We start from the raw sequence: 144,179 nt of genomic DNA on the forward strand, positions 1-144,179 counted from the left end.
TAGTCACAGAAGATAGAGAAATGATTGTATGTGGCCATGTTCCAGTTAAACTTTAAAAAAAGCCATAATTTGCCTACCCCAGACCTAGCAGGTTGCCTCATATCTTGGCAGTTTTGAAGACAAAGTAGAAAATAAGATGTTAGAAGACACCCATGAAGTTGCAAGATTACGAACAGTAAAACAGGTGGTTTGAGCATATCACAGTGTAACTTATGAGGGTCTGGAATTTGATTTCGGCCTTCTTACAAGCTGACTGTTGCGTGGATACTTGCAAAAGACAGGAGACACCTGGGTTAGGGACAAAGGACTTGGTTACAGCACAGCAGCAGCAAAAACCTGTTGGTTCGCTCTTGCCCCCAAGTCCCACAGGTGTGGTGCAAAGGGCACAGATGGATGCCTGCACATGCAGTAGTTTTTGTTAACAGGAAAGCAGCATGGAGTTTAAAGACCCTGCTGTGTGACAGCAAGCACTAAGCCTGCTCCTTGTTCTAGAAGACACGGCTTCATTCCTCAAAGTTGCTCACTGCAAACGCAACTCTGAGAAATGGCCTGCATATTTTAAAAATGTATTGATACAATAGTTATACATATCTGTGGGGTAACACATGATGTTTTAAGATATTTAACTTTGAGCACTTGTCCTATATCTTATTAGGCAGATCATTAAATACTGTAAGCCTTAGCTTATTATTTCTTTAAAATCTGAATAAAAATGGCAAGTGCTCCATGGCAAAAAAAAAAAGCCTGCGGGAAGAGCGGTCATGACAAGCCACGTGTCCTGGGCATAGCCAGCAATAACCTGCAGTGGGGCTTAAGGCCCATCATGGCACCTCTCCTGAGCACTGTCAGCTGTTTAATTGCAAGGGCTCATCACCTAGCTGGATGACTTCCCTCCCCCCTCAAAACCTCATGGAAAGCTAGATCAGGCTGAAAATAGCAGTTGTAGACCTAGTTGCTTAAATCTGGGACGTAAGACCAAGAAACACTGGGGGTAAGAAGGTGAGTACTGGCCTTACACGTCAGGGCAGAAGACACCGACACCAACACCCTGAATGATAAAGACAGGATAAAGTTGAAACATCTATGTCAGACTTCACTTTTGAGAGCTACCTGGTCTCACCTTTAAGTAGAAGAGAAAAGAAGACAGAGCTACTAAGCAAATGGAAAAATAAGATAGTACAGGGTACCCATAAAGTTACCAAATTACTATCTTAAAAATAAGAAAATCCAGGTCGGCGCTGCGGCTCACTTGGCTAATCCTCCGCCTGCGGTGCCAGCACACCGGGTTCTAGTCCCGGTCGGGGTGCCGGATTCTGTCCTGGTTGCTCCTCTTCAGTCCAGCTCTCTGCTGTGGCCCGGGAGTGCAGTGGAGGATGGCCCAGGTCCTTGGGCCCTGCACCCGCATGGGAGACCAGGAGAAAGCACCTGGCTCCTGGCTTCGGATCTGCGCAGCGCGCTGGCTGCTATGCACCGGCCATGGCAGCGGCCACTTGAGGGGTGCACCAACGGAAAAAGGAAGATCTTTCTCTCTGTCTCTCTAACTCTGCCTATCAAAAAAAAAAAAAAAAAGAAAAGAAAAGAAAAAATCCGGTTGTTTCATAATGTCATATCATCAACAAGAAGAAAGTTCTTGCACATACTCTACGGGTTCCATCTTTTTTAACTGACTCCGCCTATTCTCACTAAGACTGGCTTGTAGAACATTCCCAACAGAATTAGTCTGCTTTTCATCTTTCTCTTCCACCGGTGGATTTAAACGGCTGACGTCATACATGTACACTGAAGTCTGCAGAGGCAAGAGCTAGCAGCCAGAGGACCCAAAGGACACACTCTGAAAACACTGTGCGGAGACCATTACTGATGGCTTAGGAATCGCCACCTAGGATTCAGGTGCTAGATGTGGGTAGTAGCTCCCAAAATGCCATGCATGACAGCTGTCAATCGTGGTCTTTGAGCGGAAGATTTCGTGACCACTTGCTTGTGAGACCTGACAGCCATGGACGTCCTTCAACCTGCAGCTTGGGTGTTGACAGATTCCTAGAGGATACCAGGATACTTGTAATTGTCATTTTTTGGGCAACAAAGCTCCATGGGATAGCTTCTTTCCCTCATTAATTTGCTCAAGTACATGATAGTAATTCAAGAGTCAGGATTTCAAAGTTCTAGCTTCAAACTCATCTGTACAGTGAACTCTGCTGTGTCCATTTGCAGGAAGGATCTATCATTCCCCTCTCATCATACATCTGAGTGCCTACTGTGCCTAGTAGCTTGGTTCTGAAAGGGAATCATGTAGACTAAAGAGAACTTGTTTCTGATCTCTATACTTAACAGAGAAACCACAGTTGCAGACTAACGAGAGATGCTCCTTGTCCAGCTCAACAACACTACGGATGGAAGGAAAGTCAAAGGAGGGCCCCACCCTTGACACCTGACTTTGACCAGAGCAGTCATGCTGGAAATAAATTAACCTCCAAGATGGCTCCTAATGATGCTGTGTAATCTCTCCCACAATGCATCGGGGTTCATGTGACAAATAGACGAGGTCCTATATGATCATATGTGTCTTCCAAGACTAGACCATGAAAAACATGGCCACTTCCCACCTTGCTCTCTCTTGGATTACTTTGGGGAAGAAACTGGCTGCCACATCATGAGCACAAGCAGCTCTATGGTGAAGTCCACATAGCAAGAACCGAACTTGCCTGCCATGTGGATGCATCATCTTGGAAGCAGATCCTCCAGCCCCAGCCAACAGCCAAGCACTCAGATGATTGCAGCCCACCAACATCTAATGCACCTGGGAAAGCAGCAGAATACGGTCTGAGTCCTTGGGCCCCTGCACACATGTGGGAGGTCCAGATGAAGTTCCTGGCTCCTGGCTTTGGGATGGCCCAGCCCCAGCTGTTGCAGCCACTTGGGGAGTGAACCAGATGATCAAAGGTTCTTTAAGTCTTTCAAATAAATAAATGTTTAAGGATAAAGGGGGGTTTTCAAAAAATTCACAGAAAATGTGTATTTGAAAAAAAATTGCATGCATGGATTTCAAAATTTTTGCAAACGTTTTTTAAACGTTTATTTTCATCTAGTTGAGAGAGCAATACAGAATAGAGAAAGAAATCTATCTACAAATGCAACAGCCAAGGTTGGGCCAAGCCAAAGCCAGGAACTCCATCCAGATCTCCCACATGGGTGGCAGGGACCCAAAGACTTAGGCCAACTTCTGCCTTCGCAGGAACATTAGCAGGAAGAAGGATCAGAAGTGAAGCAGGCTCGAACAGGTTGCTGGCATCCCGGACAGCATCTTTTTTTTTTTTTTTTTTTTTTTGACAGAGTTACAGAGAGAGAGAGAAAGGTCTTCCCTCCGTTGGTTCACCTCCCAAATGGCCGCTACGGCTGGAGCTACGCCAATTTGAAGTGAGGAGCCCGGAGCCTCCTTCCTGGTCTCCCATGTGGGTGCAGGGGCCCAAGCACTTGGGCCATCCCCCACTGCCAGGCAGCATCTTAACCTGCCGGGCCACAAACGCAGACCTCCTCCGTTAACTTTTTGAAGTATCTATGTATAAATAAACACTGGTTCTCAGCCATTGCTACAAAAACTAAGTAGAAGCTTCCTTGTTGGCATGGTTGCTAAAACGTCTTCAGCACTTGTTGGAAACTATTTTAATGGGCTGGCCCTCTTGACCAGCAGGCTTCAAACACAAGTCCACATCTCCTGTCCTGTGGGTTCCAGGACTCCCAAAAGTGGGGAGGAGAGAGAGCAGCAGCTCGAGGAGCAGCAGCTCAGCAGCTGCGGCTGCCCTGCTGCTGGCTGGGTTTCTGAGGCACCTGTTGTCCAAGCGGGGCTCAGTCACAGCTCCCTCGCCTCCACCCGGTGCTGAGAAAGGAGCTAGGAAGCACAGTTGATTCTATTTCTGCTAAAGTCCCCCAGGAAAGTGGCCAGTTGGTACACTTTTGTCCCCAGTCCCCTGGTCTCCCAGCACCTCCCAGGTTAAGTGAGCATCAACTTTGAGGGCTAAGACCAACACTACAACTCAGATTCTTTCTGGCAGTCTGGAAGGAGAGACTACTAACTTCTCAGTCATCTACCAGGGCAGCAGCCTTCAGCCTTGGACCTCGCTCTCCTGGAGGCCTCTGCAGAGAAGGAAGCCCACTGAGCATGGGCTCCTGCCACCCACGGGGAGACCCGGATACGGTTTCAGAATCCTGGCTTTGGCCTGGCCCAGCCCTGGCCATTTTGGCCACTTGGGGGAATGAACCAGCAATGGAGAGCTCTGTCTCTCTTGATGCCACTCTGCCTTTCAATTCAAGTTTTTAAAGTCCAGCCAGAGAGGGACACAGACTGCAGGAACAGAGGCAGGAAGCTGCAGCTCAGGGTCTGCCTGGAGAAGAGACCTTTCCTGTCTCAAAGCTGCCCAAGCGGCTGCTTCCCACAGATTTTGTACCCTGCAGCTCGGAGAGATGCAAAGTGAGCTGAAGATTTGGTCCTGTCTCCGAGGAAATAATAAAGCGGGGAGCTTACATTCAGGAAAGCACCAGACTGCAGCCACACCCAGCCCGCTGGTTTGCATTATCAATCAGCATCACTCTGCACCTGAACTTGACTTCCCTGGTCCCAGCTGTCCTGAGCCCTGTGGCTCTAACTTGACAGGGCAGAGATCACACAAAGAAGCTTTCTCCGACCCCCTGATTAAACACTCTCACAGCACCCTGCATTTCGCCTCCACGACACCTAACAGTTTACATGGCTCACAGACTCTGGTCTCCATGAAGACAGGGTCCCGGATGTTCTCTCTCGCCATAACTTACCCAGTTCCTAAGACTGTCACAAGGCTTACAAATATTGCTGAATGGATGAAATTAAGACTTGGTGTGCAAATTTCTTTTCATGCAAAAGGCAGAACAAAGCAATATAAATGAGATTAAAAGAAATCCCAAATGGAATACCTGGATTGGATTCCTGGTTCCCAGCCTAGAATCAACCCAGATCTGGCCACTGCGGACACTTGAGGAATGAGCCAGTGGATGGGGTATCTCTGTCTCTCTCAAAGTAAACACTTTTAACAACAACAACAACAACAAAAGGGTTGTAAGAATTAAATACTGCAGAACACAACACTAAACAAGATACATTCATTCAATATAATTAAGTCCCAAACCGTTGTCCAGTGGACCAAGGAAGGAAGGAAGTAGGGAGGGAGAGAAGAGCCTACAATCATACTTCCCATTATATGAGCTTAGACTCTACAGTTCCCAATAACATGCAGCTGGCCGTCACTCAGAAGTGAGACCATGATTGGGTATAGCAGCAAACTCTAAATGCCCCAGGGAGCCAAGAAGATAGGGTGGCAACATCAGCACTTGGCGTTAGCAAGCCTGTCACAAGCCAGGCAAAATGGAACAGCACTCACTATTTTCAGAGGTTTTTTTTTCTTACACAAAATAATAGTAACTTTGAAGGAAACCGACTTCAATGCAAGGATCTAAAACATGAACATATCCAGCCTGCATCACCTCTCCCTTCCTGATATTGGTCCTCTAGGTTCTTGTTCCCCGATCACTCTAGCCAGAGGTTTATCAAGTTGTTAATGACAGAAAATTAGTTCTGGTTTCATTGATTTTCCAGGTTTTTAAAATTTCATTCATATCCACCCTTTATTATTTACTTTCTTGTATATGCTTTTAAAATTATTTTCCTTTTCTTGTTTTTTTTTAAGATTTATTTATTTGCAAATTAGAATGGGGGGGGGGGTTGCTTGCTGGGGGTTGGGGAAAGATGTTCCATCTGTTGGTTCACTCCTCAAGTGGCCACAACAGCCAGGGCTCAGCTAGGCCGAAGCCAGGAACTTCAGCCGGGTCTCCAGTGGATGATCGATTCTCTCTCTCTCTTTCCCCCCTCCCACTCTGCCTTTCAAAGAAATAAATAAATCTTTTAAAAAATTTTTTTAGAAAGTCTAATTGATCAATGGGCTTGTATCAGTGTCTAAGATCCAATCAGCCAGGGTCAGGGGGACAAGGTCAAACTACACACAGTTGGTCCTTTTCAAGACCAGGGAAGGCAGGGGCAGGAAGGCTGTGCAGGCAGACCTGACTCTCGATGAGGAAGGAATGGATTTAAAGGAAAACGGGGGAGGATGAGAGGACACCTGTGTAGGGGATGCACCCCGCAGCCTCGCACGCTGCAGAGTTCTCGGATTTGCAGCTGGCGTCTTCGTGAAGATACGGGCACCCATTAAAACAGCGGCTGCTCAGAGCCCAGGCCTGGAGACGCAGACTCAGGGGCTTCAGGGGCTATGGAGGCAGCTGCCTTTTTTTTTTTTTTTCTTTGAAAGCTTTTATTTAATAAATATAAACTTCATAAGTAAAACTTTTGGATTATAGTGGTTCTTCCCCCCAGTACCTGTCCTCCCACCCCCAAACCATCTCACCTCCTATTCCCTCTCCCATCCCATTCTGCATTAAGCTTCATTTTTAATTATATACAGAAGATGAACTCTATACTAAGTAAAGATTTCAACAGACTGCACCCACACAGACACACAAAGTATAGAGCACTGTTTGAGTAGTAGTTTTACCATTAATTCCCATGGTACAACACCTTAAGGACAGTGGTCCTACATGGGGAGCAAGTGCACAGTGACTTCCGTTGTTGATTTAACAATTGACACTCTTATTTACAATGTCAGTAATCACCTGAGGCTCTTGTCATGAGCTGCCAAGGCTATGGAAGCCTCCTAAGTTCATAAACTCCGACTTTATTTAGACCAGGCCATAATCAAAGTGGAAGTTCTCTCCTCCCTTCAGAGAAAGGTACCTCCTTCTTTGATGGCCCCTTCTTTCCACAGGGATGTCACTCACAAGGCCTTTCATGTAGGTTGTTTTTTGCCACAGTGCCTTTGCTTTCCATGCCTGGAACAGGCAGCTGCCTCTTTTAAAATCAGTACTCTGCCTAGTTCTGAAAGTAGCCCGTATGGAAACATGACACACACATTGGAATCTCCTTCGCTCTCCACAGCTCCTACAGCAGGGCTCCACCACTGACTTCCCAGCTGCCAGCTCCACACAACACGAAGGGTTCACAGATCTCCTTGTGTCTCTGCTCAACAGAATCACGACAAAGCCCTGCCAACAGGGGGATGGGAGGGCGGGAAGGTGACAAAGGGGACACCCAAGCCCTGCGCACGAACATGTGTAACCTCGGTGATGCTCACGCCCTTCCCTGGCACACACAGACTCCCATCAAACCTGGAGGAAAGGCAATGGAACTCGGATTTCTCTGCAGGCTGCAACCCACCTCCCTCCGTGGTAGCCTGGCTGACATTCTCAGCCAAGCTCTCTTCATGATACGCAGTTGAGATAACACTCAATCCCACCTACAAGTCACTGACCTTGACGTTTCCCTAAGAGGTCACATGTGCAAGAAAACAACCTAAAGGTTTGCCATCTTTTTTTTTTTTTTTTTTTTTTTGACAGGCAGAGTGGACAGTGAGAGAGAGAGAGAGAGAGAAAGGTCTTCCTTTTGCCGTTGGTTCACCCTCCAATGGCCGCCGTGGCTGGCGCGCTGCGGCCGGCGCACCGCGCTGATCCGAAGGCAGGAGCCAGGTGCTTCTCCTGGTCTCCCATGGGGTGCGGGGCCCAAGGACTTGGGCCATCCTCCATCTGCACTCCCTGGCCACAACAGAGAGCTGGACTGGAAGAGGGGCAACCGGGACAGGATCGGTGCCCCGACCGGGACTAGAATCCGGTGTGCTGGCGCAGCAAGGCGGAGGATTAGCCTGTTGAGCCACGGCGCCGGCCAGGTTTGCCATCTTGAAATGAAGTCTGAGGACATCATTGATAATTCAAAATAGGTGGTTTGAATTTAAGCTGTTGCCTCCTACCTGCTGTTACAGTAATTCTCTAAGTTTTACCAAGATGCTAAAGTTTGCTGCTCCAAAATTCCTGGAACTTAAGTAAACTTTACCGTACTTGTAAATGGCAAAGCCCTCTCCAGCAGAAGCCCCAAACCTCTCTGCAGACAAAGGGAACACACGGGGCTCAATGAGCCTCACATGTCCGCAACAGTGCCTCAGCTGAGGGACAGTGCACCTGCCAGACACACCCCAGATAGTTGCCTACCTGATTAACAAGCCGGATTATATCCAGGACTGTTCAGAAAGATTTAAGAAACCTCACTAGTTAAAATAACTCCTGGGGCCACCATAATGGCCCAGAGGGTCAAGCCGCCACCTGCAACACTCAGCATCCCAGATGAGTGCAGGTGTGAGTCCCGGCTGCTCTACTTCCAAGGCAGCTCCCTGCTAATAGGCCAGGGAAGGCAGCAGAGGACGGTCCAAGTGGTTGGGCCCCTGCTACCCATGTTGTTGTGGCCATTTAGGGAGTGAACCAGCAAATGAAAGCTCTTGCTCCCACATGCTCACTCGCTCTCTCTGTAGCTCTGCCTTCAGATAAATCAATCTTTAAAAATAGAATACCTCCCTCCCTGCAAACAAGGCCAAATCTTAACTTTTGGATTTAACAGAGTCCTGACGTTTTGCGAGTTGTGTGTAAACATTCAAAGTTCCTGCGGCTGGTGTTGTGGCTGAGCAGGTTAAGCAGGCACCTGTGACACTGGCATTCCATTAGGGCACCAATTCGTGTCCCAGGTGCTCCACTTCCAATCCAGCTCCCTATTGCACCTGGGAAAACCAGCAGAAGATGGATCAAGTGTTTGGGCCCTTGCATCCACATAGGAGATCCAGGATAAGCTCCTGGCTTTGGTCTGGCTCAGGCCTGGCTATTGTGGCCATCACGGGGGATGGTGAACCAGTGGATGGAAGATTCTCTCTCTTTCAAATGAAGAAATAAATCTTTAAAAAAAAAAAAATAAAGTCCCAGTGCTCACCTGCAAACAGGAAGACAGGAACTTGTGGAATTCAGGTGCTGCCAAGAGCTGCCTCAGCCAAACACAGGAAACTCACAGGTGTCTTTGGGAAACTGTAATTTCAGATCAGAGGGGTCTGTGTCCTCCACTTTGCCATCTCCACCTCCTACAATAAGGAACAGTTCGCCAAAAAAACAAAATAAAGCCAAAACCAAAACAAGCAAACAGATCCAAGCCCAACCCAGCCACTCCCCACCCCAGCCTTCATCCACCTACCCGCCTACCTCCCAACCCTGTATCCGTACACAGAGCTTCTTTCTGGCGCCTTTACTTGAGCAAGTCGCGACTCCCAGCGGAACTTGGTGCACTTCAAAACTCCATATGCCGTCCCTAGATCCTGTGGGAGAACAGTCCTCGGCTGGGGGGCGGTAAACAGAGCCACTCAAGCTGTGGCCCTGGTCAGGTGGCTCCTGGGACTTCTCCCAGAGGCCACTTTTCTTCTGGGGGCTCCAGGAACCGCTCACCCACTGCAGTGACCACACTGGGGTCGGTCAGCGGCCCTGTTGGTTTCTCCATGCAACAGGCCCTCTGCGTGAAAACACAGGCTGGTGTCTCACTGTCATCAGCACAATCACCTAAATGGAATGACGGATGAACAAGTTACTGGACAAGCGACTGCTCTGGCCTAACAAGGCCTCACTGGAGCAGCACAGGCAACCGACCAGGCTCTGGATCAGATACGGGCAATTACATGGGGAAACAGAAAGGCGTTTGTATTAAAAAAGGCTGCAGACACGTGGCAGTTCTCTGCCACTCACTCATCCACTGACCTTGAGCAAGTCGAGGAGCATCAACTTGCCCTCATCTGCAAAATGAGGACATGAGCAGTACGCGCCTCGCAGGGGAAGGAACGGGTTAACAAACACGCAGCTTTTCGCCTGGCATATGGCAGGCACTTGGTTGCCTGCGGCTATTATAGCACAGAATTTCCTCCTTCTTTCAACAAAACAAAACACCTACTTAGGATCACCTTACAGTATCCAACTGAGCACTGTTAAAGGAAAAACCAACTCAAGCTCAGTTTCTCCTACTTATGCTCACCTCTACGATCCCAGAATGTGTGCGGGCTCCTCCCCCAAGCCAGCACTCAGTTCTGCAGCAGACGCCAGCTGGGGTCCCCTGACTCAATTCTGACACTCCCTGCCCGGAGGCGGCGTCCGACCCCACAGGCTGAGCTCGGCCCCCAAGGCTGCTGCCGTCTCACATGCCAAGCGTAAGCCAAGGCAGCCCCACTGTGCTTCTGACCAACTTGTACTAAGCCAGCACTGCCGTAACCACGGCTCAGGTCTGATTCGTTTGCCGCGGCAGCTCACAGGCCCCAGGGAGACGCTAGTCACACAGAGAGTCTATTACAAAGGACGCTGCAAAGTATACAGGCGAAGAGATGGGGCGGGAGGGCATGCAACTGCCACGTGTTCCCAGGCACTCGGCTCCCGGGAACTCCACGTGTGCCGCCGTCCACCAGCACGGAAAGCCTGGTCCTTTTTGGCTTTTTCGGAGTCTCCGTTGCGTAAACATCACGGAAGCGTGGATACCCACGCAGAAATGTGAATAAATGAAAAGGACAGGACCCAGCGGGAAGCCGGCGAGGCCTGTCTGTCCAGATTCTTCCTGGCCTCTAGGCCCAGCAACTCCTTCCTCCCGGGTATGCGGCAGGACCTCTCTCGAAACACGAGTCTCATGATCTACTATCAGATGAGGCAATTTTTTTACGGCCAGCTCCAAGACGGGAAAAATGCAGGGAAGATTCACATTTCCCTGACCTGCTTGGGGAGGAAAATTATGAGCAAGGAATTGTGGACAAAAGCCAAAATATACCACAGTAGTACAATAACATTTCTGTAATATGAGTATTTCAACAACAGTTACCAATGGGTGAAAACATTAAAAAAAAAAAAAAAAAAAAAAAGCTAGGGGCAGGAAGCAAACTCTCTTTAAGGAATAAAATTCAACAATATTTTCTTTCCTCGCCTCCCCCCACCCCACTGCCCCCCAGCCTGGCCCCTTGAGTAGTAACCCAGAATAAATCCCCAAACTAGATTCCTCCAGATATTTCAGCAAAAAAAGGAGAATAACCTAGCGGCCATAATTTCCAGCCAGAACATTTTTGCTTATGAAGCAGCTGTGGCGTGTGCAATGAATGGCTCCTCCACACTGCCTGGCACCAGCCAAGCTGCTCCCTCTCCTGTGCTCTAGGGGGCAGTGCTGTGCTGCAGGGCACCCAGGTGCAACCCCAGAGCCAGGGCGATTCCCCAAATCCCCTCCAACCCAGCTGGGGAAGACACACATGACGCTGAAAGTGTCCATCTCAATGGCACGAGTCCCCGAAGCCAGAACGGGGTGGAGAAGAGAGGAGGGTCTACTGTAGCAGTGGTAGCAGGGCGTCCTCTTTCAGAACAACTTAAACTGTTGCTATGCTTTAACATGTTGTTGGATTTATGTATAATTCACAATGAAAACAACTGTTGCAAGTAAACTAGGAGTGCACTGTGTGGGCTGTTATTTTTCTCCAGAGAAAGGGCCTTTCGAGAACCATGTGCCCCACCCAGCCCTGTAAGTCACTCATTCAGGCACCACCCCATATTCTACAAAAGCCGCTTGTCCCATTCCTGGGACCTTTTTTGTATCTAGCATAGTCTCATAAATAAAGACACACAAGCAAGCATCAACTAACAAGTTCAATTTTTAATAATGGAAACAATTTTGTCATTCCAGAAATAATTTTAGGGGAGAAAAATCTTCCCTATAAAAATAAACTCATCAAAATTATAAATATTATAACTTTTTTACTTCTGCGATTTCAATGCTGCCCTGCAACACCACCCCTGCGTATGACATCCGCGTGTGACATCTTTCCTGTACCATCACCTACTGAAGAGCAAACAGCATCAGGCAAAGCTTGGAAATGCTAATGATGATCTGCACAATGATTTGTAACAAGTCTTCGGCCTTAGGGGCCGTTTTCCTTCTTTGACACATTACAAACGCTGCTGCAGTTACCAGTGTTGGGAGAGAACATCAGTCTTCAAGAACCACGACCTGGCAGGATTCCAAGACAGTTCAGTTTTCCAAATCGCAACTTGTAGTGCACATGACAGTGAGCGAGGTTCCGGATAAATACAGATTGAGGATGCCTGTTTTAGACAAATCTCTACTTCAAGTAAAAAAAAAAAAAAAAAAAATTCACAGATACCCATCAGCTACTACCTTAAGTTCTAACAGTGTCTTAATCTGAGAAACAAATGCTTCACCAAATATAAACTCACTGGGTCGAGTAATTAAAAGACCAGGTGGCTGAGGACAGCATACTCAAGCCTCAAGGTCTGAACAATAAAACCAGTACGCAACTCACAAAGGCAGTCCCTGAACAATAAAGTGTCAGATGACAATGTCACTAAAGCCTCATCAATGCACTAAGAAGTTACATGCAAAATTAAACAAGAGGTGCCATACATATTTTATAGCTAGTTCTACTTCTATTTTTTTTTCCAACTTTCCTGAAAAGCTTATGAAGATAACGATTGTCTCAGTAACTCACATGCCACAGCAGAACCAACACGGAATCTGCCTCCAGCAACAAGGGGATTCTCTGAAAAGCAGGGAGACAGAAATACAAGGCACAGTTCACCGAAGAGGCAAAGAACTGAAGCACCTTGGAATTTCAATAGGAATCCATTAGGTGTCACCAAAGTGTTAACAATTCCTTGGGAATTTATAAAACAAGACAAAAAAAAACTCTAGATAAAGCTACGACATAAGGCCCCTCTGAAACCACAGCACGCCTTTCCCCGCTTGCAGATACACGCTGCGTAAAATGAGGTCACGTCGCCTGTTTTAAGGAAGGCTTCTATTGCACAAGCATCTCTTTGGTTGGAAGGAACAGGCGCCTTTGTTAAATTACGGCCAGGACAAACGCCTGTGGTGAGGTCAGTGGGGGGGCGGGGGGGGGGGCCTTTCCTCCCTCCTTGCGTAGAACAGAGAAGGCTGGGGTAGAACAGAGAAGGCTGGGGTGGCCCTCGCTCTTCAATCAATCAGGAGGAGAGAGAAGAGGCAGGATGGAGGAAGGGGGTGGGGCAGGGAAGGCCAGAGAAAAGGCAGGAAAGGGGACAAGGACTAGGCGGGGGAGGGGGGTTGAAGATAATGGGCAGGGAGTGATTGTCAGGGCCCTTTGCTCCCAGCTGACAGTCAAGGGGAAACCAGCTGCCCTTACTTTGGAAACAACTTTTGGCGGGGAAAACAGGAGGCAGTGAAGGGCCAAGGCCCGCACCAGTCAGACCTTCCACTCCCCAGAGCACAGCCCTGGCTGGGCAAGGCCCCGCTGTGTCCAGGCCGAATCCTGCGCTCAGCTCACAGCTCCTGGCTCCCTCCTTTGGCTTAGCTCCTACCTCTTTGGCTCTGTTCCCACATTGAACCCACGAGGCAATCAAGCAATCCTAAAACGGGCTGAGTATCTCCACACTGAATACCTTTCACTCTATAAGCCTCTACCACCAACTCTGCAGCCCAGCGTGTCCCGGGCCTTCCGCGTCTCCGCCTCCGCACGTGCCTTCTTCCAAACTTGCTCTGAACGTTCTTCTTCGAACTCCTCCATGGATGCCTAGGCGTTCCTAGACTCCCGCGCCTTTGAATTCACATGGATCAGTTCCTCTCGACACTTACAAAACCAGACATGGACAGGTAGTTTCAACACAGAACGAGCGTTCCGAGAGATTCCGCGTTAAGCTTTGAAAAAGTCATCTGCACATGCTGAAGCTTAACATCATCCTCACAGAACTACAACAACCTAAAAGAAGATGAGAACACAGAACCCAGAGTTCATGCTTCCAAGCCCTCTAGACGCCCCTGCCAAGGCTGCCTGCGCGGCCCCGCTCGCTGCAATGGAACAAGCTAGCACAGTCCCTTACACAGTGGCTAAAGGTGCAGGAGGCTGCGTGACCAGGTCGTAGGAACTAGATCTAGAGAGAAAAGGGGGAAGACCCTAGCGTCCCAGGGCGAGCACACAGCCCTCTGCAAAGCGAGGCACTTGGGTGCGTGGGTCCCGCCGCGTGCCTTCCTGGCAGGGAGTTGGCTGCTCTATCCGGGCTTCCAGCCCTCGCCCAGGGCCTCTTCCAGCTTGTGTCTGTAGGCAGAGTAGCGCCGCCTCAGGCTCTGCAGCTGCTCATTTTCTTCTTTGTCCAGCATGCGCAAGAAATTCTGCAGCTCTGGAAGGCTGAAGGCTTCCCACTGTGAAACAACACACACAAAAAAATCCTGCCAGGTACTGAACTCGGAGTCAGGACTCAAGCAACAGGCTGCTGGTGCTATAGCACAGCGGATAAAGCCGCTGCCTGCACTGCTAGCATCCCATATGGGCACCGACTGGAATCCCGACTGCTCCATTTCTGATCCACTCCTTGAGGGTGGCCTGGGAATGCAGCAGAAGATGGCCCAAGTACTTAGGCCCCTGCACCCATGTGGGAGACCAGGATGAAGCTCCTGGCTCCTGGCTTCAGCCTGGCCCAGCCCTGGCTGGTGAAGTCATCTGGGGAGTGAACAAGTAGATAGAAGTTCTAACTCTGACTTTCAAATAAATAAATAAATCTTTAAAAACAAATAAATAAATTAAAAAATAAATTTTGTAGAGTGAGAAACATGGAACAGAAGAGCAAAATATTACATTAGAATATTGTGAGGGGCCAGCGCTGTGGCGTAGCGGGTAAAGCCACATCCTGCAGTGCCAGCATCCCACATGGCTGCTCCACTTCTGATCCAACTCTTTGCTATGGCCTGGGAAGGCAGTGGAAGAAGGCCCAAGTCCTGGTTTCTGGCTTCAGATCAGCGCAGCCCTGGCCGTTGCAGCCAATTGGACAGTAAACCAGCAGATGGAAGACCTCTCTCTCTCTCTCTCTCTCTGCCTTCTCTTTGTGTAACTATGACTTTCAAATAAATAAATCTTTTTAAAAAATATTCTGTGAATTTGTCATAATTCAACTGTACGTTCAGGTCTTCAAAATAAGGGCATTATAAAGGGCCGTCTCCCTGTCCTGACAACCATGGAAGCTTTCCTCCCTCAGTTTAGTTGCCCTTAAATAGCTGAGGAACAAGAACACCATACACAGGCCCAAGAAAGCAGTCTGGAGCACTGAAACACGACGTACAGTAAGTTTTCAAACGAAGTTAACATAATTCCTCCCCAGTGCCACTCTAAGCCATGTGAAATCCTTAAAAGCCCTATAGCAAGAAAAATAGACCAGTGACAAGACTATGCTAATGAGTCTGGCTTGGGCTTTCACGGGCACACAGCCAAACGGCAAAGCCAGATGAGACCTCTGCACCCAGCTCCCTCTCCAAAACCAGAGTCGGAATTCCTTTAAAAGCTTCAAGATCAAAAGGAACTCCAAAAATGTCTCAAGTCACAATCTTCCTAAAACTTCCTGAGCTGAGTTCTGAGTTGTTGTTTTTTGTGTGTTTTTTTTTTTAACTTATTTGACAGGTAGAGTTAGACAGTGAGAGAGAGAGAGAGAAAGACACAGAGAGAAAGGTCTTCCTTCCATTGGTTCACCCCCCCAAATGGCCGCCACGGCCAGCACGCAGCATCAAATGAAGCCAGGAGCCAGGTGGTCTCCCACGCTGGTGCAGGCGTCCAAGCACTTCGGCCATCCTCCACTGTCCTCCTGGGCCACAGCAGATAGCTGGACTGGAAGAGGAGCAGCTGGGACTAGAACCCAGTGCCCATATGGGATGCCGGCACCACAGGCAGAGGATTAGCCAAGTGAGCCACAGCGCCAGCCCCCCTGAGCTGAGTTCTAATTTACACATCAGCATACTATTTGCAAAGCACATTTACATGCATGTCTAATCGGTGAGCACCTTTTCAGACAGCCGAGTTCCCCTTTACAGAGGGCATTACGACTGCAAGATTTATCCACGGTCAAGCCTTGGGGCTTGTATACAGTAGGAAGCAGGGTCCTGGTTTCCTAACTTCAAAAATTTTATTTATTTGAAAATCAGAAAGACAAACAGAGATCTCCCATTTGCTGGTTCACTTCCTAAATGCCCACAACAGCCAAGGCTGGGCCAGGCTGAAGCCAGGAGCCTGGGACTCAACCCAGATCTCTCACTTGGGTAGAGGGACCCAAGTACTTGAGCCATTGCCTGCTGCCTCCCAGAGGAGCTGGGACTCAAATCTGTGTCCTTCGATATGGGACACAGGCATCCCATGTGGTCTCTTAACTGACACATCAAATGCCTGCCCCACGGTTTCGTAACCTTTAACCTAGAAAACACATCCACATTGCATCGCCTTCCACACCGTCTCCTGTTCTAAACAGAAGACAAGGGCCCAGAGCTTAAGAGATGTGTTCTCGTGTCGCTGTCAAGTTGATACTTCTAGAGGACAGTCTCAAGAGCTTTTATTCTTCAACTGAACTGGCCCCAGTACAACCTTCCTGGAAATGGAAGGCAGACGATGCACTCAGACAGAGAATTTATTAATGATTCAACTGGGCAGAGGGGGAAGACTCTCCAAAGTCAAATGTCTTCTGTGGTAAAGAGATCAGATTTCCTACATTGCCCTTTAGAGAGAAACTGGCCTGAAGACTCCTGTTAAGTAGCAAACATATGGAGAGTGTCAACTTTCAAAGTTCATCTGGGTAAGAGTGCTGTGGAGGCAGGAAGGGATGGAAATGACTCTCTAGACGGAAATTTAAAATCTCCACTTCCTCCGACCTCTGAAAATTGCAGACCAACACAGGATTGCAAGAGAATTACACTGCAGATTAACTTGGGGCTCACTCATTCAGAATCTCCTCCCTCTCTCTCTCTCTCTCTCTCCCCCTCCTCTGTCCCTCTCGCTCTTTCTTCCCTGGGGCCAAGCCACCAGACTGGAACAATAAAACAGGGCCAGCTGCTTGGTTCAGTTTAAAGCAATAAGGAACAACCACTTACCTCTCCGATTTCATGTTCACGAAGAACAAAGCTAAGTGTGTCTGTTCTGGGCCCTGCCACCAAACGCAGGTACAGTGGATGCTCCCGGTCTGACAGCTTGCAGGCGTAGACTGGGTGAGGAAACACAGCGCATTAGCAATGGTCCTTAATCGGTCCCGAGACCACCCTCCATCCTGACCCCTCCTCCTCCTCAGATCAGGTTAACCCCACCCCTTTCTGGCCTGCTGTGGAACAAAACCCCTTTTACTTCTTTTCCATCTGCTCAACGTACACTGTGCCTTGATTAAGGAGGAACTAATGGGGCTGGTGTTGTGGCGAAGCAGATGAAGCCACCGCCTGCGACACCAGCATCCCATGTCACAGCAGCGGTTCAAGTCCTGGCTGCTCCATTTCTGATCAAACTTCATGCAAATGCACCTTTGAAGGCAGCAGAAGATGCCCGAGTACTTGGGCTGGTGCCACCCAAGTGGAGAACCTAGAGGGAATGACTGGCTCCTGACTTCAGCCAACCATTTGGGAGTGAAGCAGTGGATGGAAACTCACTCACTATCTCTCTAATAGCTTTTTTAAAGAGGAAATATTTTAAAAGAAATTTAAATGAGTACTGCTGCCAAAATGTGCTAAAATTTAGTCCAGCTCCTCCTTTTAGAAAGCAAAATAAGAAACTTTAAAAATGATCTGTAACTCTCATAAAAACAATGAAAATACACATCAGAACACAAGCTCTGATGGCTTTGAGCAGAGTTACACACGTGTCTCACGCTACACATGCACCCCCAGGGCCCTGCCTGGGCCCCTGCTACCTGCCACCCCCATGGGAGACCCAAATGGAGTTCCAGGCTCCTGGCTTCAGCCTGACCCAGCCGGGCCATTTGTAGAGAAAACCAGTGGATGGAAGCTCCTTCTCTCTGCCTCTCCCTGAGACTCTGCTTTAAAAAAAAAAAAAAAGTCTGCATCCTATTTGTTAGTACCTGGGTTCACTACACTCACGTCTCTGGCTCCTGCCTCCAGCTCTCTGCTTCCTGCCAACACAGACCATGGCACACAGTGGTGATAGCTTGAGCAACTGGTTTCCTCCCTGCTATGTGGGAGGCTTGGGTTGAGTGCTTGGCTCCTGGCTGTGCCATGGCAATGTCAGGGAGGTTGTTCACTCATGCTCCTTCCCCCACCATTCTCAAATTAAAAAAAAAAAAAAAAAAAAAAAAGTGCACATACAACTCAGCTGGGTTTTATCCCATGCAACAGCATGTCAAGGTCAAGGTCAATATATTTGCTTCTATAGCTGTATTAGGCTTTAACAAAAAAAAAAAAAAAAAAAAAAAAACTTGAGAAAATTTAAGTGATCTGTGGCGCACAGGTACACATCAACTTCAAATGAGCACGCAGTAAATCCCTAAATTACTGCTATCCACCACCATTGGTGTAATTCCCACTAGCCGCCTGCCCTGGAATTAGAATTCAACATTTTTTTCCCGCATTCACTGAATGTGGGTATGGAGTTCAGATGGACAGACAGATCAAAACGTCATTCACTCATTTTATGTGGCCGTGAGGGCGGGGTGCCAACGTGACTCAGTGTCACGCACAGCAAGACAAAGCACGGCCACAGAAGAGCCCATCCTGAGCTGAAAGGCACTGACAGACACGTGCCTCCCCGCCCAGCAGGTGTCGCGGGGCACAGGTCCACCAAGCCACCCCACGTGCACACGCACCCCAGCGTGGAGCGCGTGCCCGGAAGCCTCGGCACCCAGGCATCCTCCTGTGTCTCACAGAGCATTCCCATCAAAGCCACTCCACTGCCTTTCTAAAATAAAAGGCTTCTCCCTTGTGCGGGTCACAAGATCTCCCTTCACGCCCATCACACGCAGATGCCTCGAAGGTCCTCAGACCCACACGTGTCCAACTCAAAACCACGAACGGCCAGGAAACGGCCAGGAAACGGCCAGGTGGTGCCTTGTGGGTCACCAGGGCTCTGGCGTCACCGACACGGACGCATCCAGTCGTCTGCCTGCTGCTAAAGGGGACACCAGGCGTAAGCAGAAGCGGAGACGGCTTTCGCTGGGAGCAAGGCCACGTACCTTGGTCTTCCCTGTGACAACGCTTATAAAGTGCAAACTTGGCAGGGCTCTCGGTCACGAGGAACTTTTTGAGCAGGGCCTCGATCACTTCCCCGACAGTGTTTGTGCTGCTGATATGAAGTGTGTTCATACAGCCGTTGCTGCCGGGCGCGAGCTTCCCCGACGTCTGGGTGGGTTTGCAGAGTTCCATCTGCACTTTAATGAAGCCAGTGTAAATCCCGTTTGAATTCTGAAGCGGGGAGAAAGCACACCCTTAGCTGGCGGGCAGAGGCATCAGCAAGGCAAAACCGGAGGGTGAAACTGTTTTTCTCTTCTCTTGGAGATCACCAGGGCTTCTCCCCGCAAGGCGATGACCTCCCAGGGAGGCCAACGCATCTGCACAGCACGGCCAGAGGCAGGGTCTGCAGGGCAGATGTGGCGGCTCAAGTCCCCAGACTCATGCCGTCCCCACAGGTTGTGGTCCCAGGGCAGCAGCCGCCAGCCAACCCAGAAAGCCTAGCAAAGCTCCGGGGCTACTTCTGCGCTAACTATGCTAACTGTGCTGTCATGGCAACCGAGGATCCTCCTCCTCCTCGCCTCAACTGCCGACCTGTGTTGTGCTAAAAAGGAAGGTCACCTTTAGATCTCTGAAATACGGAACTCAGCAACGAGCTGACGGTAATCAGGCTCTTTTCTTCTCAAGTGGCTATGCTGGCTACCAGACTGGCAACTTCGCTTAAACTTTTTTATACAGCACATATGAAGGTACTTCCAAAGTTTTAAGTGAAAATGAAATTAGAAGATGCTTTGGGCCGGCGCCGCGGCTCACTAGGCTAATCCTCCGCCTTGCGGCGCCGGCACACCGGGTTCTAGTCCCGGTCGGGGCGCCGGATTCTGTCCCGGTTGCCCCTCTTCCAGGCCAGCTCTCTGCTGTGGCCTGGGAGTGCAGTGGAGGATGGCCCAAGTGCTTGGGTCCTGCACCCCATGGGAGACCAGGAGAAGCACCTGGCTCCTGCCATTGGATCAGCGCGGTGCACCAGCCGCAGCGCGCCAACCGCGGCGGCCATTGGAGGGTGAACCAACGGCAAAAAGAAAGACCTTTCTGTCTCTCTCTCTCTCTCTCACTGTCCACTCTGCCTGTCAAAAAAAAAAAAGATGCTTTGGTGCAAAAGAATTCTGGAATCTATGCACAGCTTTTTCATACTGCATGTCTTCCATAAACATTTGAAGACCGCCCCTCACAGGCATGGATTTCGAAAACATTTCGCCCTGAAATAAACTCCTCTTTTAATCTCATTTTCCATGAACTTTTTGAAGCGCTCTCCTACACCATACCACATCGGATGTATTTCAGGCACCTTAAGGAGCTGCAATGCTCACATAAACACCACAATTAAAGTAGAACATTAAAAACCTCTTTCATGGACCATTATTTCTCTTGCTCTCCACAAGATCAATTTATAGCACTAATTCCTTTGTTCTTAAACAGTATTGTTTAAATTTTTTATCTTTGAAAGTATACAGAAACTTGCATCTCCATGGGGGGAAAAAAAAAAAAGCACATGAAATTTTTCTTCTTTGATAAAAAAGGTGTTGTTTAAAACCGGCCACTGTTGGAATAAAGAAGAATTGCCCTGGGCCGATCTATCTGCCCTGGTCCCCCCTTTCTGGCATGGTCCCATTGGGACGGTTCCTTATCACAAAGGTTTATAATCAAAAGCTCCTCCACAAGGGCCACCCCATCCAGCAGGGCCTATTCGGAGCAGGTCACGCTGTCCTCCACTGAACTCTGTCAGTTCCATCCACACTCTGAGAGGCTGCGCCCCAGGAACCCTGGCAACGGGCACCAAGAGGCACAGCACAAGGCTGGTCACCAGCTCAGTGGAGAGGAACGTGGACACTCTGGCTTTGTTGTCGGCTCTGGTTTCATAGTCACCAAGCCCAGTCCCCTCTCCCTGCCTCCACTCCCGTCCCTCACTGCGCTTTAGACAGTGTGGTGCCATGTAGTAGGTGCCTGTGACAACGATGTGGAGAGAGCTGCATATTCTACCCCTCATCACACGCTGACAACCAGCAGAGAAAAATCTTAGCTCCACTGTGCTCCAACCACGGCACAAAATCCTTTTCCTGAGACCTCCTTCCTTCCATACAAAGGAAACTTCTCTGAGACCTTGTAAGAATCTGCATGTCCGTCTGTGCATACATGTTAGGCAAAGACGCTTGAAATCCTTCCAGGAAGGGGACATCACACAATCTCTGAAAATAATGTTTTTTTGAGGTTAACCCAGCAACTGATTTTGAGACAAAGCTACTCCAAAATACTGTAAGCTACAGAAGTATTCCATTTTCCTGTCATGGGGATCTTGACCATTAAACTTTGGCAAGGGGCTGGCACTGTGGGGCAGCAGGCTAAGTCTCCACCTGCGATGGGAGGTGGTCTGACTCTCAGCTGCTCCACTTCCAATCCAGCTCCCTGCTAATGCACCTAGAAAGCAGTGGAAAATGGCCCAAGCGCCACCTACATGGAATTCCAGACGGAGTTCCAGGCTTTGGCCGGGCCCAGCTCTGCCCATTGCGGCCATATGGGGAGTGAGAGCAGAGGCTGCAAGATATCTCTCTTCCTCCCTCCCTCCTTCCCTCTTTATCCCTTTGTCCCTCCCTCTCTAACTCTGCCTTTCAAATAATAAATCTTTAAAAAAAAAAATCTTTGACAAATGTTATTCATTTACACTTATCTTCTGACAGGTGTCACCCAGAACAGCCTTATCGGTACTTACCAAGGTCATTTTCAACTTGTCTGTGACTGCCAAATTGTACTTATGAACTTTCTCTTTGATTTCCTCTTTGCTGAGGTAATTGTGAGTTTCCTTCTCTTTCTCCACATCCTAGAAGAAAAACAAGCCATGCCACACATGAGTCGTCACAGGGACAATGCAGATAAGCCAGGATTCTTTTCACATTCCACACAAGATCAACAGGGTGCACCTCACCTTGAAACACACACACACACACACACAGACTAGTCTTCTCTGGGGGGATAGCAAATAAAACAGACTTGTCAGCAGCTGGCGGCAACACTTCATTTATACTATTTTGTAAGGCTGCTTTCCTTCTCTACAAAAACACCATTCCCTTGGAGCGCCCGCGAGAGGGGAATTTTGAAACAAGGCTGAGACACGCACACCCCAAAAGCTTCTCTCCAGCATGTTCTCCCACCTGTGCTGCTTTAATCGCTCATCAGCACCAACCAAGTTCAGTCGTTAGTGACCATCAGTCGGCACTCATCACTGACTGGTACTAACCACCGGCCTGAACAGCCACGTGGACCCACAGAAGGTAATTTATCTTCTGACCAAATCCCCATGCCGAGATAAGAGCAACCAGACTTCCTTCACCCACCCACGGCTCCCTCCCCGCCCCTCCAGCCTCACCCTGCCTTTCCTCCCCACACCCTGGAGGGGAAGAGACTGGGAGGAATTCACTGATAATTTCTTGTCTACAGACCTCAACCCGGGCATGACATCAGGCAGTATCTGCTACGCAATCGCCAATGGCCATGCTGCAGTGTTTTGTGCCTCTGACCAAGTCAAGGACACAGGACACCTAACCTGGATCACATTTAATTCTCTCAACAACCTAACCAAGTAGGTTTTCAGATGCGATTAAGTTCTAATAAGTAAATTAACAAAAGCAAGTTAACTTTTCAGTGGGAGCAATGGAACTTACTAAAGCCTAATCCAAAAGACTACCAACCCTTCCTTAATTTGCTGAGACTCCTAAGTACAAGGGCACCTAAAAAGTTCCCAGAGCAGGGACAGCGTTGTGGAGTAGCAGGTTAAGCCTCCACCTGTAACGTTGGCATTCCATATGGACAACGGTTCAAGACCCAGCCATTCTACCTCTGATACAAGTCCCTGCTAATGTGCCTGGAAAATCAGCAGAGGATGGCCCAAGTGCTTGGGCCCCTGTACCTACATGGGAGACCCAGAGGAAGCTCCGGCTCCTGGCTTTGACCTGGCCCAGCCTCAGCTGTTGTAACCATTTGGGGAGCGAACCAGCAGATGGAAGACTTCTTTCTTTCTCTGTCTCTGTCTCTCCCTAACTCTGCCTTTCAAAAAAATAAATCTTTTAAAAAAAAATTTTTTAAGACATACCTGGAAAGGCTACTACAGGACTCACATGTATAAATACCACAGAGTATGAAATGGCTCTTAAAAAAAAAAAAAAAAAAAAAAAAAAAAAAAAAAAAAAGATGTATTTGAGAGGCAGAGTTACAGAGGGAGAGACAGAGAACTCTTTCATCCAGTGGTTCATCCCCCAAATAGCTGCAACAGCTGGAACTGGGCCAATCCAGAGCCAGGAGATTCTTCCGGGTCTCCCACGTGGCTGCAGGGGCCCAAGCACTTCAGCGATCTTCTACTGCTTTCTCAGGCCCATTAGCAGAGAGCTGGATCGGTAGTAGTGGAGCCGGGACTGGAACTGGCGCCCATATGGGAGACTGGTGTCACAGGCGGAAACTTAACCCGCTACACCAGAACGCCGGCCCCTGAAACGTCTCGATCCATTCTGTCTCAAGTTCTTTGATTCCTGACCTTAGAGGGTCACCTCAGTAACTGCTCACTCTCAGCACTGTCCTGGCAGCATCTAATGGGTCAGTGGACCGCAGAGATGACCAGCACAACACGTGCTCGCTCCCTAGCTTCAGAGGCCCTCAGGAGCACTCCATGCCAGTGTCAAATCCCAAAGCATCTAACTCTTGGCGTTACTGGGGGCGTGAAGAGTCGTGAATTCATGTATCTCCTCAAAAGCGTCAGTGACCGGTGACCACTTCCACGGACATTTAAAACGCACATCCCCCCTCTCTGCTTGTCTGCTCTTCCAGTGTACTGGCCAGCTACTGGCCAACGTGCGGAGTGGAGAATGCAAGTAGCCCAGGAGAAGTCCCCAGCTCTGGCTATGCAGCAGGGGACCCTGGGGGCTCGAGTCCAGGTCTTGCTCGAATGGGGTTGTCCTGCCAACTTCCCCTGCTGTTGTCAGTCTCTTATTGTGCTCTTTCTAGTGTGTGCCTACAAGAAGCTTCGGACAGTTTGGGCAGTTAGTATTTAAGAATAAACGTGGAAATGAAGACCGTCTCATTCCCTTCTTGCAAGTCTGACCTCCCATGCATAGAGGAAGGGACCCAACACCCAGCAGAGGCCCAAAAGGTATCTGCTGGGTGAACAGTCCTCTGTGTATGATTGCTGCCTTAATGACTTACAAATACAGCATCATGGCACCAGTGTTGTGGCACAATAGGTTAAGCTGCTGATTGCGATGCCTATATCCCATAAGGTAGTGCTGGTTCCAGTCCTGGTTGTTCTGCTTCCCATTCAACTCCCAGCATCTGGGGACTGAACCAGCAGATGGGAGATCTGTTTCTCTGTCTCTGCCTTTTAAGTCAATAAAAAATAAATAGAAAAAAAAATGTTAAGTGCACTCTTCCATCTGCTGGTTCAATCCCCAAATGCCGGGCCAGGCTAAAGCCAGGAGCCAGGAATTTCCTCCAGCTCTCTCATATGGGTGGCAGGGGCCCCTCCATCAGCCAACACCTTCTAAGGTACATTAGAAGCAGATACCTCTTGGGCCTCTGCTGGGTGTCGGGCCCCTTCCTCTATGCATGGGAGGTCAGACTTGGCAAGGTACATACCACCTTCATTGCCACCCTCATGATGCTCACTGCCTAGCACAGGTTGGGCATGAGCAAGGAATGTCAAAGAAAGAGATGATAACAGGAGCGGGTGTTTGGCTCAGAGGTTAAGACACTGCCTAGGGGCCAGCACTGTGGCGCAGGGGAGCTAAGCCTCAGCCTGCAGCACCAATTCGTGTCCTGGCTGCTCTTCTTCCAATCCAGCTCTCTGCTATGGCCTGGGAAAGTAGTGGAAGATGGCCCAACTGCTTGGGCCCCTGCACCCATGTGGGAGACCCGGAAGAAGCTCCTGGCTTCAGATCGGCCCAGCTCTGGCTATCGCAGCCATCTGGACAGTGAACCAGCTGATGGAAGACCTTTCTGTCTCTCCCTCTCTCTGTAACTCTACCTCTCAAATAAATAAATAAAAATCTTTAAAATAAAAATGCCTAGGATGCCTGCATCTCCTATCAGAGTGGTTATGCTCAAGTCCTGGTGCCTCTCCTGATTCCTGCTAATGTGCAACTGGGAGGCAGGAGATGACAGTTCAAGTGCTTGGGCCCCTGCCACCCATGTGGGAGACTCGGATGGAGTTCCAGGCTCCTAGCTTCAACCAGGCTCAGCACGTGGTGGAAGCTCTGTCTCTGCCTTTCAAATACATAAAAAATTTTAAATAAGTAGAAAACCTGCTTTCAAGTGGGAATAAAAGCTAGATTCTCAGAGTGGAGGGTGCTGGTAACAGGGGAGAAGTCGCCAGCTCAGGCTGTGGAGCAGAGAACACTGGGTTCAGTTAGTGTACAACTGGACAAAGGTCCCTTGTACCCAACTTGGGAAACTTCCATATGGTTTAACCCTTTAAAAAGGATCCCCCTTCTGTTCACCTAGGAACCAACCCCACTCCGCCCTCAAACACACGTCTGTCTCCGGACCCAGAGGGGGCAAAGTAGGGACTGCAAGTCAAAAAGCAGAAGCAAGGAGAGGGTTAACAAACACCAGTGGGCAGGCGTGGCACGCCGAGTATAAACATTAATCTTTCACTGTGATTGCAAGGGGAGGAAACGGCATGGGACAAGCAGTCTGAATAATGCAGGGCTTATTGGTCTTGGCAGCTAGAAGGGAGCGATGCCACACCCGCGAGTGTCTGCTCGGCCGGTCCCGATTCATTTCTTAAAAAGCCCCTGTTGGTCTACAGTCCCCAAACCCGCTCCTTTCTCTAAGGCAGGGGTCTTCCACGCAAAATCTGAACCCTTGACTCTCTCCTCGCACCTTCAGCCAGCAAGCCCTCCAGAGCTTCTCCCGGGTTGGTTTCAGTTCCTGAGTGGGGTCAACCTCACTGCTGCTCACCAGTGAACTTTCTCAGTGACACACCCTACCCTGCCTCGAAGACAGGCAGGAATCCTTGTGTAGCCTGGCCCCTCCCACTGGTTCACAAGGCACACTGCCCAAGAACATACCCCCAACAGATCTGGGCAACAGGTCTGAGAATTCTTTATCGTTTCCGGCTACTTTTCTGTAGCTCTGAAATTCTAACCAAAAATAGGAGGGGCAGGCGTTTGGCACACAGTTAGGATGCCGCTGGGGACGCCTGTACATTGCAGTGTCTGCATTTCAGTCCCAGCTCCACTCCAGATTCCTGCTAATGCGCTCTGGGAGGCATCAAGTGAGGGCTCAGGTGCTGGGGTCCCGGCCCGCCACCTGCAAGGCTCAGACTGGGCTTTTGGCTCCTGGCTTTGGCTTGGCCCAGCCCCAAGCTTTTGCAGGCATTTGGGGAATGAACTGGTGGATGAGAGATCTCTAGCTGGCTGTCTCTCATACAAAAATAAATGTTTTTTTTTCAAAAATATACAAAGGAGCGGGCACTGTCGCGTAACAGGTAGAGCTGCCGCTTGCAGTGCCGGCATCCTATATGGGCGCCAGTTCAAGACCCAGCCGCTCCACTTCCAACCCAGCTCTCTGCTATGGCCTGGGAAAGCAGTGAAAGATGGCCCCTGAACCCACATAGGAAACCTAGAAGAAGCTCCTGGCTCCTGGCTTCAGATCGGCTCAGCTCCAGCCATTATGGGGTCAACCAGCGAGTAGAAGATCTCTTTCTCTCTGCCTCTGCCTCTCAGTAACTCTGACTTCAAAATAAATAAGTAAATCTGATATATATATGAAACATAACAAAGACAGCACAGTTAAAAGTGTTCAAAAGACAGTAAGAAGATGCATGTCTGTCTGCCTCTCACGCAGCCTGGAGGAGGCACATGCTGTATGGTTTAGAAAACCTTAGGGCTAAAATCACAGCTCTGCCAAGTTCCAGCTGTGTAACCAGGTTATTTAACCCCTCTGCGCCTCAGTTCCCTCATCTCTGTAAAGTGTACAAAACAATGTTTCCCTTATACAGCTGTGAGGACGATACACTCCTAGCGGTTATTCAACAACTGTTTACCGAGTGCCTACTGGTGCCAGGCTCAGAGCCAAGCACTCAACGCTGGGAGACGGTGTGGTTCCCACCTTTTCGCCTTTTCTTGGCTGACAGCCCAGTAAAGTTTGCCCACCCTCTTGTGTGATTTTTCTTCTGATTGTTTACATCACAGATCTCTTTTTCCAAAATAAATAAATAAATAAATAAAGCTATTGATGTTTTTATTAAAAAAAATTCTGAGTGGGGCATAATACATGCAATAATGCCAGGGCCATGGCAGATGCTCTGGAAATGGTGCCACGGAACCTCCCGTGGAAGGCTCCATGGCTTTCACACGGAGCTGTTGTGACACCTGGCCAGGTGCGGGGTCCAATCTGAATCAGTGGAGAAGGGTGGAATGAACCAAGCTAGCAGGTGCTTTCTCCAAACGAGGCTACATTCTGCGTTACTGAACTCCTCTTTTTTACCTGCCTAGTGGTGTCCCAGCAGATTGGGGTACTCGGTGCAACCCACACAAGTTCCCATCTTGCAAGTGGATACAGAATAAAACACCATGTGCCCTTCACATCTAGAACGGCCCCTTTCTCAGGGCAGTGGGCCTTGCAACCAATGGAAGTCAGGGCTGGCTCAAGCTGCACAGAGGCTAGGGACCAACTCCTTCAACATCTTCCTTCCAGGCCCTGGTCCAGTAAGGACATAAGTAAGGTTCTGTGGACCCAACCAATAGAGAAAAGCATTTTCTGGGAGAGCTTTTTCCATCCCTATCAGGGAGGGACCTACAAGCAAACCAAAGCATGGCAGTAAATCAGCCAATGATTCCCAGGAGAGCGTGAGCAAGCAGTCTGGGGGCTCAAAAGAAAATCTCATGAGAAATTTTCATCATGGTAAATGCAATGCTCCTGAGCCAAGACTAGCGGAAAAATGTCGATCTGAAACGTCTCGTAGGTGTGCAAAGTGACGGGCGCACAGAGCTAACCCTGCAAGCCCTCAGAGGGTTGTTCAGGTCCCCAGGAGGATGCCATGCTCAAGTCTGACGAATATGACAAGAGTCACAGGGGACAGCTGTGTGTCCACATGTGCCATCTGTCACATGCTCTCCACTGTCAGCACCTGCAACCCCTCAGATACCACAGCAGGCAGAGGTGCTTTGGGGGCCCCCAGCAGATGCCTCCGCTGAGGGTCAGCACCATGGACACAAAAGCAGGCCTGGCCACAGCACCTTCTGCAATGACCGGAGTGTCCTGTATTTGTGCTGTCCAACACAGCAGCCAGGAGCCAAACGGGACTTCTGAGCACGGGCAGTATGAAATGAATCTGAACACCACTTAATGACTGGATTGGATAGCACAATTCTAGATTACCATGGGCACAAGTGTCAACGAAGAATGACAAAGGCAGAGAACTGTGTAAAATAGAATGTGAAAGTAAAAAACAACTGAGCAAACTTGGTTCTATTCCAAGGCGAAGAATCAGAACAGTTGCACCCAGGATATTTGGTGCTGCTGTTGCTGACCTTAAAAGTACAACGGGTTGCCCGCTGCCAAGTTCTCATGACCCCAGTGCTGCAAATTCACTGGCGCTGCGTCTGGAGACCCGACGCTTATCTTGGTGCGCGGCCCTGGCACGCCGGCTTATCCTGACCGCTCTGGGGCTGGCATCTCTTCCCCGCCCAATGGGGCCACTTTTTAGATGGTAGGATACAGAGCAGGAGCTCTCCTTCCATGGCTGTGGGGATTCAGGAGCACAGCTTGCCCGACTTCGGCCTGCAGGAAGGCCATGCTCCACTGCTGTCCTGTAAGGAGCTTGCTCTGTTCAGGCTTCCTTGAGGAAAGAAAAGGGACAAGAGGCATCTAGCAGCTCCCACCCCACCCCACCCTCCCTGTAGCAACAAACGCATCACTGCTCTCTGAGGGGAAGAGAAATGGGAAACATATGCACACAGGAAAGACAAGGGCCAGGCACGTGGCACCACAAACGGCAGGGAGCCGTGTTTGCTCCAGAAGCATTAGAACACTAATATTCCAAAATACTCCGTGGATGGCACAGGCACTCCTGCCCATGTTCCCCAAGGTCCCCAATGTTCTCCAGAACACTAAAGGCTTTTTTTTTTTTTTTTTATTTGACAGGTAGAGTCACAGACAGTGAGAGAGAGAGAGACAGAGAGAGAGGTCTTCCTTCGTTGGTTCACTCCCCAAATGGCCGCTAAGGCCAGTGCTGCGCCGATCTGAAGTCAGGCCTCCTCCTGGTCTCCCATGCGGGTGCAGGGCCTAAGCCCTTGGGCCATCCTCCACTGCCTTCCCGGGCCAAAGCAGAGAGCTGGACTGGAAGAGGAGAAACTGAGACTAGAACCCGGCACCCTCTGCCGCAGGCGGAGGACTAACCAAGTGAGCCATAGCACCGGCCAGAACACTAAAGGCTTTAAGAAATCTTGCACTGGGGCTAGAGTTGTGCATGTAGCAGGTTAAAAAGCTGCCACCTACAATTCAGGCATCCCAAACGGGTGCCGGTTTGAGCCCTGGCTGCTCCACTTCCAATCCAGCTCCCTGCTAGTGTGCCTGGGAAAGCAGCAGCAGACAGCCCGAGTGATTGTGAACTTGCCACATACCTAGAAGACCCAGCTGGAGTTCCAGGCTTCTGGCTTCAGCCTGGGCCGGCCCCAGCTCTTGCAGCCATTTGGAGAGTGACCCAGAGGATGGAAGTTCTCTATCTCTTCTCTCTGTAACTCCGCCTTTCGAATATATATATATATATATATATATATATATATTACTTTTTTTAAAGTAACCCTAATTTTATCTGTATATCACATTTGTTATCTAGGAGTTTCTGTCTTCAATTTAAAAGTCACCAAGATATTAGGACAGAATTCTTGGAATCCTCTCCATTCATACACAGCTGAGCCCTCCTTTGGACAATCATTATATTTCTAGTTTTTGTTGAGCAAGCCTGGCATCTTAAAACAACAACAAATCCTGCAATACCACCACCAGTAAAAGCATACCTTAAGGAAGCCCTAGGCAAATAGACTTGTAATATGTTATAAGTGAGTGAGTGCATTGTGCAGAAACAGGTATTTCTTTTCTCTTATTGTTTACTTAGCAGAATCTGCATTCATTGGGGGATTATTAATACATCTAAGCCATACCTGTTGAAGTTGATGATTATCTCTTTGTCCTAAAAGCTACTTGTTAAACAGCAAGAGAACAGCACAGGGGATGCGAGGTAGGTATTTCAGATGACTTAACATCGGACTACAGAGGGAGGCACTACCATACATTAGGGCACTGCTCGGGTGCTTGGGGTTGAGTCCCACCTCCACTTCCAATCCAGCTTCCTGCTAATATACCTGGGAGGCAACAGACGACACATGTACTTGGGCCCCTGCCACCCCCCTGTAGGATACCTGGATGGAGTTTATGGCTCTAGGCTAAACCTGACCCAGCTCTAGCTGTTGCAGGCATTTGGTGAATGAACCAGCAGATGGAAGATTCTCTCTCTTGCTTGCTTGCTCCCCAATCTGTCACTCTGCCTTTCAAATAAACTTAAAAAAAAAAAAATGGATTACAAAAATAGAACCAGACAGCAACCTTATAAGGATGGAGAACTGCACTAGCCTCTGAAATGCACTTGTAAGAAAGCAAAGAGAACAGCAGAGAAAATCAAAGTGTCCCATCGACCACCAGTACACCCTGGCAGCCTCCCCTCACACCACTGGACCACCCTAACGGCCAGCTTGACTCTCCCTAGGAGCACTGTATACATTCTCCTCGCTGCTCAGTACCTGGTGAGCCCCAGGATCCAAAGGGCCACTCTACCAGGGAGTGTCCTAACTCAGTTACCTTCCTACTCTCGAGAACCCCCTGCTTGCCCATCACCTTCCAGGGTCTGCTTTCCCTGGGTGTACCTTTCACTCCCAGAATGCTGTACTGGCACTGCGTGGTGCTGGACACAGAGGAGGGCTCCGTCCCTAGTCAACCGATTCTAATCTGGTCCTGGAGCCAGGCTCCGAGACCGCATTTGCAATCCATCCTCCTTTGAATAACTTAGCAATCAGCATGAAGTGCCCCCACTCATTTCTCCAAGCTGAATGAATCCGCAGAAGCATACAAAAGGCCTTTATAATATCACACATAAAGTTTTAGACGCTTCTGTTATCCATCTGCACCATCAAAGAACCAGAGTCCTTCAAAGCATGGCCCTCACACACCCGGGACAGGGAAAGCAGGCACAGAGCCAGCATGTTAATAAGATTAATTGCAGTCATGATGCACATTCAAAGAGCCTCATCTGGGCCTTCCATGACCTCACTTTTTAAAGCCCCTGGTACCGCTCTGCCATACCCTATATGGTTGTACTTTTAAAACCGGGTCGTGTGCCAATAGTCAAACAGCCACTCATTTGTTTGGAGCCAGAAAACAAACTTGGAGGTGGACCCAACTCCCCAGAGTGCCCCAGCTTGAAGTCCCAAGCTCATGGCACACCAGATGACACTCGGATTTAGAAACCCTGGTTTGACTGTTTTCAAAGAGAGTCACGGTTAAGGGACCACTCATTTCTGAAAGGTGATAGACTTCACAACTGGCTGAACTTCCTACAGAGCCGAAGTGAGCCAGGTAAGAGAGGAAAAGATGCAAATGTAGGTTTTTCAGAAAAAGAATATGGTCACCTGGCACTCCACAGCCCTCCTGTGGTGCCTGGCAAGGCAGAAGCTGGTGTGTGTGTGCGCGCATCCTGAGATTTTTTTAGAAGTAGGTAGGTCCTCAAGGACTCCATTTCCTGCTTATTAGAGAGCACTGGACTATGTGGTCCCCTGCAGCAATAAGTTTTCTAACATTTCCCACCATCTGCGACACTACCCTAATCAAGTACCTACGTACAGAATTGGGGGTCAGTGCTGTGGCACAGCAGGTTAGGCTGCGGCCTGCAGTGCCAGCATGCCATCCACCTCCCTGGGAAAACATCGGAGGACGGCCCAAGTCTTGGGCCCCTGCACCCACAGGGGAGATGCAGAGGCTTCTGGCTTCGGCCTAGCCTAGCCCCAGTTGTTGTAGCCATTTGGGCAGTGAACCAGTGGATGGAAGATCTCCTCTCTTTCTCTCTCTCTCCTCTAACACTGCCTTTCAAATAAATAAATAAATCTTCTTTAAAAAAAAATACTTACAGAATTAAGTCCACTGCTGAGCAGGGACATTACCTGGAAAAATTTGTAAGAGAGAACACTGAGAAGTCAGCAGGGAAGTAAGACTGACAAAATAAGGCTGGGTGGTGACACAACACCCACCCAAAATCTCAGTGTTCAAGGCCCCAAGGGCCACCCAGCAGCCACCCATTTCCTTTGGCTAAGGGCAATTACAAACTGCTGCTGCGGAGCCACAACCCACTCACTCAGGTTAGCCCTGGTGCGATGTTAGCAAGGTCAGAGTTCGAAGGTCAGGTCTCACCACGCCACATCCCTTAAGCCCTGGTGATAAGGGGAGCTTCCGGAGAGAGGAAATGAACAGGCTCCTGTGGAGCAGAGCCAGACAGGAAGCAAGAAGGGACGCCGCAGCCGCCGAGGCGGCAGGTGGAGTCCATGTGCCAACAGCAGTCAGGGTGCTCAGCTCCACCAACAGCAGGAACCTGAGAATCAAGGGCAGAGGTCTGCAAACAAACCAAGGAACCACGTGACAGTTCACCAGAAGGGACAACAGAGTCTCAAGAAAAATCACAGTTCTGCACACCAGCACCCTAAGAAATACTGTCTGAAGCAAGCGTATCCAAAAAGACAGCTGCTGTCTCTCCTCGCTGATTATTTCAAGTCTGGCTGCCATCACATAATAAAAGGAGATTTAAAAGCCTGTGTTTTCAGGCAACAGAATCAAAATGTGGATGACAACAACACGTATGGGTTGACAGTGATGGTGTCCAGGGAGAAAGTTATACGGAACTGCATTAAAGCCTGGATTTGTGACTCTTCAATTCTTACTGCGGCCTTACGAATGCACCAGTCCAAACGCGTTTATACAGGCCTGGCTCCCTCTCCTACCATCTGACATACAGAAGCAGCACCACAAGTATGGAGAGAATCTGCACCAAGACTGCAACCAAATCCCAGATAGGGGCTGGAGGAGAAGGGGGGCGGGGGGCAGCAGTTGCCCTTGAGAATCTCATCCCCAGGAGAAGCACGTCCCAGGCAGCAGGCCATACCCCTAATGACCCTGGGACTGGCTACCACTGGTACCTGCGTTCTGCAGAAAGGAGGGCGGAGGCTCAGAGGATGAATCTGCAGAGTACGCAGCTGGCAGCGGAAGAGCTGAGTGAGGTCTGGACCACGTCTGTCTGATTCATAGCCAACAAAGCCAAGCAAGGCGCAGAAAGGAGGCAAGATCTGTTCGTGGGGACTCGGAGCGCGCTCACAGACCACGGAGCTTACCCGCCTCTGGTTTTCAGTCTGAATTCCAGAGGGTGGTGGGGTGAGAATGCAACTCATGAATTAACTAGCAAAATCTGGCCGGGAGCACAGAGACTTTTAAAATCAGCATTTCCAGCATTAGGGGAATGGCTGAAGAAAGTCCCATCCCAAGGCAGAACATTCAGAGGCTGTTAATGAGAAACTTACAGAAGAGTGTTTACACGGACAGACACAAGAACCAGGGGAAGCTGGATACGCAGTATGCCAAAATATGCTTAAATGTTAACAGTGAGATCTGGGATGGTTTTCCCTCCCTTTTTTTCTCTTTCTGTAACAATCTTCAAAACCATCTCCAGAATGTATGCGTGGGGGAGGGGACGGGCTCTCACATATAAAAAATAAAACAGCTTTAGAAACACAAACAAACACAAAGCCAGCCTGGACTTGGCCATCACAACCACTTTGATGTGCCGACTGCCCTCACCAGGCACCCACTGGGCAAGGCTGCCAGGTTTCCAACTGCACTGAGAGATCAACATACAGAAGTTGCTAGAGTGCAAAGGAAGACCCGGGGAGAGATAAGCCACTGTGACCTGTGAAGTAAACAGGTCTCTCTAGTCTTGGTTGCTATTTTTTTTTTTTTATTACAGCTACTGCCAAGGATTGCAAAAGGAAAGGTGGGTTTTTAAAACATCATTCAATCAGCTGACCAATTTATAAATAAAAGCTACCCTCCAGCTGCCCTGGAAACTAGCCAGCCAGTATCTGGGGGGCTGTGGGGATAATTTACAGCCATTTACATGTTCGCTGTTGGGGGGGTTGCTTGCACGACTGGAGGGTTCACACGCCTTCAGCTCCTTTTCCTCCTCAGTGGCCAGCACAGGAAGTCCAAGGCCGGGAGGAAGCGCCCTCCCGCCCCACCTTTCCTCAGCACTGGGGGGCAGCGGCCAAGCCAGCCCCACCCCCCACAGGGCCAGGACAGCCCGCAGCAGGCGACAAAGAGGGGCCAGGAGGTTAGAGGGGAAGAAGGGGCGAGGACCTGCTCCAGGAAAAGGCTGATCTAAAGTGGAGCAAAGGAGAGAAACCAGGTGGGCTGGGCTGCGGGGCCAGGCTGTGCGGACTTGACTTCACACACGCTTCGCTCACAGCTCAAGATCGGGGCGGAAGCGAGCAGCAGACAGGGACAGGGAGGGTAGGAGGTCAACACGCAGCATTCGACACAGGATGCGCAAGCTCCCAGCTACATCCTTCTCCCCACGTGTGGCTGAGCCCGAAACAAGTGTCCCCAAAGGCCCCGGGGAACTGCTTTATCCAAGACATCTCAGGAAACGCGAAGACAAAAGGGCCGACATCACATTTGACAGATCCCTTACACAAGCAGGTGGCGGCCGGGGAGGCCTCTAACAGCAGTAACTAAGCTGTTTACAGCCAGCACCTACACCACGTCCTAGGAAAAGACATGAGAACACGGGCAACTGGAAGACATCTGCTCTCCGAGGCTGAACACCCACACTGTTGGAGGGCTGACTACGCGTCAGTGCTGGGTGGAAGCCGGGTACTCCTAGGGCAGGTGCAACCTGTAGAACTCCACTTCCCTGACACAGGAGTTTTCTTCCCTCAAAATCAATCAATGTCCAAATCCTACTCTGCGGAGTACCAGCCTGCAATCACCACATTTTCTGGGGCTACAAGTCCAGGGCGGGGCCAGGGTACAGAAGGAAGGAAAGCGTGGTCTGGCAGGGAGGAAGCCGCCTCCCATCGCCACCTCCCCTCACCCCAGGGCTGGCTGGCTGAGAGCTGCCTGAGGAAGTCGAGGGCCGAGCACTGGCACACCCTGTGCAGTCCTCCCAGGCACCCCTGAGGTGGACATTCTAACCCTACTGTATTCATGCATAAACCCCAGCGAAGGTCACAGCGGTGGAAGGTGAGCCTGAGTCCTGGCCAACTCCAGCACCACGTCCTTTCCGTCATACCAAATGGCCTCCAGAGAAACCTGTGGCTGGCTAGCTGTGAGACCTTGGGAAAGGATGTGACCTGTGCAGGGTCACTTTCTTATCTGTGGATAAGGAAACAGAGCTAAGAGGAGAAAGTAGGCAACTGGGCGTGGCCCCATAGCCAGCCCCTCCCTCTGTCCTCCTGCAGGGGCCAGGGCCCACACCGGGCTCCGACTGGGATCCAGGAACTGTCTACGGAGCTCTGCTCAGGGAAGCCACCTGCCCACAAGCATAAGCCACACTCTGGTCGACCGTGTCTGCTGCCAGGGATAATGGTAAACGCTGGTCTCCATCTGCCTTACTCCTGGGCTTCCTTCTCGGCTGATTCAGGAAAGAGGGAACTGAGATAAAATTTAATCCTCCTTGAATACCCTAACACCTAGAAAATGGGGAGATTTCTAAGACAAAGTCTGTTGGTGTAAAATATAAGCTGCGATGCCCCTGTCCCCTTCTCTCAAGGTACCTGCAGTAGAAAGAAAACATACATATGCCAAACAGCTGGAAAACTATTCCAGAAATTAGCAAATAAAAGCCATTAACTAGACACACCAACTTGCACAAGTCCCAACTGCAGCAAGTAAATGAACATTTTTTTCAAGATTTATTTATTGAAAGAGTTATAGAAAGAGAGAGAGATCTTTCTTTTGCTGGTTCACTCCCCGCAGGGGCTGGGCCAAGTTGAAGACAGAAGCTTCTTCCAGATCTCCCACATGCGTAGCAGGGACCCAACCACCTGGGCCATCTTCTACTGCTTTCCCAGGCCATTAGCAGGGAGCTAGACTGGAAGTGGAGCAGCCAGGACTAGAACCGGCACCCATGAGATGCCGGCGCTGCAGGAGGTGGCTTTACCTGCTATGCCGACCATAGTGAACTACATTTTTACTACTGTTTCAAAAACCAAAGGCCTGCCTCAGACAAGCCCACTGTACAGGAAAGGGAGGGAGAAGCACGTGGAGCCTTTCTCCTGTCCCCCAGCCCAGCAGGTCTCCCTCTTGGGTCACACCCTGCCCCTGTCAACACCTCTGAGCCACTGCGCTCTCCATCAGTTCCTTCTTAACGTCCACATGGAAAGACAAAGCTCCGTGCAGACCTGCCAAACAGAATACTCTCTTTTCCCTCTGCTTAGGAAACAGAACAAACCTGCCATACATGCAGATACTTTGGTAGGCACCTAAACGTCTAGCAAATGTGTGAGCACTGGTATACAAGAGGGAACAGCACAGCTTCTGCCCTTTGGGGCTGAGGGGGAGTGTGGACACAGGGGCAGGTGACACAGAAGGGTGCAGAAGGAGACACACCTTGGGAAGGCTCCCCGGAGGAGGTGACACCTAGGCAGCACAGGGCCTTGCTAACCCTTCTGTAAAAATCAGTCATTTCTAGCTTGCTCCCCACCAAACGTGTTTCCAGAGCAAGTCACATCATACAAAGCAGCAGCCAGAGGACCCAACAGAAGGCTTTGGAAAACCAGAGCGCTCGGCTCAAATCAGTTAATTTTAGACAAAGAGAGAAATACTTGAACATGCTGCTTACGGGTATTTTTAGTCTGTTTCAGTTAACCACTCACTCCTCTGTAGTTCAAAGAAAGCAGGAGAGCAAAAGAAAAGAAAGAAGAGAGAAAGAAAACCATTTCAAATTTGTAACAAGTAAAAACTGGAATTCCTTCTTTGTACCGCCTGTCTTTCATCCTAAAACAGAAAATAAACAATCAGCACTCTGTAACTAGCTCTGTTCTACGCTGAAACAGTGTTAAGTATTCGCTTAGTACTTGGAGAAGAAAGCTGGCTACAGCTATGAGGCCTCACTGCTGATCTTGAGAAAACGTTACTGGTACCAGCAACAGGCCACGAACAAGCTCAGAACTCATGAGTTTTCTCTCCCTTCACAATGTCACCTAAGAACGGGCTTAGGCCGATTTCAAAATCTGACAGCAGCCCCAGGCCTGGTTGGGCTTCACTTCAGACTTCTGAACATACCCAGCCTGAGACCAAACCTGATGATGCCAGGGGTTTCCCATGAACACAGCTCAGCTCTCCCCATGAACCACGGCACCTGCTTCTCTGCTCCATCAGTCCTGGAGATTAAGGCTGACAGTCTTTTCCAGACTAACTCAGTCTCAGCATCCTGAACGTACCCTCGAGGAACCGGACAGCTTGCAGCCTCTCATCCAGCTGGCGCACCTGCCGGGAACACGGCTCAGCCCGCTTTCCAAGGCGGCAACACCAGTGGCGCTATTCACAGGGGTCCTCCCACTTACTCCGCAGAGACGAGCAGCCACACTGTGCTGTGGGAGAAGTCAGATAGACCCTGTCCTTGAGGAGCTCAGGACAGGGAAAGGGACCAGACAACAGCACTGGCTGGTTGCTTTGCACTGACACCCTCCCTCCAATTCAGCATATATGAGAGGTTGTCAAAAAATAAACGAGTCCACCGCGGATGGAATGCTGACATCCCAAATCAGAGCACAGGTTCAAGTCCAGGCTGCTGCATTTCTTTTATCTATTTGAAAGTCAGAGTTATGAAGAGAGGAGGGGGAGAGGCGGAAGAAGGGAGAGAGGGAGAGAGAGAGAGAGGGGGAGAGGGGGAGAGGCAGAAGAAGGGAGAGAGGGAGAGAGGGGGAGAGGTGTAAGAAGGGAGAGAGGGGGAGAAGTAGAAGGGAGAGAGAGAGAGAGGGAGAGGGAGAGGGGGAGGGGAGAGGAGAAGAAAGGAGGGAAGGGGGGGGGGAGGGGGAGAGAGACCAGGCCATAGCAGAGAGTTGGACCAGAAGTGGAGCAACCAGGACTTGAACCAGCACCCATATGGGATGCTGGCACCACAAGCAGTGGCTTTACAGCTACGCCACATCGCCGGCCCCTGCTCCGCTTCTGATCCAGCTCCTTGTTCATGTACCTGAGAAAGCAGCAGAAGATGGCCACAGTGCTTGGACTCCTGCCATCCAAGAGTCCCTGACTCTTGCCCACGGCCAGCCCCAGCCCTAGCTGTTGCAGCCAAGGTGTCCACTATAAGATGAACGTATAAAGGAAATGTAGTATATGTGTACAATGAAGTATTATTCAGCTATAAAAAAAGAATGAAATTCAGGCCGGCACCGTGGCTTAACAGGCTAATCCTCCGCCTCGCGGCGCTGGCACACCGGGTTCTAGTCCCGGTTGGGGCACCGGATTCTGTCCCAGTTGCCCCTCTTCCAGGCCAGCTCTCTGCTATGGCCCAGGAAGGCAGTGGAGGATGGCCCAAGTCCTTGGGCCCTGCACCCGCATGGGAGACCAGGAGAAGCACCTGGCTCCTGGCTTCAGATCAGCACGATGCGCTGGCCGCAGCGGCCATTGGAGGGTGAACCAACGGCAAAAAGGAAGACCTTTCTCTCTGACTCTCTCTCTCACTATCCACTCTGCCTGTCAAAAAAATAAAAAATAAATAAAAATTTTTAAAAAAATGAAATTCCATCATTTGCATCAAAATGGCTGCAACCAGAGGACATGATGTTGAGTGAAATAAGCCAGACACAGAAAGACAAATACTGCTGCTTTCATCCTATGTGGGAACTAAAATTTTTTAAAAAGAAAATAAAGAAATGTCTGTGTATATCAGTTTTGCTGCAAGTACAGCGTTTTGTCAAACTCTGTTTTAAAAGTTTGTCAAACAAATTGTGAAAAATTATCTACTAGTACAGTTTTAATGATTTTTTTTTACTGTTTTAAAATATACTTTATATGAGTGGGGGAAAGTTCATGGAAAATGCATAATATAAAAAAACTATGCATGGATTCCAAAAATTCTTCACACCACAATAAACATCTTTTAATTCCATTTTCCAACAAACCTTCTGAAGGGCCCTGGTATTTAACTGTGTCTGTTACGATGTGTTAGGCACCGGGTACAGGAGGGAGCGCTACTTTTGCAGAAACAAGTCTACACAGTACCCCGTGTACTTAACAGCATGAATCCCTTAGAAGGTCATTCGGTCTCATATATCATCAATCCCCCCCACACATTCAAATCCTACTTTGAAAATCAATTCTCATTCCTTAATATCATCCAATATCCACCCCCAGTTGCCCCAAAGACATCTTTTGTAGCTGTTTTTGATCCAATCAAGGTTCTGCTATTGCTATGTCCTATCTCACTGGTATTAGTTTTAAACACTGCGAAATGAATGTAACTCTGCTCTGTATTCACTAACCCATCAACACTGGAAGATATAAGTACAAATAAAAACGTTTAACGTCACTGTCTTCTATGCTTTAAGTGTTTTATTTCCAAGTGGAAAATACGGGGCCTCCAAAGGTCTAATGGGCTAAGTGATTCACCAGGTGTTCCCAGCTGCCTGGAGAGCCTCCACAGCAGGAATTCTACTAAGCAGGAGTGGCCGGCCGGCCCAGGGGGTCTGGTGACCAGCTGAGCGCTGTGGCTCTGCCGCCCACTCCCTTCTCCCGGGCTCCCCTTTCTGTGGGAAGGAAGGATAATCGGGTTGTTTCCCAGGTGTGAAGCGGAGCGCACGCAGGTCCAGGCCTCAAGGATTCCACTCGGGCAGCCTGTTGTGGCAGGAGCGCCAGCCCAGGCTTCTGTCCCCTCAGCTGTGGACCCCTGCAGAAAGGAAACTCTCCACACCACCTTCTGTAAACAACTGCCTGCTGTTCTTGACCCACGAAAGGTGATTTTTCAACGAACCACTTTTCTTCCACTACTTTGCAAATCTCTTCATCTCACCAGGCCTCAGCGTCTTGTTGGCAAAAATGAACGTAATACCAACACCTGCTCTCCGAGGACCCTTGCCCGATGCTGTAGATAGCACAACATTCGGTGGCATCTGGCTGGCCACGGGCATCAGGACAGCTACTACGACTGTTATGGGTACTGATTATGGAACTCGGTGTTTAACAGTAATGGTATATTAAAATCTAACTTCAAAATTAATGTTTATCAATTAGGTAATCTGATCAAAGGCTCTCAGAATCAATATTAACTATTTTTGAAAAACACCAAGTCAAGATTTAATTTCGGCAACTTATGCTAGGTACACGTATACAAATAGATCCATTTTGATCATCACAAACACCTTGTGAGATAGTAGTAATTACCTCACACCTGACGAAGCTGAGCTGCAGAGACCAATTTTATACAACGCGGTGAGAGAGGGATTGGGACTCCACCCACATCCACGCATCTCCTCACACTGTCCACTGCGCTGCTGCTGCTGCTGCTCTCAGAAGAGGAACAGCCCACAAAACACCATCACCCACACAGAAGCTCAGGCTTTTTAAGTCTGGACCTCTGACCTTTTTTATTATTATTATTTTTATAAAGATTTACTTATTTATTTGAAAGTCAGAGTTTCACAGAGAGAGGAGGAGAGGCAGGGGTGGGGGGTCTTCCATCCACTGGTTCACTCCCCAATTAGCTGCAACGGCCAGAGATACGCCAATCTGAAGCCAGGAGCCAGAAGCTTCTTCCAGGTCTCCCACACAGGTGGCAGGGGCCCACGGACTTGGGCCATCTTCTACTGCTTTCCCAGGCCATAGCAGAGAGCTGGATTGGAAGCAGAGCATCCGGGACTCGAACCAGTGCCCATATGGGATGCTGGCACTGCAGCCGGTGGCTTTATCCTCTACTCCACAGCACCGGCCCTGGGCCTCTGACTTTTTTAGAGGGGATCTTCTTCATATTTTCAAAGGCATCTTATTATGAAAATAATTTAGTGACCACCACAAAACTGAGGAACAATACATAGTGGGGTGGGCATTTGGTCCGGCAGTCAAGATGCCACTTGAGATACCCACGTCCTGTATCAGAGTGCCAGAGTTCAAGTCCAACCTCCAGTCCACTTCCAATACCAGTTTCCTGCTAATTAGACCCGCTAGGAGGCAGCAGGTGATGGCTCAAGTGCTCCCTGCCAATTCCACAGATGACCCAGACGGGGTTCCAGGTTCCTGTGGACTTTTGCGGAATAAACCAGGGATGGAAGGTAGCTCACTCTCTTTCAAATAGATTTAAAAAGAAATTTTTAATGTGCATAGATAATTGAGGTAATTAGGAATAGCCTTCAGTAAATTTTCAAAGTATAATTTTTAATACTAATTATAGAATCCATCTTCCTTAAACTGAGACCACTGAGAAGTCATAACAAATGGCTGCTGTGAACTACACAAAATAAGCTCACTTCTCTGATTTCTGCGCTTTCCCAAACCCATACTGATTACCAAACAAGGTAAGGCTAGGGTTTGGGAAAGCACTGTACTCTTTTGGGCTTTTTGCATCAATGGTCACCTATCACAACTTCACTCGACGTCTTGACCTCTTACCTTTACCCAAGTACATTTTTAGAAACCTGACTACGCTTTCAGAGTGCATTTCTTCCTTTTGCTGCAGATTCACTAGGTAATAACACAGAAAGGCCTTTGTTGTGTGTCTATGATTCTGACCTTAAAGCCTAGCCCCCCAATACTGCCCAGGGGGAGAAAGGGTTTAGGGGTGGAGATGGAAGCCCAGTGTGGGAATGATTTGGGGAAGGTGGTCAACATGATGTGAATGCCCCAGATTGGCACTTACGTAACTACTGCTTCTAGTACTGGACATTTTCCCAAGAAATAGGCCCCTCCAGTTCCTATTTAAAGCACTGGCCTTCATAATGGAAGGCATAATAAAGTATTAGCCTATGTAATTGCTACAATTTTATTGAATGCTTGACACTGTTCTAAGCACTCTTCATGTATATCCAAAGACTACCCCCCACACACACACACACACGTTCCCCTTCAAACCCTGGGCCTTGCTGTTGGAGCCCCCATTCCAGCCAAGCAAGCTCCAGAACCACCCGTAAACACCCCTCAGGACAGCCAGAAGGTGCACTTCAACACGGGCCTGGGGTCTGGCACCCAGTTCAAGGCTCATCTCCTTGGGAAGCAAGGGCTGCAATTATTCCACACTGCCTCTCCCTCAACACCACACCCGCCTCCCACAAAAGCTGTACTTTCTTTTCTATGGCACTTAACCGCTTTCCAAGTGATTTTGTATTTCAGCTATTTACCCCGTTTATTACCCACTTCCCCCACAAGTCCTGAGGGAACTTTTTTCTGTTTGGGGCTCCAGCAGCTAGAGCAAGGCCTGGCACCCAAGTGGTGCTTCATGATCATTTTCGAATGAGAGCAATAAAAAGGGGAAGGGTGTTTAGTCAGCAGTTAATGGGCCCATGTCCAACCTCTGAGTGCCCAGCTCCAGCTCCTGATACCAGGTTCCTGCTAATGCAGACCCTGAGAGGCAGTGATGAGGGCTCAAGTGATTGGGTTCCTGCCACCCACAGGGAGACCTGGACTGAATTCCTGGCTGCAGCCTGGCCACCTGAAGTGAACCAGTGGATGGAGCTTGTGCACTAGCTCACTCACTTTCTCCTGATTTTCTCTCATACTTCCCAAATAACTTTTTTTTTTTAAAGGAGCAAAAAGGTGACCACGGGCTTTGCATCCATGGAGAGAACTCTGAGAGTCTGCTACGCACCAGGTAAATCAGAAAATCCTATCCAAGAACCATTATTCCCACTTACACACAAGCGAATTAACTTTAACTTGTCCACAGCCACCGTTGGGACAAGGGTGGACTCTGAACCCAATGCCTTCAAGCACAGGCCCTTTCCTCCTCTAACAGGCCTTCTAAGTGTCAAGCCCTGGCCTCAGAATCTAACGCTGGGTACACCTGTTCACAGGTGAGGGGCTGTGGCAGGGCAAGCTCTGCACAGCCACGTGATTTCAGGCCTGACACACTCAAAATGAAGTTCCCTGCAAACCTCCAACCCAATTAAGGTGGTCTGCAAAGACAGATCGTCGCTGTCCTGAAGCCAGCTGAGGACACACAGCCTTGGAACCCAGCACAAGAGCTAGGAACTTGGCTCTCCTGAGCTTACCAGTTTGCTCTGTTTTTCTTGGGTTAAGAGAAGAACAAAGGCCCAGGTTTCATTTGGGAGGAAGTTAATCTTATCAGGAAATTACTTTGTATCTCCAACTGTTCCAAAAATATCACATCCTGACCCCACTTCACCCCGCTTACCTCCTGCTCACAGTGAAGAATTTACCCAACAGGTGAAGCCAGCTCTCAGGCTGATCTCCGTCAAAAAACGGTAACAGGCCCTGGAAGGTGCCTGCCACCAGCCTCCCCAGGCTGCCGGTCACTGATCTCAGGATTTTCAGGCTTCTCGTCCTCAATTGGTTCATAAATGAACCCTCACCGGGCCGCACGATCCTTGGCAAACACAACTGGATTCCTGTATTTTACTGGGACTTCGCTGTGTCTTTCTCACATTGCCCCGGGACAGACATGGTGGCCATCAGATAACCTGACGTCTTCCAGGGGGCTCCTCACCCCAAATGCACAGCTCCTCTGGCACCAGGAGGATTTCCTTTGTTCCCGGCAGAACCTCTAAGCTACTGACAAGCCTCATCCGCATAATGTAGGCATCAAGTTGCACCCAGGTACAACTTTGAATTAGGTTTCTGGACATCTCAAGGTCAACCCAGACACTCCCTGAAATACAGCCTCCCACACTGGGAGCACAGAGAAGCACAAGGCAACACCACAAGTTTTTAAAGTAGATGCATCCCTCCCACCTGCCCCAGGGCCTGGCCTGCTCCATGTCTGGAACACAGGAAATGATCAGTGGGAGGATCAGGATGAAGATGGCCCAAGCGACACCTCCAGGAGCACCTGCAACGTCCCTTCCCAGAGACAGAAGCAGAGGCCAACTCATCAAAAAGGGTGCGTCCAGCATAGCAGTTATGACTTAAAAGTCCTGGCTCCGCTCCTGATTTCAGTCTCCTCCTAATGTGTACCCTGGGAGGCAGCACGTGGTGGCTCAAGTACTTGGGTCCCTGCCACTCATGAGAGAAACCTAAATAGAGTTCTTGGCTCCTGGCTTCCAGCCTGGGGCTACTGTGGGTGTTCGGGACTGGGACATGGGGAACGGGGTGGGAGGTGAACCAACAAGTGCAACTAGCTCTGTCTCTCAATAATTAAAAAAATCCAGGCCAGCGTCGCGGCTCAATAGGCTAATCCTCTGCCTGCGGCACCGGCACACCGGGTTCTAGTCCCTGTTGGGGCACCGGATTCTGTCCCGGTTGCCCCTCTTCCAGGCCAGCTCTCTGCTGTGGCCCGGGAGTGCAGTGGAGGATGGCCCAAGTCCTTGACCCTGCACCCCATGGGAGACCAGAAGCACCTGGTTCCTGCCTTCGGATCAGCGTGGTGCGCCAGCCGCAGCGCGCCAGCCGCAGCGGCCATTGGAGGGTGAACCAATGGCAAAATGAAGACCTTTCTCTCTCTCTCTCTCACTATCCACTCTGCCTGTCAAAAAAAGAAAAAAAATCCAAAAAGGATACCCAGTGTGGTAGAGAATCCAAATACCCTGGCATCATCCTCTCTTTTCCTCTTAGTGGCTTTTATTCTTTTTTTTAAATGTATTTCACTGTGGTTAAAAATATATAACAGGGGCAGCGCTGTGGCGCAACGGGTTTAAAGCCCTGGCCTGAAGTGCAGGCATCCCACATGGGCACCGGTTCTAATCCTGGCTGCTCCTCTTCCGATTCAGCACTCTGCTATGGCCTGGGAAAGCAGTACAAGATGGCCCAAGTCCTTGGGCCCCTGCACCTGCTTGGGAGACCCGGAAGAAGCCCCTGGCTCCTGGCTTTGGATCGGCGCAGCTCTGGCTGTTGCGGCCATCTGGGGAGTGAACCAGAGGATGGAAGACCTCTCTCTGTATCTCTACCTCTCTCTGTAACTCTATCTTTCAAATAAATAAATTAAACCTTTAATATATATATATGTATATATATATATATAAACAAACTTTGCCATCTCAGCCATTTCTAAGTGTACAGGTCTGTGGCATTAACCCCATTCCTACAGTCGTGAACCATCACCCCTATCCATCCCCAAAACCTGTTACTCTGTACTCATTCAGCACCTACTCTGCCTTCCATTTCCACCTGCGTGAGCCTGAGTACCCCCTTGGCACACGTATAAGTAATCACGCACTATCGGTCGCTTTCTGCCTGCTTACTGAACACAGAACAATGTCTTCAAAGTTCCTCTGCGCCAAATTTCACCCAAGTTTAGACTATTACTTTGTTGGCAGTTCTGAATGGGGGCCAAAATCAGGAAACCCAGCACTGTCCATCAAGCAGGCGGGCCGGTTTCCAGGCTGGTTCTGCACAGTGGGCCTTCAGCCTGGAGCAATGTTTCTTATCTCGGAGCTTAGAGGCTCAGGCCTGTGTAAACAGCTCACTGCACAAGCAGGGCCACTCTGCATTACCCCACCACCAGAAGATAAGAGTGTGCGAGTGTGTACTACCAGAATGGAAAAAGAGAATGGAAAAAGGGAATTAGGGACCCACAGGGAATGCTGGAACCTTTGTAGCACCGTGAACTCGTTAATTAAAAAGCAAATGTAATCACCATTACAGAGATGCAACTCACACACCACAAAATTCACCTATTTAAGTGTACAAGTGAATGGTTTTAGTTTTCATTTTCATCAAATGGAAACTCCAAATCCAGCAGAAGGCACGGGCACTCCTTCCTGTTACTGTGCTTTTCAACTTCATAATCTAGCTGATCAACACCCATACACTCCCACACTCCCTACATTTTTATTATTAGGGCATCAAAGACCAATAAACTTCAACCCACTTACATCAAATGCACATATACATATGCCACAAATAACTTCACGAACGATTCTTTAAAAAGAGAGAGAGAGAGAGAGAGAGAGAGAGAGATCTATTTATTTGAAACTCAGTGTTACAGAGAGTCGTTTCCATTTGCTGGTTTGCTCCCCAAATGACTGCAATGGCAAGGACTGGGCCAGGACAAAGCGGGTAGCCTATAACTCCATTGAGTCTCCCACATGGGTGGTAGAGGCCTAAGCATTTGGGCCATCTTTTGCTGCTTTCCCAGGTGCATTAGCAGGAAAACAGCCCAGACCTGAAATGGTGTTCATATGGGACACTGGCTTCACAGGTGGCAGCTCAACCCACAACACCAATGCTGGCCCCCAATTCTTTACCCAATAAACATATTTGGAAATTGTGTTACTAGGCACATCCCTGTAACTTGAGTTTTCAGTTAGAATAAAAACAGAATTAATGATTTTACTTTTAAAAGATTTATGTATTTATTTTAAAGCAGAGTGAGAGAGGTACAGACAGAGAAAAAGAGACCTTCCATCTGCTGATTCACTTGCTCGTCACAGCCAGAGCTGGGCAAGGCCACAGCCAGGAGCCAGGAACTACATCTGTGGCTCCCACATGGATTGCAGAAACCCAACTCCCTGGGTCAGCGTCCACTGCCTTCCCATGCACACTGGCAGGAAGATGGATTAGAAGTGGAGCAGGGGCACTGTGGCTTAGGAGGCTAAGACTCCACCTACAGCACCAGCCATAATGGCGCAGGTTCCCATCCCAGCTGTTCCACTTCAGATCCAGCTCTCTGCTAATGTGCCTGGGAAAGCAGCTTAAGATGGCCCAAGTGCTTTGGCCCCCACATCCACATAGGAGACCTGGAAGAAGTTTCTGGCTCCTGGCTTCAGTCTGGCCCAGTCCTGGCCACTGCGGCCATTTGGGGAGTGAACCAGTGGATGGAAGGTATCTTTCTTTCTTTCTCTCTCTCTCTCTAACTCTCTAACTCTCCCTTTCAAATAAATAAAAGCAAATCTTAAAAAACAATTTAGGGGCCAATGCTGTGGCATAGCAGGTAAAGCTACCGCCTGCAGTGCCAGCATCCTATATGCCTGCCGGTTCGAGTCCTGGCTGCTCCACTTCCAGTCCAGCTCTCTGCTATCTGCTGGTTCACTACCCAAATGGCTGCAATGGCCAGAGCTGAGCCAATCTAAAGCTAGGAGCCAGGAGCTTCGTGCAGGTTTCTCACGAGGATGCAGGGGCCCAAGGACTTGGGCCATCTTCTACTGCTTTCCCAGGCCATAGCAGAGAGCTGGATCGGACAGAGAGCAGCAGGGACTCGAATCAGCACCCATACGGGATGCTGGTACCGCAGGCAGCAGCTTTACCCACTACACCACAGCGCCTGTACCAATAAATCAGTTTTAAGACAAAAAAACAACATATGCATCTCCAGGCACAGTGGTCAGTCACGGCCATCTGTATGGTCTCTAAGAGTCCCAGGCTTTAAAGGAGGTGAGCTGTGAAAATGCTTGGCATTAGGCGTCGCAGTGTTTAAAAGCAGCGGGGAGGGGGGAGGGACACAGAGAAGCACAGCCTGTTAAAGACATTGCTTTTTCTATTAGAGCTCAATGTCTGAAACGCAGTAACAGACCTCTAATAGGTCAGCTCTGAATATGGTATACAGCACTTTCACACACCAACTTCAAGTCTATTTATATCAAACGCAGCCAAGCACATCCAGGAAACACCTCTTGGAGCCACTTTACAAGCACGGATGAAATCAGTGTTGGTGTTAGCAGAGGCCAGAGGCACAGATCTCACAGCCACAAGTCACAGAGTCTCCAGAACAGTGTGACTCACAGTGAGGACTTGGTGCAGGGACTTTCCGATAAGCGGCATGTATTTTAAGCAAAGTATGTGCAAGAAACACCACAACACATCTAAAGGCAGCACTTCACTGCAACGAAACTCTTCCTTCACGTTCAGGAAAAAATTTTTGCAAGACTCCTGAAACTCCTTTACAAATAAACATCTCTGGGACTTTAAAAAAAAAGAGGCACATTCTAGTTCAGCACGCCCGGGACAACTCATCCATCCCACTGCGATTAAATATTTGAAGCTGGCTCATCGCTGTGCACATGTGCAGGTAACATCGTGTGCAATGCGAGACCTCAGGCAGCGCTGCCTCAGTCCTGTTTTGTGGCGCTGCTCCCTCTTCTGCAGGGATGACCAGATTTGCTTATCAAATTGGCAAACACCAGGGAGGCACAGGCAGACAACAGAGGCTCAAATAATAGGATGGTTCCAAGATAACGTTAAAGGAACATGTGGAGTCTGCACTTGGGATCAGCCACTCCATCTCCCACTCCCAAAAACGCACACGCGTATTACCTACATAAGAGAGGAAATAGTGGGCCTCTGTGGAGAACGGGTCAAAATGCCTAAATCTGGGGACACGTTATTTGAAAAACACCACTAGCAAAGGGGAACACTTCGGAGAGAGAGCAAGAGTGCACCGGGAATGCTGAGTGTGGGAACAAGGAAGACTGGGGAGGAAAGCCGAAAATCGTCTTTAGGGACCCATAAAGAGCATCATAGAGGGCATTCCAGCCCTGTGCTCCCTGCAAGGCCCACTCTGTGAAAGCTACTAGTTGAGTCTATTTGACTAAAAGGCTTTTCTGATTCCCAAAACTGTCAAATGGCTGTCCCAGACATCGACAAGCATGGCTCTGGAAGTATTTACACAGGGACAGCGCATGACCCCTCGGAGAGGAGACCTTTACAAAGCACTGAGCCCTGACCCCTGGCTGTGCAGCCAGCAGGACTCTTCCTGCCCTTCCGATGAGTGTGCCTAATTCTCACCTGCAGGAAGCTAAGGATTTTTTTTTTTTTAATTTGACAAGTAGAGTTATAGACAGTGAGAGAGACAGAGAGAAAGATCCTCCTTCCGTTGGTTCACCCTCTAAATGGCCGCCACGGCTGGCGCTGTGCCGATCCAAAGCCAGGAGCCAGGTGCCTCTCCCTGGTCTCCCATGCGGGTGCAGGGCCCAAGCACCTGGGCCATCCTCCACTGCCTTCCCAGGCCACAGCAGAGAGATGGACTGGAAGAGGAGCAACCAGGACTAGAACCCAGTGCCCATATGGGATGCCGGTGCCACAGACGGAGGATTAACTAAGTGAGCCACGGCACCGGCCCCACCAAGGATTTTTTAAAATCCAGATGGCTGTTGTGACCTCAAAACACCAATCAACAGCCCCAGGGTCAGACAAAACCAGCGAATTTTCAAGAGCTTTTCAGGTGATTCTGATACCTACCTTGGTCCTGGGAACCCCCGTCTACCGCCACGACTCCTACAACCCGTGCTGTGACCCCCAGCCCAAACCCAGCTCTTGATCTTCACTGCCACACGGTGGAAATCCTCCTGCAAGCCCTCCACATGCTGCCACCCCACTGCTCACTGTCATCCCAAAGCAGGAACCACCTCCCAGATCACAAAGCCATTCAAGAGTCTCCTTGGCCATGCCTGGATCCAGGACCACCTGCTGCCCAGTTCACGCCGGTCCCATTTCTCATGTCCCCATCAAACTCAACCAGCTACATTTCAGGACACAGATTCCACCCTCCACCTCCAAGTCCAACGCCAAGTGCCCAACGTCTGAGATTCCGCTGCTTTTCCAAACACAGCTCAAAGACCTTCTCCTACACAAAGCCTGGAACCACCAACAGCCCAGCACTTCCTCAGGTCCTTTCCTCTACACCGTCTGTCATGACGGGCCACATGCATTGTTTTTTAAAGGCAGACAGAAAGAGCACCCACACACAGGTTCACTCCCCAAATGCCTACAATAGATTGGACAGGGCCAGGCTGAAGCTGAGTGTTGGAGACCCAACTACTTGAGCCATCACCTGCTGCCTCCCAGGGTCCACTGGAGCAGGACACTTGAGTCAGGAGGCAGAGACAGGTATGGAGCCCAGGTCCTCCAACAAGGGACATGAGTTCCTCAAGTACCCTCCTAACTGCCAGGCTACATGCCCAACTCCTGGTCACAAGCATTTCTAATCTTGGGTGTTACACTCAGTGCTCTTGAAGACCAAACTTGCTTTCCATTCATTCTGTTTCATGTTCTTCAAAGGCCATAAAAAATTTTAGGGGGGGAAAAATACAGGTTCCTTTTTTCCCAGAATGGCAGGGAAGGATAAGTTTAAAAGATAAGAAACTGGCTGAGTAAATCATAAATACAGAGGTCCTTCTGATAACTGTGGGCAAACGTATCATGACAAGGAGAGTTACAGATCTAAATTAACATTCCAGCTTCTGCACTTACTAGCTGGATAAATGTGGGCAAATCACACAACCTCTCAAATCTTTAGTATCCTCATCAGTAAGATGGGAGTAAGGCCAGTACCTCGCCTCACCGGGCTGTGAGGGAAAGCAGTGAACTGCAGCAGGCAGGTCACTGAGCACAGGGTCTGCCCCAGAAGGCCTCCGTCCACACCACCGATCTTACAGTGGAAAGGGAGCAAACACTGATCTCTCTCCTGAGGCAAGAGGTTGCTACAGGAATCTGAAGCACAGCGAGCTTCCGCTATTTCACAGGAACGCAAGGGAAGGAATGAGCCAACTCTTACCCCCTCTGACAAGCTGGCTTAAAGAAAATGCGGATGGGTAGGGGCCAACCGACTTCTTGTTAGCTGGCATGGAAACAGCTGCAGCGTCTGAGTAAGCTTACGCCGGTGTAGTGGTGATTTATCTTCAACCCAGCCGTCACACTAATCAGCAACATTTTCCCCAGCTCCCTACTTAGAGACCTAACTAAGAAACACCTGACCAGGCTGCTGATGAGGAGGATGTGGAGCAAACAGAACTCCGAGAAACTGCTGGTTATGCTGCTCATCAGTCTAACTGCACTGCGAAGCTGCCAGTATCTACGTTGGGGTAATTCCACTCCAAAGTATACATCCATGAAAAAAGAGCGTATATGCTCACCAAAGACATGCGTTACAAGGATGCTCACAGCAGCTGCAAACAATGCAAACGTCCCCAGAATAACATACGCAGAGAGCAGGCATTAGGCCTAGCAGTTAGGACACCCATTCATCAGAGTATTGGGGCTCCAGGCCTGCCTCCAGCTCCCTGGGAGACAGGGGTGATGGCTCTAGGGACTGAGTTCCTGCCATCCATGTGGGAGACCTGGACTGAGTTCCAGGCTCCCAGCCTCAGCAGCTGTGGGGATCTGGGGCGTGAACCAGGGAATAAGAGCTCTGTCTGTCTCTGATCTCTCTCATCCTCATCCTAGCAAGCCTTCAGCGTTTGTTAATAAATTCCAAGAAGCTCTCTCAAAGAATGCAAAGCATAAACACTTCCCACCTTAATCCCTAAGGAAATGCTCACAGACACTGTGTAGGCCTTGACTCTCACACTGGCCCTTACCCGTAGACACAGACACATCAGGGATCACAGAAGAAACAGGGCATGTACCTGGGGCCATCTCGCTTATACATTAAGAGGAAAGATGTATTTCTATACAAACAGCCATTACGAAAGAGACAACAGACTTTGCTAAGATATGAGATGCTCCAACTGCAAGGCTGAGCTTACAGCTCCTGGTCACTGCACCCTCAGGCCAGCCCCTCGGGTATTCTCTCCCTCGGTTCTGTAACAGTTTTAACAACGTGGATCTATGGTATGCAGAATGCTCCCAGCCCGCTCCCTACCTTATGTAACTCTAATCAAAGCTCACCAGACCAAGCTTTTCAGCAGAATTTTAACGGATGGCAGTTTCGGCTATTTCCTTGAATTATAAATACCACTCCATCTGGCGCACTAGCCCTTCAGAGCAAAATATTTATTCTCAGCAATGTTGACATGCAAAAAAAGAAAGAGAACAGGAAACTGTATTTCAGAAACACAAAACACCACAAACTATAGTTTAACAAACTATATGCAATCTCAAGCCTAGTCTGAGGAAGTTGTCTGTATGAAAGTGTATTTTCCACACAATCCTATGCAGGCCACAATTCAATCTTTAATAATGAGTCAATTACCAAGAACAAATGAAACTCTGAGATCAAGTGGAAAATCAAATGGTCCTTTGTAGAATTCATCTGGATGTTTTTACCCTAAGAACCCAGAATAAAATTCACATACAAAGTCACTTTCTGTCATAAAGGGCAAACAATGACAGTTGTAGCAAAGAAAAAGTATAGGAGCCAAAGGAGACTGCCCTACCACTGAGACGTAGATCATTTTATTCTCCCGGCTTACCTGTTGTGACCCACTACACATATGGTTATAAGAATCCTTTCCATTTAAAAACGCTGTGACTATTTGGATATGGAATTTTTGCACAGGAAAGGGAGCTAGTGTTTACTGAGTATTTACTATGGCAGAGACATGTCCCGAGCACTTAACATGTTAGGACATAATGGGCTTGAAATTCCAAATAACCCAAGGGGAGCTGTTAACAGTTAGTTATCAACTGCATTAAGAAACCTGCCCTATGGCCGGCGCCACAGCTCACTAGGCTAATCCTCCGCCTCGCGGCGCCAGTATACCGGGTTCTAGTCCCGATCGGGGCGCCGGATTCTGTCCCGGTAGCCCCTCTTCCAGGCCAGGGAGTGCAGTGGAGGATGGCCCAAGTGCTTGGGCCCTGCACCCCATGGGAGACCAGGAGAAGCACCTGGCTCCTGCCTTCAGATCGGCGTAGCGCGCCAGCCGCAGTGGCCATTGGAGGGTGAACCAATGGAAACAGGAAGACCTTTCTCTCCGTCTCTCTCACTGTCCACTCTGCCTGTCAAAAATTTAAAAAAATAAAAATAAAAAAAAGAAACCTGCCCTAGGTCACGAAGCTCTAAGTGGCAGCACCAGGATAAGAATTCACAAAGGCAGGTCCAAAACCTACACTTCTAAGCCACTACACTTCACAAATAATTTTGAATAGTTCAAGGACTACATGAATGACAGGTTTGAGATTGGGCCTTTTAACAGTTTCCATATTTCCCACAAGGCCTGGATAAGCCTTTGTATAAGAGGTCTTTTCATACACCCCTAACTGTTTTCCTTAGGACAAATTTTCAGAAGAAGAATTGCTGGGTCAAAGGATAAGGCAAACAATTTAAATAACCAGGTGAGCTACCAACCAGAGTCCCTTTAGTCAGTTTATAAGAGAGCCTCCCACAGATCTTTTGCGACAAATAATTGTCATTGGACAGCTCCAAGAGTAAAAATTACAAAGTACTTCAGAGAGTAACAAGGAAAGTGACAGATAACTAAAGACATGTTGGTAACAGGTTAAGGCTTAAACATCCTTTGGAGTCAGCTGCTTCACAAATCCAGTCTGGACAGCTCTAAAGATGCCCTGGGTCCCAGATCCACAGGGTTTACCAGTTGTTTGCAACTCTGACATTAATCACTTTCAAGTTCTAAGTCAGAGACGGGCTTTGTAGCACAGCAAGTTAAGTCATAGCTCGGGACACCTACATCCCATGTCAGAGCGCTGGTTTGAGTTCTGGCTTCCTACCAAGGTGCCTGGGAACCAGTGGATGATGGCTCTCAAAAACCTGAGTCCCTGCATACCATGTGGGAGGCCCAGATGGAGTTCCTGGCCCCTGGCTTCAGCCTGGCCTGGCTGATGTAGTCATTTGGGCATGGAAGATTTCTCTCTCACTCTCTCTCTACCTTTCAGATAAAGATAAATTATTAAAGCTCTAAGTCACATGGAAACAACCTAAATGATCACTGACATTAAATAAAAATGTCTCAATCCATAACAGCAAATCAGAAAGTACAGCATATACATACAGTGGAGTTTTACTCAGCCTTGCAACAACATGGATGAACCTTGAGTCTACTAAGCTAAGCAAGTGAAAAACGTCAATCACAACCAACACTCAAGGAACCTCCTTATCTGAGGCAGTACCTAAAACAGTCAAACTTGGGGAAGCAGAGACTAAGAAAGGAGGTCGCCAGGAAACAGGCAGCTCTCATTCAATGGGTATAAGCTTAAAGTTCTACAAGATGAGTAAGCCCTGAAGAACTGTTGTTTAACATAGTGCCTACAGCTGACAACATACTATTGTTCACTAACAATGTGTTAAGAGGAGAGCTCTCATGTTAAGTACTCATTTTTGTTTTAAGATTTATTTTATTTATTTTGAAAGGGGGGGGGGGATCTTCCATCTGCTGGTTCACTTCCCAAATGGCCACAATGGCAGAGGCAAGGCCAGGCCAAAGCCAGGAGCCTCTTCCGGGTCTCCCATGTGGGTGCAGGGGCCCAAAGACCTGGGCCATCTTCTACTGCTTTCCCAGGCACATCAGCAGGGAGTGGATCAGAAGTGCAGCAGCCCGGTCTTGAACTGGCACTCATATAAATGAGACCCTGGTGCTACAGGTGGTGGCTTAACCTCCTCCGTCACACACTTGGCCTCCACGTGTTCTTACCATTTAAAAAAACAAAAGTGATACAAGAAAACTTTTGAGGCAATGGATATGTTTGATTACTGTGATAGTATTACAGGTATATGCACATGGGCAAACTTATCAAACTATATACATCAAATCGATGCATGGTTTTTTTGTCTACTAATTTTATCTCAATAAAGTTGTAAAAAAAAAAAAAATGAGAATAAAAGGTAGGCCATTAAAAAGTTACCAAAGTCCAACTAGCTAGAAAATGGAAGAGAATTTGAAAGACCACAAGAAATCCCAGTTGACTCAACTAGGTCCAGTCTACCTATATTAAATCTAACTAACTAGTTTACTCCTCATTTCACAGTCCCAGGAGAGCAAGGAGATCTCTCGTGCTGCATTCCCTCAAAAGCTCCCTGCCGGCAATGACACACCACAGAGCTTGCAGCCAAGATGCAGAAGCGGCTCTCTCTGATTCCAGCCAGTAAGTAGCAAGCGTTTGCAGAAGCAATTGCACCAACACAGCAAAGTTGTTTCAGGGCCTTGCTAAAGAGTGCAGTTATATAAAAGTTTTAAAAAGCAGGTGGGAGAAATCTGAAGGGGCTGATACGATCAGCTTAAAGCCAGTCCAACAAGTATCTTGGAAACCACAAACTACACCTGGGCAGCTTGAGCAGGAAGACTAAGGACACAGAAGCTTCTTTCACTCAAAGGAGTGTGCCAAGCAACTGAAAAGGCTCTGCCATGATTTATGCCGTTCTGCATAATCCAGGCACCTTTTCTCTCTTACTTGACCGCTCTGAAACATGTGGGTTTAAGAGGAGATTTTCACATAAATTATCACAATTCTATTTTTGAAAAAAATTATTTGAAAGGCAGAGTTACATAGAAAAGAGGGAGAGACAGAATAATCTTCCATCCACTAGTTCACTCCCCAAATGGCTGCAACGGCCCAGGCTGGGCCAGGCCAAAGCCAAGAGCCAGGAGCTTCTTCCCATTCTCCAATGTGGGTGCAGGGGCCCAAGGACTTGAGTCATCTTCTGCTGCTTTCCCAGGCGCATTAGCAAGGAGCTGGACTGGAAGTGGAGCAGCCAGGACTTGAACTACCACCCATGTGGGATGCCGACACGGCAGGTGGCAGCTTAACCCATAAGCACCAGCCCCAAATTACCAAAGTTTTTAAGGGCCACAAATGTATCATTGTCTATTCAAAATAATAAATCACACTGCCCTACAAGCCACATTCAATAGACATCAAATTTCAAGTGCACCACTATACCAAAGAAGTACAATCTAGAGATGTCTTTACAGTAACTCTCAGTGTGGTCTTTGGGCAAGAAATGCAGCCATTATTACTTACACATAATGGTACTGTACATAAATCACATTACAAACCATTAACACACAATAAATATTACCTGTTCCGGATTCCATTCTTCCCCTAAACCACAAGCACTCCAGTTCCATTTATGGCCTCAAGAAAATAGCAGCAGGGCTGGCGCTGTGATGTAGTGGGTGAAGCTCCTGCCAGCAACACCAGCATTCCATAGGGGAGCTGGTTTGTGTCCCAGCTGCTCCACTCCCAATCCAGCTCCCTGCTAATGGCCTGGGAAAAGTAGCAGAAGGTGGCCCAAGTGTTTGGGCATCTGCCATCCACGTGGAAGACCTGGATGAAGCTCTCGGCTCTTGGCTTTAGCCTGGCCCAGCTCTGGCCATTGCAGGCATCTGGGGAGTGAACTGGTGGAGAGAAGATTCTCTCTCTCATTCACTCTCTCCCTCTCTGTAACTCTTTCAAAATAAATTAATTAATTTTAAAAAAAACAGCATTTAAGTCTTGATCTTCAAGCTTCCCATTTCAAAAATGGAACTGAAGAATCTATGGCAATAGACTATGAACAGGAACATATATTCCCTTCCTTACGGCTAAGAATTACACCCCTAGGATTACAGCCTAAAGAAAATACCACACACACCAAAAGAGACCGATAAAATGTTTATTGCAATGTTATTTGTTAACAGAGAAAAATTGGAGGAAATAATTAAATGTCCATCAACAGGAAAATACATACACTATGGCATGCTCAGCTCAAGTGAACAAAACAGAACAAGGAGTGATCTCAAAAACAAGGTTGAACAATAGAAGTGACCCACAGAAGAAAATACACTACGTACAACACCACTCCTGCCGGTTTTAAAAACATAAAACAAGGGGCAGGCGCTGTGGCACAGTGAGTTAAGCTGCCACTTGCGAAGCCCACATCTCGTACCTACTATGAGTACCTAGAATCAAGTTCCGCCTCTGCTTCCAATCCAGTTTCCTGCTGATGTGCCTGACAGGCAACACAGAATGACCTAAGCACCTGGGCTCCTGTCCCCCATGTGGGAGATCCAGATTGGGGTTTCCGGCTCCTGGTTTTAGGCTGGCCCAGTTCCAACTGCATCTGGTATGTGGGGAGTAAACCAGCAGACGGAAGATCTTTGTCACTCTGCCTCTCAAACACTTAAATCTTTTTTTTAAGTATGAAACACAAAAATGGTGATGACAAAAATGAGCTAGAGGGATGTGGGCATTTGGTACAGTGGTTAAGATACCACTTGGGCCACCCACCACCTATGTCCAGTGCCAGGGTGTCAGTCAGTCTCATCTCAGAACTCTGGATTCCAATTCCACCTTCCTGCTAATGCACCCCTGAGAGGCAACAGGTGATGGCTCAAATACTTGGGTCCCTGCCACACATATGGAAGGCCCAGAATGAGTCCCCAGCTCTTGGCTTCAGTCTGGCTCAGCTCTGACTGTTGTAGGCATTTGGGGAGTAAACCTGTGAATAGGGGGATCTGTCTCTGGCTTTTAAATAAATTCAAACAAAAAAAATTTTTTTAATGAATTGCATAAAGGAAAGAGAAAAACACGTGAGCCAGGGCTTCATCATATCTGCAATGTTTTACTTTTTTTGTTTTTAGATTTATTTTATTTGAAAGTCACAGTTACACACGGAGAGGCGGAGAGAGAGAGAGAGAGAGAGAGGTTTCCCATCCGTTGGTTCACTCCCCAGATAACTGTAATGGCTGGAGCTATGCCAATCCGAAGCCAGGAGCCTCCTCGGGTCTCCAACGCGGATACAGGAGCCCAAGGCTTTGGGCCATCTTCTACAACTGTCCCAGGCCATAGCAAAGAGCTGGATCAGAAGTCGAGCAGCCAGGTCTCAAACCAGTGCCCATATGGGATGCCAGCACTGCAGGCAGCGGCTTTACCTGCTACACCACAGCGCTGGCCCCATGTTTTATCTTTTAAGCTGGACTATAGGTACAAAGTATCCATATTCCTTTCAAAGTATCCACATTCCTTTACATAAGCATTGTATGCTTCAAATATTAAGAGCTCTGACTTTCTTCAAGAAATCAGCATTGGGGCTGGTGTTATGGCGTAGTGAGTAAATCTGCCACCTGTTCAAATGTCTGCTGCTCCACATGCGATCCAGCTCCCTGCTAATGTTCTTGGGAAAGCAGCAGAGGATGGCCCAAGTGTTTGGGTTCCTGCCACCCTCGTGAGTGACCTGGAAGAAGCCCCTCACTCCTGGCTTTGACCTGGCCCAGCTCCAGGCCATTGCACCCATCTGGGGAGTAAACCAGCAGATGCAAGCTCTCTCTCTATATATAACTCTAACTTTCAAATAAATATTTTTTTTAAAAAGAAACCAGTATTCACCTTGATAATAATTCAAAATATTTTCCTTTATATTACAATCTTAGATTCTCTAAAGAAATATCTGACTTAGTAACTCCAGAAAAAGAGTAGAAAGAATACCCATTTCTTAGTATGCATACTGTATTTCAATTAAAAAAAGTTTTGGGGCCAGAGCTGTGGTAAAGCGGGTTAACGCTCTGGCCTGAAGTGCAGGCATCCCATATGGGTGCCGATTGTAGTCCTGGCTGTTCCTCTTCCGATCCAGCTCTCTGCTATGCCCTGGTATAGCAGAAGAAGATGGCCCAAGTGCTTGGGCCCCTGCACACGCATGGGAGACCCGGAAGAAGCCCCTGGCTCCTGGCTTCGGATTGGTGTAGCTCCAGCCGTTGTGGCCATCTGGGGAGTGAACCATCGGATGGAAGACTCTCTCTCTCTGCCTCTCCTCTCTGTGTAACTCTTTCAAATAAATAAATAAATCTTAAAAAAAAAAGTTTTAACAAATTTTTATAAAGAAAGAATATTCTAATTTCAGAGCAATCTGAGTCCCACAGATACAGTACGTAGTTTCTAGAAAGTAACTTATACCACCCACCGACCTAACCCTGGAGACAACACCTATTACAGACACAGGGCATTTCTGAAACAAAGTTTATAAAACTCATTATGCTTTTGCAGCAATCTAAGCCTTTTCAAAACACACACACCAGTGCTTTTTCTACAGAAAAATAAAAGATCCCCACTCAGTCACTGTTTGGGCTTCTAACCTTGCAAAACCCAAATGTGGCCCTCCAGCAGTGTTCCTAGTTAGATCTGCCCTTCTCTGTTCAGCCCCCAAGCACCTGCTGCTCAACAAAGGTGGCACCACCATGGTCCTCATAAGTGCATTTCTTTCATTCTCTTCTGGCTGGCTCCATGTTCATTTATACACCTGCTATTACTTCCAAGTGGTATCATATTTGCACTGGTCTCTCCATATAAACCTGGAGAGTTTATTATAGAGAAGAAGCAGGGGTTTTTGTTTTGTTTTTTGCAATAACCCAGGTGCACACAGTACAGTTCTATGCACTGCAGACTCAACAATACCACAAACATCTGAGCCACCCTGGTTTGCCAATAAGGGTGTGTGTACCTTACTTCAATTTTCAGAATGCACCCAGGCCCTTAAACTTCCTTTCTGATCTGAAAGGAAAACCAACGTGTAGCAATATACAGGCAGCCTGTGGAACTCCTTCAGTTACCACTTCTTGAAACTAATTTCCAAAGCTTACTAATTCCACACTGCTCTTTAAAATAAACCACACAGAAATTCCCAACTCCTTTGGAGTTGTGACTCTCATTATAATCACTGTAATTTCCACCCATGTTGTACATGCATATTTTGTGAATGACAATGATGAATGTAATCAGGATGGAAATAAGAATGCTGGAAGCTCAGGCCTCTTCTTCTGAGGGCCCACAGTAATACTCAGTTCTGTGATGGACACAGAACTATAAACACAGTGTCGGCATTCTATGGGGACCCTTGACATCAAAGGAGACACTATTTTCATACTCCAGTCCCCATCCCCTTCTCCGTCCCCTGACCTCATCCAGCCTTGTGTTAACCACAACCCACAATTTCTCCTCCCGTTGTCCCTCAACCCTGTCCCCAAGCTCCATACACACAGTCCTCATCCCCTCATCTCCCTAACTCAATCGCCATTCCCCAACTGTGCACCGAACTGCCCAGTTTCTAATCCCAGTTCCACTAATTTTACCAGCCACCATTTCATCTTGCTGTGCCTCTCTGCCACTTGACATGGCTGGTGTGAGAATGAAATGAATCAACAAGGAAAAGGCACTGGCAGCGTGCTGTGAACCTGAACCCCTACTGCTGAGTGTCGGCCTGGGCTCTTCCCGGATCCTCCACAGCCCCAACAATGGCTCCTTCATGACCCTCACCTGGTGCTCTTAAGGGCCAGGATTCTGGCCTATTCCTCTCTGCATTCCCAGAGCTAACCACAGCACCTGGGTATAAAGCAGACACTCCATAAATGTTGATACCATAAGCGCAGGAACAACAAATTCTTCTACAATTAAATCTAAACCTAGGCCGGCGCCGTGGCTTAACAGGCTAATCCTCTGCCTTGTGGCGCTGGCACACCAGGTTCTAGTCCCGGTTGGGGTGTCGTGATTCTATCCCGGTGGCCCCTCTTCCAGGCCAGCTCTCTGCTATGGCCCGGGAAGGCAGTGGAGGATGGCCCAAGTCCTTGGGCCCTTCACCCGCATGGGAGACCAGGAGAAGCACCTGGCTCCTGGCTTCGGATCAGCGCAATGCGCCGGCTGCAGCAGCCATTGGAGGGTGAACCAACGGCAAAAAGGAAGACCTTTCTCTGTCTCTCTCTCACTATCCACTCTGCCTGTCAAAAAAATAAAAATTTAAAAAAAAAAAATTTAAAAAGGAGTAAAAAAAAAAAATCTAAACTTAAGCAGTGCAGACGGTTCAACAGAAAGTTGACATCATTCACATCCGCAGACAATTCTGGAACACCCATCGCTGGAAATTCTAGAAAATTTAAAGAACATATTCTGCTTTTAACATTTCTACAGAACAGAATTACTTTGCTTATATGTTTTGAGAAAGAAAGCAGAAAAATGCAGATTTTAGGCTGAAAGCAAGGCCCTAGACATTAGTATTTAGCTAAATATAAATGAGAATCAGACTATTTCCCCTAAAGAGACATAAGCCACTTTAGTTTTATTTTAGTCCATCTCTAGACTTGGCAATACAGATTAGGTATACATTGGTGTCAGAAACCAGGAAACAATGCAATGACACTACCACTACCTCAAAATAGTATTTTTGGTGGCTAGCACTGTGGTATAGCAGGTAGTGCCACCACCTGCAATGCTGGCATCCCATATAGGCACCGGTTGATGTCCCAGCTGCTCCACTTCTGATCCAGCTCTCTGCTGATGGCCTGTGAAAGCAGCAGAAGATGGCCCAGGTGCTTGGGCCCCTGCACCCACGTCGGCGACTTGGAAGCTCCTGATTGCAGCCATCTGGAGCGTGAACCAGAGGATAAAAGCATGGTGTCTGTCTGTCTCTCTCTGTAACTCTATCAAATTAAAAAAAACAAAACAAAAACAGTATTTTTCATTTTCAAAGACTTCAAAAAATATATGCAAGGGCCAGCATTGTGGCATAGCAAATAAAGCCACCGCCTGCAATGCCGACATTCCACGTGCCAGTTCTAGTTCTGGCAGCTCTGTTTCTGATCCAGCTCCCTGATGAGGGCCTGGGAAAAGCAATGGAAGATGGCCCAAGTGCTTGGGCCCCTGCCACCGATGTGGGAGACCCAGGTGAAGCTCCTGGCTCCAGCATGGCTAAGCCCTGGCCACTGCAGCCACTCAGGGAGTGAACCAGTGGATGGGAAGATCTCTGTCTCCCTCTCTCCCACTCTGACGAATAAATCTTAAATAAAATAAAAGCAGTTAGTGCCTGTCAGTCTTCTGAGGTCTTTAACAAAAAGAACAAACAGGGAGTGGTAATTTAGCCTAGCAGTCAAGAGGCCCACATCCCACGTAAGAGTGCCCATGTTCAATTTCCTGCTCCAGCTCCTGACTCCAGCTTCCTGCCAATGTGTACCTGGGGAGGCAGCAAGTGATGTGAGTACTTGGGCTCCTGCCTTCTACATGGAGGCCTAGATTGAGTTCCTAGCTTCTGGCTTCAGCCTGGCCCAGTTCTGGCCATGGTGGACATCTAGGGAGTGAACCGTGTCTCTCTCTCTCTTCCAAATACATAATTTCTTAAAAAATGTTTTCAACTGATAGAGCAGATCAAGACAACAAACAGTGATTTAGAAAACTCTTTGCATTTGCTTCCTAACTGATTCTTGTTGTGTTAATTTTGGGCTATCTAGGGGCACACCCACACTCTGGTCATCAAAGGCTGTTTTCTTAGAAAGTTAAAAATACACTCCAATGGCCTGCCAAGTTTACTCTTCCAGTCCACAGCCACATCAAGATGTATTTTCTCTTGTTCCTTCAAATAAGTCTTTACCACTTCCAGCTCAATGATGATCTGGTGCTTCCAGGCGGGACCTCTGCTCTGAGCTTCAGACCTGATCCCGGTTGCCAGCTGGACGCCGCACACAGTTCTGGATAAGGCCGAAGACGGAATCACCCCGCTCCTCTTCCTTGTGTTTTCTAGTTCCACAGTGGCATGGCCGTCTTCTCCCAGTCACCTTCCTTGTCTCCCTCCCCCCTGCCAACCTGGCCCCGCCGGTGCCAACGTGCCAGCTCAGCTTCTGGAATCCTCGGCTCTCCCACTCACTATTCCTGGCCCTAATTACCTTCTCCCAGGTTACTGCAAGAGCCGCCCAAACAACAGCCCTGCCTCTCCCTCTCAATTCTGCCATCCTCTGCTGTCGGTTTCAAAATCACAGGTCTGGCCACATTACTTCTCCCTAAACTGCTCCTCCTTACTCAGAAAAGCAAAATTCCAAGGCCTCAGGCTGGCAAACCAGAAGGCCCTCCCCCACCAGCCCAGCTTCCCACCACACCCACGGGTGACACCCTAGGCTCCAGCCACAGGCGGACTGCTTCCCCCAGACACCCCAGCACACCCCTTTCTGCCCAGGTGCCCCCAGGGCTTTCTCTCCAAGCACCACCCACACACGCATACCCTGCCCCTCCACCAACGTCCACCTGCCAGCTCATTTCAGGTCCAGTGGACATCATCCAGATCCATCTCCTCCAAGGTCATGGGGGATGAGCCGCCCTCTTTCTGGGTGGTCCTCTGCTACTCAGGGTCCCAGTGCCCTCCGTTCCAGTGGGAAGCAGCCATCACCTTCAACATCCCCACTGCTTCACTGTGTCCTCACTCCCCGGACACTCTCCAGGCCCTCTCACTGAAAGCAAACACAAGCCACGATGACAGCACCCCTGCAATCTGTCCCAACCGACCATATGGCATCCTTCCAGGGCCAGCCAAGCCTCACGAAAGGGCAGCCTGCATGCCCTCTCCCCCGTGCTCAGCACCAGTCACCCCTCACCCCTGCGGTCTGACCTCACCCTCCAGCTCACTGCAGAGTCTCCCCTGGCATCTTGAGCCCTCAACCCCGGTGCTCGTCCCAGGGACCATGTCCCTGGCTCATAAAGCAGCCTCTAACTCAGCCCCCAGAGCTGGTCTCCCTCCAGCCATGCCTCCCGTGTCACCTCCATCAGCATCTTTGCCTACCCCTTCGATGCAGTGTCCCCATGCTTCTGGGGTGTCCTCCACACATCTGTCTGAAGACCCCTTCTCACCTTGCACATTCCAGGTGATTGCATCCATGCCCATGGCGCCCACAAATCCCCAAGCTCTCCCTGGAGAGTAGGCCTACCTTCTGGACAAGAAACACAGTCTACACTCAATATCCCACAGGCATCTCCAAATCCACACACTGGATGTACTCACTGGAAAGTGTATTGACCACCTAGTGTGTGCCATGTGTGACCTAGATGTGCCCTCCCTCCAAAAATCCGATCTGTCTTCAACATTTCCTTCCTCAGGGGTGACTGCTATCCCATCCTCCTGGGTGCCCATGCCAGAAACCCACAGCTCATCCCAACTCTGCTCTCTCAAATGGCCATACTCAGTGTTACTGAATCCTCTCATTTCTCCAATAGCTCCAACCTGGCCCCTCTTCCACTTTATCCACACTATTTACTTATTAATTCATCCATCCATTTATTCATTTCATTAATTTATTTGAAAGAACGAAAGCGCACCCATCCACTGGTTCACTCCTCAAACACCCACAATGGCTGGCACTGGCCTGAACCAAAGTCAGAAGGAGGAACTCAAGCCAAGTCTCCCACAGAGGTGGCAGGGACCCAGTGACTTAAGCCATCACCTGCTGCCACCAGGGTGAGCTTTAGCAGAAATCTGGATTTGGGAGTGGAGTCAAGACCTGATCCCAGGCTCTCCAGTATGGGAGGGGGGCATCGCAGGCAGCATCTTAACCACTGCACCGAACACCCACCCGAACCCCCACTTTCACTGCCTTCACTCCAACTGAAGAACTAAACGCCACTGAGGACTGGCTGGCCATCACTACTGAGCCAGACTCAGAACTGCGCGGATCACGTGTTCTGGTAGTACCAACAACAGTTCAGCAGTTTCCAGCAGTTTTTTAACTTTGTATCTTGTGTGTGTATGATATAACTTATACAGATGGAAGAATCTATTACTTCTGTACTGCACTGCACACTATCCCTTTTGATCCTGAAAACTGTTTAAAAAAACAGTGACTGATTACATGCCCGGAACACCAGCATGTAAATTCAGAGATATTTCAAATGTTTACTAACTGCTACATTTAGGATCTAGGAACTTGGTGCTTTGCCACAAAATCCTAACACTGTAGTACACAGCCAGCACTTTTTATGATACTAATTTTCATAGGTTAACCTTTCAAGTTGAATGAACACAAAACCCGAGAGCCACCCAACTCAGCCACCTCTGCATCTCATCTCCTCCCACATTCGAAATGTACCGCAGAACTCCAGGGATACTAGGGTGTGTTTCATGAAAAGACAGGGGTTGCTAGAAAAAAACTTTTGTATTTTCATGGCTAAAAATAAAACTTTGCATAATTATGCACTTAAGCAAGCTTCTTCTAGTTATAATAGTAGTAGGAAAACTCAGACTCTTCAGGTTTTTTTAAGATTTATTTATTTGAAAGGCAGATTTAGAAGGGGGGGGGGGAGGAAGGAAGGAAAGAAAAGAGGAAGAGAGAAGAAGGAAGGGAAAGAGACTGAGAGATAGATCTCCCATTAGTTGGTCCACTTCCCAAATGGCCAAGGCTGGACCAGGCTGAAGCCAGGAGCTTCGTCAGGGTGTCCCACATGGGTGGCAGGTGCCCAAGTACTGGGGCCATCTTCCGCCGCCTTCCCAGGAGCATTAGCAGGGAGCTGGATCCAAAGTGTAACAGCCAGGACTCAAACCAGTGTTGCAGGTGGCGGCCCAACCAGCTGTGCCACAATACGGGCCCCACGACTCTTCAGGATGAAAGAACTTATCTAGTTTGTGCTTTTGCAGTTGTAGTTATGTCACTCCCATTTACCAATAATCCCCCAAAAGCGTAAAAGTCTCATTTTAAAGAATACCTTTCTCCCACAGGGTCTTGCTGAAATGCTCCTTCAAGTATATAAAAAGTTAGAAACAGATGATAGGAAATGTTCTTCAAAAAAAATGCCCAAATGGAAAAAAAATTATTCCTCCTGATCATTGTGGCCACTTGAGTCGTGAATCAGTGGATGAAGATCTCTGTCTCTCCTCCTCTTTCAAATACATAAAATAAGCCTTTAAAAGGGGGTGGGGGAGCGGCACTGTGACGCAGAGGGTGGAGCTGCTGCCTGCAGTGCCCCCATCTCATATGGGTGCCGGTTCAAGTCCCAGCTGCTCCACTTCTGATCTAGCTTTCTGCTGTGGCCTGGGAAGGCAGTAGAGGATGGCCCAAGTCCTTGGACCCCTGCACCCATGTGGGAGACCTGGAAGAGGCTGCTGGCTCCTGGCTTCGGGTTGGCCCAGCTCTGGCCAATGCAGCCACTTTGGAAGTGTACCAGCAGGTGGAAGACTTCTCTGTCTCTGCCTCTGCCTCTCTGTACTCTCCCTTTCAAATAAATAAATCTTTTTTAAAAATGAATGAATCAAGTTAACATCACATTCATGAGTCATTCAACATGCCCTCTACAATGCAAAATCTGTAGGAGTTTTCTTTCATCCTTCATGAAGGCAATATTTAAATACAGCTATAGTAGGGGCCAGGGCTGTAGTGTAGTAGGTTAAGCCTACAGCACCGGAATACCATACGAGCACCGGTTCTAGTCCTGGCTGCTCCTCTTCCAATTCAGCTCTCTGCTACAGGCTGGGAAAGCAGTGGAAGATGGCCCAAGCGCTCGGGACCCTGTACCCGCATGGGAGACCTGGAAGAAGTTCCTGGCCCATGTTGTAGCCATTTGGGGAGTGAATCAGTGGATGGAAGATCTGTCTCTCCCTCTGTAACTCTGCCTCTCAAATAAATAAATCTTAAATAAATACAGCTGTAGCAATCAGAGTAAGAAATGAGCCTAGAACTGGGTATTACAGAACCAGTAACTGGAGAGGCTGGGCAAGTGGGTAACAGAAGTCTTTGGAAGCCTCATGTTTGAACCTGCTACATTAGACAGCAAACTCTGGCATCTTACAATGGTATTTAATTTGCGTTAAGAAGTTTTCTAGGGTCGGTGCCGTGGCTTAACAGGCTAATCCTCCGCCTGCGGCGCCGGCACACCAGGTTATAGTCCCGGTTGGGGCGCCAGGATTCTATCCCGGTTGCCCCTCTTCCAGGCCAGCTCTCTGCTATGGCCCGGGAAGGCAGTGGAGGATGGCCCAAGTCCTTGGGCCCTGCACCCGCATGGGAGACCAGGAGGAAGCACCTGGCTCCTGGCTTCGGATCAGCGAGATGCGCCAGCCGCAGCGGCCATTGGAAGGTGAACCAACGGCAAAAAGGAAGACCTTTCTCTCTGTCTCTCTCTCTCACTATCCACTCTGCCTGTCAAAAAAAAAAAGAAGAAGAAGAAGAAATTTTCTAGGAACATTTACTTAGCACATCTGTGCAAACCAATGTCGATAAAAGAAGCATTAGACAAGTGAAAAAAGTTGAATCTTCCAAATGACATGTACGTACTCCCTCATTCCCAAATGCTATACAACCCACAGGCACTCACGCTTTCAGGAGGCAGAGTGGCTAACCTATCCCCACCGTGCTAGCACGCCCAGTAAGCACAGGATTCTCAGACACTCCTGACCTGGCCTTGAGAAATGTGGCAGGCTGTTTCTTACACAGTTCTTGACACTGTATTTATCACTCCTGCAACACAGAATTGCAGAACAATCCAGGGTCCCTGCCCTTCTTTGCCTCGCAAGAAACCCATTCTGGTTGGCACTATATATGGACAAATGAAATATCACATGAGTCCCCTGCTTTCCATTAATTCCACATATTCTATTCATTTCTCAAATGCCAGGGACCCAACAACTCTGTTACATTCTCCCTGCCCCAGCAGACAGAACCTGCTTTCCAACGTAATGTGTTTGTCAAATACATTCGTGCATGGAATCCCTCTCAAGTCTTGTTGCTTTGCTGTTACTTTCCCTCCAATAAGCAATTCAGCTCCAAGGTAAATTATCACAGAACCGGACAAGGCTTTTAAGAAGAAACTGAAGCCCAAAATAGTTAAATAACTCTCCTTAAGTTACTTTCACTCCCCCTGAAACCAAAAGATATGTGTTTCACTGCCTTTCCCTAACTTTTTTCTTGATTATAATTCTGACCTGAGTCTAATCATGGTGGTCAGTTAACAATATCAAACGCACCACTCTGTCCCCTGTGCCAGGCACCACATTAGCACAAAAATACAGTGGCCCACTCTTGCAAAGCTCATACACAGGATAACCTAGAGGGCCAAACACTAAATTCACTCAAGAACCTGTGCTTCTGAACACGCCACTCAATCCATGAAATTGCTTAGATATTAAATGTCCAGGTCCCCAAGCACAATCACCACTTTGAAGATAAAAACACACATGGAAGAGATGGGGGAATAAACTCATTTTCAACAACTGATTATCAAGTGTCACCTGGAAGATAATATGCAGTAGGCTGAGAATTTATGATTAGTTTACATGAAAAGTTTAAAAGTAGGAGAAAAAAAATTTCATAGTAGTCTCTAAATACTTGTGCTGCGGACATATTTGCAATTATGCAACAATTTATAATCTAGGAATACTTCCCATTATCCCAATTAATCCTCCTGTATTCTTAAAATTAAGTTAATTAAGCTTAAGTTCCCATAACTGGTAAATGACAGATCCAAAGCTTAAACTGTCTCCCAGTTCTAGATCCCCTGGCCTTTTAACCAAACCACATTGCCTTAGGAAAAGCTCCTACCAAATAGTTTTTCATGAATAACTACTGAACATGTACTTATTTATATGCCAGGTACAATTCCAGGCTTTCCATGAGTTAACTTAATAATGTCATTTACTTAAGAATATAGCAATAACACCACGGCTCAAATTAAAAAATGTAAAAATACTCACAATGGCATTTGGAATTAATATAAAGCCAGTTTCAGACAACCAATTTATTGCAAGAAACTCACAATCAAAAGGGCAGGATGGGGGTGGGGAGAGAATCACAACGGGGAGAGCTCATCTGCTCCTAGGAAGAGGTGTCCCACCAGATTCCACAATTCACACCAGCCTCAGAGTACTAAACCGGTTCCCAGGAACTGGCCAAGCAGATCACCGGACTTGCTCAGCTGCTGGAACGCCTGCAAGCTTGCTTCCGAACTGTGGAGGCGGCAGCCACTCAGAGACCTGTCAGAGCTGGGACAGAAGCTCGGCTGGGAGACAGGGAGGGGACTGGCAACACAGCCCCAGGCTGGGGCGCTGGCTCCTGTGACAGCAGCAGTGTCCCCCTGTGCAGCACGGTCTACAGTTTGCAGCACGGTCTACGGTTCGCATCTGTTACCTCATTTGATTCAACCTCATGAAAACCAGAAACAAGACAGTGAGTGACTAAGACCCTAAACAATGAGCATGAGACCTTGCACAGGAAAAAGGAAAGCCCCCAGGAAGGAGAATTTGTCACCCGGTCAAGCAGCCGGAATCCTGCAGTGGGAGGCAGAAGAGAGGGAGAGAGATGTTTCAAAGAAAAGGCATAGGTGTTAATTCACACACGAACTCCTGGGAAAAGAACCACACTTTCACCATGCTGCTCATTCTCCTGCAGCCCGGCATCTTGCAAGAAAGGAAAATGAAGCTGGTGAAGACTTGTGATTAGGGTGGCCTGATGGGCTGGGAGGAGATTAAAACAGATTAAAGCTCCAGATGACTGAAGCTCCTTCCTGATCAATTCATTTGGTTAATAAAGCCAAAGAGACCCAATGTCCTGCCATCTTCCCTGTGGCTAAACCAAGAATTTTGTATCTCTCCATCATTTCAGTTCCCAGTTTGACCCACTGTCCTCAAAGAATAGTTCCTATGTAACAGAATCTTGTAAAAATAACAGTTGCTTACAATTATTGTTAGCCCTGCTGCAAGAGGCAACAGGTGTAATGACTTGTCCAAGATAACACAGCTAACACTGATTTAAACTCAGGCTGCCCAACATAGCTGCTTGCAATCCATCTAGTAAGAACTCATCCCATTTTAGCCTCTAACAAAATTCAGTTCCATCCTTTTTTTCCAACATTAATTGAAATCAAATGATCCAGATGCAATGTGATGTCAAGGTTTTTTTTTGTTTGTTTGTTTGTTTTTGGGACAGGCAGAGTGGATAGTGAGAGAGAGAGAGAAAGGTCTTGTTTTTTTGCCGTTGGTTCACCCTCCAATGGCCGCTGCGGCCGGTGCATTGCGCTGATCCGAAGCCAGGAGCCAGGTGCTTTTCCTGGTCTCCCATGCGGGTGCAGGGCCCAAGGACTTGGGCCATCCTCCACTGCCTTCCCGGGCCATAGCAGAGAGCTAGCCTGGAAGAGGGGCAACCGGCACCCCAACCGGGACTAGAACCTGGTGTGCTGGTGCAGCAAGGCGGAGGATTAGCCTTTTAAGCCATAGCGCTGGCGGCCGTGATGTCGTTTTAAATGGCAACAGAACTACCTCAGTGGGAAGGGATCTGAAGCTGAATCGTTGCTCTTGTGCTAGAGTTTGCCCTTTTGAAAGGCACTCTTTCCCCTATGTGACCTACTGAAGGACCCTTATGGGGGAGAGGGACAAGAAACTAGGCCTGGGCAGATATCAGGGGCTTCTTAAGAGGTTAGATGTTCCCCAGGGTCCAGCGGGCACGTTCTCTGGGAAGGAAAAGTCTATCCCCTTTAGAGAACCTCTAGGCATGCCCAGAGCAGAGCTGCCACTCCCCTTCGGAGAGTCTCAGTACTCTCCTCAGCATTCTCCTCAGCTGGTTCCCTCAGCACTCTCCTCAGCACTCTCCTCAGCATTCTCCTCAGCTGGTTCCCTCAGCACTCTCCTCAGCACTCTCCGGTATGCTAATTGTCCCTCCGAACCTGCCAATCCCATATGCTAATTTGTTGACTATATAACCTGTGTGAAACTGCCGCTCAGGGCTCCTCACCGCCTTAGGTGGGGGCCCGTTTGCGCAAACGTACAATAAATACCTCATGCTTTTTGCATCAACTAGTCTGGAGTCTGGATTTTTGGGCGTCCTCTCGAGCAAGTGGGCATCTCTACAACTGAGAGGTCCAACACTACCCCCACATCTTCACCAAATGGTAGCAGGACTTAGCTGCAGGCAGTTCAGGGGACAATTTCCTCTAGCAGAGACCAACAGGACAGCCAACACAACAAATGTCACCTAGCCACAGCAACTCACTGCCACTGGCTGCCCCGGGGGACCAAAGCTGGCCTTCAGATGAGCAAGAGTGCAATTTTCAAACTTCAGGAAGATCCGAAAGCAGAGCACCTTCCTCACACTGGCAGGCAAGGCCATCCACAGCCCGATTAAACAAACGGGGACAGGGAACTGGCACTTGTGGCACGGCGGGATCCACCTCTGATCCAGCTCTCTGCTAATGCACCTGGGAAGGCAGCAGAAGACTGCCCATGTGCTTGGGCAGCTGCACCCACATGAGAGAACCGGATGGAGCTGCAGGCTCCAGGCCTTGCCCTGGCACAGCCCCAGCCACTGCAGTCATTTGGGGAGTAACCAGCAGACAGAAGACTTCTGTTTTTCTCCCCCTTGTAATATTGCTTCTTTCAACAAATGCTTAATATATATATTTTCCCACAGCTGGGAAATTACCCATTACAGTAAGTGCCCTTGAATTCAAGTCTCTCATCCCATGAAACCTGCATCTGCTGAAGACCAAAACAGATAAACTTGTTAATTTCTCATCTGAAAGTTCCACTAAAATTAAAACCCAAAAAAATCTATTGGATTTTAATTCACCTGGAATATATTAATCGTAAAACACTATGGAATGCCAAGCTTCATTTTAGTATTGATATTTTTTCTCCTATGTAACATATTTAGCTATGTTGTGTCTGGTTTTCATAAAATTTTTTGTGTATGTTTTGTTTTGTTGTTTGGGAAATGTATCATATACAAGATACTCCAAAAAATTCATAAAATGGAGTTTAAAAATAAGTTTATTTTGGTGCAAAAAAATTTAAACCCATGCATACAAAGATTCTTCAAAAAATTCACAGAAAATGCATATCACAAAAAAACTGTGCACCAAAATAAATACCTTCTGGTTCTCTTTCCTTTGAACTTTTAAAGGCTCTTGCAGATGTAAATTTCTGTAACTTCATTGGCAAAATACCAAGCAAGATTTTTCAAGGCGCTAGGGGTTAAGATGCTGGTTAAGACACCCACATCCCAAATCAGAGTACCCGGGCTCCATCCCCAGCTTCAGCTCCTTCCTCCTGCTGCCTGCTAATGCAGACCCCTGGGGCAGTGATGACTCAAGAAGCTGGATTCCAGCCACCCACAGGGAGGCCTGGACTGAGTTCCTAGCTCCTGGCTTCCGCCTGGTCCAGCTGTGGCTGTTGCAGGCTCAGAGGGAGTGAACCCGCAGATGGAAGATCTCCGTCTCTCTGCTTTTCAAGTAAAAATAGATGAACAGATGACTTTAAGTTTAAAAAAAAATGATTCACTTGATAAAAATATTCTGAAAAAATTAAACAGAGCAAACAAGTTTATGCGAATATAGCAGATTTTATAACAGTTTTAGAGTTACCAACGAGTCTTAAGGCAGTGCCAGGTTCCTTTCTCAATGCAATTGTTCAACAGAAGACAACAAGCTTATAAGCAAACAGCAGAAATTTTCTTTGGTGGGCCGGGTTTCCAGTACTTTGTCCTACCACCCTTCTCTTCATTACTTCCTCTATTTATAAATAACTTTAATTCCTCTTAATTCTACAAGGGTGTTAGAAAACTAGTCCTAATTTACTGAAATTCAAACAAAAAAACAGAACTTAGGGATCAGCATCGTGACTTAGCAGGTAAAGCCTCCACCTGTGATGCCAGCATCCCCTATGGGCACCAGTTCAAGCCCCAGCTGCTCCACTGCCCATCCAGCTCCCTTCTAATGCACCTGGGAAAGCAGAAGATGGCCCAAGTTCTTGGGTCCCTGCACCTGTGTGGGAGACCCAAAGAAGCTCCTGGCTTCTGCCTGGCCCAGCCCAGACCATTACAGCCATTTGGAGAGTGAACTTACGGACAGAAGATCGATCTTTCTGTCTCTTTCTCTAACTCTGCCCTTCAAATAAATAAAAATCTTTAAAAAAAAAAAAAAAAAAAAACTTAGTTGCCAGTTCTCACTTGGTTAATACAAGACATGGCATCCAATCCCCCACCCTCTGTATTCCACAGCTGATTCACAGAAATGCTTTCTTAGCAATGCCTTGTCTATGTTGTAATTACAAGAATAACAAGTATTCTGCCGAGTCTCAGTGATGTCAGCCTGAAACACAATCTGAAGTATTTCAAAATACTAGAACATGTAACGTCCCTCTGGCACAAACAACAAAAGTCACCAAAAAAACCTGTAGTTCAGCTGACCACAAAAAAGAGGAACTATCTACCCAGCCAAACAGCATGGGACTCCAGAGCAGTGCTGTCTCGAGATTTCCACCTATCAGAACCCACAGGCAAAGGTCATGCATGAAGACTGCTCACACAGAAAGAGGAAGATCCTCTTAGGAGAACAGAAAAATACTTAATTCACTATTAGAGGAATGAAAATCAAGTAAGATGTCTTTACGCACTGAAGTTGGTTTTTTTTCTATTTTAATGACTGCATCCAATAAAGCTAAGAGTGTAATGAAGCCACTCAAAAATATAGCTCTCAATAAAAGGATATATTTACATATATATAGCCCCTGGGGTGAGAGTGACACAGTGGGTTAAGCCACTGCATGGGACGCTCACGTGTCATATTGCAGTGCCTGGGTTCCAGTCCAGCCTCTGCTTGCAATGCAGCCTCCTACTAATGTGAACCCTGGGAGGCAGCAGATGATGACTCGACTTGGCTCACCTATGTGGGTGAGCCAGGCGGAGTTCCTGGCTCTTGACTTCAGCCTGGCCCATGCTGGGCATTGTAGGCATTTGGGGAATGAGCCAGTGAATGAACAATTTCCTTCAAATAAAATTAAAATTAATAAATAAAAATACAGCCATTGGCAATATTTAACTATAGCCATAAAGATGGCCACACTCTCATGTTCAGTTCTATTTTTATTTATTTATCCTTTAAGAATTAATCCATAATGGAAAAGGTTTCATTCCCAAGATGTTCATTACCGTGTTCTTTAGCTGAAATATTAGAAACACCAAATTTTCCAGTATTTGAAGATTAGCATCTACTCAGTAAAATATAGATATCAACATGCAGTGTTGTCTCATAATTCTAAGTTTAAATAGGATTCAAGTTTGTCACTATAATGTTTCTGAAAAAGCTGGAAACAGAATTACTCTGTGATCCAGCAACATTTCCCAGTACACAGCCAAAAGATTGGTAAGCAGAATCTCTAAGAGACATGTGTACATACACGGCAAGAGGTGGAAGCACCAGCAGATACGCAACAAGCGATACAAACCATGGAATGGTACTCGGCCTCCACAAGGAGTGCCAGCACACAGAGGAGCCTTGAGTAACTAAGCCAAACAGTACTGTGTCAAGCATCCAGAGGGGCCAAACGCACATGGCCTACACTCGAGGGCAGGTTTCTACCTGTGCTGTGTTCACCACTCCATCGCCCAGCACCTGACCTAGCACATGGGGAAGACGTCATAAACACCTGGGAAAGGAATTTAGAAAGCTACCCTCACCGGTCTTTTTTTTTTTAAAGATGTATTTATTTTACTCGAAAGTCAGAGTTACTCTGAGAGAGTAGAGACAGACAGAGAGAGGTCTTCCATCCACTGGTTTACTCCCCAGGTGGCCGCAAGGGCTAGAGCTGTACCGATCCAAAGCCAAGAGCCAGGAGTCTCCTCCAGGTCTCCCACACAGGTTCAAGGGCCCAAGGACTTGGACCATCTTCCACTGCTTTCCCAGGCCATAGCAGGGAGCTGGATCAGAAGTGGAGCCGGCACCACAGGCAGCAGCCTTACCCCCCACACCTTTTTAAATTTATTTGAAAGACAGTTACAGAGAGAGGTAGAACCAGAGAGAGAGAGAGAGAGAGAGAGAGAGGTCTTCGTCTGCTGATTCACTCCCCAAATGACCGCAATGGCCAGAGCTGAGCTGAACTGAAGCCAGGAGCCTCCTCCAGGCCTCTTACATGGGTGCAGGGGCACAAGGACTCAGGCCATCTTCCACTGCTTTCTCAGGCCACAGCAGAGAGCTGGATCAAAAGTGGAGCAGCCGGGACTTGAACCGGCGCCTATATGGGATGCCGGCGCTGCAGGTCAGAGCTTTAACCCATTGCACCACAGTGCTGCCCCCCTCCACCAGTCTTACACGCATGTGTGCAACACGCACATGCACACACTGCCCAACCTCCGTTAATCTGAAGAGAACACTTGGTGGCTTACATTCCAAGTGTGTTATATTTAAGATCTGGAAAAAAAAAATCTCTCCTTCTGGTGTCTAATTCTCAAATTCATCCTTTTTCCTCCCCTAATTATCTCACTTTGTTTCGCATCTGGAAAAAGAACTGAGTGCTGCAACACATAATTAGTAAATTATTCTTAGCTGACTGAATCACGCAGCAGCAGTAAGCAATTACGGTCCATAAAGAGTGCATTAAGCTTGCAGTTTAAATCCTGGGAAATGCGGAGCCCTGATCTCTCTGTAAACTGAAGGCTGGCTTGCATTTAGAGTGCCATTAGGACAGTTTGATCCTATTAGCTCATACGTGAAAAAAAGCGGGAAGTTCCAGACACACAAGTTTCACAACCTTTAAATGCTGCCACGGGATAGGCTGAGAAGAAACTACTCCCAGAGGGCAAGTTCTTTTTCAAAAAGAAAGATGTTTCGAGCACGCCTGGCTGCTACCTTCCATTCCCCATCTGCAGCCACCCAGAGGATGGGATTCTGAACCCCTGGCAAAGCACGAGCTCTGCTTTAGCAGCAACACTGTGCAACAGAAATGAAACGCAAGCCACATACATGAGTTGAAGTTTTCCAATAGCCATGTTAAAGAAAAGAAACATAAAATTAATTTCATCTGACTCAATTCATCTCAAGTAGGATCAGTTTAGCAAGTACTAAATACGAATCGATTAGTGTGGTATCTTTTATTCTTTCTTCCATAGTTAGGTCTTTGAAAGCCAGTGTGTATTTTGCCCTCAACACGTTCTGGGTGGGGATTGACTACTGACTGAAACCGCTCAGCTGCAGAATGGCCACTGCTAACTCAGAACCAACTGGAAAACACATTTAAACGTGTGTTTCCAATTTTAATCATTTTTTATGGGCTCTGACAAATTCCTACAGTGTACCTGACCCTCTGCTAAAAAAAATTAACAAGTTGGGGGCTGGCACTGTGGCGTAGCTAAAGCCACACCTGCAGTCCTGGCATCTCATATGGGCGCCAGTTCGAGCCCCAGCTCTTCCACTTCCAACCCAGCTCTCTGCTATGGCCTGGGAAAGCAGTGGAAGATGGCCCAAGTCCTTGGGCCCCTGCACCTGAGTAGGAGACCTGGAAGAAACTCCTGGCTCCTGGCTTCGGATCAGCTCAGCTCCAGCCGTTGCAGCCATTTGGGGAGTGAACCAGCGGGTGGAAGACCTTTCTCTGTCACTCCCTCTGTGTGTAACTCCACCTCTCAAATACGTAAGACTTTTTAAAAAAATTAAACAAAAACTTTTGTACTAGTCAGGGGCCAAACCAGAATTATTAAGCTAGGGGGGAAAAAGGGAAAATAAACCAAACATCATTAAGTTTTTGGTTAGTTATTAGCCACAGTTTGGATGGCTCTGCTCAGTTACTCTCTGTTTAACACATTTTCAATCCCTTATGATGCAGAAGACACTCATGTCCTGACTGAACATGCTCCATCTTAGCACAAAGGCCACTAATGAACAATTTCACAGGGATATAATTCTATCTCAATAGAAGTATAGTTGGGGCCAGCGTAGTGGCATAGCAGGTAAAGCCGTGGCCTCCTGTGTCAGCATCCCATAGGGACACCGGTTCGAGACCCGGCTGCCTTTTTTTTTTTTTTTTTCTTTTACAGGCAGAGTGGACAGTGAGAGAGAGAGAGACAGAGAGAAAGGTTTTCCTTTGCCGTTGGTTCACCCTCCAATGGCCACTGCGGCCGGCACACAGCAGCCGGCGCACCGCGCTGATCCGAAGCCAGGAGCCAGGTGCTTCTCCTGGTCTCCCATGGGGTGTAGGGCCCAAGCACTTGGGCCATCCTCCACTGCACTCCCGGGCCATAGCAGAGCTGGTCTGGAAGAAGGGCAACCGGGACAGAATCCAGTGCCCCGACCAGGACTAAAACCCGGTGTGCCGGCGCCGCTAGGCGGAGGACTAGCCCGTTGAGCCACAGCACCGGCCCCGGCTGCTTTCAATCCAGCTCTCTGCTACGGCCTGGGAAAGCAGTGGAAGGTGGTCCAAGTCCTTAGGCCCTTGCACCCGCATGGGAGACCAGGAAGAAGCTCCACGCTCCTGGCTCCTGGCTTTGGATCAGCATAGCTCCAGCTGTTGTATCCAGTAGGGGAGTGAACCAGCAGATGGAAGACCTCTGTCTGTCTCTCTCTCTCTCTCTGATTTTCAAATACATAAATCTTTAAAAAAAAAAAAAAGGTATAGTTTTCCCACACTTTACAGAACAGGTGTGTGTTTCTGAAAAACTACAAAAAGTTCAGTTTCCCTAGACAAGCTAAAGGAGCGAGCTTTTTAAAGGAAAACAGATAGTTTGTCTATTTCGCAAGCTCTTTACAAATGTATTACTGAAGCAGGAACTGTGGAAGAGCAGGTTGAGCCCTGCCTGGGAGGCCCACGTGACATCACAAGGCAGGTTCAAGTCCCGGTTGCTTCACTTCCAATCCAGCTGTCCGCTAATGCACTGGGAAAGGCAGCAAAGGATGGTTGGTGTACTTGCCCCCATGTGACCGACCAGGATGGTGCTGCTGGCTCCTGACGTCAGCCTGGCCCAGCCCCAGGAGGTGTAGGCATTTGCAGAGCCGATGGGAGATAGCACACATGCACTCTCTCTCTCTGCCTCTGTCTCTTCTCTCCCTCTCTGTTACTTCACCTTTCAAATAAATACGTAAATAGGGACTTTATTTTGTTCACTACTCTATCCCAGAGCCTCAAACAGTGTAAGCCATAAAGTTGGCATTCAATAAATTGTTGACTGAATGAATGATCTGATTTCTTAAAACAAGGGGAAATACAGAGGTAGTAATAACAGACCCCACCAATACCATCCATCTTTAAACGACTACGACCTCTAAGACCTAGTGAAGACCTGGTGGGGTATACATTTGTTTATAAGAGAACTAACAAACTTCTACTTTGCATATGGTCTTGTCTAAATACTGAGTTTGTGGATTCAAAAGGCTTCCATAGCCTAGGCAGCTCCTGTCAAGAGCCTCGGGTGATCACTGACGTCATACACAAGAGTTAACTGTTAAATTAACAACAGGAGTCACTGTGCACTAACTTCCCAAGCAGGACCTCCGTCCTCAAAGAGTTGTATTTGAGAGTTAATAATAAATCTTGTGCTCAAAGATTTACTTTGTTTTAGTGTATTATGTGAAGGATATTCTTGTCGCTCATAATTTTTAGTTATGTCTAAGTGCTTGGGCTCTTCTTTAAATTTAATTCAGTTTCTCAAAAAAAAAAAAAATTGCTTAAAAAAAAGTGAATTCAACTTCGAGATGCAATGACTTTGACCAGTCCTTATCTCAATTGTTAAGGAACAGTTTATTTTGTTCACACAATTTGTTGAACTCTTAGTATAGAGTTTATCTTCTGTGTATAAAGTTAACTGAAAATAGAGCTTAGTAAAAAAATAAGACTGGGAATAGGAGAGGGATGAGGAAGAGGGGTGGGAGCGTAGGTGAGAGGAAGGGTACAGTGGGAAGAATCACTAAGTTCCTAAATTTGTATTTATGAAATGCATGAATTTTGTATTCCTTAAATAAAAGGTTTGGGGGGGGGGGCGGCACTATGGCATGGCAGGTAAAGCCACCACCTGCAGTGCTGGCATCCCATAAGGGTGCCAGTTCAAATCCTGGCTGCTCCACTTCCGATCTCGCTCTCTGCTATGGCCTGGGAAAGCAGTAGAAGACGGCCCAGGTCCTTGGGCCCCTGCACTCACATGGGAGACCCGGAAGAGGTTCCTGGTTTCAGATCAGCTCAGCTCCAACCACCTGGGTAATGAACCAGTAGATGGAAGACCTCTCTCTGTCTCTACCTCTCTGTGTAACTCTTTCAAATAAATAAAATAAATATTTAAAAAAATAAAACAAAAAAGGGGCTCATGCTGTGGCATAACGCAATAAGCCGCCACCTGTGATGCCAGCAGTCCATAAAGGCATCAGTTCAAATCCCAGCTACTCCATTTCCAATCTAGCTCTTGACTAATACAGCTGGGAAAGTAGCAGCAGATGACCCAAGTCCTTGGGTCCTGCACCCATGTGGGAGACCCAGATGAAGCTCCTGGATCCGGGCTTTGGCCTGGCCCAGCCCTGGCTGTTGGAGCCATCTGGGTAGTGAACCAGCAGATGGAGATCTCTCTCTCCCTCTCTAACTCTGCCTTTCAAATAATTAAAATAGATGTTAAAAAAAAAAAAATTAAGAAAGAAAAGGAAACCGTTCCAGTCCCTGCCACCGACAGGGGAGACCCAGGAGTTCTTGGCTCCCGGCTTCAGCCTGGCCCAGCCCAAGCTGTTACAGACATGTGGGCAGTGAACCAGCAGGTGGAAGATCTCTCTGGCTCTTTCTTTCTGTCTACCCTATCTCCTGCTCTGTTTGTCTGCCTTTCAAGTGAATCAACTTATGCACTGTAAAATTATAATCCTGCTATGAAGGGAACGAATGGGGGGGGGGCTTTTAGAAGGGAGGGGTGCCTTTTTAGATGGGTGGTTCTGGAAGAATTCTTCGTGAAGATGACAATCAAGCTGACGCATGAAGAAGAATGGCGGGCAGCAACTCCAGGCCTCAGCTCTGAGCTGGGGAATAACTGGGATTGTGAAAGGCACCTGAGAAAAGGCTAAATGACCACCGTCCTAGGTACATGCTGCTATTTAAAGCCTGTTCATATCAGAGGGGTCTGGTAACACAGGCAATGCTTGTTTAGTCCTAAGAATAAATTTCAAAATGTTTAAAAGAAAATTTCTGGGGTACCATTTGGCACAGCAAGTAAAAAAAGGAAGGATGCCCACATCCCATATCAGAGAACCAGCTCCACTCCAAAGTCCAGCTTCCTGCTAATGCACATGGAGTCCCAGCCACCTACATGGGGTTCCTGGCCATTACAGGCATTTGGAGAGAAGATTCTCCCTTTCCTCTCCCCCTCTCCCTCCCCCTCCTTTTCTCCCTCCCTGCCTTCAAATAACATTTTAATTAAGGGAAAAAAAGAATAAAACTTCCTTCTAGGCAATGCACTAGAGTACTTCAAAAGTTCATAGAAAATAAATTTAAAAGTTTTTTTTTTTTTTTTGGGGGGGAACCAAAAAAATTACTTTAAATCCATGCATATGTGAGGTTCTCAAAAAGCTCATGGAAAATGTATATAATGAAAAAAGTATGCCTGAATTTCAATCATTTTGCACCAAAATAGACACGTTTCAACTCCACGTTCCAGGAACTTTGTGAAGCAGCCCAAGTGCAGCTCTTCAATGAGCTGGGGGTACACACAGGCCGAGTCACTGAGCCAGCCAGGCTGTGTCTCGGAAGCGCCTCTGCACATGCATCTATCCTGGGCCCTACTCTCTCTGTTCATCATTCCTTCTGAAGAGAGACTGCTCACCAGTGGCCTTGGATCAGATGAGTCTCTAACGGGAGCCTTGTCAGGAGGCAGCCAACAGGCTGGGGAGGTGGGGGCGCAAGGGCTGATGCTCTGGGCTAAGGAAGAGCTGGAGATCAGGCCACAGCAGAGCGCATCCGGCCAGGCTCGCTCCTCTCAGAGAAAGAATGTTAACAGGACGACAGGCACTGACTGCCAAAGGAAATCTAAAAAGAATAACCACATTATTGGATATTTTTAGCCGTTCTTCTCATAAATGTTTTGTGTCACTGCTTCCCAAATAACTCTAATCTTGCAAGTTAGCCAGAAGAAGAAATGAGGTGAAGAGCATATTGCATACATATGAGGCTGCAGAAGACTGGCGACTGATTTTCTCATGGAAGTCAGTTAAAGGAATAGGCCCTTGTGAGTTCTGCTCACACAAACACAAAATTCCAACGGATTAATACTGTGTCATTGGAGCCGGCACTGTGGCATAGCAGATAAAGCTGCCGCCTGCAGTGCTGGCATCCCACATGGGCGCCGGTTTGAGTTCCAGCTGCACCACTTCGGATCCAGCTCTCTGCTATGGCCTGGGAAAGCAGTAGAGGATGGCCCAACTCCTTGGGCCCTTGAACCCACGTAAGAGACCCAGAAGAAGCTCCTGGCTTTGGATCAGCTCAGCTCTAGCCATTGTGGTCTTTGGGGAGTGAACCAGTGGATGGAAGACCTCTGGTGCGTATGTGTGTCTAACTCTTTCGAATAAATAAATCTTTTTTTTTTTTTTTTTTTTTAAAGAAAGTCTTCCATGTGGGAGATCCAGATGAAGCTCCTGGCTTTGGCCTGGTCCACCTCCTGCTATGGCAGCCATTTAGGGAGTGAACCAGTGGATGGAAGCTCTCATTCTTTCTCTTCCTCTTCCTGTATCTCTTCCTCTGAAGAGTGTGTACCTCTGATTTTTAAATAAAAAATAAATAAATCTTTAAAAAAAGTTGATATCACCAAAATATCTTTGATATAATAAACTGCTATTCTTTATGACCTTATAATCTGCCTCCATAAGTTACAGTGCAAACACTTATAGAAGAGTACAGTTCATTACTGCTGAATCTAACAAGATATAACCAAATAAAAAGCCACAAAAACATTTGAATGTAGGTATTGCAGCGCAGTGGATTAAGCCACTGCCTGTGACACCAGCATCCCATATGGGCAGCAGTTTGAATCCCGGCTGCTCCACTTCTGATCCAACTCCCCACTAATGCACCTGGAAAAGCAGCAGAAGATGGCACAAGTGCTTGGACCCCTGCACCCACGTGGGAGACCCAGATGAAGCTCCTGGCTTCCACCCAGTCTTGGCCATTGTGGCCATTTGAGGAGTGAATCAGCAGATGGAAGATCTCTATCTCTTTGTAACTCTGCCTTCCAAACTAATAAATAAATCTTTAAAAAAAAATTCAAATAATAACAAGAAAACTCAAAGGACAAACATGAGGCCTGCTATGTGGAATCGCACAGGCTTGCTTTATAAACATTTCTTCAGCATTGTAGTTTTTCAGAAAGTATGGGTGGTCAGAAATCAATATCAAATTGCTCAAGACTTCTTGACTGTTCTACTTCCAAAACAAAAAAGTCTCTCATTTTCTTTTTGTTTTTAAAGATTATTTTTACAGGGCCAGCATCGTGGCACATCGCCGTTTGATGCCGGTATCCCAATGAGCATGGGTTCAAGTACCAGCTGCACCACTTCCAGTCCAGACCCCTGCCAGTAGGCCTGAGAAGGCAGCAGAAGGTGGCCCAAGTACATGAGCCCCTGCCACCCACATGTAAGACCTGAATGGAATTCCAAGCTCCTGCCTTTGGCTTGGCCCAACCTTGATGTTGTAGCCAACTAGGGAGTGAACCAGCAAATGGAAACTCTTCTCTCCCTCTCTGCTTTTCAATTAAAAAAATTCTTTTAACTTTTTTTAAAATTTGTTTATTTGAATGGCAGAGTAACATAGACTGATGTTCCATCTCTTAGAGATCTTCCATCCACTGGTTCATTCCCCAGCTGGCCACAACAGCTGGGGCTAGGCCTGCTTTCCCAGGTGCCTTAGCAGGGAGCTGGATCAGAAGCAAAGCAGCACTCAACGTGGGACAATATGCGATGCTGGAGTCGCGAGCAGCAGCTTCCCTCTGCACCACAACGCCTGACTCTCATTTTGTTAATTCTATTAACTACCAAAGGTTCAGGAATCAGGAGATCACCTGAGCTGGGAGGGAAGCCACGCCCTAACAGTCTGTGTTAATAACTTCAGATCCTTCCTACTGTTTGGAAATCGGAACGTGTCCTGTATTCATAGGCAGCTTGATTTTGTTGGGAAACCAGAAAAAGCAAATTATGAACTATCTACATTTCTGGCTCTGTTTAAATCAACAATTAGGTGGATAATTTGAAACAGAGCAAACCCAGAGACATGAATTAGAAACGCTGTAACGATGACATACGCTGGGGAAGGGAGCAAACCCTGAAGAAATTCCTATACGGAGAGGGTAAACGTTCATACTTGCAAAGGGAAAATGGAACTTTTAAATGATTTTTAATAGCTGAGAGGTCATTAAAAAAAAAAAGAGAGATTGGAATCTGAGTCAGAAAAACCTAACTTCCAGGCTTCCTGCTCTCTGCGTGTGGTCCTTTATGCAATCACTTCAAAACCTCACCTTGCATTAGGTTAATGCTCCAGAGCGAGCCCGGGAAAATCACGTGATCCCATACATTTGAAAGCAGTCAAGTCTCAATCACCATCAACCAAGAAGACATTTGCTCATGCAGCGACCTTTGGGTGGCGGGTAGAGACCAAGCCCTGGGACACAGCAATGACCAGGACACGAAAACAAGGCCATATGTTGGTTCCCTTTTCCTCCTTTCTTTCTTGTTAAGAGGACAGGGTAAAAAACAAGAAACGGTAACATTTTTTCCCCTTTGTTATTATGCAGGATGCAGAGCAGTTGGGCTACATTCCCTTGCCTGGCAAGAGAAGAAAGAAATTCCCCACCACCACCACCACACACACACACCCCTTCTCCCCATCCTGCGTTTACCACAAACACCTTGATCTCCCTGGGTGTTTTCAAGACTTCTAGAAACCACCAAGTGGTACAGCATCAGGAAAAAAAAAAAAATCACTACCAGCAATAATACATCCTTAAGCCACACCTCTCTTTGCATTTCCTAAGATAATCTCACTACTACACAGTATGCTAGATCTTCTTAGAAAAATCAGCCCAATAAAATGAGAACAGCTTATCTAGCCCTAGGTGATAGCAATGTTCTACGTTAATGAGTGCTTTGCAGCTCACTCGGGCAGTGCCTACACTAAATAAAACAGGAGTGATCCAGAGATGATTAGCATGGTCCCTGGGCAAGGATGACAAGCAAATCTGTAAAGTGTTCTGTAATTCCTGGAAAAGGAAGAAAAGATAAAAATAAATAATAAAGAAAAAGTGCTTTGCTCCGTACGTTTTACTTCCTTACTTTGAGAATCTTCCCAGGAATTTAAAAGTCACTTCTGTCAACAAACCAAGACGCCCACTGAAGGTGTTCAGAGTCAGAACACCTTCTCCTCCTGGCCTGGGAGCCTACACCTCACTCAGCACCTCCCACGGGTTATGGCAGAGAACAGATGCAGTCAATAAAGCCTCGGGATACCCATATCAAGCTCTTCAAGCAATAAACTGGGTCGTGCTGTCTTGATCTGCAGCACGATCTTCCACAATACATGTCAGACTAAGTCTACATACTAAGTGAGCAACACCGTATGAATACTACATGTTGAACATAACCATCAGTGCGCGTAACACAGAAACGCTTTGCATGTATAAACCTAGGGGAGATGCTGTCCTTGCTTTTTAAAGCACCAAGGGATTCTCACGCCATGCCACGGAAATATTCCTCAGCCCTTGGGAGGGGGGGATCCAGGCCTGCAGAACCCAAGAACCAGTGCGTTTCCTGCAGCACAATCAGCTCCTTGAGACACGTCAAACGGTCACAGCAACTAAGTGGAAACAGAAAACAGCAAGCGGAGAAGGGAAAGAAAGAGGAGGCCAAGAGGGTTTAAAAAAAAAAAAAAGTGAAAAAAGCCCAAGCAGTCTCAAGGAGATGGGCGGGGGGGGGGGGGGGGGGGTACTTCTGACTTCCAAACTCGTGTCAGTAGCACGCGCCCTAGTGAAAAGAGGTCACTCAGCGTCCAGGGAGGAACAATAGACGCGGGACAGGCGACAAGGGCGCCCCGGGATTAAGTGTCGCCGCTGAATGAGGGCACTCGGCTGCACGCTGGCCCTCCCCCGGGCCCCTCTCTCCTCCCCTCGGGCTTCGGATCTGGCATTTAAGCCGCCGCAAAGACTAGAACTTCCCGATCTTGGAAGGAAATCTGACCTCACAAAGTCGTTAAATAAACTTTTAAAAGTCTGGCCAGAACGACCCCCCCCCACCCCACCCCCCGCCCTACTCCACACACACACACACACACACACACACAACCAACTCATCCCGGGCCCCGGAGCAATTTTTCCTGCTTCTACCCCGTCGACCAAGAGCAGCAAACGCGCTCGGCCGCGGCGGTGGGCGCGCGGGGCCGGGGGCGGCGGAGCGGAGCGCCGCACCGGCCAGGTCCGGCCGAAGCGCCCCGCTGCGGGAAGGCCTCCCGCGCACAGGGCGGCCAAACTGGCACAAGTTCCCTTCCCAAGTCAGGCTTCCCACGGCGCGCTTCCTCCAAAAAAGGAAGAAACCGGCCGAAAGCTTCGCCCGCGCCCTCGACAATTTACCTAGCGCCACAGTTTGTTTGCCAAACAGTCGAGACACCTATAAACTTGACTTTACAGGAAACGCACACCCTCCCATCCCGCAACCGACACCGGGCCGGCGCCCTCGGGCCCCGGCCCCCTCCCCCACCAGCGTGCCCGGACCCGGAGGAGGCGGAGGCCAGGTCACCGCGGCCACCTCAGGCGACCACACGGTTCTCCCAAGCCACCCGGGGGGAGGGCACAGGCCACGGGGCGGACCATCAGGGAGCCTCTGCGAGGGGACCCGACCGCCGACCCGGCCGGGGCACGAAGGGGGACCCCCCCCCCGGCTCTCGGAACCCCAGGCGGGGCCATCTGGCGCGGAAGGCGGCGGCAGCAGCAGCCGGCCCTCGGCCTCGCCCGCTTCCTTATCCTGCCGCGGCCTCGGGCGACCCACGCCCACAGGCAGCACAGGCTCCCAGCAGGACCCCGAGACCCCCGCCCCCCCAAAGCAGGGGCCGCGTCTACGCCCCCCCCTCCTTCCCGGCGAGCATCCGCCGCGCGCCCCGCCGGAGACACGTGGAGTAGGAGCTGGGGGCGCCGTCTGCAGCGGCCGCCGCGCAAGCCACTCACTTGCTGGCCCGCGCGGGGCTTGCCCTGCGGCGCTCTCCGGAAGAAGGAGGTCCTGGCGGTGAAGAAGAAGTCCTCGGCGTCCTCCTCCAGGCTGCTGTAGCCGCTGCTCATGCTGCTGGTGCCGGGGCGCAGGCGGCCACGCAGCGGGTGCCGCGCCCGCCCGCCCCGCGAGGTTCCCGGCGCGCGGCCCCGAGCCGCCTGCGGGCCGTCCTGCTGCAGCTGCGGCCGCCGCTCCACCAGCCAGCCGGCCGTCCGGGCCCCTCCCGCCGCCGCCTGCCCGCCCGGCTCCCGGCGCGGCCCCGCCTCCTGAGGCCCCGCCCCGCCGGGGGGCTGTCCCGGCCAGGCCCCGCCCCCGCGTGGCCGCAGGTGGGAGGGGCCCGGCCCGCCCCCTCCGGGCGCGTGGAACACGGAAAGCCCCCTTCGGAGCTGGGCTTCGGGGCGCCACCCCGGCCTCCCGGAAACCGCGGAGGCCTCCGCCCGCCCTCCGCTCGGCTCGCTGCAGTTTCGGGGTTGGGGGCAGGGCAGGGGGCTTTCTCCGCGGTCCGGGGTCCTGCTGCGGGGCCGCGGGATGGAAGGGTTGCCCGGCCTAGGGGAGGAACCCGATGCTCGCGGGCGCCCTGCAGCAGCTGCAGCGCCAGGCCCTCGACCCCGGCAGTGAGCGGACGTGGACATGGGACGGGAGGGGATGAAAACGTGCTTTCTGGGCACTCCCTTGCTTTTGGATCTCACCATGACCCCCTTCTCTCTAGCAAGGGCCATTCCCACAGGACGACGGCCGAGATCGCCGTGAGCTTAGAGCCCGCCGGGTGCCCAGGGGACTGGACTAGTTCCATAGTTAGCACTCGAGTTCTCGTTAGTTAAACGTGTTTTGTAAATGTCCCTTTCCGCGGTCACCTACGAGGCCTGGTTTAAATGGTGGGGGTAAAGTGATCAGGGAGTTTTGTTCGCCAAGTGCGAAAAGAAAAAAGTTTCCATAGTTTATATAAAGTCCTTCCCCTCAGCTAATCCACTTTTTAAATGCAAGGCTTTTTGGTGTTTTTTGTTTTTTTTCCTTCAGGCTGCCAGAGCACCAGTCTTTTACTCTGCTATAGTAAGCAGAGCTTACCTTAGGAGGGGAAGAGAGGGGCTAAACAGGACAAAGCGTTCTCCCTTTATAGCCAGACCTTCTCCCAGGATCTCCTTTCTTCGACCAAACTACTCTGTAAGGTGGTTAGTGCTGTTGTAGCATACCCTTGAGGCTTGGAGAGAGGAGAGTGGGGAGCTGGTGGCACTGCTGGGACCACTCTGGGTGGGCTGCTCTGTTCACATATCCTCCTGGGCTCTCAGCCAGGTCTCTGCAGAGCACTGGGAGGCACAGCGGGACCCGAGGTGACATGGAGAATGGCGCACGTGCCATCCTATACCCAGGCAGAAAGAAGCCTTTTTCTCTCTGTCTCTCTCTCTCTCTCTCACTGTCCACTCTGCCTGTCAAAAGAAAAAAAATTTAAAAAAAAAGAAAGGAAGAAAGAAGCCTTGCAGAAGTCTCTCGCTTCAGGCTTAGGCGTCCAGCTTGCAATATGATTTGCAACTCCAGAAGGTGGACTTAGACCACAGCCCATTGTAAACATTTTGCAGCTTTAAAGGCCACCAGCCAACTACCGAATGATTAGAAACCAGCAATTCTAACCGCAGGGTGCTTTGCCCTGTGTGTACTGTACACGTAACCCAGTCTAAGGGGATGAGGTGATTTGCTTACTGCAAAGAGTGTTTTTAATTTGATTTCCATTATTTCATGATTCAGATACTACCATTCATTATCACAGTCCTCGCTAATGTAGAAGTAATGTGTGTATCAAAGGATTTAAATAACTTGTTTTACTGTAGATAGAAAAGGGAAATCAGTTCACCTAGAACAAACTATTTTAAAGTTTCTGCATACTTCCGGAGAAGATATTAAAGGGAAAAAGACACTAAAGTGCTTTATCCACCACCACACCATGAAAAATGACTTTTATCACATGATTTTTAAGTTCCAAAGGACTGAATTAATTTTTATATCCATGAGCACACCATCAAAATCAGTTATAGAAAAAAAGCAGGACTGAATCATGAAGAAAAAGTACTGCTCTTAAGCAACAAAAAGCAAAAAACACAAATAAAGCAAGGAAGAGTTGGCATTTTGTTTCCTAAAGGCAGCATAATAATATTTCTATATTTTTCTGATAGCATTTTGTTTTGGTTTTAGTTTTGTTTATGAGGTAGGAAGATAGGCAAACGGAGATTTGCCATCCACCGATTCACTTCTCAAAGTCAGGAACCAGGAGACTAACCAGTCTGCTCTGTGGGTGGTGGGGACCCAGCTACCTGAGCCATCACCTGCTGCCTCCCGGAGTGCACATTAGCAGGAAGCTGGAATTAAGAACCTAGCAATGACACAAACCCAGGCACAGCCAAACAGAACGTGGGCCTCTTAACCGGCAACTTAACCATTGGACCAAATACCCACTGCTACTGGTATAATTTTTAAAGAAAATATCATGAACTTCAAATTTAGCTTGTGAAACTAGTATTTGTAAAAATTCAAAACATCAGGCCAGCGCCGTGGCTCAACAGGCTAATCCTCCGCCTTGCAGCGCCGGCACACCAGGTTCTAGTCCCGGTCGGGGCTCCGGATTCTGTCCCGGTTGCCCCTCTTCCAGGCCAGCTCTCTGCTGTGGCCAGGGAGTGCAGTGGAGGATGGCCCAAGTGCTTGGGCCCTGCACCCCGTGGGAGACCAGGAGAAGCACCTGGCTCCTGCCATCGGATCAGTGAGGTACGCCGCCACAGCGCGCCAGCCACGGCGGCCATTGGAGGGTGAACCAACGGCAAAAGGAAGACCTTTCTCTCTGTCTCTCTCTCACTGTCCACTCTGCCTGTCAAAAAAAAAAAAAAATTCAAGACATCACGCTAAGAACTAGACATTTTTAACATTAAAATTCAGAGAAGGGATGGAATAAGTTTTTTGAAAGTATGCAACCAAATTCAGTGTTTATAGGACTTATAGTCAAAACCAGGAATTGAATATTTAAATGGACCTCATAAATATTCCAGTGATAAAAAAAATCCTAATGATTTAGATTTATAGCCTAGTAGTCTTTTATTTTATGTTAAATAGAGAATACATTTAATATATTTAAAAATAAATGCATACAAATATTCTAACACATACAAATGTCCTGGAATTTTAGTCATCCTCTCTATTCAGTCATTTCCCTTAAATTAATGTAAAAGGAGAAGTTTATTAACAGTTTTAAGTCTTTTTGATCACTAGATAAGCCATCATGAGAAAAAATATCCTATTACTGTGCTTACCAATCAAAACCTTAAATCATATTCAGATTCTTCCAGTGCTGTGTATCCAACTCCACAAATAGAAATGCAGAATGTACAAAAATTTTAGGCACAGACTACCTTTCGACTAAATACATTTAGAAATACAAATTTCCTTTTGTCAGCTTCTAGTAAACACATCACAACATCAGCAGAAAGTATTTCTAGATTTAACTGCAAAACTGTTAATATTACTACAGACACACACACACACACACATGCAGATACATATATTCATAGTTCTTTAACATGTTAAATTATGTTAACATGTTAGAAAGCAATAAGCACTCTCACATAAGTCATAGAAGAGAGATACAGAATATGTTACATACTCTGGTTATTGAAACTCTCCCTGAGGAGGTTTGGGTAAATGTGTAGGTGAGGGAGCTAGCCATGCAGATATCTGTGGGAAAAGCATTTCAGGCAGAGAGAGGAGTGAGTGCAAAGGCCCGGAGGCAGGTGTGTGCTTGGTGTGTTCCAAGGAGAGCCAGTGTACCTGAAGTGGGCAAATGTAGGGGAGAATGGCAGGAATTTTTATCAAAAAGGAAATAGGAATAAAGAGATTACTATGCCTATAACAACTTGGAGGCAGGTTACAGACTTTGGTTTGGTCTTGGTTTGTACTCTGCTTTGAGAAATCACTGGAGGTTGTAAACAAAGAAACCACAATATATGCTTTACCTTTTTAAAGGGCCCCTTTGGTTGCTGAGTGGAGAAGAGACAGTTAAGGCTTATGAAAACCCAAGCAAATGAAAACAAGCTTCCTTCTTCACTTGTGAGATTGGCAAATATTTTTAAAGAAGGTCGTGAAGCAGCATGCCTAGTATAATTACATTTGTGTGATTATGATCATAGGTAGTATTCTCTGTAAGTAGTTTTATACATTCACCATCTTTTTTAAAAAAATATTTACTTATTTATTTATTGGAAAGGCAGAGTTACACAGAGGCAGAGAGAGAGAGAAAGGTCTTCAATCTGCTGGTTCACTCCCTAGATGGCTACAATGGCTGGAGCTGGGCCGATCCAAAGCCAGGAGCCAAGAGCTTCTTCCATGGCCCTCCATGATGGTGCGGGGGCTCAAGAACTTGGACCATCTTTTGCTGCTTTCCAGGGCACATTAGCAGGGAGCTGGATCAGAAGTGGAACAGCTAGGACTTGAACTAGAGCCCACACGGGCAGACAGTAGCGTTACCCGCTACGTCACAGCGCCAGCCCTCATTCACTATCTTTTAAAAGTGTTTTTAGTTTATCTACCTGAGAGAGACAGAGAGAGCTCCCATCTGCTGGTTCACTCCCCCAAATGCCTGCAAGTGCCAGGACTGGGCCAGGTGGAAGCAGGGAGCCAGAATTCAGTGCAAAAGGACCCAATCACTTGAGCCATCACCACTGCCTCCCAGGGTCTGCATCAGCTGGAGTCAGGAGCCTGAGCCCAATGTAAACTCAGATACATCAAGATGAAGTATGGGTGTCTTAACTGCTAGAACACACACCCGTAATATCCATAGGATAATATCCTACGTAGGTAATATGCGTAGGATATTGCTGGGAACTAAGCTATGTTATCAGGGAAGTTCATGAAATGGTCAAATTAACAAACAACAGTTACTTGCTACCTGTGTGACATAGAAAAACCATGGCTTTGGCAACAGGCAGACCTGAGTTGGAATGAGAACCCTGTCACTTACTCTCGTGTGACCTAAAACACTTTAGTTTCTCTGTGCCTCAGATTCAACATCAATAAAATAGGGACAACAATGTTCCCATTTAACTGCCTTTGACTTAGTGTAAGGATTAAGTCAGAGAATCCCTTAAACCCCTTGACATAGAATAGGACAAGCAAATACTAGTCTTTCTTACTCCAAATATTAGACCTTCTTGCATCCGTTCCTACTTCATGTTAACTAAACAAAGACCTCAGTTCCAGGATCTTGCCCTGGGGAAAGAGGACAATCCCAGCTCGGGTGAGGCCCTGAAGCTCACAGGCAGCTGCCGATGTCCCGTTCCCCTTGCCAGGGATTATTCTGGGTGTGGGCAGGTCTCATAGACCTGGCCATTGAGACGTTGAGACAGGAAGGAAAATCTGTGGATGGCTTTAGGGGAAAAATGTTCTTGAGAAAATGTGGAAGGGGTTGGGAGGGAGGGAGGGAGGAAGGATCTCTTCTACTTATTGGACTTTTCATGCCTGAATGTGGTACCTGGAATTCTGTAGCCGTGATACGGATAAAACTAACACCTGAAGATGGCAAAGCAGAACAGTTCATACAAACAACATCCGTGGGTCTTCAAAATTAAACAGCTCGGAGCTCCACTAATTAAGCTTTCCTCTTATGTGAGATCATCTGTTTTGCTTATTGTTTAAGCCAGTGGACTCAGCTCCTATCACCCTAACTGGTATATTTCCATGGCCTTTTTTTTCCTGGTGGAAAAGTAAGATTCCACATCATATTTCTGCTATCGCATTTATGCCAAGTTCTGTTCTCCTCCATCAACATTGGACAGAATAAGTAGAGACATAGATAAAATCAGAAGATCATCAGTGTGATAACTAATTTAGAAGGGTCATTCTCTCATGTTATAAACAGTGGGGCCGGTGTTGTGGTGTCGTGGGCAAAGCCACTACCTGCGATGCCAGTCTCTTGTGTGGACATGGGTTCAGGTTCTGACTGCTCCACTTCCAATCCAGCTTCCTGATAATGGCCTGGGAAAAGCAGTGGAAGACGGCCCAAGTGCTTGGACTCCTGGACAATGTGGGAGAACTAGAAGAACTTCTGGCTCCTGGCTTTGACCTGGGCTAGTGCTGGTTGTTTTGGCAATCTGGGGAGTAAACAAGCAGATGGAAGATTCCCTGTCTCCCTGTCTCCCTCTCTCCCTCTCTCCTCTTTCCCTCTCTCCCTCTCCCTCTCTGCATGTGTTTATGTGTGTGTGTGTGTGTTTGTGTGTAACACTGGGATAGCTACACTGGTGCCAACAGTGCCTATACTGTTTGGTCACTGCTTATGGCTTTGCCACGCTGGCTGCTTCCATTTGGTTTGCAAAAACAGAAACAGTGTAAAAGCTGAAATGCGGGGCCAGCGCTTGGCGTAGTGGGTTAAGCCACTGCATGCAGTGCCAGCATCCCATATGGGAGTCAGTTCGAGTCCTGGCTGCTTAACTTCTAATCTAATTCTCTGCTATGGCCTGGGAAATCAGTAGAAGATGGCCCAAGTCCTTGGGCCTCTATGCACCCACATGGGAGACCTGGAAGAAGCTCATGGCTTTGGACTGACCCGGCTCCAGCTGTCCCTGCCATTTGGGCAGTGAATCAGAGGACGGAAACGCTCTCTCTCTCTCTCTCTCTGCCTCTCCCTCTCTGTGACTCCACCTTTTGAGTAAATAAATAAATAAATATTTTTTTTTAAAAAGTGCAGTGTGTTTGGTGATTAAATTCAGAAGGCAGACTGCCTGTGTTCAAACGTGAGCTAACATGGTATGACCGAAAGCAACCTATCTGACTTGGTTAAAACCCCCGTTCTACATAGGAAAACGAGGGATGACAATGCCCACTTTGTAGCATTTTTAAAGGGACTACATGAAATACAGCACATAAAACACAATGCCTGGCACATAATAAAAGCTCAATCAACACCAGCTACTACTTAGATAATATTTCCATGTTTGAACATGTCTTCACTATCCAAAAAAATGATAGGCTGCGCGTGAATCTGGAGGTTTCCCAGGTTTTTCTGGACAACATGGAGGAGAAAACAAGTGGTTTTGCCAACGCAACAAATCTAGGACCTTCTGGGATGAGCTGAGGTGGAACTCGCCCGGGATACTACCCAGAGTGAATATTCCCAAAGCACCCCATTGTGTCTACAGCCAAGTAGATTTCATCATAGGCTTCTGTATTGCCTCATTACTCTGACAAGAACTGGCCAAGGGAAAGCAAATATCTGATGAAAAAGTCCTTAATTATTATAATATTTAATTATGTTCCATTTATCTTAGACCCTAGAAACCCTTGACAATTAGTGGTTACTCTCATCCAGTGATAATTACATCTCCTTTAAACGACAAACAAGCAGAATACACAAATGGGAAGGCTACACCCAAATTCAGGAAAATGGAGAGAAGAAAAATTGTGGCATTTTACTTCTTTAAAAAGAAAAAGGCTAGGGACCGACGCTGTGGCGCAACGGGTTAAAGCCCTGGCCTGAAGCACTGGCATCCCATATGGGCGTCAGTTCTAGTCTCAGCTGCTCCACTTCCGATCCAGCTCTCTGCTATGGCCTGGGAAAGCAGCAGAGGATGGCCCAAGTCCTTGGGCCCCTGCACCCACATGGGAGACCCGAAAGAAGTGCCAGGCTCCTGGCTTCAGATAGGCGCAGCTCCAGCTGTTGCGGCCATCTGGGGAGTGAACCAGCAGATGGAAGACCTCTTTCTCTGCCTCTACCTCTCTCTGTAACTCTGTCTTTCAAATAAATAAAATAAATCTTGGAAAAAAAAAAAAAAAGAAAGCAAAGGGCTAAAGCAACGATGGCAGGATGTTAATGTATATTTTATCAGTACATTAAAACACATTTTTAGAGAATTTATATTTTTGTATACTTAGAATATATCTTCACATAGTAAAACAAAAAAAGGATCAGCCTTTTAGCAAAGCCAGTAAAACCGCCACCTGCGATGCAGGCAACCCATATGGGCAGCAGTTTGTCTTGGTTACTCTGCTTCTGACCCAGCTCCCAATGGAAGAGACCCAAGTGTTTGGATCCCTGCAACAGATGTGGGAGACCAACAAGCTTCCGTCTCCTGGCTTCGGTCTGCTCCAGCCCGGGCCATTGCAGTCACTGGGGGAGTGAACCAGCAGATGGACTATATCTCTCTCCCTCTCTCTCTCTTTGACTCTTTCAAAAAAAATAAACAAACCTTTAAAAAATATTTTTTTTTTAATTAAAAAAGCATAGTAAGGGGCTGACGCTGTGGCTTAGCAGGTAAAGCCACCACCTGCATCTAATATGGGCGCCAGTTCGAATCCCGGCTGCTCCACTTCCAATCCAGCTCTCTACTATGGTATGGGAAAGCAGTGGAAGATGGCCCAAGTCCTTGGACCCCTGCACCCACATGGGAGACCCGGAAGAAGCTCCTGGCTTCTGGCTTCAGATCGGCACAGCTTCAGCTGTTGCGGCCACCTGGGGTGTGACCCATCAGATGGAAGACCTCTCTCTCTCTCTCTCTCTCTGCCTCTGCCTCTCTGTAACTCTGCCTTTCAAATAAATAAATAAATGCCTTTTTTAAAAAAAAGCATAGTAAAAATAAAATAAGGGGCATTTAATAATTACAATTTTTAAATAATTATATTTAAAACTTATTTATCTACCTATCTATTTGAAAGGCAGAGACAGAGAAAGAGTTCCCATTCCATGGTTCACTCACCAAATGTCTGCAGCAGTGAGGATGAATCAAGGGACCCAAGCCAGGAACTGGGAACTCAACCCAGGTCTCCCATGAGGGTGGCTGGAACCCAATTACTTGAGGCACTGCCTCCCAGGGTCTGCATTAGCAGGAAACCAGAGCCAAGTATCAAACCTAGACACTGATATGGGACATGAGCATCTTAACCCATGTCTTAACCACTGGTCAAATGCCCACACCTAAGCAATTAAACTGTCATCCTACAAGGAGCTTCATCCAAGAGTGGGGCTCTCAGACCCAGAGCTTTTGAAAGTCGTGTCAGTAAAGCAGACTCTAACAATTTTGTGAAAACTATTTTAAGATGGAAATAGCTACTAGAATAGCTTCAATAAGGCCTAAATGTATACAAATCAAATGCAGGGGTTGGCACTATGACACAGGGGGTAAAGCCACCGCCTGCAGTGCCAGTATCCCATATGGGCACCAGTTTGAGTACTGACTGCCCCACTTCCGATCCAGCTCTCTGCTGTGGTTTGGGAAAGCAGCAGAAGATGGCCCAAGTCCTTGGGCCCCTGAACCCACATGGGAGACCCGGAGGAAGCTCCTGGCTCCTGGCTTCAGATTGGCGCAGCTCCGGCCATTGTGGAGTGAACCAGCAAATGGAAGACTTCCCTCTCTGCCTCTCCTTCTCTGTGTAACTCTGACTTTCAAATAAATAAATAAATCTTTAAAAAAAAAAAAAAGCAAAACTATTCCAGAACAAAAAGAAGTTTCAGATTTAGAACCCATATTTAGTAATAGTTTAAAAGGTTATAACACTATATATAAAAAAAACTAACACCACACAAAGCCACTGGAGTCTAACAAACAGGTTTGTTGGTAATTTCTGCTTACTATTACACATATGGTGAGAGTTAAAAATTCATTCTTTGGGTGGGTGTTGTGGCTCAGTAGGGTAAGTTACTGCTTGGGGTGTTGGCATCCCACAGAACAGTGCCAGTTCAAGTCTTGACTACGACTCTTCCAATCGAGTGTCCTGTTAATGCATCCTGGGAGACAGCAGAAGATGGCTCCAGCACTTGGGCTCCTGGTACTCACACGGGACACCAGGATAGAGCTCCTGGCTCCTGACTCCTGGCTTTGACATGGCCCTGTCCCTGCCTGTTGCAGGCATTTGTGGTGCAGATCAGCAGATGGAAGGTCTCTCTCTTTCTCTCCTCTGTGTGTGTCACTCTGCCCTTCAATTAAATTAAAGGAAAAAAAAAAAAACTTAAAACAAGTTTTTATTCTTATGATTTATGACAAGCTAAAAAGATGGATGCATTTTATGAGGTGAAAATACATGTTAGGAATAAATACATCGGGCCAGCCTTGTAGTATAGTGGGTGAAGCTGCCATCTGTGATGTTTGCATCCCACGTGGGCACCTGTTTGTGTCCTGGCAGCTCCACTTTCGATACAGCTTCCTGTAAATGGCTTGGGAAAAGCAGCAGCAGATGGCCCATAGGGCCACCCATAGGGAAGACCCAGATGAAGCTCTTGGCCTAGGCATAGCTGTCATAGCATTCGGGGAGTGAACCAAACTAATGGAAGATCTCTCTCTCTCTCTCTCTCTCTTTCTCTCTTTGTTTCTCCCTCTGTTTAATTCTTTCAAATAAATAAATATATCTTTAAAAAAAAAAAAAAGGAAAAAATTGGCCAGCGCTGCGGCTCACTTGGCTAATCCTCTGCCCACGGTGCCGGCACCCCAGGTTCTAGTCCCTTTTGGGGTGCTGGATTCTGTCCCAGTTGCTCCTCTTCCAGTCCAGCTTTCTGCTGTAGCCTGGGAGTGCAGTGGAGGATGGCCCAAGTGCTTGGGCCCTGCATCTGCATGGGAAGACCAGGAGAAGCACCTGGATCCTGGCTTCCAATCGGTGCAGCGCGCTGGCCATAGCAGCCATTTGGTGGGGGGGGGGGGGGGGGTGAACCACCGGAAAGGAAGACCTTTCTCTCTGTCTCTCTCTGTCACTGTCTAACTCTGCCTGTCAAAAAAAAAAAAGGAAAAAAATTATACATGCATTTCTAATTTTTTGCACTAAAATACACATATCTTAGTTCCATTTTGCACAAACTTTTTCAAGTACTCATGTAAGTTAAATGAAAACACTGGAAAATTCTAGCTTTCTTCAAATGAGGAGAAAGAAAAACAATAGCAACCAAATGATATTTGGACCATTCTGGCAAAAAAGGGCTCCTGAAGGGCATTTGAAACTAAAGTGTAATTAGGTGGGCTGTTCCTCAAATACTTGGGAATTTTCCTGTGTAAACACATTTTGTTTGCCCTCATTAACGTGCTAGTTTAATCATGTCCAGTGAAAGACATCCCATGGGGAAAAGCTGAAGTAGCTGGAGTACTTCTAGTCTCAGAAATACGATTACTAAAGAAGGCCCCTCAGACAAGAAAGACAATATTTCATTGAGTGTTTACTGAGTTCTAACTGTGGAGCAGGCACTATTGTGCATGCTTGGTCGGTAGGAACTCCTTTGCACTTGTTAACACCTCTCATTTTCCCCTGATGAAAGGGAAGGGTGGAGTCAAGGGTGTGGTGACCAGTGGCAAAGCCGCCTTAGTTCCTAAATTCACCCACCACGGTTCTACTTTTGTGGGCTTAACCAGAGTGCCTCAGAGAAGAGCCAGAAAGTTTCTGCCAGCCACAAATGCTTTGCCAGGGACTGATCAGAAAGGTGCTAGACCAGAACACTAAACTTTTCCATATTTGTTTTGCTCAGCTAATTTCAGTCCCTACCCCAGCCTCACACTTCAGCTGAGGGCTTGTGGCTCTCTGCTTTCTGTACTTGGAGGAACCTGAATTCTTTCTGTCGTGGAGAAGCCGCCGCGATTACGGCTGATTCACACTGGTGTTTTCTCTTGCAGGGGCCTCCACAGGCGCAGCTGTGGCTGGGAGATTAGTGCTGTCCTCAAAAGCGAGGTGTCCCCATCCACTTGTCAAATGGGGTTCTCCCGACATTGACCCTCCTAACCTAGGAGGACTCAAAGGACTCCCTCTGAAATTTCTGAGGTTTAGCTAATCTTGGGGCTCAAGAGATGAGGCAGGAACAAGGAAGTAGTGTCCTCTGGCTAACGATGAACATTTATCACAGACACAGGGCAGAGGTTTGATGCTGTCCTGACTGACGCCGAAGTGTGTCTCCTAGGACATCAGCTTTAGGTAAATAGAAACACTTCATTGTTCAAGAAAGGCATTCCAGGGAAATATTGATCCTTTTTAATAAATGCAAATAGGGGCTTCCTGGTGGCTTCCTAATTTCTGTGGAGGAGGCCTTGGCGGGGCAGCTTCAGCTGGGCTGCATAAATCAAGGAGAGAACTAGTGGTGGATAAAGGGCAATTGTTTCCCCCGGTTCCTTACTGTGCTGCGTCAATGCTTCATTTTTTCCCTGCATTAAGTCCTGAGAAGTTACAACCTGCATTACACAGTGGGAAATGGGTAAGACATAAAAGAAGTGTGAGATAGGTCCCTGCCCTCCAAAAGCTTATCATTTAGTGGATGAGAAAAACATACCCCATGGAACAATCAGTAGTAATGGCAGATTAGCCAATGGGAAAAAAAAATCTATGAAGGATGCATCAAAATGTAAGAGGACAGTCACAAGACTCTGCTAAGATCTGGTCTGGGGGGCCTTCAAAGGAGGTGGCATTTCATTTGAGGCTTGAAGAAAAGACAGCCAAACCTGAAGCTCAACCTCTTTCCCAGGGAAGCAAACGCCTAAAATGGAGAAGGGAAGTTTGCCAGAGAGGTGAAGGCCCAGGCCCTGAATGACAAACGGAGGAGTTACAATGTCTTTTGCAGGAATTCAGAGGGTGGCAGTCACAAGTCACAATCTTGACTGTGGTCACGGTGGGCTACACAACACTTACTGACCTGTGCTCTACAAAGATGAGTTCTAGTGTCTAAAAATTATAGCTGACTTTGTAAATGTGTATGCCTTTTTATTTTTCATCTACCTGAAAGGCAGACATGGACAGACAAGCTCCCATGTAGGACATAACTGACAAGCTGAAAGCCCACTTCCTAAGCTGTTTTTTTTTTTTTTCTTTTAGTTTTGGGTTATTTTCATTAATGAGAGAGAGAGAGGGTCAGACAGTCTTACATCTACTAAGCCAAGCTGAAGCCAGGAGCCCAGAATTCCATCTGGGTTTCCAACATAAGTGGTTGGTCTCCCAGTGTTGGGCCTAAAGCTGCCCAAGCACTTGAGCCATCAACTGCTACCTCCCAGGATGCACCTGCAGGAAGCTGGAGCAGAAGCAGAGTGCCCAGGACTCAAACCAGGCACTCTGAGGGGAGCTGCTGAAGGCAATGGGATGTGGGCCCTGTTGCAGCACAATGCCCACCCCTCACCTTCATTTATTAAATGGAGGAAAAGTAATTAACAAGCCATTTGCAAATATACCCATGACAGAAGAGTGTTGGGGCAGGGGCAGGGCAGGGGCGAGGTGGGGGCTGTGGCTGTGTGGAGAGGAGCAGACAAACAAGCTGTGCCAGTGCTTGTGAAACTTCCTGTGGTTCAGCGAGAGACTGCAGAGAAAGAGCGCTTGTGGGGCATTGGGAAATACAAGCCCAAGTCCAAAGCCTGGAACTGTGCTAAATCACTGACTGCTGTGGTCAAAAACAATCAGAAGAAAATTCAATCTCCTACCAAACTCACAAGGTTCATGGGATGTGAGTGGTGGAGACAGAAACTTCTTCCTCTACCCTCTTAGCTACAACAACTGTGTCCTTCAATTTTACACCATATGTGAAGGGCTGGCTGCTCCATTTCCGATCCAGCTCCCTGCTAATGCTCCTGGGAAGGCAGCAAAAGCTGGCCCAAGTGCTTGGCCCCCTGCCATCTATACGGGAGACCAGGATGGAGTTCCAGGCTCCTGGCTTTGGCCTGGCCTAGCTCCAGCCATTGTGGCCATTTGGGCAGTGAATCAGCAGATAGAAGCTTGATATGTCTCTCTCTGTAACTGGCCTTTCAAATAAATAAATCTGAAAAATAAAAAAGTTAATTTTTTTAGACATTTATTTCAAAGGCAGTTACAGAGAGGCAGAGGGAGAGAGAGAGAGAGAGAGAGAGAGAGAGAGAGAAGTTTTCCATCCACTGGTTCACTCTCCAGATGGCTGCAACTGCCGGAGCTGCACCAATCTGAAGCCAGGAGCTTCTTCTGGGTCTCCCACGCAGCTGCAGGGGCCCAAGGACTTGGGCCATCCTCTACTGCTTTCCCAGGCCATAGCAGAGAGCTGGATTGGAAGTAGAGCAGCTGGGACTTGAACCCGTGCCCATGTGGGATGCCGGTACTGCAGACAGTGGCTTTCCCCACTATACCACAGTGTTGGCCCCAGCAAGTTATTTTGCTGCAAAAAAAAAAAAAAAAAAAGTTTCAATTCATGCACATAACATTTTTTAAGAATATGTATCTTCCATGAAGGTTTTAAAGTCTCCTTGTATATACAGAAAAGTTTCACAGAGTAAGAGTGAAAGCCTAAAGAAGCACATCTGGGCCAGCGCCGTGGCTCAATAGACTAATCCTCCACCTGTGGCACCAGCACACTGGGTTCTAGTCCCGGTCGGGGAGCTGAATTCTGTTCCAGTTGCCCCTCTTCCAGACCAGCTCTCTGCTGTGGCCCGGGAAGGCAGTGGAGGATGGCCCAGGTGCTTGGGCCCTGCACCTGCATGGGAGACCAGGAGAAGCACCTGGCTCCTGGCTTCAGATCAGCGCGGTGCGCTTGGGAACCATTTTAGCAAAATGTACAGCATGCAGCTTGGACTTCTGGTTGTAGGAAGGTGGCTGGGAAATGTAGAGTAAATAGGGCTGGTTCGTAAGACTTCTTACACAGAACCTCAGGTGCTAAGAGTTACTGTATGTGTGTGTGTGTGTGGGGGGTGTCATTCTCTCTAGGACAGGACAGGAGAGGAGGACACTTAAAATGGAAAATTCCCTTATACATATAAATATCCTTTACAAAAGGTGAATGAAAGCCATTTAAAAAAAAAGGATTTATTTTATTATTTGTTTGAAAGGCAGAGTGACAGAAAGAGAGAGGGAGACACAGAGAGAAAGATCTTCCATCCACTGGTTCACTACCAATAGCTGCAATAGCCAGGGCTGGGGCAGGCTGAAGCCAGGCCAGGAACTCCATCTGGATCTCCCACAGGAGTGGCAGGGGTGCAAGGACTTGGGCCACCATCCACTCTGCCTTTCTGGCACAAGAGCAGGATCACATGAGCTGGATCACAAGTGGAGCAGCTGGGATTTGAATTGGCACTCAAATGGGATGCTGGAGTCACCAGTAGCAACTTAACCGCTGCACCATAATGCTGGCCCTTGTTTTTAGCCCTTTTCCTAAATCTGTTGTTCCTCTAATGCCTCAAAATGGTCCTTATGCCAAAGTGACATATTTTGGATGGCATACTCTGATCCCTCCCTGTCAGTAGCATGCTGGAAACAGCAGAACTACCAGAAGTATTCTAGAAAATGTTAAGTTGAACTGTTTGGCCTAAAGCTGCCTCTGAACACATTTTAATTTTTTTAAAAGATTTATTCATTTATTTGAAAGGTAGAGTTACAGAGAGGCAGAGGCAGAGAGAGAGGTGTTCCATCCCTTGGTTCACTCCTCAGATGGCTGCAACAGCAAGAACTGTGCCGATCCATAGCCAGGAGCCAGGAGCTTCTTCTGAGTCTCCCATGTGGGTGCAGGGGCCCAAGGACTTGGGCCATCTTCTACTGCTTTCCCAGGCCTTAGCAGAGAGCTGGATTGGAAGTAGAGCAGCCAGGATTCAAACCAGCATCCGTATGGGATGCTGGCACTGCAGTCGGTGGCTTTACATGGTATGCCACAGTGCCAGCCCCCTGAATCTACTCTAAATGATGCTCAAGTGTTTCTCCATTTGCAGTGAGCTTGAATCTAACTTAACATATAAACAGACTGTAACCTACTCTTGTAATAATAGGGCGTCTCGGCCGGCACAGCGGCTCACTAGGCTAATCCTCCGCCTGCAGCGCCGGCACCCCAGGTTCTAGTCCCGGCTGGGGCGCCGGATTCTGTCCCGATTGCTCCTCTTCCAGTCCAGCTCTCTGCTGTGGCCCGGGAGGGCAGTGGAGGATGGCCCAAGTGCTTGGGCCCTGCACCCGCATGGGAGACCAGGAGGAAGCACCTGGCTCCTGGCTTTGGATCAGTGCAGCGCCGGCCGTGGCGGCCATTTGGGGATTGAACCAACGGAAGGAAGACCTTTCTCTCTGTCTCTCTCTGTCACTGTGTAACTCTGCCTGTCAAAAAAATAAATAAATAAAAAATAAAAATAGTGAGTCTCGGCCAATCACAAGCAGCCAACTGTTCAGATCATGTTCAGACAAATCAGAATTGAGCTGTAATCAACAGGGCCATCTCCACCTCACTGCCCTTTTCTGTATCTCACTTATTTTTCTCTGACTATAGATATAACCTGGCCATGCAGTCAGCAGGGAGTTCAGAACTGTTTTTGGTATGGACTGCTGCCCAATACTAGAATTAGAAGTAGGGGATGGCATTTGTTGCGATGGTTAAGACCCCTTGGGGACATCCTCACCCCATGTTCAGAGTGCCTGGATTCATGTCCCAGTGCTGGGATGCCAGCTCCCTGTTAAAGCACACCCTGGGAGGCAGCCCGGCTCAATCAGTCGGGCCAATCCTGGGAGACCTACATTGCATTTCTGACTTGTGGCTTCAGTTTCAGTTGTTGCAGGCATTTGGGGGAGTGAACTAGTGCATGGACAATCTTTCTCAGGGCTGGTGCTGTGGTGTAGTGGGTTAAGCTGCTGCCTGAAAAGCCAGTATCCCAGCTGCTCCACTACTGATCCAGCTCCCTGATAATGTGCCTGCGAAAGCAGCGGAAGATGGTCCAAGTGCTTGGGCCCCTGCACCTACCTGGGAGACCCAGAAGATGTTCCTGACTCCTGGCTTCAGTCTGGCCCAGCCCTGGCTGCTGCAGTCATCTGGGGAGTGAACCAGCAGATGGAAGACCTCTCCCTCTCCATCTCTCCCTTTCTGCCTGTAACTCTGCGTTTCAAATAAATCATTTTTAAAAAGAGAAAATCTCAGGGTCAGTGCTGTGGCGTAGCAGGTAAAGCTTTGGCCTGCGGTGCTGGCATCCCATATGAGCACCTGTTCAAGTCCTGGCTGTGCCTCTTCCAATCCAGCTCCCTGCTAATGTGCCTGGAAAAGCAGTAGAAGATGGTCCAAGAGCTTGGGCCCCTGCACCCACGTGGGAGACTGGAAGAAGCTCCTGGCTCATGGCTTTGGATCAGCCCAGCTCTGGCCATTGGGGCTTTCTCTCTGTCTCTTCCTGTCTGTAACTCTCTCAAATAAACACATGAAAATTTAAATAAAAATAAATACATACTGGGGCTGGTGCTGCGGCAGCAGCGCAGTGGGTTAACACCCTGGCCTGAAGCATCGGCCATCCATATGGGCACTGATTCTAGTCCTGGCTGCTCCTCTTTCGATCCAGCTCTCTGCTGTGGCCTGGGAAAGCAGTAGAAGAGGGCCCAAATCTCTCTCTCTCTCTCAACCTCTCTCTCTTGCCTCTCTGTAACTCTGCCTTTCAAGCAACTAAATAAACATTTAAAAAAAAAAAGAAAAAATACATAAATAAATAAAATAAAGCCAATTAAAATCTGTCAAAATAGATTTGTTGTAATTTTCTGTTTTAGCGTGACTGACCCGGTCCTCTTTGCTTCCTTCTGCTTGCTTCCCAACTGCCCCCAATGACAAAGAGAAATCCTCCTCGGTTTTGCTATAGGAATTTCTTCATTGTAAGTTTGGAAGTTCCTTTAGCAGAAACAAAGGGCTCATGTTAGTGAAAACAGTGTGTCCTCACCTCCGGAGGTAGAACAACAGGCAGGCTGTATAATCTCTCTGCTTCAAAAGGAGGAGAATTACGCCGGTGCCGTGGCTTAACAGGCTAATCCTCCACCTTGCAGCGCCAGCACACAGGGTTCTAGTCCCAGTTGGGGTGCCTAATTCTGTCCCAGTTGCCCCTCTTTCTGGCCAGCTCTCTGCTGTGGCCCGGGAAGGCAGTGGAGGATGGCCCAAGTCCTTGGGCCCTGCACCCGCATGGGAGACCAGGAGAAGTACCTGGCTCTTAGCTTCGGATCGGTGAGATGCGCCGGCCGCAGAGGCCATTGGAGGGTGAACCAACAGCAAAAAGGAAGACCTTCCTCTCTGTATCTCTCTCACTCTCACTATCTACTCTGCCTGTCAAAAAAAAAAAAAAAAAAAAAGGAGGAGGAGAATTACGAGATATTTGTTGAAGGGACCTGCCCACAAGCATAGCACCATGGCAAACAGAACCAATAGGCAGAGTGGGAAAGCAAGTGACAGGAATTGTCTTCCACCTTGATTGTGGTCATAACCAGTTACATAATCACATATATAACTTATATATTACTCAAAAGTTGTTGAACTATGTTGGGTGAATTCTTTTTTAATGATTTATTTATTGGAAAGGCAGAGTCACAGAAGTAGAGGGAGAGACACAGAGAAGCCTTCCATCCACTGGTTCACTCCTTAAATGTCCTCAGCAGGCAGTGCTAGGCCAGGCCAAAGCCAGGAGCCTGGAACTCTACCTGGGTCTCCCATGTAGGTGACAGGGACTCAAGGACTTGGGCCATCACCTGATGCTCTTTTAGGCACAATTATTAGAATGCTAGATCAGAAGCAGTAACCAAGACTGAAACCAACACTTGGATATGGGCTAATGGTGTCCCAAGCAGCAAACTAACCAGCTGTGTCAAAATGCTCCCCCCACCACCAATATTTGTATTTTAGAAATATATCTTGGGGCCTCTGCTGTGGTGTAGTGGGTAAAGCTACCATATGCAGTGTCGTCATCCCATATGGGCACTGGTTCGAGTCCCAACTGCTTTACTTCTAGTCCAGCTCTCTGCTGTGGTCTGGAAAAGCAGCAGAAGATGGTCCAAGTCCTTGGGCCCCTGCACCCATGTGGGAGACCTGGAAGAAGCTCCTGGTTTCAAATCATCACAGTTCTGGCCATTGTGGCTATCTGGGGAGTGAACCAGTGGATGGAAAACTTTTCTCTCTCTCTCTCTCTGCCTCTGCCTCTCTGCCTTTCAAACAAAATAAATCTTTTTTTTTTTTAAAAGAAATATCTTGAAACATGCATTGGTGAAATGTTGTGATGTCTACAATTTGCCCAAGAAATTTTAAAAAAATAAAGGAATGGATAAAATAAGAGTGCCAAAATCTTGACAAGTATTGAATATGGGTGATGGGTAAATGGGGGTTGTTATACTACTTTGTTTAAATAATTTTTTTCTACTTATTTTTTTATTTATTTGAAAGTCAGAGAGATAGAGATAGAGATGAGAGATTTCTTCCACCCACTGGTTTGCTCCCCAAATGCCTGCAACAACCAGGACTGGGCAAGGCCAAAGCCAGGAACTTGGAAGTCACTCTGGTCTCTTACATGGGTGGTAGGAACCCCGGTACTTGGGCCATCACTTGCTGTTGCCTCCCAGGGTGAGCATTAGCAGGAACCCGGAATTGAAAATAGAGCCAGGCCTGGAACCCAGGCACTCTGATATGGGATGCAGGTAGGTATCTTAACAGCCATACCAAAGCCCACCCCATAGTACCTCTCTTTTTGTGTTGATTTTTATAATTACAATTTTAAAGCAAGCACATAATCTCTAATTTTAATAACTCCACTGGAGCTCAATCACAGCCACCCCCCCCCCCAGCCATTTAATTCAGGTGAGAGCAGAACATAAAGGAAGAGAGTTCTTGGCATCCTTTCATCTTCAAAGTGCTTTACAAATCTCAAAGATAGGGCTTCACTCTATCATTGAGAGGTATTGCAGTTAATAGCTGCATTTCTACACGGAGAAATTAAATAACAGGAATGTAGTAATAACAGCTTGATGAGTCCTGGGCCATGCTTTTCAAAATGCTCAGGGCACTTTCTCACGAAGCTATCTCAGCTTCACCTGAAGGGTCTGTAATTACAGCCACTTCATAGGTGGGAAACTGGGTGTTGGAGAAGTTAAGTGATGCCTCCACCGTCACAGTGGAACCAATAGTGAGACTGAGGTTTCCAATCAGCCAACTGCCCATCAGTTGGAAGTTAGCTACCATAGCATACCCAGAGCAGGATATTATCATCAAGAGACAAGATTAGACTTCATAATATGTTAGCTTTTACACCATATTAGATAGTATCTATATCAGACATTCCATGCTAAAACACTAAATTTCACATGTAATAGATAGTCTAGAACTGGTTAAAAATCTGTGTGTAGATGGCCATCTTCCTCTTCAACACTGCTATGAAAAGAAGGCTGTGTCTTCTCTTTTATTTGAAGGTCAGGTTCATGGGCTTGTGTCTTCAAAGTAAACATGGGAGAACACAGTGGTTATTGTATGTCTGTGTGCTGTCTTGGCTCCATTCCTTCTTCTTCTTCTTTTTTTTTTTTTTTTTTTTTTAGATTTTATTTATTTATTTGAGAGACAGAGTTACAGAGAGAGGGAGAGAGACAGAGAGAAAGGTTTTTCATCCACTGGACCACTCCCCAAATGGCCACAATAGCCCGAGCTGAGCTGATCTGAAGCCAGGAGCCAGGAGCTTCTTCCAGTCTCCTACGTGGGTGCAGGGGTCCAAGCATTTGGGCCATTTTCCACTGCTTTCCCAGGCCACTAGTAGAGAGCTGGATCAAAAGAGGAGCAGCCAGGACTTGAGCAGGTGCCCATATGGAATGCTAGCACCAAAGGCAGAAGCTTAGCCTACTACGCCACAGCGCCAGCTCCATCTATTCCTTCTCATAGCAAAGAATTGAGGTAACAAATTAATGTTCATGAAATAATCACAGAATGTGTTACTACTAGGCAATCTAGTTCTTGAACATCTTTTCTTTTTAAGAAAAAATTTTAAACAGTGCTCCTAAACGTTCTGAAACCATGCTCGTGTTTGTTAGAGAGACACTAGCATATGGGGACCTTACCTATAGGATTGCTATCTTCAGTCTTTAATTGTGAGTGCCATCTTTAAATATTTCATGACTGACCAATGGGGGAGACCTGGATGAAGTTCCAGGCCCCTGCTTTTGTGGGTATTTGGAGAGTGTACCAGTGGGTGGAAGATCTCTCTGTCTCTGTCTAATTCTGCCTTTCAAATAAATAAATATTAAAAAAACCGTCTTATTTGAAACTATTCAATACCATGGAGAAATGTTCATGATTTCCTAGTAAAAAAGGACACAACAAAAAACAACTAAATATACTAAAATTGAACCCAATTTTACTTAAAAATTATTTTAAGGATTTATTAGTTATTTGAAAAGCAGAGTGTCAGAGAGACAGCGAGAAAGAGAGGGAGGAAGGGGAAGAGAGAGAGAAAGAGAGATGGAGGGAGAAAGAGGTCTTCCATCCACTAGTTCACTCCCCAAATGGCCACAACAGCTCAGGCTGGTGCAGGCTGAAGCCTGGAGCCAGGGACTCCATCTGGTCTTCCACATGGATGGCAACAACCCAAGTATTTGACTGTTTTCTGTTGCCTTCCCAGGCACATTAGCAGGATTGGAAGTGCAGCAGCCAGGACTTGAACCGGCACTCCCATATGGTATGTTGGCCTCACAAGAGATGACTTAACCTGCTATACCACAGCCTGAGACTTTTTTTTTTTTTTTTTGACAGGCAGAGTGGACAGTGAGAGAGAGAGACAGAGAGAAAGGTCTTCCTTTACTGTTGGTTCACCCTCCAATGGCCCCCATGGCTGACACATCGCGCTGATCTGAAGCCAGGAGCCAGGTGCTTCTCCTGGTCTTCCATGCAGGTACAGGGCCCAAGCACCTGGGCCATCCTCCACTGCACTCCTGGGCCACAGCAGAGAGCTGGCCAGGAAGAGGGGCAACCGGGACAGAATCCGGCGCCCCAACTGGGACTAGAACCCGGTGTGCTGGCGCCGCAAGGCGGAGGATTAGCCTATTGAGCCACAGCGCTGGCCAGCCTGAGACTCTTAAAAATAATTTATGTGGGACCAGCACTGTGGCACAGAAGGTAAAACCACTGCCTGCAATGCCAGCATCCCCTAAGTGAGCCAGTTCAAGTCCCGGCTGCTCCACTTCCGATCCAGGTCTCTGCTATGGCCTGGGAAGGCAGTGGAAGATGGCCCAAGTCCTTAGGCCCTTGCACTTGGGTTGGGGAACTGAAGGAAGCTCCTGGGTCCTGGCTTCAGATCAGTCCAGCTCTGGATATTGAGGCCATTTGGGGAATGAACCAGTGGATGGAAGACTTCTCTCTCTGCCTCTGCCTCTCTGTAACTCTTCCTTTCAAATAAATAAATATTTAAAAAATAATTTATGCATATAAAAAAGGCTAGAAGGAAATACACTGTGATACATAAATATTATCTCAGTCTAGTGAAATTATGGGTTATTTTAAAAACATTTTTATGTTCTACATTTAATAAATTTTCCATAATAAAAACAAATTAATTAATTAAATTAAATGAATGTTCCACTTATTATATACTTTTATGACAAGGAACAAGGTTTTTAAAGTATTTATATGTGGTTTTAATTCACTATAATGAATAATGAATATTATTAAGGTGATGATATACGGCGCTCAGTAACTCTGGCTCATGCCAAAATAAGCTATAAAATGTACAATTCAACAGTTTGCTTTTCCAGCCTTCATTTATCCCAGCAGAAAAGCCCAAATGCAAAGAATTATTTCCCCTGGTGGGCATTGTGGTGCAGTGGGTTAAGCTGCACTTTGGACAGCAGCTTCCCTTATCAGAGTACCTGGGATTCAGTTCCAACTCTCTCAGCTTCTGACCCATCTCCCTGCCGATGCAGCTGGAAAGTAGAAGGCATCGCTCAAGTACTTCAGTTCCTGCCACCCACATGAAGATCCAGACTGACTGTTGTACTCTTGGCTTTGGCTTGGCTTAGCTTTGGCTGTTGGGGCATTTGGGGAGTGAACAAGTAAATGGAAGATCTCTCTCTATTTCTCTGTCTTACGCACACACTCTGCCTCTGTCTCTCCCTTTCTCTGTCACTGTGTCTTTCAAATAAATAAATACATAAAGAAATTTTTAGTGATGTTTTTATTTATTTGAAGGGGAAAGAGAGGGAGACAGGGAGAGAGAGAGGAAGAGAGAGAGAGAGAGAGAGAGAGATCTTCCACCCACTGATTCACTCCTCAAATGGCAGCAATGGCAGGGGCTGCTCCAGGCAGAAGCCAGGAGCCAGGAATTCCATCCAGGTCTCCCACAGGGATGGCAGGGGATTGAGTATTTGGGCCATCCAACACTGATTTCCCAGGCGCATTAGCGTGGAGCTGGATTGAAAGTGAAGCAGCTAGGATTTGAACTGGCACTCCAATAGGGGATGCTTGCAGTGCAGGTAGCAACTTAACTTGCTCTGTCACAACATTGGCCCCAAAAATACATCTTTAAAAGGGGCAGTGGATGGGGCCCGGCGCCACGGCTCACTTGGCTAATCCTCCGCCTGCGGTGCCGGCATCCCATATGGGCACTGGGTTCTAGTCCCGGTTGCTCCTCTTTCAGTCCAGCTCTCTGCTGTGGCCCAGGAAGGCAGTGGAGGATGGCCCAAGTGCTTGGGCCCCTGCACCTGCATGGGAGACCAGGAGGAGGCACCTGGCTCCTGCCTTCAAATCGGCGCAGCGCTGGCCATGGTGGCCATTTGGCGGGTGAACCAACGAAAGGAAGACCTTTCTCTCTCTCTTTCTCTCTACCTGTCAAATAAATAAATAAATCTTAAAAGGGGGTGGCAGTGGATTATTATCCTGGGACTTTTCCCCTCTGTTCTTTCTCTTTATTCTTAATGACCATGTGAACAAAACTTGGAATAAGGTGCTCCTTGCTGATATACATATAGTAAAAGTATTTTGATAACTATAGAAACCTAAAGATGCAGCTAGGGGGTGGTGTTCATTAAGTTAATACCCTGAAACCACCAAATATTATGATCTTGAAAAAATACTGGGTTGAGATAGCACTGCTATGTTGAAGTATTTTTAACTGGAACAAAAATAGAACTGTTACAGTTTCTATTTTCTTCAAACTGTTTCTTGTTGGAAGTAGTTGGAATCATAAAAACCAGCCAGAACCTTGCATCCTAGTATAGAAGCCACAACTGTGGAAGTTCTGCAGCCTGGCAGATGCCAGCAAAATCCCCTCGCTGCACTAGACGCACCTGTCCCTTCCCCTGCAAGTCGGGGAGAGAGAGAGAGACTGTGACACCAGCTGACTTCAGACACATTAAGCCTACGGATGGCGACCCACATCAAAACCAAGGTCTTCTAAATTAAATGATGCATTTTACATTCTACTTGGGAATATCCTAGCCAGGAAGCATAATAGCCTTGTAGATTAAAACAGCCACAGCATGTTGTTCTCAAACTTGTAGCCATTTTTAGTTTCTTGGAGAAAAACAAAAAAAAATTTAAAAATTACTCACACAGAGTCAGGCATTAAAACAATAGTCAAGACACCAGTTGGGGCCAGCGTCGTGGCTCACTAGGCTAATCGTCCACCTGTGGCACCGGCACCAGGGTTCTAGTCCCAGTCGGGGCACTGGATTCTGTCCTGGTTGCCCCTCTTCCAGGCCAGCTCTCTGCTGTGGCCAGGGAGTGCAGTGGAGAATGGCCCAAGTGCTTGGGCCCTGCACCCCATGGGAAACCAGGAGGAAGCACCTGGCTCCTGGCTTCGGATCAGCGCGGTGGCCATAGCGGCCATTTTGGGGGTGAACCAATGGAAGGAAGACCTTTCTCTCTGTCTCTCTCTGTCACGGTCTTACTCTGCCTGTCAAAAAAAAAAAAAAAAAAAAGACACCAGTTGGGACACACACATCCTATATCAGAGTTCCTGGGTTCCAGTCCTGGCTCTGGCTATCTGTTCATGTGCATCCTGGTGGCAGTAGGTGATGGCTCAAGTGCTTGGGCCCCTGCCACCCACATGGGAGACCTGGATGGAGTTTTCAGTGGTTGCCCAATAAGTCCTCATTGGACTTATTAGAGTAAAGAATGCAGCCTCCATCTTGCTGGAGAGCCAGAGCTCAAAGAATCCATCTGTAATTTTCCATAGTGTTCCTGGAGGATTTTTTTTAATGTATTTATTTATTTGTTGTCATTTTTATTTGAAAGACAGGAGATTGCAGAGAGAGATCTTCCATCAGCTGATCACTCCCTAAATGCCCACAGCAGCCAGGGCCCCACCAGGCCTAAGCCAGAAGCCTAGAACACCATCTGGAACTTCAGAACAGCACTGTGATCTTAGCCTTTCCAGCTTCTAGAGCTGTTTCTATTTCACAGATCACTCAACCTGGGACAGATGTCATAGCTCAGCAGGTTGAAATACCACTTGGGATGCCCACCCCCCAATTCAGAGTGCCTAGGATAAAGTCCCAGCTACTTCATACTTCATTCAGCTCCTTGCTAATGTGCCTGGGAGGCAGCAGACAATGACCCAAGTATTTGGGTTCTTGACATCCACATGAGAAACCTGGTTGGGGTTCCTGGCTTCTGGCTTTGGTCTGACCCAGCCCTGCTGTTGCAAGCTTTTGGGGAGTGAACCAATGATGCAAGAGCTCTCTTTGCCTCTTGTCACTGTCTTTCCCTCTTGGTCACTATGCCTTTCAAATAAATAAATAAATAAATAAATCTTTAAAAATGTAAGTTAGCTGATATGAAGCAAATGGACTAAAATAAACACATTTGCTGGGTGTATTTACTGTATGCATTTCCTTTGCATTCACAGGCAATTTCACAATGGTGAAGATGCAGAATTTTTCTTAATTTAATGTTTTTGACAAGCAGAGTTAGAGAGAGAATCTTAACCAATGCACCAAATACCCCTTCATGCAGGATTTTTTTTTTTAAAGATTTATTTTAGGCCGGTGCTGTGGCTCAATAGGCTAATCCTCCGCCTGCAGCACTGGCACACTGGGTTCTAGTCCCGGTCGGGGCGCCGGATTCTGTCCCGGTTGCCCCTCTTCCAGTCCAGCTCTCTGCTGTGGCCTGGGAGTACAGTGGAGGATGGCCCAAGTGCTTGGGCCCTGCACCCCATGGGAGACCAGGAAAAGCACCTGGCTCCTGGCTTTGGATCAGTGCGGTGTGCCGGCCGCAGCACGCTGCCTGCAGCATGCCGGCGGTGGCGGCCATTGGAGGGTGAACCAACGGCAAAGGAAGACCTTTCTCTCTGTCTCTCTCTCTCATTGTCCACTCTGCCTGTCAAAAAAATTTTTTAAAAAGATTTATTTAACTTATTTGAAAGACAGAGTTACAGAGAGAGGTAGAGACACACAGAGAGGTCTTCTATCCGCTGGTTCACTCCCCAATTGGCCACACAGCCAGAGCTGAGCCGATCTAAAGTCAGGAGCCAGGAGCTTCCTCCAGGTTTCCCACAAGGGCGTAGGGGCCCAAGGACTTGGGCCATCTTCTACTGCTTTCCCAGGCCATAGCAGAGAGCTGGATCAGAAGTGAAACAACCGGGATCAGAACCGGCACCCGCATGGGTTGCAGGTGCTTCAGGCCAGGGCTTTAACCTGCTGCGCCACAGCGCCGGCCCCAGGATTTTCAAGGGGAGAGAAAGGGGCTAAGGAATGGAACACTGACTTTGCTTTTCCTTCTTCAGTCTGGACCTTTTCAGGAGAAGGCGGCAGGGCTTCTGAGGGTATGGAAGGTGAGTTGGACAGGCAGACAGGGAGGTAGGGGCACAGAGGAGACTGGACATCTGCAGGACAAACCTTCCTGTGTAAACTTGCCTGATTCTGGCTCCTTATAAACTGGACGTCCTTCTCCCCTTCTGGGCACAAGAGGAAATCTGAATAATCAGATGCTCAGGGTTTGTTAGATGCTGGGGACCTGCACGTCAGCTGAGAAAAGAGCAATAGAAAGTGGGAAGTTCTCTGTTGAGCATGGCCCTGCAGAAGTCAAGCCTGCTCTGCGGCTCTGTTGCTCCCTGAGTGTTGCCGCAACCTGTAAGCCGTAATCAGAGGAAGGAAACGCCCGAGAGATCTGAGGCTTTCATTGTTGTCGAGTGCAGATGGTTTGGATTCCCACACAGGAATGAGCCTCAAGGTCAGCTTCCGCAATCAGCCGCCTGAATACACGATTTAGCCAGACAGCACCACATTTCAGCAACACTGGCTGATGGATTACAATGTAGGTGTATCAGAAATGGATAGCACAGGGGCTGGTACTTGGCCTCGTGGTTAAGGCTGACTAAGATGCCATGTCTCGTATCAACCTGGGTTTGATGCCCAGCTCTTGTTCCCAGTTCCAGCTTCCTGTCCATGCAGACTCTGGGAGACAGCCAGGTGATGGCTCCAGGAGTTAGGTTCTTGGTACCCTTATGGAAGACCTGGGTTGAGTTACTAGGTCCCAGCTTTGGCCTGGCCAACCCTAATTTTTTTAAAAAATTTTATTTATTTATTTTTTAAAGATTTATTTTATTTATTTGAAAGGCAGAGTTACAGAGAGGCAGAGGCAGAGAAGAGAGAGAGGTCTTCCATCTGCTGGTTCACTCCCCAAATGGCTGCAATGGCCAGATCTGGGCTGATCTGAAGCCAGGAGCCAGGAGCTTCTTCTAGGTCTCCCACATGGGTGCAGGGGCCCAAGGACTTGGTCCATCTTCTATTGCTTTCCCAGACTATAGCAGAGAGCTGGATTGGAAGTGGAGCAGCCAGGTCTCGAACTGGCACCCATATGGGATGCTGGCAGTGCAGGCAGTGGCTTTACCTGCTGTGCCACAGTGCCAGCCCCAATATTTTTATTTATTTATTTGAGAGGTAGAGTTACAGACAGAGAAAGGGAGAGACAGAGAAAAAGTCTTCCATCCGCTGGTTCCCTCCCCAAATGGCTGCAATGGTCAGAGCTGAGCTGATCTGAGGCCAGGACCCAAGAGCTTCTTCCAGATCTCCCACATGGGTAAAGGGGCCCAGGCACTTGGGCCATCTTCCACTGCTTTCCCAGGCCATTAGCAGAGACCTGGATCAGAAGGGGAGCAGCTGGGACATGAACCGGCGCCCAAATGGGATGCTGGCACACAGGCTTAATCTACTATGCCACAGCTCCAGCCCCCAACCTTGATTTTTGCCAGCATTTTGGGAAAGAACCACTAGATGGGAGGCCTTTCTCTCTCCCCCACCCCCACTCTTTCTCTCTGCATCTAAAATTGATTTTTATAAAAAAGAAAGAATTGACAGTACAGATAAACCCACCATATTTTTCATGTAAAATAAGAACCTCACCAGTGAGCAGTAACAGAAACAGGAGGTGACAGTGACTGGGGACAAGAAGCCAAGCCAACTGCACTGCCAGGCTCCTTGGATTCCTTTAACCTGGTACAGTGAGGATCCACAGATGGAGGAGCTGGGGGAAATGGAGGTCAAGGTTGCAAGCGTGTCTGTGACAGAAAGATCATGTGGATGACTGAAACCCTGGTTTTGTAGGAAACACAAGTCTAGCTTCTCCTCCCTGACAGGGAGCACTTGAACTTTTCACTCCATTAGCAGTGAGTGGAAAAGGAGATCCTTTTTCATTGCAGAAAGAGCCCAAACAAAGCAGCTGCATTAACTGTGCTAGGCGTGGGGGCAGCTTCGTTTCTCTGGAACAGACTCAGTGCTGGGAACAGTGTGTGGGCTCCCCAGCTACCTCCTCTTCCTTGCATGGAAAGTGGAGTGCAGGTGGGTAAAGGAGATCTCTCAGGAGTGAGAGCTGCTTGTTTTGCAAGGGAACAAAGGGCAGAGGGCTGTTATTAAAATACAGTTGTCCCTGGGGCCGGCGCTGTGGTGCAGCGGGTTAACACCCCGGCCTGAAACGTCGGCAGCCCATATAGGCGCCAGTTCTAGTCCTGGCTGATCCACTTCCGATCCAGCTCTCTGCTATGGCCTGGGAAAGCAGTAGAAGATGGCCCAAGTCTTTGGACCCCTGCACCTGCGTGGGAGACCCAGAAGAATCTCCTGGCTCCTGGTTTTGGATCGGCACAGTTCCGACTGTTGCGGCCAATTGGGGAGTGAACCATCGAATGGAAGACCCCTCTCTCCTGCCTCTCTTCTCTCTGTGTAACTCTGACTCTCAAGTAAAAAATAAATACATCTTTTAAAAAAATATAGTTATCCCTGAGTATCCATCGGGACTGGTCCCAGGACCTTGTGCAAAAACACAAACCCACAAACGTTCAAATCCTTTCTATAAAATGGCACAGTGCTTGCATACATATCACCAATGCACACCCTCCCCTATACCTTATGCACTTTAATTTTTTTACAATATATATTGCATTTTTATTTTTTATTTTTTTAAAGATTTATTTATTTGAAACAGTTGCAGATAAGCAGAGGTGGAGGAGAGAGAGAGAGAGATTTTTTGACAGGCAGAGTTAGACAGTGAGAGAGAGAGAGAGACAGAGAGAAAGGTCTTCTTTCTGTTGGTTCACCCCCCAAATGGCTGCTACGGCTGACGCGCTGTGCAGATCCAAAGCCAGGAGCCAGGAGCTTCCTCCTGGTCCCCCACACAGGTGCAGGGCCCAAGCACTTGGGCCATCCTCCACTGCCTTCCTGGGACACAGCAGAGAGCTGGACTGGAAGATGAGCAACCGGGACAGAATCCAGAGCCCCAACCGGGACTAGAACCCGGGGTGCCAGCGCCGCAGGCGGAGGATTAGCCTAGTGAGCCACGGCGCCAGCCTTGACTCTTCTTTGACAGTCTAGCCTTTCTGTGTGAGAAGTGAGAAATGGAATGCGCATGTAAACAGGTCCAAATCACAGGTTGTCAGTAGCAGAGCCATGTCACAACTCTATCAACTCCCAGTGCCTTTCCCGTGGTGAGAAACCCAGAGGAGCCAAGGGCTATGAAGGCTCCGGGTCTGACCCCTCCCTTGAAGAAGCACACTAGTTGGTGGCGATTCTCCATCCAGTTAAATGCATGATGGAAGGGGCCGGCATTGTGGTGTAGCGGGTGAGGCCGTCGCCTGCGACTCTGGCATCCCATATAGGCACAAGTCCTGGCTGCTCTACTTCTGAACTAGCTCCTTGCCTGGGAAAGCAGAGGAACATGGCCTAAGTACTTGAGCCTTGCACCCATGTGGGAGACCCAGAGCAAGCTCCTGGCTCCTGGCTTTGGCCTGGCCCTGCCCTAGCCATTGAGGCCAGTTAGGGAGTGAACCAGCGGATGGAAGCCCTCTCTCTCTCACTCTCTCTCTGTAACTCTGTCTTTCAAATAAATAAATCCTTAAAAAAAAGTAAATAATTAAATATTAAAAAAAAAAAAATGGAGCCGGCGCCGCGGCTCAATTGGCTAATCCTCTGCCTTGTGGCGCTGGCACACTGGGTTCTAGTCCCGGTTGGGGCGCCGGATTCTATCCCGGTTGCCCCTCTTCCAGGCCAGCTCTCTGCTATGGCCCAGGAGTGCAGTGGAGGATGGCCCAAGTCCTTGGGCCCTGCACCCACATGGGAGACCAGGAGAAGCACCTGGCTCCTGCCTTCAGATCAGCGCAGTGTGCCGGCCGCAGTGCGCCGGCTGTGGCGGCCATTGGAGGGTGAACCAACGGCAAAGGAAGACCTTCCTCTCTGTCTCTCTCTCTCTCACTGTCCGCTCTGCCTGTCAAAAAATTTAAAAAAAAAAAAAAAAAAAAAAAAAAAAAGGAGGATGGTCCAAGTGCTTAGTCCCCTGCCACCCACACAGGAGACCCAGGTGGAGTTCCAGGCTCCTGATTTCGGGCTGGCCCAGAGCCGGCAGTTGTGGCCACTTGGGGAGTGAATCAGTAGACGGAAGATCTCTGTCATTCTGCCTTTCAAGTAAATAATTAAGTCGTAAAAAAAAAAATAAATAAATAAAATGCATGATAGGAGGGAGGTTGTTTCAGAATGGAATCTTTTTCTAATGCTACACTTTGTTTCCTCTCATTCTTTAAAATTTTTTTCTTAAATTTTATTTATTTTCTTTTATTTCAAAAACAGGGAGAGACAAATAGAGATTTTTCATCCAGTGGTTCACTCCCTGAAGAATGAAGCAGCCAGGGTTCAGCCAAGCTGAAGCCAGGAAGCTGGAACTCAGCCAGGGTCTTCCAGGTGGGGTCAGGGACCCAACTACTAGAGCCATCACCTGCTGCCTTCCAGGGCGCATATTAGCAGGTAGTTGGATCAGAAGCAGAGCCAGCAGGTTGGCATTGTGAAGCAGGGGTTGAAGCCACTGCCAGATATGCTGACATCCAACTTGAGCAAAGTCCTGGCTACTCAAGGTCTGATCCGGTTCCCTTCTAATGGCCTGGGAAAGTGGCAGAAGAAGGCCCTAGTGCTTGAGCTCCTGCAACTCATGTGGGACACCCAGGTGGAGTTCTGGGCTCCTGGCTTCAGCCTGGCCCAGCCCTGGCCATTGGGATCATTAGGGGAGTGAACCAGCAGATGGAAGATCGATCTCTCTGTCTCTCTCTCCCTCTCTCTTTGTAACTCTGCCTTTCAAACAAATAAATAAATATTTTAAAAAAGAAGCAGAGGCAGGACTTGAACACTGGGCACTCTGATGTGGTGTGTGGGTGTTCCAAGCCACATCTTAACTGCAGGGTCAAAAATCTGCCCCTCTTTCCTGTCATTCTAAGATGTGCCTCTCCTTGTCCCCAACGTCACACTTCCCAGAATCTCTGCACGGCATTGGGTTGGGATTGGTGAGACTTTGTTTCCAAAATGAATGGCTTGGAGTTAAATAAAGATTCAGTTACCGAAAGTGTCTCTAAATTATCGTCTATGATGAAAATAGTACAGTCTTCCCCTGGAAACACAGGCATGATGATTTATTTCAGTATTACCTAAAGAAAGATAAGTCTAGTTAGCCTCGTGGGGAAGAGGTGGTTTCCCTAGCATGAACAAGATTGGTACTGGCAGCAAAGTTCCTGAGTAGGAGGAAAACTTGGCAAATTTCAGAGAGCTGGGCGGGCGGCGTGGTGGCAGCATGTGGAGAGATCTGGGAAGGCAAGGCACCACGGTTTTACAGTAGGTTGGGGATCTCTGATGCAGTTCATTGTTCTGTCCTCTACAAACAAAACTCCCCTGGGTGGCAGGTGTTTGGTGCAGCTGTTGAGATGCCACTCGGGACACCTGCATCCCATATTGAAATACCTGAGTTTGAGTCCTGGCTCAACTTCCCGCGATTGTGCACCCTTGGAGGTAGCAGGTGATGGCTCAAGTTCCTGGGTCCCTGCTACACATACGGGAGACTCAGCTTGAATTCCAGTCTCCTGGTTCCAGTCTGGTCCAACTCTGGCTGTTGTGGGCATTTGGGGAGTGAAACAGTGGATGGAAGACCTCACTGCCTTTCAAATAAAAAGTGAACATAAATTTTAAAAATTTGTTTTTAAGTTTTGATCTCTTTTGAAAAGCTTTCAAACAAACAAAGAAAAACACTCTATGTCCCTCTTTGGGCTTGGCTATGAGGTCTTCATTGTATGTAGCACTTAAAATTTTCCTCACCTGTTGTTTTACCCTCAGTTCTATCACGAGGTATGGCTACTTGCAAGTGGCTTTACACTTTGTCCCACAAGAACTCATTTCCTATAACCACAGCTGCTAAAATAACTTGATGGTTTGAGGCACTTGGTTAGGACCCTTGTGGGTCATGTGTACAGTCCTACTCTATTCTTCCCCGATAAAAGCCCTGATGACAGTCAGAATTGTCCATACACCCCCAGGCTGTCTAAAGAGTGGGGGGGGGGGGGAGGGCGGGGCTCAGGGCGGATGGAACTACGATTGGCAAGTGATTATGGAGAGAAGTGAAGAATCTGATTAATGGTCAGATTACATTCACTCACTCGCTCTTTTTAAAAACACTACTAATATTAATCACATACATGATGACCTGATATATAAGCTTTACAGATATAAGTATATATATGGCAAATATTTCCAAATATGCTCATATATTGTTAGGGTTGAATAAGTTTATGTTTTCCCTCACCACCTATAAAAGATATGTTAAAGTCCTTGTGCTCAGAGTTGTGGTATAGTGGGTTAAGCTGGTGTCACAGGTTCAAGTCCTGTGACAGCTGCTCCCCTGCTGATCCAGCCCCCTGTTAACAGCCTGGGAAAAGCAGCAGAAGATGGCCCAAGTACTTGGGCCCCAGCCAACCACGTGGGAGACCTGAAAGAAGCTCCTGGCTTCTGGCTCCTGGCTTTGGCCTGGCCCAGCCCCGGCCCATTGCTGTCATCTTGGGAGAAAACCAGCAGATAGATCTCTCTCCCTGACTCTCCCTCTTTCTGTGTAACTTTTATTTTTAAATAAATAAATATTTTTAAAAGTGTATCAAAGTCCTAACCTGTAGCATCTGTGAATGTGACTGTTTTTGGAAACAGGATCTTTGCAGATGTGATCAAGTTTAAGATGAAGGCATTAGGGCGGGCCCTAATTCAGCAGGACCGGTGTTGTTATAGGAAGAGGGAAATCAGGACCCAGGGACATAGAAAAGAGAACACCATGGGACAAGAAAGGCAAACACTGGAGTGATGTAGCTGCAAGCCAATGAATGCCAGGGCTCAGGCCACCACCAGAGTCCAGGCAGAGCAGGGGCGGATCCCACCTGGAGTTCCAGAGGGAGCATGGCCCTGGTGACAACTTGGGGCTTCCCAGCCCCTAGAACTGTGAGAGTGTGTCTCTGTTGGTTTAGGCCCCCCTGAATTTGTGGGAGCTGTGTTATGGCAGCCCTAGGAACTGGATGCAATCATTATAACAAAAGTACTGCTAGATAATCCTTAGCTATACCATGTCCAATTTTGTTCTAGTTTTTTTTTTTTTTAAGACTTTTCATAACCCAGTCACAGTCCCTTGATTTCACAACCCACTAACAGGTTATGCTCCACAATTATAAAAAATACTGGACCAGAAATACCTTTTAAGCCTCTTTCCAAGATTGAGAGTTTATGACTTGCGTCTAAATGAAACATTAACCACAAGAACTAAAACACAAAAAAAGAACCAGTTTTCATTCCCTATTCTCAGCATAGCTGATCTTCACCCTGTAATATCTCACAGATTCTGGAAAACTTAAAAAAAGTTCAATTTTTTTTTAAGATTTATTTATTTAGTTGAAAGCAGAGTTACAGAGAGAGAAAGGAAATCTTCCACTCATCTGCCAGTTCACTACCCAAATGGCCTCAGCAGTCAAAGTGGGCCCAGACCGAAGCTCATCTGGGTCTCCATCTGGGTGCAGGCACCCAAGAACTTGGGCTATCTGCTGCTGCTTTCTCAGCACCTTAGCAGGGAGCTGGATTAGAAGTGGAGTAGCTGGGACTTGAATTGGTGCCCATATAGTATGCTGGCTTTGCAGGTGGCAGCTTAACTCATTAAGCTACAATGCTGACCCCAATAAGAGATATCTTAATAATTAAGACAACAAAAAGTTATAGCATTAATAAAAGGTTATTGGGGCTTGGGTTGCAATTCAGTGAACTAAGGGGCTGCCTACAACACTGACATCTATATCGGAGCAGCAGCTCAAGTCCTAGCTGCTTTGCTTTCTATCCAGCCCCCTGCTAAGGTGCCTGGAAAGGCAGCAGAGAGTGGTCCAAGTGTTTGGGCCCATTTCATCCATATGGACCCAGATGGAGCTCTGGGTTCCTGGGTTTGGCCTGGACTATCCTGGCTGTTGCATCCATCTATGGGGATGTGAATCAGCAGATGGAAGATATTTCTCTTTCTCTGTCTCACACAGTCTTTCCCCTCCCCCCGTAACTCTGCCCTTCAAATAAAAATTTTTTTTCAAAAAAAATGCCTGCATCTCACATCACAGTGCCCAGGTTTGATCCCTAGCTCTGGCTCCTGACTCCAGACCCCAGGAGGGAGTGATGTTGGCTCAAGTGACTGGGTTCCTGCCAATCACATGGGAGAGCTAAACTGGATTCCTAGGACCTGGCTTTGACTGCCACCTAGTTCTGGCTGTTTCAGGCATTTGGAGAGTGAAACAGTGGTTGGGAGATCATCCTGTGTATGTGTGTGCGTGTGTGTGCCTGCATCTCAAATTAAAAATGTTTTTAAAATTAATAAAGAAACTCTTCTGAAACTGAATGGGGTGTAGACTTTCTTTTTTAAAAAATAGGAAATGATTTAATATAAAATATACAAACATCTCAGTATGAAGACTTCCACAAAACAGGAAAAACGAGGGTGACAACTAAAAGCAATGTTTGAAAAATAATGTTCTCCTTACTTTGTCCCTGCTACCTAACACTCAAAAAAGAAATCTGTACATAACTAGGAACACAGAAAAGGACCACAGAAGATATTATGTTGCTGTCTGAACTTCTGTCCTCACCAAGACCCTCCCCTATTAAGGCTGAGGGTCCCCAGCTCCACTGAAAGTGGGAGGTCCCCGATCGTCACCCCTGCATCACCACGGTCCCTCGCTGTCAGATTAACCTGGACAGAGACGGGGCCTCCTCGGCAGCTTCCGCGCTTCTTCTTGGTCTTCTCATGCCAGGAGGATTTGCCTTTGGGGAACTTCGGAACCTGATTGGCTCACTGCCCCCAGTCTCCGACTGCACCTCACCGTGCTTGGCATCAGAGGAGTTGTCTGCCACTCGGAAATCTGCTTCAACGTCTTCCTCCCTGGCCCTTCCGAGTGGGGAATTTGTTTTCCTTTCTTCCTTTTAGGAGATGTGCTGGGGGCCTGGAGCCGAATCTTCCCGGCTTGGAGTCCCTGCCTCCCTGGCAGCCTCGTTCCACTTCCCTTCTTCCCTGAGCCTGGCTTAGAGGCTGCCACTGCTGCCCTTTTCTTTTCTTCCTCTTCCTCCTCAGCGCCCCTGCCGGCGTCCCCTTTCTGGGCAGCGGTCAGGGCAGAGGTACCGCTGGCCTCGGGACCCTGTGGACTTGGAGCACCCTTGCCCTTGGGCTTCTCTTCTCCCCCCACTGGAATCACCAAGGAAGAACTGCTGCAGCTCTTGGCCTCCAGAAGCTGCTTGGCAGGTGCTCCACCCCCGGCTGCCTTCTGTGGCTTCTTTTTATTTCTTTTTTAAAAGATTTATTTATTTATTTGAAAATCAGAGTTACACAGAGAGAAGGTGAGGCAGAGAGAGAGGGAGAGGGAAAGGGAGGTCTTCCATTCGCTGGTTCATTCCCTAATTGGCCGCAACGGTCAGAGCTGCACCAATCTGAAGCCAGGAGCTTCTTCCGGGGCTCCCACCCGGGTGCAGGGGTCCAGAACTACATCCATGTCTCCCACATGGATGTCAGGGACACTTGGCACTTGGGCCATCATCTGCTACATTCCCAGGCACATTAGTAGGGACTGATCGGAAGCTGAGCAGCCTTGAAGCTGCTGTTGAGAGTGATAGCCTAGCCTGCTGCATGGCAACACCAGCCCTTCAATCTACTTATCTCTTCAAATAATAAGTCCTACCTCCTGGGGTGTTGTTGGAATTAAATTAATAAGTATAAAGCACATATATATATATATGCATATACACATACTGTATACTCATCATTCTAACACTGTGCCTTGCACGTGTACCCAAAACGTATGCTGAATAAATCTGGCTGCGCGCTTCAGTATTTAGCCACATGGCAGCTCTCTTACTGTTTTTTTCTCCTTCACAAAAAAAATAATGATTTTTCAGAAAATGCTGATCCCCTGAAATACCTAGTGAACATCACTGGCAATAAACACAATGCTTTCGTCCCTGCACCGTCACAGCACTGAATGGCAACACCACGTGGAACGGCTCCCAGCTTCAATGTGCAAACAAGCTTAAAGGACATGCATGCAGTCCATCACCCGTCTGTCAACAGCGCTGGAAATAGAAGCCAGAATTCCTGACCGCACAGCACTTATGGGAGGCAGTGTCTAGTCCCCTTTAAAGACACTCATCAGAGTGGGGCCCAACAGCCTACAGAACATTTCTGGAGACAATGGGATTTCTTAAAGGCAAGAAAGATTTTTCTCTTCATTTTTAATGTACCACACACAATGCAGAGTACCAACCACTACATGGTCACAGCATACTTCGTCACTCATAGAAAGAGGATGCAACAATTTGGGGGATCGTTTTGAGGAAAGCAAAAACTAATCACTGGCCCAAGGCGATTATTTTTATTTTTGCAAAGCACCTTTCAGTACTTGAGCAGATGCACTGCATTTTCCATGATTACTATCAGTGTGTGTGTCTCCGCACAGCCTGTGACCTTGTCTTTGTATAATGTCGTATGTCATCATCTGAATCATTTCTTTTTTTTAAAGATTTATTTATTCATTTGAAAGTCAGAGTTACACAGAGAGAGGAGAGGCAGAGAGAGAGAGAGCGAGAGACAGAGAGAGACAGAGAGAGAGGTCTTCCATCAGAGGGTTCACTCCCCAATTGGCCGCAACAGCCAGAGCTGTACAGATCCGAAGCCAGGAGCCAGGAACCAGGAGTCTCTTCCAGGTCTTCCATGGGGTGCAGGGGCCCAAGGACCTGGGCCATCCTCTACCACTTTCCCAGGCCATAGCAGAGAGCTGGATCGGAAGTGCAGCAGCGCCCATATGGGATGGCAGTGCCTCAGGCCAAAGCGTTAACTCGCTGAGCCACAGTGCTGGCCCTCATCAGGATCATTTCTTTTTTTTTTTATTTTTTGACAGGCAGAGTGGACAGTGAGAGAGAGACAGAGAGAAAGGTCTTCCTTTGCCGTTGGTTCACCCTCCGATGGCCGCCGTGGTTGGCGCGCTGTGGCCGGCGCACCACGCTGATCCGATGGCAGGAGCCAGGTGCTTCTCCTGGTCTCCCATGGAGTGCAGGGCCCAAGCACCTGGGCCATCCTCCACTGCACTCCCTGGCCACAGCAGAGAGCTGGCCTGGAAGAGGGGCAACCGGGACAGAATCCGGTGCCCCGACCGGGACTAGAACCCGGTGTGCCGGCGCCGCAAGGCGGAGGATTAGCCTAGTGGATCATTTCTAACGCTGCATCTTAGACCGCAGTGTGAATATGCTGTAATTCACTAAGCCACTGCCCATTTTTAGACATTTAAATTAGTTTCGAGTTTTTTTAATACTTCTGCATAAGCACATATTACCTCCCTTCTTTGGTTGAGTAGAAGCAAGTTCATGGCCCTGAAGACATGAGACTAACTTGCAAATTTACCATAAGCTCACTAATTATTTTATTTTATTCTGAAAGATGTATTTATTTGAAATGCAGAGAGAGAGAGAGAGAGAGAGAGAGAGAGAGAGAAATATCTTCCATCCACTGGTTCACTCCCTAAATGGCCACAATGGTCAGGGCTGAACCAGGCTGAAGCCAGGAGCCAAGAGCCTCTTCTGGGTCTCTCACTTGGGCACAGGAGCCCAAGCACTTGGGCCATCTTCTGCTGCTTTCCCAGGTGCATTAACAAGGATCTGGACTGAAAGTGGAGCAGCCAGGATTCAAACCGGTGCCCATATGGGATGCTGGTGCTGTAGGTGGTGGCTTAACCCATTGTGCCACAGAGCCAGCCTCTGGGTCCCAGATTCTCAGAGGTGTGTCACAGCCTTCATGATTCTCTCCCCAGAGCCAGTCCATCCTCCCTTACTAGGCGGCAGATTTGCAGCTTTGGTGGGATTGACCCCAGCTTTGAATATTAGTTGGGGTTAATCAAAAGGGAGTTGTGTTTCCAAACAAAGCAGAACTTTCCCTGGGGTCATTAAGAATTGGGAGGTACTGAGTCTACTGGCATTTAGTGCATAGAGAGCCAGGGATGCGTCATGGGACAGTCTTACACAATGAAGAATTGTCTTCTCAAAAATGCCAACAACCTCCTGGTCGAAAAAATCCGTGTGTACAATCAGTTCAGATAGTCCCATTGCCACAGTGATTGGTTGAGGTGCACAGTCTTGATCAATGAGATCTAGGTGCTTCCCCTGAACACAGTCCCAGCAACTCAAAGCTGTAGACTTTTAACTAAGGTGTAACTTATATACATAAAAGTGCATAACTTGTAAGGGCACAGCTCGGTGAGTCATCACAAGATAAATATACTCACGGCAGAATCAAGTGACTCAGGTTCCATTTCAATCACATCCCTTCCTTCTTCCCCACAGGAAACCACTTCCTAGACTTCTCACATCATAGATGTGTTTTGCCTGGTTTTGAACTGTGTACAAATGGGATCATGCAGTATGTGTTCTTTTAAGCCTGCTTCTGTGACTCAACACTGTGTGAGGCTTATTCATATTGTCAAGTCTAGTTGTTAATTTATTTTAATTGTATAGTATTCCATTGTATGACTCCACCATCATTTACTTATCCATTCAACTGCTGAGTTGTAACATATTTGAGTTACTACAAGCTTTTGGCTATTATATTTGTAAATTATGTCATGGTCAATATTCTTGGACCTGGCTTTAAAAGAAAAAAAAGAAGATTTATTCACTCGAAAGTCAGAGTTACAGAGAGAAAGGGAGAGAGAGAGAGAAAGACAATGAATATCTTTTATCCACTGCCCCAGCCAAAGCTAGGGGTCAGGAACTTCATCTGGATCGCCCATGTGGGCGGCAGGGGTCCAGGGATCTGAGCCATCTTATAGTGCTTTCCCAGGCCATTAGCAGGGAACTGGATTGGAGGTGGAGCAAACCAGGACTCAAACTGACACCAATATGGAAAGACAGCATGGCAGGCAGTGGCTTTACCTGCCAGGCTACAACACTGGCCTGGACCTGATTTCAGTGAACATAGGCTTTCCTGTTCAGCCTATGTCTAGGGGTGAAAATACACACACGTGTATTCACCTTTGGCAAATATTGCCAGTTTTCCAAAGTAGCTGTGCTAAATTATAATCCCACCAGCAATATATAAAAGTTCTACTTGTTCCATATTCTTGTCATTACTTGATTTTTCAGTCTGGTGCTCAGAAAGAACAGATTAAAGTAAGTGATTCAACACCAGCAGTCTCACAAATCACTGTCTGCCCCTACTGTCCTTATGAGCATGGCCTGGTTTGTGGGGGCAGCCAGTTACAGCTGCACATGGCTAAGCATTTGGGAACAAGGGGAGGAGAGCAGAGATCATATATATGGACACGTCATCATCGGATCATTTCTAACGATCCATTTAAATGTCCTCATCGGAGCAACACAAAGTGACAGATTCCTGTGAAAGGAAGATCGTGGCCAGTGTGGTGCTGGTAACGCCGGATCAGAGGGAGCAGCCAAGAACTTGGCTTTCTCCCCCTCTCATGGCAGCCAGAAAACACAGGTGTCCTCAAGAAAAAGTGCAGAGCTGAGTGCTGAATGACCAGGAAGTTACTGGCGCTGAAGCCTCAGGCCAGCCCCAGGTGCTCCAGACAGAACTCACTGAATGCATGTCTCCTTCCCTGCCCGGCGATGGGAAGGCTGCAAGGCTGTGCGTGTTGGCCTGGGCTTGCCGGACAGTCTCGCAGTCCTCTGAAGCCCAGCCCCTGAGGACCTAACAGCCCCTCTTGTTTGTCCAGGGGTTTCTGGTCCAGAGCAGGACAGGACACCGTGAGCCACAGTCCCCAGCGCCCACTGCTGTCCTTTGGGCACTGCCTGCTTCACACCACCCCTGCTTCTCTATTCCCACGGTCCCCCCTGTCACGGACTCATTCTGTTGCTGGAGTCTGGGCAAGCACCATCTCCCCTCGGGGTTCCCTGAGCTCTGCTTTTCTGCAGAGCCTCCTGGAGTGCAAATATTTATGTCTCAGGAAAATGCTTCCAGATGAGGTCACTGCCAATTCCACGAAACCATCTTGATGATTGGTTGGTTCTAAGGTGCCCAGAAGCAAGCACAATTTAAAGGACGTAATCTTGAGAGAGTTTTCCTTAGACGCTTAAACATGTTCATTTATTTTCAGGTGGCAGAGAGATATCTCACTTCTGCTGGTTCATTCTCCCAAATGACTGCAAGAGCCAGGCCTGGGTCAGGCTGAAGCCAGGAGCCTAGAACTCAGTCTGGGTCTCCCACGTGGGTGATAGGGATCCACGTGTTTGAGGCATCATTTGCTGCCTTCCCATGGTGCACATTAGCAGGAAGCTGGAATCAGGAGGCGTATTAGCCACTGCACCAAGACCACTCCCCTAAACACACACACTTAGACACTTTTAACCAAAATCTGGCTTTCCAGCTGACTTGAGACCCCCAGGTTAACAACATCTCAAGCTCCTCCCCCCCGGGCAGAGGAGGACCCTTCATGGGCTATGATGAACCATGCTGAAACATCCGGAGCCTTGGGCTCTCAATGCCACACAGAATGCTGGGAGAAATGCCAGGGCTGACACTAATACAAAAGCAGCTTAGATTCCTGTGGGGGTTGTTCATATACGCTAGGAGCCGTTGTGGGGCGGGAGGCGGGAAGCAGGCAGCTAAACAGCTCTCAGAAAGACAAGTTTTCCCTTTGTTGCTGGCTGCTGGATAGAAGTATGTTTCAATTTTCTAGTCAGCAAGTTACGCCAGCTGTACACATGGCGCCCTGACAAAGAAAGAGACCAGTATGAAAAGATATTAAAATGCAAAACACATTTCAGAGACCGCCTTCTCCTCAAACTGCACGGTCGTCGGGGGAATTCATAAATCAGAAATGAGGTCAAGTGGCGGCCTGGAGTTCAGCTTTGCTTGTCCCTTGGTATCATGATGATGCTCAGATGGGAAACATAGAGGAGAGAAGGCTGAACTAAAACATCTGTCTTCCCGCCCCATCCACCGCTACACAGGAGTTCTAGGGCGGCACCTAAACAGGAGAAGGAATGTGTGCTTTTTAATTCAGTTGATCATTTACAAAGAAACACTGTCTGGGGCCATCACGTGGCACAGTGGGTTAAGCCACTGCAACGCTGGCCTCCCATTTGAGCACCCATTCAAGTTCCAGCTGCTTCACTTCCGATCCAGCTCCCTGCTAATGTTCCTAGGAATGCTGTGAAAGACAGCCCAGGTACTCCAGCCCCAGCCACACTCCTGGGAGACCTGGATGGAGTTCTAGGCCCCTCGCTTTGATCTAGTTCATCCCTGGCTGTTGAGGCCATTTGGGGAGTGAACCAGTAGACGGAAGATCTCTCTCTTTCTCCCTCTCTGTAACTGCCATTCAAATATATAAATAAATTAAAAATAATAATAATAGCTAAGACACATCCTCTGCTTGAGGTTCAGGTTTCAAAACAAAGCTACATCCAGGAATCTATCCTCCAAAGCTTGTGCAATTTGCAGGCCAAAGTCCGAGGGACCCAAGGTCAAATATGAGCCAGTCAAGGCCAAAGCCAGAATGAGCCACAGACATCTGCAAGCCCAAGGGGTAAGAGGAAGAAAGTCAAGCACATTATAGGCACACCCTGCATTTTTAAAAATAGGTTTATTTATTTATTTGAGAGAGAGAGCAAGAGAGAGCTCAAAGCCACTGGCTCCAGGTTCACTCCTCAAATAAGGGCATTCCCCCAAGCTGGGAGCCCAGGACTCAATCCAGGTTTCCATATGGGTGGCAGAGACTCAACTCCTTGAGGTATCACTGCTGCCTCCCAAGGCGTACATCAGCAGGAAGCAGGAAACAGTAGCCAGAGCTAGGGATCGAACCCAGGCACTATGATGTAGCATATGGGCATCTTAACCACTAGGCCATAGGCCTACCCCAAACCCTGTATTTTTAATGGGAAGATTATCCCTTAAAGACTTATATTTTTTTAAGATTTATTTTATTTATTTGAAAAAGTTACAGAGAGAGGTGGAGACAAAAAGAGAAGTCTTCCATCCATTGGTTCATTCCCCAGATGGCCGCAATGGCCAGAGCTGCTCCAAGAGCCAGGAGCTTCTTCTGGGTTTCCCACATGGGTGCAGGGGCCCAAGGACTTGGGCCATCTTCTACTGCTTTCCCAGGCCACAGCAGAGAGCTGGATTGGAAGAGGAGCAGCTGGGACTAGAACTGGAGCCCAAATGGAATGCTGGCACTTCAGGTCAGGGCTTTAACTCGCTGCGCCACAGCGCCAGTCCCTAAAGACTTATTTTTAAGTTGTGTTTGAAAATACCTAGGAACATATAATCTCTTAGAAACTGTGATATTAAAAAGGTTTTGTTCTTGGATGAGTCCATAGATTCTATTTGACACAGAGTAACTAACTAAACATTGCCTCTGGCCATCCTAAGCTCTCCAAGTCTGTGCCTTTGAGCCCCAGGCATGACAGTGATGGGACAGAAGTGGTTAGAACCAGTTATAACTCATAGTGGTGGTGGGGAGAAGGCATTAGCGTTCAGGTGAATCAGGCCAGCACTGCAGGTGAGCAATTGTGCACGCGCAAGACAGCAGGCTGGGGCTCCAGGGCAGGGCTGCGTCAGCCTGAGCAGGTGCCTTGTTCTAATCTGCACAAAGAGCTGTGCCCAAAAGGAACTCCAGAGGCTCCACTAGCAACTGCAATGGATGCATGGCTTTTCTAGGATCTCGGGGCGGGGGGGAGGGAGGGGGGACAGAGATGCTGTCATTTAAATACACATCTGTCTGTGTGGGCCACTGAACATGCGCGTGGCCTCAACGTTCCTGACCAACACTCTTTTGGAAGAAAGCTGAGTCCTCACCAACTCTTCTTGTATTCTACTCGCAGGCTCCCTGACTGACCCGGCTACCTGTGTGGGAACGGTAGTTACACCCGAACCAGAAAGGGCTGGTGGGCTGATGAAACCAAAATGCCATTTGAAGTTTTCAGTAGAATGGGACCTCCAAACAGATGGAGGAGCGCCTGTCTACAGCTCTGCTCTGTGGGGATAGAAAGCAGAGCCACCCAATGTCGTGTTTGGGGTGTGATGAAAAGTTCGTTAGAAAATGGTCCCATGCCAACTAGAATGGGGTGAATGATCCTCACCAAGGCCTAGGGTACTCTGTTATAATAGGAGGAAAAAAACCAAAAGTTCACGAGTAAACAGAATTAAAGAGTAAGTGTAGGGGCAGGTATTTAGTCTAGTGAAGACACTGGCTAAGATGCCAATGTCAGAGCTGGTATCGTAGTGTAGCAGGTAGAGCCGCTGCCTGCGATGCCAGCATCCATATATATGGGTGCTGGTTTGAGTTCCAGCTGCTCCACTTCTGACCCAGCTCCCTGCTAATGTGCCTGGGGAGGCAGCAGAGGATGGCCCAAGTGCTTGGCCCCTGCCACCCACCTGGATGAATCTCCTGGCTTCAGCATGGCTCAGCCCTGGCCCTCTAGGGAGTGAACCAGTGCATGGAAGATCTCTCTCTCTCTCTCTCTCTCTCTCTCTCTCTAACTTCGTAACTCTGACTTTCAGACAAATAAATAAATTTTGGCTGAGAGGCTGGAGCGTGCTGAGCCGCCCGTGTAGCCACATCTCCCACCTGCTCCCTGGAAAAGCCTGACATGGAGCTCCCCCAACTTTCCCTTAGTGAAGCCCTCAGGTTCCTGCGGATTTCTCTTACTTTCCAAATAAATCCTGAACTTTACCATGTTGCCTGGCTCACTTGGGCCGGTGCTTAGAATTCTTATCTAAGTAAATGGCAAGAACGGCCCCCCCCCCAAAAAAATTAATAAATAATTTTTTAAAAAGAATCCTCATGCCCTATATTGGAATACTCAGGTTTGCTACCTGGCTCCCACTTCACACTGATGCAGACCTTAGGAGTCAGCAAGCGATGGCTCAAGTAGTTGGGTCCCTGCCACAAACGTGGAAAAACTAGACTGAGTTCCCAGCTCCCAGCTTTGGCCTGGCCCAGCGCTAGTTCCAGTCATTGCAGGAATATGGGGAGTGAACCACCAGATGGGAACTCTGTCTGTCTCTTCAATAATTAACATTTCTTGGGGCGGCGCTGTGGTGCAGCAGGTTAAAGCCCTGGCCTGAAGCGCCGGCGTCCCATGTGGAAGCCGGTTCTGGTCCCGGCTGCTCCTCTTCCGATTCAGCTCTCTGCTATGGCCTGGGAAAGCAGTAGAAGATGGCCCAGGTCCTTGGGCCCCCACACCCACGTGGGGGACTAGGAAGAGGCTCCTGGCTCCTGGCTTTGGATCGGTGCAGCTCCGGCCATTGCAGTCAACTGGGGAGTGAACCAACAGATGTAAGACTTTCTCTCTCTCTCTCTCTCTCTGCCTCTCTCTGTAACTCTTTCAAATAAATAAATTAAAAAATTTTTTCTTTAAAAGATAAATCTATTTTGGTGCAAAAAGAATTGAAATCCATGTATGCAATTCCCTGAATGTTCTACAGAATGCTTGTGCATACATTTTCAAAAATTTTTACACCAACATAAACTTATCTTTTAATTCCATTTCCATGAACTTTGGGAAGCACTGCCCTTTGTGTGTTTTGCCACACACGAAAATCAAACAAGCAAATACACACACACAGAGAAAGCAAGGCAGGCGATGCAAAAACTCCTCCAGCGTCCAACTGGAGTTACAGCAGGAGCAGCCATGTCTCATTGCCCGGGAAAAGGCTGCCTTCTCCATGGCGCATGCCCGTTCAGCAGGGGTAGAAGGGAGGTCCAGAAGCCCAGCAGTGCCGGCCTAAGAAGGGACAGCTGTGGCCTGTGGGTCCCTACTTCCCAGGCCAGCAGCTCCATCAGTGGGACTTTATGAGACATGTTTAGGAAACAGGGCTTCTAGCAATTGCAATTCTTAAAGAGTCTTATTGAGAGCACGGTAACTGTTTTGGGGAGCCCCCCCCCCCAGTCCTGGTCTTCGTGCTATAGCCCAATGTGGATGAGTAGTCCTGGCCCCTTGATCCCTTAGCTTCCCAGAGTTGTCTCCAGTGGGTGAGGACAAAGAGGAATGGTTGTGTATGGGAGGGACAGGGGTCTCTGCCTGACAGCCACTCCGCCACCCCTGACCCACGAGAGCTGGGGAAGAAGCAGGGTGTGCCCAGGAAGAAGGGGAGAGAGTGAAAACGGGGAGTGTTTCCAGCCACTGCTTCTGCATGGAGAGCAAGTGCTCCTGGGCTCCCTGGCAGTGGGTTCCATGTCCATTGCTCCATCTGTGCCCCTATTCAGGTGTGAGAGCTGCTGTTGTAGCTGTGACTGATAAAGGCAGGGCCAAGAACCAGGGTGACTATCACCTCTTTGTCACCCAGGTTTCTCCCACAGGGAACTGCCGTGGTCAGCCACACCATGGTCTCTTAGCTGGATGCCCGCACCAGGTTCCTCCCACCAGGCCTCTTTTGAAATTGATCTGCCCCAACAGTTGCAAAGCCCAGCTGCTCTTTGGCTCTCTCACTCAGAGCAAGAGAATCAATTATGCCTGCCCCCAGTGATTGCGGCGTTTGCTGAGCTGCCAAAGGCTAGGTTCAAGGTCTCGGCCTCGGTCCATGAAACTGTGCTTAATCTGGACCTAATCACTTGAACAACTGCTTTCTGCCCTTGTCCCCACCTGGCAACGATAAAAACAACACCTCACAGTATCAACAGCCTAGAAACCCGAGCCTTCAGGAAACAGGTACAGGCATGCACAGAGATTCCCATTTTACAGATGCAATGCGTACGGCATGGTTAGAAAAGGAGATGCCTTGTTTATCTGCAGTAAACCTGCCTGCCATCTGGTTTTAAATTTATTTATTTTATTCATTTGAGAAGCAGAGAGACAGATGTGAAAGGAGAGACACAGAGAACTCCCACCTGCTGGCTGGCTCACTTCCTAGATGCCTGGGAGACAGGAACTCAATCAGGCTCTCCTATGTCTGGGGCAGGGACACAACCACTTGAGCCATCCCCGCTGCCTCCCAAGGTGCCGGAATCGGGAGTGGAGCTGGGACTAGAACCCAGGCACTGTGATACAGGATGACAGTATCCATCACAGCATTTTTACTGCTATTCCAAACACTTGCTCGTGCCTGCTACCTTTAAAGTTAGGTCTCGTGTTAGCTTCTGATGGTGACAGCCTGCGGTCTGACTCTCTGCCAGTGAGAATGCCTGAGCAACTGTATGAGGAAGGCTCAGCTCACATCTGTTTAAGCCTTCTCAGCCTTGTCATTTGGAGATTTTTTTTCATTACTCTCTCAGTCCCCTACTTTTTCACCCACACTCTTGGTAATTTTAGGATGAGCTTCACGACTGAACTGTGAGGAATCAGATCTTTGTCTCCTCTCAGGGGCACTTTCAGTTCCAGGGGATCTGTTTAATACACTGAGTGACCCCTGCAAGGTGCAAGGCACTGCTGGACACTGTATTCTAAGACCAACGGCCTTGCTTCCAATGAGTTCTGCTTTGGAATGTGCTTTTCGAATGCTTTGCAATAGTGAGATGCAAATGGATTAAATGATAAAATAAAAACATGTAAGAGAAGATGGTTTGCATTCCTTGGGCCGAGAGCAGAGATGTCTAGGATGCTGAGCATTCTCAGAGAAGCCTCCCTCCTCTCTTATTCCCCACAGAGTTCCATCAGCAAGACGCCACAGTCTTTTGGGTATCAGTAATTCACGCAAGAAGATCCTCCCAGCACCCTCTTAACACTCTCCCCGAGTTGAAGCAAGAAGCTTGCTCTATTAATGGACAAACCTTCTGTTTCTGCCTCCAGGGTTAGTTGTAGTTTACCATCTACTACTTATGTATGCAAAGCTTAGTTTAAGCTTGTTAAAAATATATGCAAGGGGCAGGTGCTATGACGCAGTGGGTTAATCCGCCACTTGAGACACCCACGCCTGGGATTGATACTTCTGATCCAGCTTCCTGCTAGGGCACATTCTGGGGAGCAGCAGATGATGGCTCATGTACTGGGGTCCCCGCCACTCATGTGGGAGACCTGGCTGGGGTTCCTGGATCCTGGATTTTCCTTGGCCCAGCCCTGGCTATTGTGGGCATCTGAGGAGGTGAACCAGTGGCTTGAAGATCTCCCTCTCTTTCTCGTCACTTTGCCTTTCAAATAAAAATAAGCAAAAAATGAATAAACTCTTAAAAATATACACATATGCAAAAAGTGTTGAGACATAACCAAATTGTTTTCTCTCAGAGACCACTTTTGTTTTGCTGTGAGAGATGACAGCTTATAGAAATATGATAAGGAATGAGGCATTTACTAAGTTTGGGGATTGACAAACAAAAATCAGTCCTTAACCCAACAAAGTTAAGTAGTTATCAGAGGGTAAAGGCCCTTCCATTGTTTCTAAAAGTTCTCTTTCGAAATTGTAAATGCTCCATTGTCAAACAGTAAACACTTTCTATCAGTTGGGAGTTGAAGTCATTGCTTAATTGACAACATATGAGACAACAAATCACATTTGGGTTGCAGCATATTGATGGTCAAATAATCTAAGTCACACATATTCTTTTCTTAAAAAGAATTTTCATCTTTCTCTCTTTTTTAAAAACTATTTATTTATTTTAAAGGTAGAGTTAGAGGGAGAGTTAGAGGGAGAGGGAGAGGGAGAGGGAGAGAGAGAGAGAACCTTCCATCTCCTGGTTCACTCCCCAAATGGCCGAAACAGTTGGAGCTGTGCTGATCCAAAGCCAGGAGCCAGGAGTCTCCTTCAGGTCTCCCACGTGGATATAGGCACCCAAGCACTTGGGTCATCCTCTGCTGCTTTCCCAGGCTCATCTGCAGGGAGCTGGATTGGAAGTAGAGCAGCCAGGACTCAAACTGGCGCCCATATGGGATGCTGGCACTATAGGCTGTGGATTTTACCTGCTATCCCACAACGCCAGCCCCAACTATCATATTCTGCAGTGGCACAGGGCAGGTGTTTGGCCTAGTAGCTAATATGCCTGTGTCCTGTATCAGTTTGACCCCTGACTCCAGCTCCTGTTGCCAGCTTCCTGCCACTGTAGACACTGGGAGTGACAGCTCAAGTAATTGGGTCTCTGATACCCATGTGGAAGACGTGGATTGAGCTCCTGGCTCCAGGCCCTGGAGTGAGATATTGTAGATATTTGCAGAGTAAAGCAGCAGATGGAAGTACTATCTATTATCTATCTACCTACCTATCTCTGTCTCTCAAAGAAATGTGTTAAAGTAAATAAATAATCTGCATGGACATTAGACATACAGAGACCATACACATCAAAGTCTTATTCATTCACTCATTCAGTCTGTATTTTAAGAACCCACTGTGTTCTAGGCTGGGATGAGCCATAGGGATATAGCCATGGACAAAACAGCTATAGTACCTTCTCTGGTGAAAACTACATTTAGGTGGCAGAAACAAGAAATAAGAAATAATGTCCAATGATACTAAGAAATATGAAGAAAATAAAGTCATATGTTGAAGGGGTACTGGGAGGTCAATTTAGTTTGGATGATCAGGGAAGGCCTCATGGAGAGGCTGATGTTTGAATGAAATCTCAGTCAATGAACCAGTGGAGAGAGGGTCTCAGGAGAATAGTCTAGGAAGAGTGAACAGCAAAGGACCTCAGGACTGAGCCTGGAGTGTTTAAGGGACAGAGCAAAATCAGCAGAGCTGCTAAGATAGTGACTGAGTGGTATGAGCCAAGTTCAAGGAGATGGGTAGGAACTAGATCATGAAGGGCCTTCTAAGGCTTAGTAAAGAACATGGGCTTCATTTTGTGGCAAATAGAGGTTTAAATAAGTGTGCAATGTAATCTGATCCATGTTTTAAAAATATTCTCTGAGGACAAGCATTTGGGGGCAGTAGTTAAGATGTCCATATCCTGTATCAAAGAGCCTGGGTTCAAGTCCCAGCTCCGCTTCTGTGCCCAGAGAGGCAACAGCTGATGACTCAAGCACTTGAGCCTTTTGTGCGCATGCAGGAGTCCCAGGCTGAGTTCCTAGTTCCTGACTTCAGCCTGTCCCAGTCCCGGCTGCTGTGAGCACTTGGGAAGTGAACCAGCATGTGAAAGATCTCTGTCTCTGTGCCTTTTAAGCAAAAAAAGAAAAGAAAGAATTTGAAAATATTCTCTGGCTGCTATTTGTAAACTAGGGAACCAGAAGAGGCTGTTAAAGTGGTGAGTGAGAGAAGAGGGTGCCTGGGATGGGTGTTGTAGAAGTGGACATGGAGTGAAGTAGACAGACATTGGCTTCACTTTGGAGAGTCAATGGAGTCTGCTCATGGACTGAATGTGGGGAGTAGAAGGGAAGACAAGAGGAAGGTTCCTAGCTTCAGAAAGGTATCACTCATTTAGAAGAAGCTGGGGGGTAAGGACGTGGAGGAGCAGTATGGGGGAAAGAACGGAAAAGCAGCAGTTCAGTACCCAGGGACCATTGATCTGTCTATGTGGAGACACCAGCACGGCAGCTTGAACTATCAGACTTGCTCACAGTGGCCTCTGATGCTATGGAATTGCATTGTATAAACATCATATCCAGATATTAGCTTTGACTCTGGTATCAACAAGCTGTTGAGAGATACTAGATACTACGGGGCATTTACTGCCTCCAAAGACCTTTTGTAAATGGACTGGGGGAAGGTGGTTTTGCTTATCACGATAGAAGGGAGTGGTGGGGTGGTGTAAAACTATTGGCATCTATTCCCTGGGATCAAAATGTGCTGGAATGCTTCACACAAACAGAAAGATCAGATCTGAAATTCATGCATCTTGGGAAAGTTTATTTAAAATTTCCAAGTCTCTCTTCGTCTTTAAAATGGAGACACCAGATAAAATCATCTCTGAGGCTAGTTCCAATCTCCTTAATCTCTGACTCACAACACACACACAGCTGTGATATAAATGAACTTTAGCGGACGTGGTAGGAGGTTGTGGCCATGAACATTGCATCATTCGGCTCTCCAGCTGTGAGAAGCCTAACTGCATGATGATCCCAGCTACCGACCTCTGGATCCACCCCTACATTCTTGGAAGCCATCTTTCCTCTAGACTGTGCCCAGACGATGAGAGAGCAAGATTCAGAACTCCTTTAATGAGCAACTGTGACTCAAAGACTCACCAATCCTTGTTGTGACTAAAACCCAAGACTCTCCTATCTGACTCCCACTTCCTTCTTCCTCTCCCTCACAAGGGTCAGACCTGTGTTGGGTCAGAAGGTGCTCCCTACGCATCCTGACGCCTCTACTTTCTCCTTCACAGGGGTTCCAGCAATAAATTTCATGCACCTCATCTTGGCTTCTGCTTCTCAAAGAGACTGAACTAACCCAAGGTATATCACCAGGGCTGTAAGGCGACAAGAGGTGAGATGGGGTCTGGAGACAGGCTCACTTGTTGCCATGAAAGCAATAAGGATACTCTCCTAAGTAGTATACTGAGTAGGGGTGGTCCCTGGCATAAGGCAGTGGCACAACTGCTAAAGATTTCATCAGTTGTGACCAGGGAAAGTTTCTCAGTGGAGGAGAATGTGACAGCCGACATTTGAGAGCTATGAAGGAACAATGCCTACAAGAACAGCAGAGTGGACTTGCTACTGTTGAATTTTATTGATGCCCTAGCAGTGGGGTCTAAGTGTAAGAGCTAGAGAGAGGAGCCAGGTTGTGGTGCAGTGGGTAAAGCCACTGCTTGCAACAATGGCATCCTGTATTGGAGCACCGGTTTGAGTACTGGTTTGCTACACTTCTGATAAAGGGAGTGGAAGATAGCTCAGGGCTTCTGCACTCATGTAGGAGATCCAAATGGAATTCCTTGCTCCTGGCTTCAGCCTGGCCCAGACCTAGCTGTTGTGACCATTTGGGAAGAGAACCAATGGATGGAAGATCTCTCTCTCTTTCTCTCTTCCTCTCCTTTCTTGCTCTGCCTTTCACATAAATAAATAAATCTTAAAAAGAAAACAGACCTAGAGAATCTCTTTGGGAACTTACAAAGGGGCCCTCATCTCCTACAGTGGGAGAACCGAGACAGCCGAGCAGTAGACTGACGCTCTGAAGAAGCCACAGTGCTCCCAAGGTGTTTAGATGCTCAGCTAAGGCAAGTCTGTTATTCCATGGCCAGGGCCCTGAGTAGAGACAGCTGGGACTCTAACACATGGGACAGGGACATGCAGTGGTTTGGATATAGTTTGAGAGTCCCCCAAGGCTTCATGTGCTGACACTTAATTCTCATTGTGTGGTATTTATTTGGCTGTGGTGTTTACAGATGGGGCGTTTGGGGGAATAATTAGGATGAGAACATGATCACTAGGGTGGAACCCCCATGACTAAATTCTGGTGGCTTTATAAGCAGAGAGAGAGAGAAAGACATACAGATACACACACATTCCCCGTCTCTTCTCACGTGATGCTCTGCACTGCTGTAGAACTGCAGAAAGAAGGCTTCTAGACCCTGCGTCTCCACAACCTCAAGTCAAAACAAGCCTCTCATCTTTATAAAGTTGCCTGCCTCAGGTAATCCACTATGGTAATGAAAGTGGACTAACTATTGCAGGACACCTGAGTGGGTACCCCTCAAGACATCAGCTTGGCAAAGCCCCTGGACCTTCCAAGCTTGCAGAGGTGGCCCACTATTTCTTTGCTTTTAAAATATTTCTTTATCTATTTGAAAGGTAGAGCATCAGAGAGAGAAGAGAGAGAGAAATCTCCCATTTGATGGTTCACTCCCCAAATGGCCTCAGCTCCCCAAATGGGCTGGGCCAGGCTGAAGCCAGGAGCTCCATCAAGTTCTCCCACATAGGTGGCAGGCACCCAAGTATGTGAGCCATCTTCCACTGCCTTCCCACATTGGCATGGAGCTGGCTCAGAAGTAGAGTAGTGGCCAGCGCTGCGGCTCAATAGGCTAATCCTCCACCTGCGGCGCCGGCACACCAGGTTCTAGTCCCAGTCGGGGCGCCAGATTCTGTCCTGGTAGCCCCTCTTCCAGGCCAGCTCTCTGCTGTGGCCTGGGAGTGCAGTGGAGGATGGCCCAAGTGCTTGGGCCCTGCACCCCAAGGGAGTCCAGGAGAAGCACCTGGCTCCTGCCTTCGGATCAGCGCGGTGCACCGGCCGCAGCAGCCATTGGAGGGTGAACCAATGGCAAAGGAAGACCTTTCTTTCTGTCTCTCTCTCTCACTGTCCACTCTGCCTGTCAAAAAAAAAAAAAAAAAAAAAAAAAGGAGTAGCTAGAACTCAAACCAGCACTCCAACAGGGGATGCCAGCATCACAAGCAGCCTTTTAGCCAGCTGTGCTACAGTGCTGGCCTCCACTACATCATTGTAAGGGCTAATACTCTCACACAGCAGTAATGTCTTCCTCAGCAAGGCCACAGGTATTTTATGAGGGCCTGCTCCCAGCTCCTCTACTAGCTACCAAGCCAATAAATAGTGTTAGGCCAGTGCTGTGGCTCAATAGGCTAATCCTCCGCCTGTGGCGCCGGCACACCGGGTTCTAGTCCCAGTCGGGGTGCCGGATTCTGTCCCAGTCACTCCTCTTCCTGTCCAGCTCTCTGCTATAGCCCTGGAGTGCAGTGGAGGATGGCCCAAGATCTTGGGTCCTGCACCCCATGGGAGACCAGGAGAAGCACCTGGCTCCTGGCTTCGGATCAGCGCGGTGCGCTGGCCACAGCAGCCATTGGAGGGTGAACCAACGGAGAAGGAAGACCTTTCTCTCTCTCTCTCTCTCTCTCTCTCTCTCCCTCTCTCTCTCTCTTTCTCACTGTCCACACTGCCTGTCAAAATAAATAAATAAATAAATAGTGTTAAAACTCAGAATAACCAAGCTAGGGGGTATGTTGGGCCTAACAAGCAGGAAAGATATTATACATCAAAGGACCTACAAGAACCAGGTAGTGCATACCACCAGGAAATGGGGTGACTTTGGGATTACATTTGAGAATACTTGATCAAGGAGGCTAGAATGTAAGACCAGAAAAGCAAGAATTCATTGGCTAGGGAACACTTTCGCTAAGATGCAGGATTCAGCACTCTGATAAAGATCCCAGAGGACGAGTCAAACTTGCTGCTGAGGTGGCTCCTAGAAATGGTAGCCCATGCTGAACAAAGGAAATGTTTAAATTGCTCTGGCAGGGGCCAGTGTTGTGGCATAGTGGGTCAAGCTGTTATTTGTGATGCCGGTATCCCACATGAGCACCAATTCAAGTCCTGGCTGCCCCACTTTCCATCTAGCTCTCTGCTAGTATTCCTGGGAAAGCATCAGAAGATGGCCCAAGTGCTTGGGACCCTGTCACCCACATTGGAGACCTGGAGGGAGTGCCTGGCTCTTGCTGCTGCCATTTGGTGGTGAGCCAACAGCTGAAAGTTCTCTCCCTCTGTGTCTCCCTCTCTATATATAACTCTGCCTTTCAAATAAATAAGTCTTTAAGTTGCCCTGGCAAATGGTGGAGGAAAGGATAAAGAAGCTGAGAATGGTCGCCCAATGATCAAGTTCTCCAAGGTTCACCAAGGCCTTGAGGACTTGAGAGGACACTGGTATTGCTAAGTAGTATGGTTCTCCTCCACAGGTCTGAGCCGAAAGTAGAAGCAGCAGTGAGTAAATTTGGCTCATTAACATCCACAAGGATCATGAGGCCCCAGATAATAGAGGCCAGGTGGTGGCACTAAAGTGTCAGGTGCCAGGAGGCCAGCAGGGCAATCAAGGGGCTTGACCCGAAGAGGGTTGTGAGATAATAGAGCAGGATGTCCCTAAGGTCAAAAGTGATGGGAGGCCAAGAGGGTGCTGCATAAAAGCTACACTGGGGAAAGGGAAGAACAGAGAAACAGGCACTGAGGGAGGTCACCCAATCAAAAAATACCCATTCCCTTCCAAGTTCCCATACTTGAACCAATTCTTAAATGTGGAACTCATTGATTGAAGAGGTGGCCCAGTTCCTAGGAAGAAGGATCCTGCCATACTGTGGCCAATATACACTGTAATAATTCCTTTTTTAGTAAAAGATTTATTTATCTGAAAACCAGAGTGATAGAGAAAAAGAGAGAGAGAGAGAGAGAGAAATGGTCCATCCTCTAGTGGACTCCCCAAATGGGTACAACAGCTGGTGCTGAGCAAGGCTGAAGCCAGGACCCAGGAACTCCATCTGGGTCTCCCACATAGGGAGCAGGGATCCAAGAGCTTGGATCTTCTGCTGCTTTCTCAAGTACATTAGCAGAGAACTGGATCAGAAGTGGAGTAAGCCAGCACCGGAACTGGCACTTGCATAAGGGATGCCGTGTGGCAACTGAACCCATTGTTTCACAGTGCTTGTCCCAGTAATAATTCTTGCAGCCATTCCTCAAAGAGACCTTTGGACATTTACTCATGTGACTGTAACCTAGGGAGAGGGAACTACTCAGTCATTCCAAGGACTATTGGACCTACAGGCTAAACTGACTTAATTCTTGGAGACATGGCAGCCCCTTTCCCATACATTACTGGACTCTGAATGCTGAGCCACAGTGCAACAAGTAACCATTCCTCCAGAATTTCCCAGCATGAACTGGGTTCTCTCAGATTTTCCAAGTCATAGAGGCATATGGAAGGACATAGGAAAATGGGCATGGAGTCTGAAAAATTTTGTGTCACATGTTAACACCACTAGAAACCATCTCCCATGGGAGAGGATCTGATTGATCAAACAGACAAAATGACTTACCTAGGTGACATCACCCAGCTTTCATCATCAGTACTCTGTGCCAAGGAGTGCAAAGGGCACATGAACAGAACAGCCACAGTGGCAAAAATGGAATTTAGCTATGGTCCCAACAGCATAACCTCTCGCTGGTAAGTGTGATTTAGCTACTGTGGACTTCGGATTTCCAACCAGAGCAAAAGAAATCAACAGTGAGTCTTCAGTATGGCACACTATTCCTCCAGAAAGATCACTTTTTGGAAAGTCTACTACATCAGTCCCCTTCCATGTTGGAAGATCAGTCATTCATCTTCAAATGCATAGAAATCTATTCCAAATAGGTGTTTTCCTTTCTGCTCAAAGAGCCTCTCCCAGCATCACAATCTGGGGTCGTATAGAATGCCTGACCCACAGCCATGGAATCCTACAGAACACAGCATCAGACCAGGGGACCCACTTGTAACAAAGGAGGTACAGGGGTGGGCCCGTGGCCCCAGGATCTACTGGCCATATCTGTATCACACCATCTGGAAGAAGCTAGATGCAACAGAATGACTTTCCAAGGACAGCTAAAACGCCAGTTCAGAGGCAACACTCTGAAATGTGGGGTGCCATTCTCCAGGATGAGGAACATGCATTAAATCAAAGATGTTTCCCTCAGTACTGTGCCCCACAGAACGTGTGAGCCTGGGAGACAAGGGATGGGAGCAGGAGTGGCCCCATTTAACTATTGTCCCCAAAGACCCACTGGAGACTTCGTGCTTCTCATCCCTGCAAGCCTGGGTTCTGCAGAGCTCAAGATCCCGGCCTGCAGAGCGCATGCACCCTTGCCTTGGGACACGGCATTAGAAGCTGCAGCTGCTGAAGAGTCGTGATGGTGGCTGGGGTCAAGCCTGGGCAGAGGCGGAGATGGAGCTGTGCTTACATATGGGAGTAGAGAATTGGTGTGGAACTTGTGTGGTTCAGTGGGGCATCTCCCGGGACTCCCTTGCTCACTGTACCTGTGTATGGGTACGTGCAGTAGCCCTGGTCTCAGAAGGGCATGACTGCCAGGCACACGGGTCCTCAGCAATGGTGTCTGGGTCATAACACAAGGTAATCTACTGAGAGCTGCCAAGGCAACAGCCCAGGGGAGGGAATTTAGAAGGGACAGTGATGGAAGGGGAGAAGGCACAGTAGCTGTGTGCCTGAGACCCATGGCAGCCAGAGGGCTGTGACCTCTCCTTCCCCTCATGTTTCCTCTTGGAAGAGAGGAGGCGCTGCTCCCTTGCTCCCCAGAGCTGGGTGGAGAAGCAGTCGTGTGCGGAGGAGGTCGGAGTAGCCAGGATAATGCGCTGCTCAGCTGTCCTGCTGGGAGCTGTTGACTGACGGCCCAGCTGCAGACCTTCCAGACCCATCCCCTCTCTCCTGGAGGTCACACTTCCTACAGGCTGCTCCAGGCCTGAGCGAGGAGCAGGTCCTAATGCCGGCCATGCCTGCGAGAGGCAGGACTCCTTTGTGAGCACCTGTTTCTCAGGAACCTACCACTCATAGATTTCTTAGAACTGGGCTCAGCTTTGGTCTCCTCCCAGCCAATCTCTGCTCCCCTTCCTCGTCCTGGCTCTCCCTGCTCTCCCTGGTTCCCCGCCCTTCATCCTTCATAGAAACTCCCACAGTAAATCTCTCACCCATCTAATCCCGTTTTAGCTTTTGTTTCTTCTAGGACCCAAACACAGAGGTGTATCGTGACATCTTATTATTCTACTTTAAGACTTTTTGGAAGGGATAACAATTCCATCAGAGTTTCTTAACTGTACTTCTCAGGCCGGCACCCCAGCTCACTAGGCTAATCCTCCGCCTGCGGAGCCAGCACCCAGGGTTCTAGTCCCGGTTGGGGCGCCGGATTCTGTCCCGGTTGCCCCTCTTCCAGTCCAGCTCTCTGCTGTGGCCCAGGAAGGCAGTGGAGGATGGCTCAAGTCTTTGGGCCCTGCACCCGCATGGGAGACCAGGAAAAGCACCTGGCTCCTGGCTTCGGATCAGTGCAGCACGCCGGCCGTAGCACCCATTTGGGGGGTGAACCAACGGAAAAAGGGAGACCTTTCTCTCTGTCTCTCTCTCTCACTGTCTAACTCTGCCTGTCAAAAAAAAAAAAAAAAGTGTACATTTCTTGTATAAAGCTTTAAGATCCAGACTTTTCAAATTCTCAATTCAGGTTTCATATCAAAATTCATATTTGTTCAACAAATATTAACTGAGCCTCTACTATGCGCCAGGTACTGAGAGTACCATGGGAAGGAGACCAAGTACTGTGGGCAGAGTTTATTTGCCTCTCTTCAGTTTATTCTCAACCAGTAATTTCTCCAATCCCTTTAGAAGAGAAGCTTCAAGACGTTCTTGAAAATGGAATTAAAAAGTTAAGTTTATTTTGGTGCCAAACCTTTTGACATCCATGCATCATTTTTTAATAATATGTATTTTTCATGAACTCACTGAAGATCTGTGCATGGATTTCAAAGTTTTTGGCACCAAAAAAAAAAACATTTTAATTCTATTTCCATGAACCTTTTTGATTAAAGACATTTATTTATTTATTTAGATTTATTTATTTATTTGAAAGTCAGAGTTACACAGAGAGAGAAGGAAAAGCAAAGAAAAAGAGAGAGAGAGAGAGAGAGAGAGAGAGAGAGAGGTAGGTCTTCCATCCGCTTGTTCACTCCCCAACTGGCCACAATGGCCAGAGCTGCGCCAATCTGAAGCCAGGAGCCAGGAGCTTCTTCTGGGTCTCCCAGAAGGGACTCGGGCCATACTCTATTGCTTTCCTAGGCCATAGCAGAGAGCTGGATCTGAAGTGGAGCAGCCGGGACTCGAACCAGCACCCATATGGGGTGCTGGCACTGCAGATGGTGGCTTTACCCACTATCCCACAGTGCCAGCTGCAAGACATTTATTTATTTATTTGAAAGAGGGAGTGGTATAAAGAGAGAAAAAGAAAGAAAGAGAGAGAGAGAGAGAGAGAGAGATCCTACATCTTCCAGTTCACTACCCAAATGGATGCAATGGCTGAGGCTGGTCCAATCTGAAGCCAGGGGCCCAGAATATCATCCTGGTCTCCCACATGGGTATCAGGGACGCAAGTACTTGGGCCATCATCTGCTGCTTTCTCAGACATATTAGCAAGGAGTTGGGTTGGAAATGGAGCAGCCAGCACTGAAACCAGAGCTCCAATGTTGGATGCTGGTGTTGCAGGCAGCGGCTTAACTCACAGTGCCACAATGCCGCCCCCAACCCTGAACTTTTTAAAGTACCCTGTATTTGCCACAATTCTGTACTTAACAAAGGTTTTTCAGCACAACCCATCTGCAATTTGACACAGTGACCCTGAATATCAGTTCCCATCACATTTAAACTGGAATAGCGGGAGTGGGCACCAGGCCTAGCAGTTAAGACAACTGCATCTCATACCAGAGTGCATGGGTTTGATATCTGGCTCCAGTTCCTGACTCCAGCTTCCTGCTAATGTAGACCCTGGGAGGCAGCAGTGATGGCTCAATTATTCGGGTTCCTGCCACCCACAGGGGAGACCAGGATTGAGTTCCTGGATTCCAGCCTCACTGTTTGCACCCGTTTGGGGAGTGAATCAGTGGATGGATGCTCTCTGTGTGTCTCATTC

The 144,179-nt window shown here is 48.0% G+C and overlaps 1 protein-coding gene and 1 pseudogene across 1 annotated transcript; one reads left to right on the plus strand and one right to left on the minus strand.

The window, feature by feature from the left end:
* Positions 1-11,585: 11,585 nt before the first annotated feature.
* On the minus strand, positions 11,586-85,612 carry RASSF3 (Ras association domain family member 3). The gene is made up of 5 exons (XM_062203299.1): positions 85,441-85,612; positions 21,681-21,788; positions 18,925-19,153; positions 16,847-16,956; positions 11,586-14,143 (listed from the first exon to the last, which is right to left on the minus strand). Exons 1-5 carry the CDS (start codon positions 85,549-85,551, stop codon positions 13,994-13,996), a joined length of 708 nt encoding a protein of 235 aa, XP_062059283.1. The 5' UTR covers positions 85,552-85,612; the 3' UTR covers positions 11,586-13,993.
* Positions 83,390-83,488, plus strand: LOC133769238 (U6 spliceosomal RNA; annotated as a pseudogene).
* Positions 85,613-144,179: the final 58,567 nt, after the last annotated feature.

This window comes from Lepus europaeus, chromosome 10, assembly GCF_033115175.1.
Source record: "Lepus europaeus isolate LE1 chromosome 10, mLepTim1.pri, whole genome shotgun sequence".
NCBI lineage: Eukaryota > Metazoa > Chordata > Mammalia > Lagomorpha > Leporidae > Lepus > Lepus europaeus.

Excerpts from the sequence above, each read along its gene's own strand:
- RASSF3 (XM_062203299.1), bottom strand. The coding sequence starts at position 85,551 with ATGAGCAGCGGCTACAGCAGCCTGGAGGAGGACGCCGAGGACTTCTTC. Across the intron at positions 21,789-85,440 it reads AGCCCCGCGCGGGCCAGCAA|GATGTGGAGAAAGAGAAGGA; the intron begins GTGAGTGGCTTG and ends TTTTTCTTCTAG. Across the intron at positions 16,957-18,924 it reads TTGTCACAGGGAAGACCAAG|TCTACGCCTGCAAGCTGTCA; the intron begins GTACGTGGCCTT and ends TTCCTCACCCAG.